We start from the raw sequence: 121,896 nt of genomic DNA, 5'->3' as shown, positions 1-121,896 counted from the left end.
TTCCCTGGGCTGTGTTCATCATGTGGCTGTGGGAGCCTGCGGGTTCTGCAATCTCCCCTTGCAAACACTTCGGGGAAAAGGGGGATTTTCCCCTCGGAGTGGCCCCATCACCTCCCCCTTCAGAGTTCTGAAGCACGGGATGCCATCCCCCATATCCTGCGGGATTCGTGGAGCAGCTGCATCCTCCCACCAGGAACAGGCTAATGGCCAGGTGACCTCTGGTTTAAGGACAGCCCCAGGCGTGCTCAAGGCCTGGGGAGCAAAATCCAGGGACGCAGCACTCTGAGCCCACCGCACAGGCGAGTGCAGGGGGTCCCTGCAGCCCAGCATCCCTCTGACCAGTGTCTGGGAAGGGATGCATCCCTCCCCTGCCCCGGGGAGCACGCACTGAGAGGACGTGCCGGATTCTCAACCAAAGTGGTGCAGTCCCCGGGAGAGATGCCCCTCTCCGGGTTATTTATTCATTGCTGCCTGCTCTGTGCTGGGTAAAGACAACACCAGCTGAGAAAATCACCACGGGGGAAGAGCTTCCGCGGTGCTGCGGGGAGCAGGATGTGGAGGGCCCTGGGGGCAGGCGGTGCGGAGCTGCCCGGGCTGGTGTTGGCAGACACGGCGCAGTGTTGTGCCGGGGATGGAAAGCAGAGCCGCCCGGGGCTGTGCAGCCGCTGCGGAGGCTGGCGCGGTGCCGGCCCCGTGCCGCACGCTCTCCGCGGAGCTGGGCAAAGCCGTGCCCGCAGGCTGCCTCCCCCACAGCCCCTGCCCCTTCCAGGCATGGCCTGGAGCATTGCATTGTTCCCTCTGGGTGACACCGAGCAGCTAGTGAGAAACCCGCTGCAGCTCCGGGCTCCCTGTCCCCACTCCCCAGTGCTGCGCGGGGAGCACACACTTTTTTAATATCGCATTCACCTGGTTTCAATTTTCAACCCTGGAATCCTTAAGACTTCGAGGGGGATGGGGCTGCATCCTGCAGGGTTTTGCACCTCCCCTCGGCCGCCGGGCCCTGTCCATGGGCTTGTGCTGCACAAGATCCAATTCAAAGCTACTTTTGTGCCCTCTCCCCATCACTGCTGCCTCAGTTTCCCTGGCTGCCAAACACAGGCCCTGTTGCGGGGGTGGTGGCACTGGGGCAGGTGAGCGCAGGCGCTGCAGCAGTGGAGGGATGCAAGACAGGATGTGGCACGTTTGTGGCCATTTCTCTGTTTGCACAGTGAGTCAGTGGGGTCTGGGAATTCTCCATGGAAAGCATGGGGTGTGTGGTCCTCACCCTGCTGTGCCACAGGCAAAACCACCGATTAAACCCTCCTCAGCCCCCTGCCCAGGACAGAGCCCGTGCTCGCTAGTGCTGGGAGGGAGCTGGGTGAATTTTCAAGGGTGGGTTTTGTACCAACATCCTTCTCCTTCTTGCTGACAGAGAGGCACAAGATGCTCCAGCCTTGGACATCGGCCTAGCCTTGCACTTCCAGGCAGACACAGATCTCCCAGCCTGGCCAGAGCACCCCACCATGCCCAGGGAGGAGGTGGATCTGCCAGCAGCAATGCTGGGCTGGGGGACCCCCTCTGTGGAAGAGCATCCCTTCCCACTGCATTCCACAATTCCCTGCTCAGTGGTGCAAGATACTGGAATTTGTAAGATTTGGGATAATTGGGCCAGGTCTGCAGGCGGGAAGGAGGGCTGTATAAATAGAAACTTTATTTTTACAGGCTGCATTGTTCAGGCACGGGCAGGCAGGGAGCACAATGAGCCCCTTTCCCTCTCCTCTGGCATTTTCACCACTGCACCTTGGAAAGGCCCCAGAGAGCAAACGGCAGCTCCTGCCAAACTCCAAGTTTGAGCAGCCACAACAAAGTGCCTGGAAGATCGCAGCGAGCAGCAGGAAGCCCTGCTCAGGGCTGGCTGCCCTGCTCAGCTGGCTGAGCCTGACCCCACAACCACCCAGCTCTGAGGTCATGGGGAGGTGCTTGCAGAGGAGCCAGAGCTGTGTCTGCTCCACAGTCCCCAAGGACACCAGGCCAGGGCTGCTCCCAATGCCAGGGAGGAGAATGCATCCATCAGCTCATCACCCATGTCCTTGCCTTCACCTCTGGCATCATCTCCCTCGCCCTTGTCATCACCTGTCCTTGCCCAGCCTCCTGCCCTTCCCAGCCACGAAGGGGAAGGAGCTGCTCTCCCTCCATCCTGCTCTGTGCAGAGGCCTGGGGCTGAGTAAAGGCAGCAGGGAAAACCAGGACGAGCAGCTCTGGGGTCACTGCATCCCCCTGCATCTGCTCTCTGCTGCCCTGGGCAGGGCTTCTCTCCCAGGACAAAGCAAACTGTGAGCTGTGCCTGCATGGAAAGGCACAGTGGGCACCACGGAGGGTGCAGCACAACCACAGCAAGGCAGGGATGGGCACATCCTTCAGGGAATTCCTGCTGGGGCTGGGAACAGGAACTGCACCCCACCATCCCCCCCAGCCCAGTGACCATGGGGGCATCACATCCAGGGCTGGAGGTGAAAGAACACAGAGACACCAACACTCAGTTAAGTTGTAGGAATTTATTTTAAATAACCTACAGTTGATTAAAAGGGAATTCATGATAAAAATAGAAGATACTTGTTGAGGAAAGGCTGCAGGAAATGGTCTTGCACACACACTACGCTAACAATGCCTCTAAGACTAATGATTATAGCAAAAAAAGGTTTCACATTAAAATTCTGCTTTTTAATTTTTAAAATTTTTTTACACAATTACAAAAGAAAAAAATAAAAGCCCTAAAATCTTGATTATTTTCCTTTTTGGACCAATGCTCATTTCCCTCGAAATTTATTGACCTGTGAAACTTCTTTTTACACAATAAAATCTTTCAAGTAAAAGAGGGGAGTGGGGCTTAGAAAAAAAGGGGGGGGGGAAGGTACAACAGTCTGACAAACCTAAAAAGTAGATAATTCTTGGAAGTGTACAGAGCGTGTTCAGAACAAAGGGTGATGGGAATGTCATTTGTTTCCAATTTCATTTGTCCTCAAATTCCACACACATCTTTCCATCACACGGCCCCCTCCCCCCACCCGCTCCCCAAACCTACACGATCTTTAAGATCATAAAGAAAGAAAACTGTTTAAATATTTTAAAATAATTAAAAAGAAATAAAAATTCACATTTAAAATAGGAACACTCAAGTCAGGAGGCCGATTTCCCATCATGATTTGCTCTGAACAAATGTGGTGGATATTTGTAATTCATGTTCCAATGCCACGACTGTTTCAAGTGACAAATTGAAAAAGATTTGGGTATTTCCATGACTATAGTGACAGCTGTAACAGGTGCGTTGGGTTCCTTAAATTTTGTTTATTTGTTAAATTCTGAAATGGGGCGGGAGGGGGAGGGGAAGGGCAGGGGTTAAGGAGTCCATTTTCTATTAAAATATAGAAGTTATTGCAAAACCCTAACTGTAAAAACGCACCAATATAATTGGATTTTGTATACAGTAGCTAAAGATTCCCACGCTCTCAGTGTGATGGTGAATTTGCCTGGCGGAAGGTTGACAAATCCCCCATCCACTTGCCCTGCCTCAAGAGAAAAACCACACAAACCAGACAGCTAGAATTTGGATCTCTGAAACATTTTTAAATAAGTTGTCCATAGGACAACTGGCTCAGCTCCTTTAAGATATTTCCAGGTTATGCTTTCTGCAAGATGTTGGCTGTTTTATCTGATGCTCACTTGCCCCTTTCCTCCCCCTTCCCCAGCATCCAAGGACAAGTAAGGCTCACAGTTTATCAATCTCCCTAAAAACCAGGCTACTCCCTTTTCCCATAAAATTCATCTCAATAAAAACAGGTTAAAACTCATAGTCTTCCTCTGCCATGTCGATAGCCCAGGCAAACTTCTCTCGTTGGGTTTTGTTATAAATCTTCTCTATAGGAATTCCCCACTTCTTACACCTGCAGGAGAGGAGATGCTGTTAGAGTTAGGGATAAAAGATAGGCCAGAGACCCTGCCCTTGTTGCTATGTGAGGGGACAGGACAGAGGTGAAGGAGTGGGGTGGGTCACCCCAGCACACCCCAGGCAGGGCTTACCAAGCAACAGAGATCCTGGGATCCAGATAGTTGAGTTTGGAGGTGCCCAAAGCAATCTGCTTGTTCTCCTCCCTATCTGTAGCCTGAACCTCCAGCTTCATCAGTTGCTCCTCGATTCTCTGCACCGCTTTCTTCTTGCTCTCCACTGTCCTGGGGTGGCAAAGAACAAAGCATTGAATTCCTATTGCCCTGTCAGCACTGTGGGAACACAGAGGGACTCTGCTCAAGGTAAGCGATGCCACCAGCCACACAGGGCAGCTGTGTCAGCACAGATGGTGACAACAACACACTCAGCACATGCAATTAAGAACTGACATTTTCCAAGAGGCAGAGCAGGAATCTTAAGCAGCAGTTTTGTTTTAAAGGGTTGGAAGCAACAGCCTGAACTGTTCTGATGCTACACCCACTCCCACACCAGCCCATCTATCCCTCAGCAAGTCATGCTGTGATCCTGCTTCCAGAGCTCCTGTATCTCAGCTCCCCTGTGGCTGCTCTGCAGAGCCCACACGAAGCCCCAGCACATGGTCGGTGCCATGGGCTTCCAACGGGGAGTGTGGAACTCAGGGAGGTGCCTGTGCAATTAATTAATTAATTAACTGTGTGAGCCCAGGCTCCCCAGGAAGGCAGCAATGCTGCACATTGGTCCTGGGCAGCAGCAGGGTGGGTGAGCACTGGCAGGGGCTCAGCTCTGAGGGCTGGGCACGAGTGACCACGAGAGGAACCACAGGTCAGACCACCCCAAAGGTGGCTACTCCTGCACAGAATGAAAAGGGCAAAAGAAAGCCTTCCCAAATCACAGGCCAGGAAAGTGGAATACAGGGTGAAGGGCCCCTTCTGGGAGCACTGCTCAGCCCAGTAACACCAGCCTTACTTTTTAGACTTCTCATCCCTCCGGACCTTGGCATCAGCTTTGGCGCTTTTCAGTTCCCTCCTGGCATCAGCTAATTGCTCCTTCTTGGCATCAATCTAGGAGAGGCAAAACCAGATGGCAGCACTGAGAACGAGCTGCTGACAGCTGTGTCAGTCACCCCTGGGCAGCATGACCCAGAGAGTCAGCTTGTGACCACGTTCAGAATCTATCAGCAGTCAGATCCACTCCTGCAGAGCAATTAGGCCACTGGGCACTGCACAGCCAAGTGTGGTGAGATATCCCCCTCAGAAAACAGGGCCTCACTCTTTTCCAAAGACAAGTTGGTCTGGGAGCTTTCTCACACAGCTACAACCATGCAGGCCAAGGAATTGGCTTGGTCTGGCTTGGCCAACAAACCCCTCCTAGCAGCTTGTCTGCCTTCACTGCATCCCACCACTACCAGCTCTCTGATGGCCACATGGCAGGATGATCCTTGATCCTTCAAGTAGGAATCAGCCCCAAATCCTACACACTGCAAGGTGTTAATGCCTCAGGCAGTTCTACTTCAGTAAGTTTAGGATTCAGGGAGATTCAGCATTTTGCAGCCCCTGTTCAACCACTCCCCTTAAACATCCCCAAGCTCTAGGATCTAGGGTGAAGGCAGCCATGTTAGGTGTTATGGAAGCAGGGGACACTGCAGTGCCAAACCAGAACTCCTTATTGTGAAGGTTATTCTAAAACCAGACCAGGAACAGACCTAACCCCTTTGGACCTCATGGCCTTCATCAGAAACAATCTGCAAAGGAAGAGGTCAAGTCAGAGGGGCATAATGTACTATGTACCACTGACAGTGGCCTGGGATTCACACAACAAGGGTGGCTGCCCACTCCAGGTTCTTTAGGGGACACAGGTCAGAGCCAGAGACTGCTGCTTTTAAGTTTCAAAGGCAGCAGAACACACAGCTATAGGATGAAGGGCAGAAAAAGGGCCTGGTCTTGTTCTTTACAGGTAAAAGACAACTCAGAGAAGCCCATTCCAGCTCACTGCTCCTCTCTGAGCAGGCCCATATCTAATGCACACCACTAACTCCTGACAGGGAAAAGCAGGCCCTGCTTTCACCCCAAGGGAAAGGAATGCTGACCCCTGAGATGCAGCCCTTGGAGCCCTCAGAGCTGGGCAGAGGGAGGTACCTTGCTCTGCAGGTTCATCATGGACTTCTCAAAGGTTTTGGGCGGAGCTCTCTGGTGGTTACACAGAATGGCCACCGCTCTGTTGGCACGGTTGTAGGAGAGGATCTTTGCTGGGATGTTGTCATCCGCTGTGAAGGACAGGAGAGTGGTGAACAAGTGAGTTCTCCAGGGCGTGGTGCCACAGCCAGTGTCCCACAGCCACTGCAGAACCAACCTTCCCCTCCTCTGCCCAGTCTCAACACTGCACTCCAACTACAGTCCCAAGCCTGGCCACTTCCATCCCAGCCCCTAACTCCTGGATGTTCCTCATCACCACTGACACCACCTCAACTCAACAGAGGAGAAGCACAGCCAGAGCAGGGGACAGCAGGACTACCCTGCCCAGGACACTGCTGGGCTTCAAAGGTCCAATATGCCCACTTGGTAAAGCTGCAAAGTGCAAGGCAGCACTGCTCACAGGGCTTGTGCATGAGCACCCAAGAAACATGGGGCTGTTGCACATATATTTGCCTTGCCTGTCATCTACAGCACCTTACAACTAACAGAAAGCAAACAGATTTGGTTAAGGACAGGCATAACCTGCAAAGCACACCCAGTGTGCCCACAAGTCAGTTCTGTTCTGCCCCAGTGCTGAGCTGCTCAACTACCCTAAAAGACTGTCTGACAGCAGATTTTTGGTCAGACCTCAGCTGCCTGACATTTGCACTGGGAGAACTGTTACAAGGAAGTGGTGAACAGATACACAGCTTGTGGCTCAGCCAAGGAAGCCAGATCTGTATTGCAGGGTAAGACCTGTTCCCCTCACAGCTTCAGGGGCAAGACTTACGATTCGTGAGCTCCTTGAGCTGCTGCTGTAGCGTGATGGAGGCATTGTAAGTACGGAATACCTTGGCTGTCAGCCCCTCCATAAGGTCTTGAAGGTGTTTATTTAAGATACTGGTCTAAAGAAGCAGAAAGGAGGTGTCAGTGAGCACTAGGAATGACCACAGTGTTTGTGAAACCTCTAGATCCATGGCTGACACAGAGTGTAGCGCATGGCTGAGACCTGGTGTACTCAGACCTGACCACAACAGAATAGCCACAGCATGACTGAAACCACAGCAAAAGTGAACAAAGAACCAACAAGTATTAGATTGGTAACAAGTACCACAAGTGGCCGAAAAGGATTTTTTTTGGTGTGGAGGTTTTGGTTTCCAGCAACAATAAACATGCCTGGACCACCGCAGTGCTCCCACAGAGCCAAGTGTGCACAGGGATGGCATGTGAAAATCTGTCACCTCACAATTCATCATCTCAGAACTCTGAAAAAACCTCCCCAGGTCAGAGCCAGGCAGGCTCACCAGGACCAAGGCCCATTGCTTTGGGAACCTGTGGGCACAGTGGACAATTCAGACACCAGACTGAGACAGACTCTCACTGCTCTGAGGTGCTCTGGAAGAAAATTTCCACTGAAACCATTTCTGGAACAGAGCAGCTGTTACTGCCTGGTGCAGATCAAGCCTGTTCAGGATGCTCCACCACCCTCACCATGAACTATGTGCTTACATTGAGGCGGTCAAAGAGGTCATCCTCAGGCTGCTTGTTCTCCATGAACAGCTGAAGATTCTTAAACACCTGCAGGAAAAGAAAACCACGAATGTCAGGCATACAGACCAAACAGCACTGGGCAGTACTAAGCTATATGAAAGCAGGACTGCCAGAGAGCCATTAAACTGCTTTCAGGAACAGTGATGATGCTGGATGTTACTTCCCAGCAGGCAAAGACCCATCTCTCAATGCAATGCCTGTGCTGCAGGTTCCTCCCCAGCAACAAGATGCCCTCATCATCCTTTGGATAAAAATACCCTCTCATCCTTTGGATCAAAATTACAGTCAGGAGACTTAACTGCTCTGGTGTAGCTGCCTAACAGAGAAAGGGACCCCAAAGCTACTGCCTTTTCCTTACTCTCCCATTATTACTTGTGCCCAAGAGACCACTGAGCCATTTCCCATGGACTGAAGCTCCAAGAAACCAACCCTGCTGCATTGTTTCATGCAATTTCATCCCAAACATGTCTCACTGGGGTAGGAACAATAATCAAAGCATCTTTGATTATAACAGAGACCACAAATCCCAGCTCTGCATGCTCCAATTCTCCAGCTTCTCAACAACACATATTCTGCTATACACACCCAATATACAAATATTTCTAGTTACACAATACTCAACTGCCCATTTTAAGAACTGAAAAAATACTAAGAGATACCAACAAATTTAAATAGAAAAATATGTTTTCTTCTTTACATAGGGAACCAAGAATTCCAGCACACATTAATTTCTAGAGCAGCAGAAGTTTCATTTTTTTTTAGTTGTTTTGCTCCTCAAGGCACCAACATTTACTGCTGGCTGTCATGACAATTACCACAGTATTATACACAGGGTATCTCAGACCACAGAGTTGTGGGCCAGATGCAAAGCTGTTACACCCACAAAAACATTTTGGATAGTGCCCTCCTGCTGGATAGGGACTGATTCTGAAATGAGGCCAAAATCACAGCAGATTTGAAACTGTGGGTAGCAGAAGTAAAAAAACTGACATAAGAAGTCTTGGCTGGCAGACACCCAAGTTCATAGGCCAGAGGTACCAGTGCACCTTCTCCATAGGCTCTGGAGCAGCCAAGATCAAGATCTATCTGTGAGGGCTCAGCTCTAACGTGACCCAAACCACTGTGACAGAGGTGTCTATTATCAAAGCCCCAATCAAACTGCTGCTCTGCCAGTGCCAGCAGTATTTCACCACCATTTACTGTAACTTGTCACACGGGCCTGCAACTCCAGCATCTATAGGTGACAAAACCAACTCTGATGATGAGAATGAAGCTTGTCTAACAAAGTTGTTACAGTTCTGTACATCAATTTCTTCACACTGAGACCACAGGGAAGAGCTGCAAGATGTCTGAACATCTCATCTGCTGGGCTGTGTCACACCACTAACTGACTTATTTTCTGGCTTGGTATCTGAACAGTGATAAAGCAACCCTTTAATGCCATGCAGACTGTGCTGACCACTTCCCTGTGCTATTCAGTGTGTGTATGTGCTTGTGGAGGTGCCTTACCCTCTTCTCCACAGGGACCTTGTTGTAGTATCGGATGGAGTCCTTCCCCAGGAAGTCGAACTCAACCACGTATTCCTGCCCATCCAGCTCAGGATGCAGCTTGATGTGCTCTACTCTCAGAGAGCAGCAGCCCACGGTGTCAGCTGTCTCTCCTTCTTCTTTTTCATTACCAGCTCTCAGGGCAAGCTACGTTTATATCAAGACAAGAGAGGTAAGGAATTCAAACCGTCCCCAGAATAAAGAGATGCTACAAACCCTCAGATACTGGCCTAGAACCAGCAGGGTGCAGAGGAGAGTATCTCCTTTTTTTAAGCAGTTTAAGCCAGGATGCTTTACCAACTTTTGCTCATTAAGTAACTCAAACTGTGAGACAGGTCTGACTAACAGAAATTAATTTCAAAAGGTGCTGCAGTTTTTAAAAATGAAATTGACTTCCATGTGAACTCTACTTGAAACAATTCATATGGTTCAGCTGTTCATCTTCTAAGATCCTACCTATTCACTGCACACTAAATACATTTCAAATAGCATACAGGTTAAATAAATATTGGCTTGTATAAATTATCTAAATGCTACACTTGGCTGCATAAACCCACAAATTTTAACAGTGCTGGCTAAAACAATTTCTAACTTTTGAAATCTTCAGTGGTCATATGAAACCACAATTATTCACATCAAAGTTCCCTGGTTTACATCAAACCATTTTGAACAGAACCTGTTAATTTAGTTAGTCAAGACACCATATGCTACTAGGGAGCAGCTCTCTGGGAACTGGTTTTATGTTGCTTTAAATGCATCAACACAACTGCAGTTTTCTTTATGTCGTGGTGGAAAAATTAGCATAATTACAAAACCTCACAACTGTGACCTCATGCTGAAGAGGTGACAAACCAGCAGAAATTCCCAGCAGGAAAACTGAAGCAGCTGGAGACAAAAGGCCCACACAAACTTCCCACTAATCCAACTGGGTGATTCTGGAACCAGGCTGTGAGTTTTGCCTGAACTAAACAATGCTGCCTGAAATAGCTGTCTTTAGTACAATAGTTCATTGCTCTGGATTCCAGGTAATGGGAAGGAAAAGGAGCCTGCCCACCAGGAAGTCTCAGGATACCTTAGTAACTGGGCTCAATTCTGCCTTCAAGACAAACACACTGCATTCCCAAGTATTCCCAGCAGGACAAGAAGGGTGAGAGGAGCCAAGGAAGGAGCCTCACCTTATCAATGAAGTACAGTGCCACAGCCCTCTGCCGAACTTTCATCTCTTTGGATTTCCAGTCTTCTCGGTATTGATTCCGGATTTTATCTACACACTTCTTCAACCTCCGAGCTGTCTCGTACTTCTGCCAGTCCTTCTCCCCCTGCAGGGAAGTTGGAACAGAGTCAGCACTACAGAGCAGGCAGAGGACTAGCTCCAATCTGCATCTCAGGGCTTTGCAAGCCCGTGTGTGGCAAACAGTCTCGCTGTACAAAAGCACTGAGATGCTGCCGCACAGCTCAGCTTCACACTGTGCTGCCACACAGCTGCAGGTCATTCAGATTTCCATGATATTAAATAGTTCCATGGAAGCAACTAGAGAGAGACACAAAAGACACATCTTCCCTGCTTCTCAAAATACAAATGGTTTCCTTTGCTTTATTCAGATGGCACTTATGTTCTTTCAGCTGTGTAATTAAATACCCATAAAAGGCAAAAGCAACATCAACAGTTCATCATCATTATTATATATTCAAGACACAGCAAAAGAGGGCAGGAATTCACAAGTAATAGAGATATTTTTCCTCCTGTATTTGTAGGACAAGCTCCTTGTTTCCAATCCAGGAAAAAATCTCTCAGAAAAAAACTTCATGAAAGGAGCTTAAATTCTTGCCTTTATGGACTTGATCCACAGACTGGGTATTTGCTCCCACAGCAGGAGTTTATTTTCCTTCAGTCATGAGCTCCTTACCAGCCTTCTCAGCCCGGAGCCTGGCCAGGTTTTTAATTTTACAAACAACTAATTAACAACCCATGGTTAGAACTTCACTACAACACCAGGCAGGGGAACTTAAGGCCAAATGTATGTGAAACATCCACCAGAGCAAGACTGCTCTTGGATAAATTGCTTCCTTTTAGGTTTACACAGGTTAAAGGATTGCTACTAGAAGTGAAACGATTCTTTTCAGGAGACATTTTCCAGATTTCACCTGCTCTCCTGGGCAGTAACTCTATCCTCTCCTTTCAAGGGGGAACAGAAGCACAGAAGCTTCCCTATGTTTTTCAACCACTGTAGGATGAAACAGCCAGGTAGCTTTACCTCCTAACACTCTCCTAACCATGAGCTACATTTTCTTCTTGGAAACATGACCAGGAAGATTGCTTTGTTTTTGCTTTTTTAACTGGATCTTTACCTTAATTCTTGAGCTAGGGTTCAACATGATGTATTTGATAGAGCCTTGGATGTTCTCAGTCCATGACACCAGCCAGGTCACCTTGTTATCATGCCTAACCTCCTTCCATTTGTGTCCTGGTGGAGGCGCAGGGATTTTGGAATCCCTACAGAGAATTACAAAACAGATAATAAAAGCTAGTTAAAGAAAATCCCACCAGCATCAAAACAGAGAAGGTAATAACAGCATTACACAAAGAAAGTGTAGGGAAAGGAACTGAGGCAACAGAAATGCATTATCTCCACAAGCAGGAAACCAAGAAAATAAAACTGAACAAAGATCAGGAATGTACCTGCTACTAACATGTACCTGCTGAAGAATTATACTGTAATTGCTAGGACCAGTTTTGATTTGTGAACACTGTATGCAATAGTGTGGACACTTATGAGGACTAGAAAGAGTGAAGAAAAACCTACCAAACCTTAGCCTTCAACACCATGGAAGACAAGGTAGGGCAACCTATGTACAAGAAAATTATTTTCTGGAAATACTAGCAGGAAAGGCACTTTAGGCAGATGCAGGCTGTAGGCGTGAGGAAGAAAATATGTTGAAAAAGTTCAACATGAAACCCATGATTGCCTTGCTCAGTCTTTTCTTGTATGACTCAGTTTCTTATCCATATGAGAACAAGATAAGCTGCATCCCTAATTCTACATGGTTGAGTTTCAACTTATAGAGGGTTTTAAAAAATGAGCTCTAGAAAGCAAAGGCAAGGCGTGAAGCATGCAGTGCTCACTTGCTGCAGTTGATGATGATGTCTTCAGGCATGATGCGCCTCTTCAACATCCCCATTTTGGGATGGTTCCCACGACCTCGGAACAGACCTGGGGGCTCAATCTTAAAGTTGGCAATCCTCTCCTTGTGGTTGTCCATCACACAGTAACCATACTCCTTCAATAGCCGCTCGTTCTCCTCTTTGATTTTCTGGGAAAAGCCAAAAGCAAAGATGATGTGGCACAAGCAGCACCATACGCACCTTTGTATGCCAAGACTTGAAACATTTTTGTATTTGCACCACAGTAATGCTGAAAACCCAACCAAAAACCAGATCCCCATCATAGCAAGTGTATCAGACTGGCCAGAAATGCACTCATAAAATGCACACAGCACAAACTGTGGAAAAGGGAAAGAATGTGTGAAAATTCCCTGAAAAGTTGTATTTGAGGGAAACAGATCAGTGCTGGTGAAGGCAGCTACAATTCTGCCACAATAGAGGGGTGTATCTCTATCTATATATCTCAGCTTCAAGGGTACCCCAGCACAGTACTGCTACTTTATATTTTATACTGAGTATTTCACATCCACTGGACTTCCTATCTTGTTGTTTATGTATAAAATTCTGTGTATAAAAGACTTCAGTGTTTGAACTCAGCATCAGAAAGCTGGCAAAGGAATGTCTCCAGGCTGCTGCATGTCAAGCCTGTGTCAGCAAATGGTTTCACAAGCAGAACACAGTCTTCTAAGAAAGAATGTGCTGAGATTTCACTGCATACTTCTGTGCCTGAACTCTAATTATATAGCAGGAAAAATAAAAACACTGCAGCTCAAAATAAAACATCTGACCCACAGACAGCACTGCTGCACCAGCTAAGAAACAGAAAAAGCCACTTCTGTTCCATTTTAAGAGCCACCATGGACAGGAACTGAAGGGCTCACCCACATTTCTCAAACAGAAACAGCAGGAAGACAAGGGCTCTCCATTTTGATGGGATCCCTCTGATCCCAAAGGCTGTAATTCCAAGCTGCCAGGCCCTTCATTCAAAGGACAACTACTACAGCATTGCAGAAGATCAAGCTGAGAACTTGGGCAAAGTTCCCACCTTCCAGCATTCACTGCAGGTAATTTAATTCTTAACCTATGAGACATGTAGCCATGCTGCTGGATAATAAAGTTCATTTTTTATTCAAAAAACAGCATTACTTGATGTTTAAGATTTCTTCTCTCAATTTATTCATTAATGGCATTGCTGTATCCTTTCCACCATCCTGATCTAAGCCATCCTTAACTGACTATCCACTGCTCATTATTTCCCAGGGACCAATGAACCTGGAAGCAGCACCTCTGATTCTCTTGATTGACTTAAGCAGTTACTTAACTTTACTTAAGCAGTTACTTACTTAACTTACTTTCCCTAAGCAGGATCAGCCCTACCAATATCATTTCAAGTCAGGATGAAGACTCAGCTGTAAACACAGTGCTCTGCCCTACCTGAGCTGCACAGTTCACATGAAAGCAATAATCTGAAAGCTGGAGAAAAACACTGATGTATGCACAGCAAGGGGAATGATTGCACAGAAATGTTTACAACCAAGAAGCCTCCTAGAATTCCCACTGGTACCTGTTTCTCCTCCTTGGACATCTGTTTCCTAGCTTCTGACTGAGCTTTGAAATACTGGCTCATGTGGGTGAAGTCACACTTGCTGAGGTTGGTGATAGTGCTCTTCTCTTCAGAGGTCATTTCCTTGCAGAAAGAAAGCAGTGCTTTAAGTTTACACACACACAAAGTTTTCATGCATAGCAGAGCTTGCCCTACTCCAAGCAGCTCAAACAGGAATAACAGCCAGGTTCTCACAATAACCCCCCCCAAGAATCCCCAAATTCTTGCACAGGCTCACTCCAGCTGAGGTCAAAGAGGAAAGGACAAGCAGCAGATCCTATGGAGCAGGGTTCTGATGTCCACAAGCACTGGGCAATGCTGCACCACTTTCCAAAGAACTCCCACACCCTGACTGGGACTGCTGAGGGATGGGGAGAAAAACCCAGAAATATATCCAGGGAAACAGCACTAAACTTATCCAAAGCCTTGCTGTTATGGCTGATGACTGAAGTGAACATCTCTGTTTGGAAGGGGTTTCCTTGTAGCAAATCTGGCTCTAACACAAGGCATTAACAGGCAAGTCAGCTACACCCCATGGTGCTGCAACAGAGGAACCTGACTTTGCTGGTTTAGAAAGGCATTTATGGTAGGGTCCTTCCTGGTGAAACTACAGGATAAAAATGGGAAACTTCCCAGCTACAGTCTGAGGCAGCTTTTAGTTGCCTCAAGCCAACTTTTGTGTGCATGGAACAGCAGCCCCTTTTCTCTGGTCAGTGCTGAGGAGACACTGGCCATGGCCACAGCCACTGCAGCCCAGGACTATGTGCATACCTTTCTCCAGTCCTTGAAGAAGTTTTTCCTGAAGATCTCCTTTGTAGTGTACTCATGATCAAGCATTTTTGCAAAGAATGTGGCAACTTCTTCTGCTTTGGTACTCAGCTTCATGACTTTACCTACAAAGAAAGGTTTTCTTCTTAAAGAAAATGGTAAACAGGAATCAAAGTCATAAAGAGAACACAGTAACTACCCTAAATGATTATATTTTTACTACGGAGAAGTTTGTCTTAAAATGTTACATAATACAGCAACTTGAATGGACAAAGGAAACAGAGGAGCACAATTGCTCGACTTCCACCACAAACATTTTGAAAAAAAATTCCTCTGGAATCTAAACATTAAAAAAAGCAACAGCAATTTGATGTGAGGCAGGTCTGGACTGCAGGGCAGGAAGGGGAAAAGGCCTGCTGCAGGAAACCCTCTGCTGAGCCACCCCCGTGCAGGGTGTGCTCCTGGGGAGACACTGCTGTTTGATGTCAAAAAGGCAGGGATTTTATTAAATTTCATATTCCAGCACTCAGACATGTGGGAAAAACACTCCCTGTATTCCTTTTCAATGCACAGACAGTCTCCACCTTGGAACACCCCTTCCAGCCTTTAGCTACTTGTAGGCAGGAAGAGCCCTTCCTCTGGATACTCTACAAATAGGCTGGAAAGAGATGCCAAATATTGAACTCTCCCTCATTGCAAGGAAACGTGTCGGGGTTCTGCTAATTGTTCCCTCTGCTGTGGGAATGCACTCCTGCCTCTCCAAAGCAGGCTCAAAAGGCAGTCATTTTTAAGAAAGACTGAGCTGTCAGTGAATGGAGGGGTCACATTCCAGCTTCTCTGCATGACTGCAGCACAAAGTGGAATTGCTGCAAGGGGAGAATGAAGCACAAGGGAAAGAGGCTGCTGCTGCATTGAGGCTGTGCATTCAACATCTAACATTCCTGTCTAGCATTTTTTGGTTCTGACTGCATTCCTGATGAAATGTGGGGTGCCAGTGATCCCTCTGAAGGATTCTGCATGCAGCTCACATCTCCAGCTAGTTTAGTTGCAAGAAATATCTAAAGTTCCAATGCTTGGCCATCAATACCTGGAGATTTTTAACAACCATTTTACTGCACACAAGTGAACACAAGAAACTGCTCAATCTGTGCTCTTGGAAAAAAAAAAATACCATGCTTTGGGTTTACTACATATTTTCAAAAGTTGCATCATCTCTAAAATTAAAGCATGGGAGTCAGCTAAAAAGCCTTAAGATCTATAAAGCCTCGTAAAACAGGACTTAGCAAAACGTCCCCGCAATGATCTGAGAATATTCCACAATTAAATTAAACCAACAGTAACTCTGCCAATTTTTAAGCTGTAACCTAAAATACAGCATTTGTTTGCTTATAACAGGAAATGGGGGAAGGGAGAGACAGCAAGGGAAACTGTTTTTCCAGGCTGCAATTTCAGCTTGACAGAGGCTATCGAGTTAGTAACATGTTATGGGGCTAAAATGTCTGATATTTTTCCCATCTAGCTGAAGGCTCAGTCACCTTTATCTAATCACTTTAGAATATATTTCACTGGAAACAATTTCCTTTTTCTTTCACAAAGGTTTGAAAGGGCTCTTAGTGACAGAGCTGGTAAAGAAAGGATTTATTGCAGAGGCATGAATATTATTTACCTGATTGAACACTGAAAACTAGAGAGCAACCAGGGGATGTAAAAAGCAGAAGAACCCCCATGGCCATGACTGCAAGTGCCACACTCTTACCTTGCCCCATCTACAGAAAAATGTGCAAGTCAGAGCCACCTCTGGCCTATGAGCAGTGACTGGTTAACCCAGAGGCACTGAAAAAGGATGGCTTTGGCATTTCAAGCTCTTTCCCTGAGTCGGTACTGCAGGCACTTCCAAGAGCCCCAGCAGTTTTTTTGTGAGATGAAAGCAGGCAGTGAATCCCTAGGCCAGGGACAGATTCCTCCAGTGTGAGCCGGCTGCTGGCCAGCCACAGCCTCATTACTGGGCTCTACAAATCACCCTGGGTAATCTTGAAATGAGACAATGCCTTGTGAGCACAGACAGAGGCTCTCAGCAGCTGCTGTGTAAATCAGACATCTGATTTTTTGCCTAGTTTCTCAAGGAAGACTTATGGGATGTCTTTATTTGCCAGACCCCCTTCCCTGCCCAGCCCATGACTGTTGAGCTTATTGATGAATTTCTGTGATGACAGAGGCAGAGGCTGCAGAAATCCCTGCAGAGGCTCTGTGAAATAGATGGCTGGAGAGACGAGGAGCTTATTGCTGTCTGCACCAAGGGATAGCACAGTGCAATCTGCCCCTCCCCTTCTCTAGACAACAGGAGAGATCATGCATTTTTCAGTACAGGAAAACAATTTATAACTTTGTATCATTTCTTATCAAACCCTAAGAAAGAAGGCTGCAGACATCCTCGATCACTGCGCTACTTGCTTGGAGATGGCCTTTAATAGGCTACAGCATATTTATTTCACTACTTTGCTGCTGAAAATGTAATGCCACCTATTCCTCAGTATTTCAAAACACTGTCACGTCACATGAAAACAGCACGTTGCTCCTGGAAGAGTTCCATGTGCAGATGTCCCCATCACCAAAAATTACATTTTCATCCATTCAAATACCTCCCACTTAATTCAATCCTGGGTTAATTTGATCCTTCATTTAACATGATCACAGAAAGGAAACACACAGGTCATCAAGTCCAGGCTCCAACAGGCATCACATCCTATAATCCCTTCCACATGAGCCTCTACCAGCCAGGCAGCCCAGGATACTTGAACCCCGCAGCAATTAGTTCTAGCAGAGGCAGTGGTCAGGGAATGGGACCGTGACATGAGGGGGCTGTGTCCTTGAGACCAGGGTCATCCCATTCATTCCTACAAGATCCTAATCATCTACCCAAATTCAATTGTCTTTTATTTCACTCAAGCCACCAAATGATGATGAATTTCACCATGGATGATGGAAGCTGCAGTTCTTGAGGTTTAAGAAAACAAGAGCAAGCCTAAAGGTGACCAGTGATGAGGCAGCTACAATTACATACTCCACTGGTCACTGCTACTCTGAGGCATCAGACACCCTCATTCTGCTAAGGCACCTGAGAGATTCACCCCCATAAGGGACTGAGAGCAGGTTCAATCCCTGTGTCACTTCAGTGAGCAGAATTCAGCAAGCTCAGGTAAATTCCTTTTCTTCCACAGACCTCACTTTACTGCTGTGGAGCTGATTTAAGTGAACCACTAAAACACAACCACCTCCTCAGCTCTTCAGTCCCCAGAAGAACACTGCAATACCCTGAGATGTTTATTTCTCTTCCTCGCAAGTAGAAACACAGATTAACTCACCATCATAATAAAACTTGACATTTTCAGGCAGAGGTTCATATGGTGGAGCAAATACAGGACCTTTGTGCTCTAGGAACTTCCATTTGATGCCTTCAGGGTAGCGCTCTTCTTCCCACCTTCAAGAGAGAAATACGAACCAATACAATTTTAACTCCCAATCTTCATTTTATTACTGTGTGGGTATGAGAGTATGCTAAACCAGCAAGAAATCACTGCTTTGTCAGGTACAGAGCAACAACAAGTACTCCATGTACTGTCACTATTTAATTCCTTTTTTTCCTTCTTTTTCTTTTTCCAAAAGCACAGTCATAACCATGAGCAGAACACCCTGGGCTGCAGATTATCGGATGCCATCCTATTCCTCACCTCTCATGTGCTCCTCTTTTCACAAAATCACACAGCTGAAATTGCTTAGATCTTAAGAAAATAAGACTTGGACCCTGTAAACCTGTGAGGATCATGCCAAATTAGTTTCAGCTGTGATCCAACATCAGGTCCAGGATGCCTGCTCAGCAAAGTCAAACAATTGTGGTATATTATGCAGCTGCTTTCAGATGTGGACAATATGCCATTAAAAGCAGAGATAAAGAAACAGATGCTCATTTATGACCTAAATGAGAACAAACCTGCTTGGACAAGAAAGACTAAAACCTCCTCTGTCATTTTAAATTCATTCCAATTCTCTGGGTAAGAAAAGCATAGCTGAAGAAAAACAGAGCAAACCAGAAAACTGAATGTTTGTCTTAAAGACACTCTATAAAAAATGCTCAATAAAAATGCTTTGTAAGTGATGCATTTGATATCACAACACAGCAAGGCAGGCGCCACCAATCCCACATTCCAAGGGAACAGGGTCAGCAATTCATCTGCAGAGTAAAGGGTTCTGCCAGGCCAGGATCCTCCCCCCAGCTCCCAGTGCCCAGGCCACTGATTCCACACTCCTCCCCTCCAAGCTCCTTTCATGATTACCACAACACCACTGCTACATGCTGCTGGCACAGGATTCCCTGCTGGGAAAGGCTATTTCACCTTAGTGATCAATCAACTGGAAGGCCATTAACCTGTCACAGCACTCAGTCTCTGAATTGCCCAGACAACTTTGTTGAGCAGCCATGCCAATAAAAAAAAAAGGAGTTTAAGCTTCTGTCTGGTGTCAGCCCTAAGGAGCAGCATTCCCATTCCAGGTGCCACAGCAGCTGAGCAAAGACGAGCATGGACTGCCTGCATCTCAGGAGTTGTGATGCACTGACTGATTGCTTCATCTCTACTGAGATAAAAGTCACAGCATGGAAGATAAACACTGTATAGAGACAAGAGTTTCTGCTAGAAGACACCCAAAATCCTTCACACGTGTCTGTACATCAACAATTTAGGAACAGCAGCAACACAGCAGCTGGCTGGAGTTTGAAAGGCACCATCTTTGAGCACACCACTGGACCTGACTCCTTCTGATGAGATTCAACAGCTTTAACAGCAAAGCAGCCAAACCCAGCTATCAATACAGAACTGCATGTCAGACTTCAGCCCCTGGCTGAAAAGAAGGCTTGAGTAAAGCACGTTGATATAAGAAACCAATATTGACACAGATTCCAAATATTTACATTCCTAATGATTGTTGTGTTTTATTTTTCTTTTATTAATTAGAAGCTTGAAATATAAATATTTTGTCAAACATAGGCCTAGGTTCTTCCACCCAGAAGCTCCTTTCAGCAAAATAAATCTAAACCTCTCTCAGCCAGAATAAGCTTCTCTCTCACAATGAGCAATTTTATTCCAGTAAGAATAAAATAAGGGCATCATTCACAGTAGTTACTGTTTTCAGGACAGGTTTGTCATTCTTGTTTTTTCAAATTTATTCCTCTGGTATTTACTTGGTGAGAAATTCAGTACCTCTATCCCTTCCTGTTCTTTCACAAAGGATGCATGTAAAAGCAGTATTAGAAAAGCAGCAGTTTAAATAGACAGCAGAAGGACATTGTGCCTTCCGGGAAGGCTACAAGGAAACATGGGATTCATGGGGTAGTTTCTAAGCTCAAAACTACCAGAAAGTGTGCCCCCAAAAGACCACAAACCATCCCCAATCCCACCTCCACCTTCCTAAACATCACACATAAGCATTAAGACAAAAGATAAAAGTGAGTCTCCTGAGTGTAGCTCATTTTTCATCCTCATTTAGTTTCAAACAGGAAAAGCATTACAGCACCACTTGCCCTTGGCAGTTTCTGGTTCTAAAGCAACGTTGTACACATGATTTTGTGGGAGAATGCTGCCTCACTGATTCCAGCAACAACTCATCAGTCACACAGGCTTCTTAATTAAATCCCACATCAACCCTGTCTAAATATGCCAGGGTAGCTCAGGAAGGAAAAGTTGGAGAAGATCTTTGAAGTGGAATGAAAAGAGAGAACAGTCTTGGGAAAAAACCCAGAACACACCTCAGGGATATGTTCTTTCAAAGAAATGAACTTGCTGTGACACAAGGTGGGAGAAGTGCTCCTAAGGTGCACTTCTGGATCACATTCTTCACACGCTGACGGGGTGTGAAAATGACCCCTGCAAGAGCTGCACACGGTGATGAATGAGGCCAGAGCCTTGGGGATGTCTGCATCAAGCATGCACACAAGTGAGGATCAAAATGCTCAAGGCAGCAAGCACTTGAGGAAGCAGCCAAAAAAAGGTATCAGACGCTCAGAAAATTGACTCAGATGGAACATAAAATGCCCTTAAGAGAAACAAGTGAAGTGCAGATGAAACCTTGTCCAGCAGAGACAGGCTATACAAAGCTGCAGATGGATGACAGGAATATCAGCAGAAGGATGCAGCTACCTCGTGCCAAATTCTGCAAAACATGCTTTCCAAGGCACTTTTCCTCAGCAGTAAGCACAAACTGCAGGGCTTAACACCACTACAGGAGCCTGTGCTGCCCAGGTAAGTGAGGGGAGAACAGCAGAGCTTTCCAGTAAAGGTCTGATGTTCAAGGATACAGCCCGCAATAGAAGGGAGCTGGGATAACAGAATATTGTTAGACAGAACCAGTAAGGGGAGCTGAGACAAAGCCAAAAAGACAACAGATCGTTAAGGCTTAAAAAGATCTTCTGTAGCTTCTTATTGCTCTGTGTCCCTGTAGTTTGGTAATGTTACAGCACATTAAATATGCTGTCAGAGGATTTGAGAACAAAGTGGATTGCTCAGGAAGAAGGGAAGTTTTGGGGAGAAGCTGGAAACCCAAGTTTCTAAGGGAGTATTCAAGTATGAAAAGGATTTGCAAGTGCTGGTGTTCTGAGGAAGCTGTGACAATTAAAGAGAAATATGTAATAACTATAAACACTACAAAAGATTTTTTCCTTTTTAAGGATGAATCAGTAATTGTGTCAATAAAGGAGTAAAGGATTGAACCTGAAAGGATTGAAGAAGACTGCAAAGACCTTTCCCCAACTCTACAGATCTATTAAAAACAGCCAAATGATCTGAGAAAAGATCAAGGAAACATCCCTGAAAGATCATAAAAATACATTACAGGTGGGCAGAAAACACACATGCTTTCAAGAAGTACATATGCACTAAAATGAGGGAAGTACTAAGGCCAAAACTTTAAAACACACAAAATGGTAGCTCCCTCAAATCTAGAAATAACAGCTTAAATTACTATGGAGGGTTAAAAAAAAAATCCAGGAAGTTTCTTACACAGAGTACTACTGATGCATCACAGGTCTGTCATCCAAATGAACCACAAAGGTCAGACTTACTTAAAAAAGGTTCTAAAAAAATTTAAGAGTGGGTGAAAGTACAACTTCAGTGATGTTACTTAAGGATCCTGGGCAAGACAGAAAGTGTTTTTCATTTAAAACTCATTTTCAGAAATCATTTGTCAAACAGGCAGAGCTGACTGGTCACTCGATCAAGTTGATCAAGTTTCATTTTTGTGCCAGAGGCAGGAGCACTTTTGAGAGGCACATTTGACACCCACTCATGCTGTACCTCCATGGAACACAGGTAAGTTCCACTAGAATAATGCTTAACACATCTGCACACATTAATATATTCCTTAATCCACCTGCACCTATTAATATATTCCTGCTGACACCCCCAAGCCTACAAGCTTTCCTACTGCTCTGAAGAGTTTCAGCACAGAGCAGCTTCTGGGCACAAGAATATTGGTATCTGATCATTATAGGCAGCTTCTATATGACACAGATAGGGGAAAAAAAACCCAACCACTCAGACAACCCCACAAAACACATATTTCCTGTTTTAGGGATATCACTTCTACTTCAGAGGATGAACACAGTGAATGAGATATTTATTTAGAGCTTACCAGAAAGTAAGCCAATTATTCAGAACAAATCCTCATGAATCAACAGAAGAGAAAGCCAGATGTGCTTATTCAGCCAGCATGGGAGGTACAGGCAAGTCCAGGTGCAGATGGGAGCCTACAGCACTGACTATATATAGTTACCATTTCCATTTTTGCTCCTCTTCTTTTTTCGGCTTCTTTCTTTTGTCTGCTTCAGGGACTTTCTTATCTTTGCTCTTGACTTTCTTTGCTTTGCTGTCCTGCAAAATGAGTAAGATCCTGTTAGAACAAGCTACTGTATCTCCCCCCTTCCCTGAAAAGATGTGTTAAAAGACTGTGATTTGGGGTATATAAGAGCTGAATTCCTGTGGCTTCACCACATAAATGTGCTCTTAGATCATCTCAATAAGCCAAAGTCTGCTGATGGTCCTACTCAAGTTTTCAGCCAAATTCTTTTACTTTCCACTGGGGACATGCTAAATGCACACAGCCAGTTATCACCTGATAAGGGGCAAGTCTGGGCCATGAGAAGGGAACTGCTGTGTTACAGAACCTCCTCCCTGGCCTGCACTGGTGTGTCTGGTCTGGCAAATGCTGCAGATGGTCAGGTGGCTTCTGGGATTATCCTGGTGCATGCTCAGTGCAGAGACACTTCCTTTGAAGGGAAGAATTAACCCTATTGCCCAGAGGTGCTGCAGCATGTGTCTCACAAGGGTGTCTTGGCTAGATGTGTCGTTTGCCAGTCTCAAATTATGGCTAACCTTTTCCAAGTCCCTCTCCAAAGAAATTTCCACCTAGGCTCCATCTAAATGCTTTAAACTTCCTTCTAGCATCTAATCTCTTTCATCTCCCCTGCCTCTGAACCCTGCCTCATCATCTGTGCAATTACCACATGTTGTGAGCAAGGCTCCCCTGCCCCCTGCCAGCTCCTTAACAGAAGGACTGTGAATTGCCTGGAACAGCCTGGAAGTTCATGTCCTGGAGGCATCTTCTCCACCCATTGTTTTAAGGGTTGGAAAAAAGATTTCCCCAACTTTTTATAAATTACAGTTCAGATAAGTTAATATCTGCACCCTGAGTGGGGATCTGCCACACACAGCTCTGTTCCAGACAAAATCAGATTCCTCCTGCTCTGCATAATCCCACACCAAATAGCCTGGCTCTTCTTTATGATAAAAATAAACTCATCTGTCACATTACCTCTTCTTCCTCTTGTTTCCTTTTCTTTGCTTTCTTGATGTCTTCTGTTTTGATTTTCTTGGGTTTGTAGTCAGCACTAAGAACAAAAAGACTTGCTGATGAAATTGATCCATTTTCCAGTAGAAATAAGAAGAACTCATAGACATATAAAGTTTATGTGCACAATATTGCAGCATAGCTGGCATTCTTAATTTCTAAAGAATAAAACTTATACTCTGCTCTTTCAGAAGACTCAATAATCCCAATCCAGCACAACAGCCTACAAAACCTACAAGATGTTATTATCAATACCTCTCCACAAGTTTCACTGCTGAAACAAACATCTTCCTCAATGAAGAATCAATTCAAAAGCATTAGCAGCCACTCAGTGATTCCATGGGATGGGATAAATGGGTATAACCTTATTGGTATGTTCTATCCCAACTCTCTTTCCAGTCATCAGTCTGGGATCTTGCCCACAAGACTCACTCTTTGCACCCCCACTAGTTCAAACAATAGCAAAATTGAGTACTGGCAAATTACATAAACACAGCCTCATTTCCAGTGAGGTTGGAAAAGACCTCTGAGATCATCCAGTCCAACCTATGACTCAACACCACCTTGTCAACCAGACCAGGACGGAGTGCCATGTCCACTCTTTCCTTAAACACCTCCAGGGACAGTGACTCCCTGGGCAGCTCACTCCATGTCTAATCACCCTTTCTGTGAAGAAATTCCTCCTAAAGAGGAAAGCTAAATCTCCCCTGGTACAGATTTAGACCATCTCCTCTTGTCCCATTCCTTGTTGCAGGGGAGCAGAGCCTGACCCCCACCTGGCTGCACTCTCCTGTCAGGGAGTTCTGGAGAGTGATAGGATCACTCCTGAGCTTTCTCTTCTCCAGGCTGAGCCCTCCCAGCTGCTCCTCATTGGACTGGTGCTCCAGACCCCTCCCGAGCTCCACTGCCTTCTTCTGGACTTCCTCCCACACCTCCTGATGTCCTTCCTGAACTGAGGGGCCCAGAACTTGATGTGCCCTCACCAGTGCCCAGTAAAGGGGCAGAATCACCTCCCTGGTCCTGCTGGCCACACTATTCCTGATACAGGCCACATGCCATTGGCCTTCTTCACCACCTGGGCTCATGTTCAGCTGCTGCTGACCACCATCCCCAGGGTCTTTTCTGCTGGGCACTTTCCAGCAACTGTGCCCCCAGCCTGGAGCACTGCAGAGGGCTGTGATCAAAGTGTCAGAAGTGACACTTGGTCTTGTTGAACATCAATGCTGGTGGTCTCAGCCCATTGATGCCACAACAGCCTCCAACTACCACTTCTCCCACCTGCCCTTCTGTTTGTAGACAGCAGGTCCAGTGGGGTACTACCCCTGTAAGGCCACAGCTGTCCTTACCAGCTGAGACAGAAAGTTCTTTTCCACACACTCCAGGAACCTCCCAGCCTGCCTCCTCTCTCCTGGGTTGAGTTTCCAGTAGGTATCCAGCAGGTTAAAGTCTCTCACAAGAACAAGGGCTGGCAGTGGTGAAACGTCAGCCTGCCACTCAAAGCATAGTTCATCCACCTCTTCATCCTGGTTGGGTGGTCTGGAACAGGCTCCCAGCAGGATTATCTGCCTTACCAGCCTTCCCCTTGATGCTCATCCACAGGCACTCAACCTTACTGTCACTATTCTCCATGCAGACAAAACACTCCCTAACGTACAGGAAGACCCCAATCCTTAATCTTTCCATTGCAGATGTGAGAGGGGAAGTCATACAAACCTAGCAGAAGGCAGCAAGTGATTACACAAAAGATGTCCCACCCATGTCTCTTGGAAATGAGACCCATAGGATGGAGTGCCACCATGGTGACACCCTCCCAAGCCTTTAACTCCTGCCTGCTAACAAGGACAAACTACCCTGAAGAGCTGGATGTGCACAGCAGCAGATCCCAGTGAAATGGAACTGAGTTTGTATTTCAGTGGGTTCCTGCATCAGGAAAACATCATGGGTGTTTCTCTGGGAGACAACAAGCCTCAGCATAACTTGTGACACAGTGAGACTCCAGGCAAACCACGCCAGGCAGTGCAGGGAAACCTCCACCTGCCTCCAAACAGGCTGACAGTGCATTTTCTACCTCTTGTGCAGTCACTTCCTTGCCCAACAGACACCAGTGCAGCCACTTAGCTACGTTAATACCTCACGTGCTCACATTTCTGTTTTACAGTCTTCATCAGTCTTTACCTGCCTTCTGTGGTTTTTCTTTTTTATTTACTAGTTCTGCAACATTTCACAGCACCATCTGCAGAAGCAGGCAGTGGCATTTTGCCTTGCACAGCACAAATACTATCCCTGCCCTGCTCAGAGAACTTGTAACAGCATAGGGAGTCCGGTCTCAGACCTCCAGTACCCATCTCAAGAAGTCTCTGCTGATCACTTGAAATTCCACCTGCTCCCTCAATGTTCTCCTTTTAAAACTAAAGGCAAACATCCAAGTCACCAGCACCCATGCTACTTACTCATCATCCTCTCGAGGTCTCTTCAGGGGTTTGGAGTCCTCTTTAGGAGATGCATAAAATCCATCATCATCTGGTTCATCCTTAATACGTGGTGGACTGCAAAAAGAAGCAAAGAAACAGTTCTACTTTCAAAGATGAAGTTTCTTGGAAACCAGCAACAGCTAAGTTTTAAGAAATAATCATCTGCAAAATGGGCACGTCTTCCATGGAACGTGCTGCCATCACAAGACAGCAAAGGCTTGAGATGTGTCATTTTCTGAATACTCACAGACTGTAAGGAGAGTAATTCAATGTCTACACATTTGCCATTTCTCAAGAAACATCAAGTTCAATTTCAACAGCTCAAAGTTCATTTTGTTTCTCTGAGGTTTTGAGTAAAAACAACTGTAGCTTCCAGCACTTTCAAATATACTTAAAAACTGAACTGCCTGTGTGGACTCAAATGCAGGATGTTATTTAGTTTCGACTCAATATCCTTATTGAGCCTTCTAAGACAGAAAAAGATTATCAACTAAACAAAGATTTGAAAGCTATTCCCTGGAACATTTTGCCAACTAAATATTGAGGCATGTGAAAACCAGAAAAGGAAACAAAGATTTGGCAAAGTTAAACAGATCGGTCTCTTTTCACTGTCCAAACCGGAGGAAGCAAACAATCCTGTCCCTTTCAACAGACCACAAAGTTAGGCTCAATGTTTTCAGCCATAATGTCCCAAGACACTAGCAAAAAGAAAAAAAATAGAGTATGAGTGCAAGAGACACTATTCTGTTAGACAAACTCATTATTTCTGTATTTCAGAGAAGCATTTCACTGATCTTCATAAAGAAAAAGATGTCTCAAAGAGTCCAAAATTACATTTTGAATCCATCCTGGGCTTCCTTATTCATGTCCCACCAACAATTTCTACAATTCATCAAACTGACTCAGTTTCCAAGCCAAGATGGGGATTTTGCAATCAGATGAAGTAGGAGTTAAAACAAGCAGCATTCAGCTTTGTAGACCACAGTCAGCAGGAGACATTAGGGAGTCTCACGTTAGCTGGCAGTGTGTCCATGAAGCAGAACAAGCAGTTTGCTCCTTCACAGCTATAAAGCCACTGCAGTGCTGGAAGATGCAGCTCAGGGGAGATACAAACAAGCTCCTCTAGAAGCCATTTCTGTTGCATCGCCTGGAATTGACTAAGACACGAGTCTGCAGCACAGAGACAGTTGAAAAACATCTATGGAAAAAAAAGGTAATTGTCCCACTTAATATATTCTCCCTTTCAGGCAGAAATGCAGAACTACAGTGTGTAAAGTCACTAGGAATTTTAGCTATTTTAACACTGAATCATTGCACAAGGTTTTTAATGGAAGAAATAAAGTGTGAGTCTGTGAAAAGAAAGGAGCTGTATGACCAAGCTGAACCTTGACTTGCATTGTTTCCAAGACAGTAATGCTGCTCATGGTACCAAGCCTTAAGGAAGAAAATCAAAACCATCTGAGTGAGGACATTTTTCTCTGCAGAATTCGTAAAAGAATATTTCAGCAGCAAAAAAAAAAAAAAAAAAAAAAAGAAAATAATTACTTTACTCTTAGCCAGCACTTGGCCCTGAAGAAGGCACAAATGCAATGGCTCCTCCAGTCTTTTCCCAAACACATGACAAAATGCTCATGGACCTAATGAGGATCAGTTATATCAATATGAGAGCATCAAACATCCCTGGTGAGATTAGCACATCATGCCATTCTGCTGAACAGCAGAGGCTAGAGAGAGTTATGAACTGTCTGCTCCACCATGAAACACCTGAATGTCACTGCCTTGCACTCCCAGAGTATTCCCCAAAGGGCCTGGAGATGGCGCCTCTGCCCTGCACCAAGCCTCGCTCCTTCCTCTGCATTTTTAAATAAGAGCAGGGAAATGAAACAGATGGAAGAACTCATGTCAAAAGGGCAAACTCAAAACAAATAAAGAATACCTAAAAGGCATGGGCCAGGTAGGTGTCTTCTCCCATCACCTCTGTATCCACAGAACGTGGTAAGACGGGAAAGATTTTCTTTGTTTTGATTTTTATGTGGGCTCACAAACTGAAAGAATTCATGAACTAAGCGCTGTTCTTGACTAACAGATGTGGATGCATGCATCCACCATACCACACACCTTCAGTAAGTCAGTGGACTGGATTCAGCGCCTTAAAAATAACCAATGGCTAGATTGTAAACAAGTCACAAGAGATCTTGGTTGACTATTAAGAAAAAGTACTCTTGTATCAATTGCTCACTTCAGATTTTTAATAAGACTACTTAGCAATGACTGATACAACACTCAAGCCCAGGAGGTTCTATTATAAGCAGGAATTTAGTACTAGAGTAGGACATCTATGCATTTCCTAAGGTACTTCTAATTTTACACGTCACTCTTGTAACTCCTCTGCAAAGGCTTCAGGCTGCAGTCACAACACAGGAGAGACACAGAGACAATCTGGACTGGCTTTGCTGGGTCCTGTCTCCAGCAGACTGTCTGCAGGGTTCAAGTTCCAATTTTACAACAGAGGCTCTCTCTCAAATCCAGCTCCCAGTGTTCCCATAGTTCAGTCTGTCCTCAGCAGAATCCAGCCCCTGAGTACTTAGACAAACTCAGCATGTGCAGGCAGACACCAGGTATTCCACAGCTCCCATGTCCAGTTACTGGGTAAGCAGATCTACCCATTCTCATAACTGAGAAGAACATATCTTCTGAAGGGCTTAAGAGTGCCCCAATTGTTTCTCAAGACCAAGTGAGAGGATTCAAACACTGAGCACCTATGAAAAGTCAAACTGCAGTCTCAAATCATAGACCTGATTTCTTACCTGGAGAAACCATTTTCCTTTTCCTTCTTTATTTTTATGTCACCAGAGGATGACTTCATCTGAAAAACATAAAAAGTAGGAGCTGATTAGCATTTTCCAACATACAACCCAGAGTATTTAACTTGCAGAAGGAACTGTGACTATCTCCGTCTCCTGTAGTCCTTAGTGACCTACATGACAGAGAGGCAACATTTTCTGCAAGTCTTCATCAATTCAGTACTTTTTGGCCCTCCAATTTCCTCAGCAAATTGGAATTAAGTATACAGTTTGTTCTTGCATGGACTGAATGTGAGATGACTGATTTTTCTCCCTTGTCTCTGAACCCAAGCTTGGCAAAGTGAAATGTAAGGGGAGAAAATGTGGAGCCAGTGGACATAGCTCCACAGTGGAACTGTTTCTATTCACATTCCTGCAGATAAAGCCCTTATGAGTTCATAACTACCACTCCACAAAAAAAGTGTCTGGGTTAGCATTGGGATAATTCTCTCCAAGCTGATAAAAACTCAGAAGTACAAGCTACATCTAACCCACTGAGTTTGTTCTATTCAGTATTATAAGCCAGAACCATCCTCTTGTCTCTCCCACAGGAGACACCCACCTTCTCTTCCTTTCTCTTCTCCTTGTCTTTATCTTTGTGTTTGTCTTTGTGTTTCTCTGAGCTGCCATCTTTGTGTTTGGTTTTCTCCTTGTCTTTGTGTTTCTTTTCCGAGGAATCTTTGTGCTCACTGCAAGACAAGAGAGTGTGTTTGCAGAGGAGAACACAAGGAGATTTGACTAATACAATTTCCAGTGGTAAAGAGTCACAGGTTTTGATGATTACAAACCCTAAAAAATAAGGGATCACCTTAACAGGAAGATCCACCACAGTCTCCTGTCAGGCATGACCCATTCTCCTTGAGAGGAAGAAGAACAGGAGGGATACCACAAAATCCCAGTTGCCAAGCCTCCTCTTCAGGAAACCCATCAGCCTGGATTGCTGAGGAAATCCACAGCTGCTACACTTAAAGCTCAACACTTTAGGATGAATTTCCACTGTCTCTGCTTTTCCTCTTTTTCCTAGTCCACATAAAAGGTCACTGGAACAGAGCCGCCAGCCCCGTCAATGCCCGTGTCAGCTTTTGCTCAGACAACAGTTTGTCATTGTAGCAGCTCTCATCTCTGGAACTTAAAGAGAAAAGCGCTGATCTCTATTATTCCCAAACAGATGGGAAAACCAGAGCAAACAGGATATGTGATGTCCTTGTGTTTATGCAAAGTCAAACAGAAAAGGCAGGAATAATGCTGCAGTCCCTCAGCTGGAGCTGTTGATGCCGCCAGAGCCAGCTCAGCTCTGCTGGAACAGCCCCATCGTGTGGGGCAAGAACCCAACAAAGGTGTTTCCAAGTGAGAGTCTGGTCTGTAACTACTCTGGTGTTATGAATAGCAGCATTGAGAATTTCAATACCTAGAATCTTTAGTCAGAACACAGGAGAAAATGCGTACAAGGAGAAGAAAATCAACCTTTATTATTCTGTTTCTACCCACTTCTGATTTCTGAGACATCAGGATAAATTTGTATCACATTTTCAAGTTTTTTTTATCATCTAGAAAGACACGTGGCTGTTTTCAAATGAAAATGAGGTTTCTCATGGAATGACAAACCTTGAAGCCAAAAGTGAGGCAATACTCTCAGGAGACTCAGAATAGAAACATCAAGAACTGGCCACAAGGATTAGCAGCAGTGGTGTGGAAGCCAAGCAACAAGCCTGGCAATTCTACAAGCCTTCAATACACACTTATAAGGTTGTGTGGACTCCCTGAGGTCACCCAGGGCTTTAGCAAGTCAAAGGCATGGTGTAAATCAGCAAGGCTAGGCACTAACCAAGCTGCCCTTCTCATGCTGGCTGCTCACACTCTCCCTTCTCAGCCCTTGACTCCCATCACTGCTGTTCTCTGGGACACACTGTGCTTCTCCTCGGGATTTCAAAATGCACTACAAAGCTTTACTAGAAAAAGGCACTTTCCTTATTTCAGTTATTTCAACACTCAGGTGCAAGCCCAAACCAATCTGGGTGAACATAGCCCTGCAAAACAAGCTGGGAATGCTGGGCAAGAGCACAATTTTTAAAAATTACAGATTCTTTGGGATTTCTTTCTATCACAGAAACAGACTGCAAAAAGGTTTATGGCTACAGAGAGCAAGCAGCACATTAACCAGTTCCCACAGTCTGTGTGTGATTAGGAGCAAGGCAATCACAGTCACAAATACACCAACCCACACCCAGCTTACAACTGCAGACACCAGTGTGGACAAATGCATGTGAACCTGCCAAAGGTCTGAATAATTCAAGCCCAGAATAGCTTGAATAATAACACTCCAATAAATATACATTGAATAAATTGAATAAACACACACCAGCCATCCAAGCTCAAGCAGCTAAAGCATGAAAATCCATCTCTGAAGGAAATCAGTATATTCACATGCTGTGTGACACCAAGAGATGAGGAGCCAGAGAAACCAGTTTCATTTTAACTCTCTAGCAACCTCTTCATACAAAGCAGTGAAGGCCTATCTGAACATCAAAAGGCAACAGGCACTCTAGAAATGCTTGTAGTTAGACACACAGCACCACATGTTGCCTGTGAGCAGGCTCAGCAACTGCAGACTATTCTTACCCAGCAGATCATGTTATGTACAGTGTGCTCAGGCCATGCGAGAACAGACACGGAACATCCTGACACTGGATCCTGGAAATCCACAACATGCCTGCTGCTCCTGCTCTGATCTCTCATCCCAGCTTCTGTACTCTGTTTATTCATCAGCATTCCAAGCTCAAGATACCTATTTAATTTTCCTTTGCTCCCATCAGATTCACTGACTATCTGAAAGCATAAACCCCACACATTACTAATAATTTTTAAACTCAGGAAGGTTTGGAAATTCTGAGTTGGTATCCTGCACTGGTATCTGCATGCCAGGTACCCCATTTGGCAAAGATTTAAGGTTGACAATTTAAGAGGTAGCTCAACCTGCATGAATTTAAACCAATACTCATAATACTAACAACATTCAATATCAATAATCAATATTCAACCTTCCTATATCAATCCAAGTTGTGGATGCCCCATCCCTGTATTCAAGGCCAGGTTGGACAGGGCTTGGACCACCTTGACTGGTGGAAGGTGTCCCTGCCCATGGCAGGGCATGGAATGAGATGAGCCTTAAGGTCCCTTTCAACCCAAACCATTTTGTGATTCTACAATTCAAATGTACAGAAAAAAAAAAAATCATAACACACAAGGCTCAGACCCATTTTGTTCTTTGCAAGTCTACTTGTATTTATTTTCTGACTCCTTCTTACTCTTATTTGATATTTAAATCCTACCTGAAATAGCATGTTTTACTCAGACATTAATTTGGATCTCTTAAGTGTGGTACACACTGCAGCCACTGGAGTTAGTGCACTGAGGTAAAGTTCATGGCAGTGGCTGTTGCTTGGGAGTTTGGAACAGCAAAAATAAAACCACAAAAGACCAAAAAAGAGAAACAATTTGGTGTTCCAAAGCACCATACTCAATCTCACTAACAGCCAAAAGCAACTAGCTTTCAGTACATGACAGGAAGAGACCTGGGATGTACACAAAGCACAATTAAAAGCAAACTAGTGGATGACAAACTAGATCAGTAAAGCTAAGATTGAAACAGAAACAAAATCCCATTGGTCTAGAGAGGCAGAGACAATATTTGTGTGTGCTGAATGCTTGCAGACTACAGCTGGAATTAAAAAAAGTGCTAAAACCTCTAAAAACTTAGGCTTGTTCGAGTAGAAGCTCAAATGACATCCTTCTTGAAAGACAGTAAGTGGCCAGCATTGAAAAGCTGTCGTGCAATCTAATCTCAATTTTTCAGTGTCGTTTCTCAGATTTTTCAGCATTAGAGCCAGAATCAAGAAGTCTGACTTCCTGACTCAGTCTTAGTTGCTGGTCTTAATTTAATTTTTTTATCACAAGACTATCCTTCCCCTTTGCTCTGCAATGAGCAGTAATTTCTCAGCCAAGCAATGTGGGCTCAGATAACCTAAGGAAACTCTGTCTCCAATTTCACTCTGCAGCTTCATTTTCCAAAGATCAGCACTGGTGGTTTGGCCCTGAGGTCCTGCTTGCTGCTGTTCCTGGTGACTGGGAGGAATTCCCTAGATAAAAATCTGATATCGTGTACTTTTCACTCCAATGTTAAAAGAGAGCATAAATTTCTTTCCCTTATTTGTAAGTAGCCTGCTTGCCAGCCCTGTTTCCAGACACTGGACCACAGCTCTTCCACAGCTCAGCACAGAACTTCTGACATGTGCATCAAGGAAGGCTCATGCCTCTCTTCTCTTAGAGGGATGGAAATCTCCATCTCCCAGAAAACCTCCCTTGGAAATGAGCTGATAACAAAGGCCTCAAGCAACAATCCTTAGAAAAGGAACTTCTTTTTTCTCCCAAAGCAAAGCAAGTTGCTCGCATATTAACTGCAGTCAAGCTGAGCTGCTTTGGTCTTTCACTTGGCTCAGATACACATGTGAGCCTACAGGGAACACAATTTAACCACCACACTCATCTCAAAAGAAAAGAGAAGGCAACAGGATGCCATCCTTACCCTGAAGATGGAGTTTCAGCCTTCTATCAGAAAGCTATTTCAGACAATCCCAAAGCTATTATTAGGTGGGACTGGGAACAATTTAAAGATCAGAAGCCTATCTTCCTGGTCAATTCAAAACTGGAAGAAAAAAAATCAACTTTTCTTTAAAGAAACCAAGCAAAATGGTCTCAAGATCACATGCACACTGCTAATTTTATCTTGAATTCATTGTTCAGAGCTCTGTGAATCCTTTGTTACCTTTCCTGCACATACCTCACTGCCAACAAGCCAGCCTGGAGTCATGGAAATAGGACAGCAAAACCCCCATAAGATAGAGGGAAGCTCCAGGGGAAGCTAGCCTGAAAACAGGACAAGTGGATCATAACAATTGCTCATACCCAGCTCTGCTGACAAAGTAATCTTCCTTCTCACCAAAACCACTGCAGTTGCATCACTGCAACAGAACTCAAGAGTTATGCCTCTTGAAGATGTTTAATGCTGACAAACCTGCAGTGTTGGTGTTTTTTTAAGGTAACCAAGTGCAGCAGGAGACTACATGAACACAGGCAGAACAAGGGATTACATCATCTACAGGTGTATCATGATACTACTGGCTTAGTTCAGACAAAGGCCAGGTGAGTACACTCATCTCCTGAAGCACTCCATCCTTTGTGCCAGCTTGCTTGCTGTCTTCCATTTACAGTTTTAGTGTAAACAAGGACAGCCAAAGGCTGTGGAGAGCTCAGGCTGAAGCACATGAAGCAGAAAATGCATCAGAAGAAGCCATTTCCCTTGTAAGCATGGATATATTTCCCAATGAGAATGCCTGCAGGAGAGAGGAGAGGGAGAGGAAGGGAGCCCAGGCACCTGGCAGCAGCTGCTCAGGCTGAGATCACATGGGAAAGTCACAAGTGGAAAGTGTTTCCAAAGAACAGCAGATGTGCAGATCACAGCTTCCTCCTTCAAACTGCAACAGCTTCGCAGTAATTTAACACTGCGTTCTTCAGGTGCCATTTATGTACGTTAATAATCCCTTCCCAGGCCCTTTCCATTCCAGCTTCAAAACCACAAGCTGGGAAGGATGCTTTATCTAAAGTGTCTCTTATTTCCTCTCTCTGCTGTAATTAGCTCGTGACAGGGAATCTGCCACAAGCGAGTGCCAGCGCCGGTTGCCATCGGAGCTGTGCCTCCTCGGGAGCTGCTGCAGCACAACTGAAGCGTAAAATAACAGGGAGTTGTGATTTCAGTGCAGCCTAAAACCACGATGGGGACAGGGCACAGGTGACACAGCCCGTGCCTCGTTTGACGCAATACAGTATTAATGGAAACCTGTGATCACATCCAGGCTAATGCGCACCAAGGGAGAGCTGCCTGTGCAGGGAGCACTTCCAAAGCAACAGCACCCCAGGGAAGGACAGGATTTCAGCTGGCTTGCAGGATATTATGCTGTTAGAGGGTTATCATATGGAATTACAGGGAATGAACACGTGAGCCCCAAAGGTTTTGCTGGGTTTCTGGCAATGAAATAAAACAACCTGAAACCATTCTTCCTAGTGGTGAAAGGAGTCTTTTCATAGATAACAGATCAAGCCTTCAGCAAGAGGAACAAGATAAAAAGCTGGACTAATCAACGGCTGATAAAAATTTTAGGAATGAGAATGATATTCACACATTGAAATGAGGATCATGCTTAGCACATGCTTTCCATGGACAAGTGAGAATTAGGTAGACTACTAAATAAAAAGCAAAAAATTTTCACTACTGGAAGGCAGTGCCACATTAGAAAACTGCTCAAGGTGAACTGTGCACTGAAATGGAGTAGAAAAACAAACCCAACCGTCCTTGCAAACAGCAAGTGTGCTATTTTTTTTTTAATTGCCTTTACTCCTACATCAGGTATCCCTGCCTCTTCCTGCCCCCAACACACACCATTCAAAGTAGATCAGAATCACATAATAAACCAGAGGAGGCGTGCAAGAAATCGGAAATAAAATTCATCTTCATCCATGGCTAGCAAATGCCCAGAATCTGTGTTTTTCCTAGCAAAAGCATAAAATTAGAAGATGCCAGTGAAGATCAGGTCTGTGAATCCTTTCTGTGTTCCAAGCTTCGGTTCATCCCAAGCTGTGATCACAAGAGATTTAGTAAATGGAGGAAATATGCAATCTGACAGAAGATTTTCTTCCTGCGGCTCCGGTGCTTGTCAGGCTGACAGCAGGGCTCAGCGCTGCAGAGCAGCCTCTCTGCTCCCATCCCCTGTCACAGCCAGCCCTGCCCTCCTCAGGCTCCTGGCAGCCCACTCTCCCTGCAGAGAGCCCAGGACAGCTGGCACAGGCACACCTGTTACTGCCAACACTTCCAACCCGCTCTCTAACAAGGCTTGGCTTCAAAGGACCTGTTATTCCATTATTTTATGTGGTCTACTTCTCTGAAACACTCAACTCCCACAGATCAGAAACCTACTGCCACATGGGATTTGTTTAATTTTATTTTTATAACCACTGACATTTATATTTAATGGATGTGTATTAGATTTTTGTTTGGAGACCAGGAAGTATGGGTCTGAGAAAATGAGCAAAAAACCCACACTCAGTTGGATAGTGATGTGGATTTATTTCTTGATACAGACTGTTCTTCACTGGGCTTTGCATTTTCTTTCTTCGAGGGGTGATGGGGAGGTCTGAGGCACACAAATGTTCTCTCTCAGTTTACTACAGCTGTAAATGAGTGGTTAAGACACAGAAGTGTCATCTTGTGAGTGGGAGAGGAAGAAAGCAAGAACCAAAATTAAGAAGTTCTACATACCATTCCACACACTTCTGTCATATGAAATCAAAATTGTCTATTTTAGGTATTTCAGAGACTTATCTTGGCAGTTTAGATCCTTCAAAGTCTGGATAGAGGAAACATTTATTCTCCTGCATTGGAATTGTTCTGTCTTCTTGATGCAGGTTTTATTTTAAAAGCTTTTTTTTAAGTACAGGACAGGAAATGAAACTGTCAAACTATTACAGACACAAAAACGATCTGCTTCAAACACAACCACACACTGCTCTTAACTGTGCCCAGTGTGCACTGTGCTTCTCAGAATGCAATCAGGGGCTCTTCACACACCACAGATAAAATGTCACTGAGGTACCAATCCAAGTCTCCCAGAAAACAATGGCTTCAATTTCTGCTAAAGTACCATTCAACCTCTTTTGAGAACTACTAAAGATACAGCACAGCTTTTGCAGTAACACAGCAGATTTTCTGAAATACAGAATGGATTTTGTGAAGATTTACATGCAATTTGATACATCTAAGATAAACTTTTTCAAAGGATTAATTTACAGCCTTTTATCAAGTGCTTTAAAAATTCTTCATACAGGTAAAAACCATTGAAAGCCACCCACCCTGTTCTTGTGTCCTGGAGAATTTTTCTTTAATTTCTACTAGATTCATAGCTCTTTTTCACTTGTTTCTCATTGTCAAAGGAGAAACAGACAGGTTTTTTTATCCTTCAAAACAGTGGTCACCTAAAATCTCATTCTCACAGCAACTTACATTTACAGAACTGCATGGGTGACAGCTGAATGAAAGCATTTAGGGAAGAAATGTTTAAATTTCAACTATTTCTATGAAGTTCTGTTACAAGTCTGCTGTTTTTACACAGCAAGCATCCACATACCCTGTACATGACCGAGCATGAATGGGATAGTGAAGATTCTGGAGCACTCCTAAAGGAGTGATCCCAACAGGATCACAGGCACATTCGTGTATGTTAACTTCCCAGAGAACCAGCTCCGAAACCAAATCTCAAGATTCAGCACTATAATACATTCATTTTTTAAGGTGGCAGCTTAGAAAGGCAGTGTGCAGTCAGTCTGGGAGAGTGAAGCCTTCCCTTGTGAAGGAACTTGAGGAGCAGAGCATTATTGTGTAATCTCTCCCCAAAAATGCCTGGAACAAACCCCCTGCACATGCATGCACTCAGTCATGCCACCCACAGGAGGGACATTGTTTTGGGACCCCAGGATGCAGCAGATACTGTGCTCACAGGACACACAAGCACTTAACAGAGCCATGAAAACAACTGGGAGCACTAGGCACAGTGCCTCAAAAACATGATACCTTTCCCAGAGGGATTTCAAAACAACATAGTTGGGAGGAAGGCAGTACTTCAAGATAAGGCATGATTACATGTCACCTCCTGAGCTACACCTCAAAACATCACAGCCATTCTACCTTCTTTCCACTGTTTTGGTATTTATTGTTTGCTAAGTCAGCTACAAGTTATGAGCCATAATTAGTTTTTCCAGTTAAAAACATGCTGACCATTTCCAACTCCTACACAAATGAAGTCAAAGCATTAATGAATTTGGGAATTTAAAGACAGTGCTTACATTACTCCTTACAAAAGAATGTGCTCTGCTAAGATTTCAGGAGAATGGTTTTTCAAGCAAAGCAATGAACATTTGGACATGTGAGGCAGTCAGTTTTAGGGTGCATGATGATCAGGAAAATGAAAACTAGAAATCAAGGCAATACAGATGTGTGAACAAAGGCAAAGAACATGTCCAAAGCATTTCATCCTTGTTGTGAGAGCCTGCAAATGCAGTTATTTGGCCTAGGGGTTTTCCCCAATCAAAGACACATTATGGAACAGTAGGCTTGTGTAACTTCTCATAAGATCACAGAAAATCCAAATCAAGAGGGTGCCCAATAAAACAAACCCACTTCTCTGAACAGACTCTCTCCTTTTCATGCTTCTTTTTAATAGAAATCGTTGTTAATACAAACTTTTTGTTCCTTTTTGGACAGAGCTATCACAGTTGCACAGCAATTACTTAGTACACTCACTTGCCCACAGCATAAACACTATCTGTCATTCACCAAGTGTCACACCAGAATCTTTCCTTCCAGGGACTCATTTTTCCAAGTTCTGGTGGCAATTTAGGCTCCGTGACACTTGTGTGTCAGGACTTACAACAAGGAAAATTTCCCTGAGTAACACCCTAGCTGTGACGTATTTGCCCCATGCTCCACCACACCAAATCATCACACAGACCTCCACATCCTGGTTCCTGCAGCTCACAGCCCAGGCTAGGGAGCAACTGGACCAAGGAATTCAGCAGCTCAAGAGCTACAGGCCATCACATCAGTGTGGGTGACCTGGCATCAAACACCTTCCCCATCCAGTGGCAGAGTAGTGCATAAATCACATTGGACAAAACAGCACACAATCCTTTGAGATCTATCTAACCCAGCAGTTTCCCAGTGCTGCCTCACACAGCTGGGATATTCAGCCACTGTGGTGACAGGCAAAGACACCACCATCACGCTGGGGAACTATCTTTCCAGACACTTCTAATTAGGAGAAGGCTTAGGAGCCCACATGGGGGTCTCACTATGCTAAAGCAGTGGGGGTTTATACCAGCATGAAGAGAACTCTACATTTCTGACAAACAACTGGAACCACACACAAAAGATTATGAACAAAACCCACCAATCTGCATGAAGGGGAGGCTGAGGTAGTGTTCTACACCTTTAACAACTCTAACCAACAATAATCTTTTATACATTAGTATCAGCTCACATTTCCAAGATACACAGCTTCAGCCACCCACATGGAAATGCAGGCAATGACAAAAATCAGGCTTAAAGCACCTACACTTGCAAAACCACACTCAAAATGTAGCAATTCCATATTCATTTATTATCAGAGTAATGCTTGTAAGACTGCATATTCAATGGTGTTTTAGCCTATGAAGACTTCATCCACTTTTTCCTCACCTATTACTGTGCTTGGACTTTTCCCGGTCTTTTTCCTTGTCCTTCTTGTGCTCCTTGTGCCGGTGTTCTCGGTCTTTGTGTTTATCTTTGTGTTTGTGAGAATCTGTAAGCAGAGAGGCAAAACAAAAGAAATTAAATTGGGAGAAAACTCCACACCCTCCCCGTGAACATCTGTATTTTTCCCCACCACATCCTAGCATTTCTGTGATTCAAAATTTGTAACAAAAATCTTGGTTTCAGAGGTCCTCAATGGATTCATTGTTCCGGTAGCACAAGTCAATTCATCTTGGCAACAGCTGCATTTACGTGTCTTTAGTTCAACGACCTTTAAATGCTTTATAGACCCTGAAGAAATGCAATCCTTCCATTAACAAGGTACCTCTTGATACAGCAAGTTCAACCTTATTTGGCAGATGGGCAGCCTGGCTTCCTATGCCTCCAAGTATTCGTTCTGAATACACAGAAAGGATATTGGAACAAAGCACAAAGCTGAGGTGTCAGGCCTGTTGAATCCCAAAATTTAATACTTCTACTTCCACAAGTATTTAATCTTGACAAAGCATCCTTCCCTTCTCCCTGCTGTGAATGAAAACCATTTTACTCTTATCCCCAACAGTATATAACATGACAGTCAGAAAGCAAGGAAAATGGGGAGTAATGGCAGAAAATGAAAAGAAAGGGTGAAAAGGAGCAAGAATTCTCTCCTCCTGCTTCTCTACTGCAGGACACATTTACCTCCCTCCGGTAACAGCCTCACCAAGAAAATGCAACCTGACAGCTGTAATGAGCTGTGTTGGTGGTCACCCACCTACACAGGTCAGGGCGGGTCCCAATTATGTGACAGGTCAGAAATGGGAGTTGGCACTCAAGTGAATCTACAGGAACACAGTAATTTTATTGCTATCAGCTTCTACTCTGAGTGACACTTCCCATCCTCAGTGACAACTGTCCTGTACAATGAAGTCCTTTAAAGCACCAAGGAAATGAATTCAGCAGAGAAAAAGAGCAACACAGTTGAATTGCAAATGAACACATTTACAAGCATTTTTTTACAAGTATATTAAAAAGGAGATGAGGCTGAACTAGCACCTCAAAACTACCTCAAAAAGCCATTTACAGTGAAGATCAGTATAATGGGAGGAATATATGCAATACCCAAAGATTCCCCCCAGGTTTTGTTTTGAACATGCTACTCAAAGTAACCAAAATTAAACAGGCTCTTCAAGAAACCTAAAATCTGTGCTGACTTTGTAAATTGTTTTTAGGTGCTAGAATTTCCACCAGAGATCTTGGATGTAAGGTACTAATGCTTCGTTAATTGTAAAAATGGTACCATGCCTCTAAAAAGACTCCCATCCCTGCACTAGGAATAGGAAACTGCAACAAAAGGATTTTGTGACTTTCACAGTCACATGGGAAATGCACTGCAGAGCCAGGAACAAGCCTCAACCTCCTGACTCCAAGTCTTTGCCACAAATTCATTTTTCTCCTTAACTGACACCAGCTTTTAAAACCTCAAAACATTCAAATGGATTTAGAAGAACATGATTTTAACCTATTGCTTTCTGTAACTTCAGTGTTTGCTTTCAGACACCTGCAGAAAGTCATCATAAACCAATACAGGAATACTGACATCCAAGAGCCTCCAACTTGCCCTCAGCACCTTTCCTCCATCCCCCTGAACTCAGCAATGTTTCCCAGTGCTCTGGTGTAAACAGTGCACACATTTAAATCGCAGGGCTTAAGTTTTCCCTATTTTGATATACACGTGGCAGGTTATGTGGAACATTTGGTGTTACAGCATAAAGCACCCAAGAGTTTTCGAGTACCTAAAGAGCAAAATCTCTTTTGCAGCAGGCAGAGTCTGCAGGCATCTCTAGCAAACTGTGTGGGGACCAGACACCCACACGCTCTGAACTGCAGAGAAGCAATTTCTCTGAGCCCTTCTTCCCACCAGGACAACACACATTTCACTGGCAAAAATGTTTTCGCAGTGCGTTTCACACTTGCGATTCTTCAGTTCAGCCAGGAGCTGGAAGCTCTGGCTGTTTGCAAACTGCCTGGGGTTTATTCCACAGAGGGTTTACTCACTGATTCCCACAGCCCCGGCTGCAGCAAACAGCAGCCATTTACACTTGATGAATAGGTAAATTGCGAGAGAAACCAGCGTGATGCTGTACACAGAGCTATGTACAGTCACCGTATAGCACACACACAATCAATTTTTCCTATCAACCAATCAATGGAAAACGTGTGTGACTGTGCTCAGTGCTGTTCTCTTTAGAACTAACAGCCACACGATGACTTGTCACCAAGAAAAGCAGATAACAGAACAGTTTACCTTGATCACTGACTTGCAGCTGACTTGTGCTTTACAGCTGAAATTATTATTTACTTTTGGAAAGCAGTTCCAGGGATATACCCTAGAACTGCTGGAGTTGGGTATCTGTTTCCTCTTGGCTCTGCTTACAATGATTTGGGATTTTCAGACAATTAAAGCCTGGTACTGCAGGTAAAAAAAAAAAAAAAAGAAAAGCTTGACCAGTTAAACTAGCTCGGCTTGCTAGGATTTGTTGCCAGACAGCTTTCCTTTGCTGTCTACCAAGGGACTGCTAACAGGAAGGTCTTCCATGGAGCTATTCTGGCCCAAAGGCCACAGTGGCTGGGGAATAATGGGTCCTGTGCATGGTCTCAAACCAAAAGCACAAAGATGTTAAGGCAGAACTGCCTGGTGTGTCTCACAATGAACAACACTTGAAATGTACTACTTCCATGGAGGTCTATCTCCCAGGTATGTCACCTAAGGATTAAATTATTCTGAAATATTTGCCTAGTATTCAAACTCCATGGTGATGCTTCCTGACACGATGCCATGAGGTAGGTTAAGAATGAAGACTTCAAAAGAGTTTATTCAATTGTCTTGAACTGACAAATGTATGTCCTCAGAAGGCATTAAAGCTCTTGGTCTTTCTTTTTTTGTTGAGGGTGGAGTGGATGAAGTTCAGGAGCCTGGGTCATTAAAAAAGCACAGGATTCCTTTTTTTTTGGCGTTCTACACAAAAATGCTTTGTTCCAGACTGGCTTTATCTAGAGGTCCATGCCAATGGTTATTTGATGGCTGATATGAAACAAGTTTAAGCCATTTCACTCCCATTTGTGTACCCACTTGCCAGGAGCCAGGGCAGCATCACCTCCGACTGAACTACACAGGCAACAGATGACTGAGCTGGGAACGGGGCCACCTCACTCCAAGCCTCATCAGCACACAGGCAATCAACGGGAAGTGCTCCTGTCTGTAATGTATCTTCCTTGATATATTTAGCATATTGATTCCTAGAAGAATCTTCCAGCCTCCAGTAACTCTCTCCCAGCTTGCAGCTGATTAGTAGTTGACTAAGTCCAGCCTCACATCAGCTACGGAAAGAGCTCTGACATTATCACACATTCAGATTTGTTTCCTGCCTTATATGTATTCCAGTAAGTATGCCTGATCTCTCTAACACTAAACAAGGAGATAAATACTATTCCTTCTCCAAGACCATTAGCAAAATGCACCATCTACTGCGAGCAAAGTTTCAACCCCCAAAAGCTTATGTGACATTTAAATATTTCTGAAGATGCAAAGTCTCTCTTCAGCACAAGGTTACAGCGGGGACAGGGGTTATGCTCACTGGGCAAGCATCCATTACCCCTGAGGCTTTCCCTTCAGTATCTTCTAACCCAAACAGAGCTTTTGGCATCTCTTCTGTTCTAGAAAGCTTGATGTCTCTGGCACTGGATCTCTGTCTGTTAATGCTGAGCCTGGTATGTCTCCAAAAGATTACCGCAGTCCCTGTACTATTCCTGCCATTCCCCTGTACCTCCAACAAATCACGAGCAGCTCTGCATTTTTGCAGGGTTGATTCATCTTTTAACTCTGTTAGATTACAAGGACGTCGGTTTAAGGATGGGAAATTCGAAGCACTTTTGGTCTGTGGCTCTGTGTTGTTCCCTGCTCCGCCTTCGCTCCAGCGCTGAGTCCCCAGGGAAAGGCTGAGTCATAACCCTATTTGCAATACTTGTATATATGTCTGCCTGGAACGGGGAAGTTTTACTCTTTATCCAGGAACAGAGCTGTAAAAGGTCAGGCATCTCCAACTGCAGCATGGCAAGAACAGGGATGAAGGCAAAGAAAGCCTCTTCCAGCAGGCAGTTGTCACCTGGAGAGGAAGAGTCCCAACAGATGGCAGAGGTGAGCGGTCCCCTTTCACAACAAGCACAACCCTTGGCTTAATTAGTCTGGTGACAAAACAATTATGTGGGACTGTGATGTTTTAATTCACAAGCCAAATTCATTTGCCACAAAAACACTTCTGAACACCTGTCTCTGCACACCTTCCAAAATACTACTTACATGTCACAATCAAGGGAAGTAGGGCTACTTCCTACATTAATATTGCAGTTTTGACAGCAACTTTACTAATAAAATACTGAAATCAGAGAAGGGTGTAAGCTCTTGTATGCCCAATCAGTACAGCTGTCAAGAGAATAGTGTTGGCACATGGTACAGGATGCTACAGATGCAATTTTATCCCACTCCCACCCCCCACTTTAATTTCCCTTCCATCATTTTGCACTAGAATTTTTTTTTTTTAAGAACTGAAAAAAAGGTCTGAGCACAATCTGGTTCCTTCTAATTTTCCCCCAATTAAGTGAGGTAGCCAGCAAATTAACACCTGGTAACCTCAATTTCTGGTCAACAGTAGCTTTTCCAGATAAATATTAGCCTTTAAGATTTGCTGTCTTTCTGTTCACCTTCTTCTAAGTTTTTGTGAGCACAATTTGAATAGCTCATTAATCTGCTTACAGAGAGGTTTCTTTGTTCTTTAAAATGTCTTACTAGATTCCATGGACAAGGACTTTTTGTATTTTCCTTCTGGTTCCAGAAACATCCCAATTTCTTTTCCTCTTGCTAGAAATACTTCTAATGCTGAGTATGCTTGAGTTTATGCATTACTCAATACTGCTCTACACTGATGTCCAGAAAGGTGATTTAAGCTGTCTGGATTCTTGGAATCACAATCTGTGCCCAAAATCTGAGGACACAGCATGAAAAATCCATCTTGTTACCAACATTTTTAACTTCTTGTAATTCCAGTAACACTTCTGCTTCAGATGAGTGGCTGAAATTTCTGCCCTGAGTTAAATCCAATTCCTCAGTGTTAGTTGTATGTTACAGGAGAAGCAAATGAGCTCTCAAGGCTTTCAGGATCACTGCTGTGTATGAGAACAGAGCTCTCTCTTGTACTCAACTTGAAGCATGAGCAAGAAACCCTCTGGTTTGGCAGAGATGAAACCAGCAGGGTCTTTTCAGCCTCTCTGGAAAGGAGAAGAAAGTCTTGAAAAAGACTTCTCCAGTTCCACTGCAAAATTATGCAGCTGAAAGTGAGGTAACTCTAACACTGGATTAGGTTCAAAAGCTGGTCAAGTTCAAAAGCTTCCTGTCACTGGAGAAATGGTCAGTCCCTTCTCAGCTCAAACACCACCTTCATGTAAGGCCATGTACTCCACAGCAGTCTCTTTACTAGTTAGCCTGAATTCTTCTCACTGGTTGTGATGCAATAGTAAGCAAAGCTTAAAGTCTCTTTATTATTGCTGAAATGAAAGAATTTTACTGCTTTTTCCCTCCCCCACAGGCTCTAGTTTTAAGCACTCATACTAAAATGCAGATTATCAGAAAAAGACTTCTTCCTTTCAAGGGTTTTTTTTTTTTCCATTTATTTTGTCAAACCATATTACTTTTAAAGCTTTAATCTCTTGCAATTTGTATAGAAAGACTACTATTAAAATTACCCCAGTTTAGTTGATGAAATGATGCCAGGGAGGGTTATGAGTGTTCAAATGTGTGAATGTAGTCCAAGGTGTCTAAAATATTATTCATGTTCCTGGCAAAGAACACATACTTTTGCCCTTGGCATCTGACCAGGATGGTCTAGTGTTGCACTAACTTTTACAATGCACAGATACCAGCCAGTAGAGAGTGTAACACTGAGTCATTACCCAAGATCTTTAACACAGAGAGTGACGGGGTTATAGTACATTACCTAAACAGGCAATGCAATCCCACGTGTAAAGGTCACTCTCTGAGGTGCTGGTCAATTTATAAATCCTACCAGAGAAAGCAAACATGATGCAGTCCTGTGTGGCTCAGAAAAACCACCATGTGGCAAACATGGCATGGTCTGAGGCACAGGGACCCTCACTCTTGAACAGGTTTTAACTCTGGACAAGTCATCTGACTTCACATGTTTTGATTAAACCATTTAAAACCCACTTACAATAATCCCATTTGAGTAATCTGGAAGAGTTCTAAACTTTTCAAAAATATTTGTATTCCAGTTAGAGGAAATCACATTATGGTCATGGTGTTCCAGCAATCAATTAAACAGCACTTCTGGAATTATTTAAATGGATTGACACTGCTGCAACCCAGGAAAAAGAGAAGCTCCTGGGCAGAAGACAGAGCTGCAGCTAGGTATGGGAGACAACACCTTTGCCAATAAAGCAAGGCAGACAAAGAAAACCAAAGTGTACATATGAAAGATACAGAAACTGGAAAACCTCTCTACACAGCTACACGTGTCAAGAGCAGAAAACCATACCCAGAAGGCATTGTTCAGAGAGATGATGGCATTATGGATGATACACTGGAGAAGAAAACCATAATCTAAAATAAACTTCCCACGTGAAACTGGATATGTCACTTACTGGCCCTATTTACACAACTGCAGAATCCACATAAAACATTTACCCTGAGAAAGTATTGCAGGTCTGTTTGCTGTGCTGGTTTATTTCTGCAATAACTCACTGCAAAACACTTGGAATACTGAAATGAGAGTGACAGAAACAGTGAAACCACCAATTGAATCTCCCATAACCTAAGCCTGAAATTCAATAGCAGAAGTAGGATCTGAGTTTTCTGTCAAAAAAAGGAAAGAAACTACAATGATAATGAAGCAAGACTGTCTGGCTTCTGCTTCCTCATTTCATAATGCCATACTTAATGGCAAAGATACCCATTCCAAAAGCAACCTGACACAAAACCTTTTACCAGCGTTTATAAAGATACCTCCACAATCTACATTGCCAAAGAAATAGAAATCCTTAAAACCCTCCTCGAAATCAAATTTAAATGAAATAAGTTACTGTGCTATCACAAGCTTATTTCACTTCAGGTGCCTCACTGGGTCAGGTGCAGCAGTTGAGGGATGCTGACAATTCAACACTGCACTGTTTCCCTCCATAAACCATATAAAATTTGAGTTTTATGTATAGTATATTTACTGCAAAATAACTAAACTAACTGTGACTAAGCACAAGTGGAATACACAATGCAGCTCTTTACTGCAGTCATTCATTTTCCAATCTTACAAAAAATACAAGAAAGAAGTTGTGAAAACTCAAAAAGGGAGCCTGGAGAAGTACAGCAGAACAACCCAACAGTTTTTCCTTTCTAGGGCAGCAACATTATTACCAAAAGTCAAACTCCTCCAGAGAGCATTCTTCCTTTTTCTAAGGCCACAAATGAAGGAATATAGCACAACTGAATAGATTTGAGCCTATTCATTTCCCAGATATATTTACTCTGAGACAAAACCTGTTTTGAGCTGAGCCAGAAGTGACCACACCACATTGTACCCAATTCTGCCAAAGCTTGAAAACTGAGTACTTTTGATAGAACCAGAGTAAAACCAATGACCTCACAACCCCTCTCCACACTTCAGCAGTTACTTGAGGCAAAAGATACTCCAGGGCCAGACAGATATTATGTCTTTTTCCTTAAATGGACCGGTCTGGGAAACTTGGCTTCAGAACAAGACAGACCCCTTAGACACTGCATTCTTCATTAATCTTGTCATTTGAAGGCCGTATTCCTTGCTTTTGAATAGAGGGAAAAGAAGAAACCAATTGAATGACTTGGTGATGAATCTTCACAGGAGAATAGAGACAGGTGGATAGAGAATTGTGTCCAGCCATTCTCAGTCCTTTAGAACACCTCCACTAACTTCTTCAGAAGCTTCAGTTTTAGTATGCAAGCAAGGATATTACATAGCTTGTTTAAAACATGAAGTTTGCAAAATGAAACCAATAAACCTTTTGCTCCACTGAAATCTCAGGACAAATTCAATCCAAGGAAGAGAGGTAAAACAACGTGCCAGCACTGCCAACAGGGACAGCACATGGTGGCCACAGGACAGGACAGGCTGGTGTGTACATTTGTCCATACCCCAAACATTAAAACTTTATCAGGGAGATGTTAAGGATGCCAGAAAAAAACCTGACTGATCGCTCCTACCTTGTGTGACTGGAGCCTCTGGGAGATGAAGTTAACCTGAAGCAAATGTCACTGCTGGCATTTCATCAATCTCACCCAGACTGCAGAGGCTCGGGAGGCAAAGCAAGACGTGTTTTAAGAGCATCTTCAGAAAGAGGACAGACACTCTTAGTGCACATGTTTTGAGCCCTTCTTCAAATTTTTTTTCAGTCACACTGGATTAATTGCTAATTTTCTGTGCACCTCACTTTTTCACCTGCTGGGGAAGTAGCTAATACTCTGTGGGTAATTAATGCTTAAGTAATTGAGATAGCTGTGTGGCATACAGGGATGCTGACCTTAAGAAACTGCTACACTACGGGCATCCTGCAACAAAACAACTAATGGTGTAGACAGAAGCAACAAGTTTAATGACTTGTCAGCACCTTTTAATGGCCTCTTCCCAAAGAGGTGGCACATTCACATATGCCCATTCCACAGCAGATCTTAGTTGTAACAAATGCATAAAATCACTACAAGTAAAATTGCACTAGACAATATTACACAAAGAATAAGTCCAAGGAAGCCTTATAAAGCATGAAAATACACGTTTGATCAGTACAGAAAGGCTAAATTAATAGCTGCTTCTTACACAGGCCAAAGGGCTCCCGACCGAGAGGCAACAATGAAGTTTCAATTCATTATTTGCATTCAAAACCAAAAAAGTTCCATGTGAACAGAAACATGTGTTTCCAGGGATTCCCAAGATGTAAAACATTCTCCTGTAATTGTATATATAAGAGACAGAGACTGAAACCCATTAGTATGTTCCACTAACAAAGCAGAATAAAACAGAACAGCAAATTAAAACTTCAGGGAATGACCGGCGTCAGTGAACAGCTTAAAATGCTGCTGTGCTGGCATGAACAGAGTAGAGTCCAGAGTAGTCTCCTAAGGAACCAAGAGCAAACCCATTCTTGTCCCCAGTGACATTTATTCTTATAAGGCTGCACTCTTATGAGTGGAAAGTACTTATTTTCCATTGCCTCCTCCATTCAGAACTGGAGTTCCTTGCCTTCCCTTACTGGGGTAGAAATGGTTTCAGCAATTTTTTCCTACTGCTTTATGAGTCTACAACCACATGAATAAACAAAGTTCTGCACTGCATGTCCATCTTTTAAAATGAAGCAAAATCAAGACACACTTTTGCCTCAAAATTTAACAGCCACAGCCCACACTCATGCACATCAGGAGGCTGGGATGAGGCAGAGAGTGGGATCTAAAGAGCACAAGAAGATTGAGGGGCAACAAGTTTAATCATAGTTACCTCTGAGGTTTCAAAAGCCTTACACATATTGTAGCTCCATCTGCATCCCCATTTGCTGATACACAAATATACAAGACTGGAATCCTGAAGGACTTACAGGTACATAAAGTGACTGTGGCTGAGCACAAACATCTGTTACAAATCGACAGGAGGGGGAAAAAGCAGTTGATAAACGCAGGTTCCTTGGGGATTTCAGGTCTACTAATACTGAAAACTTTTACTACACCATCTAATCTCAGGCTTTTCCAAATTCTCCCCCACTTCTTCCCTATTGCGCAAAACACAGTTAACATAACCGGCACGGCAGGACAGACGGACTCGCCAGGAAAGCCTGGACAACTGTTCACAAACCAGTCTGGCATCCAGGGGTGTAAAACTAGCTTAAAATTATGAAAGAAGGTAAAATTTCAGGGCATTCAAATAGATAACGCAAGGGGGACTAATCCTATTTTCACAGTCAGAAAGAAACCAACCTTTAGCACAGATCCACAGCTTAGCGCACAAACTGTCACGCGGTGCTGTCACACAAAATCTTTTCTCGGGAAGAGACAAAGGGAGGGATGTACCCACCACACCGAGGGATGTGTGTGAGGAGACAAAGAGAACTGCCAGGGTCACCCACGAGTGGCTGAGGAGAAAGAAGCAGGGGCACATGCCTCTGGAGAGCCAGGGCAGAAGGTGAGCAAACAGGACAATCCCAACATTTACAGCCCTGTTTAGACTTCAGAGCTATCAGGGACTGCAGGAGATAACCTATCCCTTACTTCAATATTATCTAAAGCAAACCCCTTTTTTCATTAACCCTTATTTTTCTGGTTTGCAGGAACCTTTTCCTTTAAGAGCTCTTGGCAAGCCATTTTGGCTGCAGAATTTTGGGGACAACACATTACTTTTCATCAGTCCCTTCTCAGGAGGGATGTGCAAGCCAGGTGGACTGAAACACCAAATGCACATACACCAGAGGCACTTTATCTTTTTGGTTGCTTCCAAGCTGGAAGAACCTGAGCCAGTGCTCAGCTGCAGCACAAGAACCAAGCCCAGACCACCAGCACAGCAGGCAGTGACAGTGCTGCTGCCTTGCTACAAACACAGGTAGGTGAGAGCTGGATCACCTTTGGGAGAATTTTGGCAAAGAACTGCTCCAGGAACAGCTCTGAGAGCTACTTCAACAGACTGGGTCAAGAGCAAAGAGAATCTTTTGGTGCAATCTGTCACAACTTTGCACTGCAGACAAGAGAACTTCATGTTCTGAACACCATCAGCACACTGAGTCAGTGCCCCCAGCACAAGCTCCTTCCGCCTCCAAATGCTCTTTACACCATCATTAGCCTGGAAAGGTGCAAACAGCACAATTTGTGATGCAAAGCCAACAGCTGATTACTGCATGCAAACTTACAAGGTGAGCCAGGAGAAAACAGGGGCAAACAACAACAAATCCTAGTCCTTGCAGACCATACTAGAGACTTCAGCCATATTTAAAAAATATGGTTGATGTTATTTTGGGGTGAAGTTTAAAAACTGTAGTAGATTACAAGAAAACTGCTGTGTTGTCAGGAGTAATCACCCTGCAATGCTGTCACCTAGAAAAACATTTGCTCTTGCTGGCTGTGTAAATCACTGCTGTACTTGGATTCATGGAAAATAAGTTTTTTGTAAAGACTGCCTGAAATCCTGACACTTCCTTAGCACAAGAGTGATGTCCCAAGAGCAGCTCACACAGAGCCTATGTTCATACCAACACCACACAAGGACAGGGCTGGTGTGTTTAAGGACTGTCCTGGGTTTAATCCAGAACAAGGGCTCCCCCAAGGAAAAATTTAACAAATCAAAGGGGAAAAAAAAGCAGCTGCATTGACCTGCCTCTCCTGCAGCAGTGGATGGCCAGCCTGTGTCAGCAGCCAGGATCACACAGTTTATACACATGGGAGTGGTACATGCTCAGCGTCCTCAGGGAGAGGCTCTAATGGCATTTGCTCAAAGCCTTTTATTAACCATGCCTTGACAACTCCGCGTGGCTTTGGCCAGTGCTGGGCTCCTGCTTGCTGTAGGGAGGAAAGACTAAAGAGGCAGCACCCTTGGGAACAAGCCTCTGCAATGCTTGGTTTGAGAGCATAAACTGAATGCACAAGACAAAACAAGTGGCTGGTAGAAGCTTTAAATCACCTCTACCAAGCAATACCACTGCTTTATGCACTGGAGTCAGATTATTCTACTTGTTCAATATCATTCCCATCATGCTGAACTGATGGGGTAGCATGGCCAAAGTCGTTTGTTTCAGAAGACTGGGAACTCATTTTTATTATACTTGAACTGGTTCCTCACTGTAGGAGCAACTCCCACAATGATCCCAGACAGGATTTTTTTGGTTGGGCCTTTTTTTTTTCCTCGTATCTACAGTGATTCCTTTAAAGCGTAGGGCTGCACTGGATGGATACAGCCCAATTTCACCTCTGTCCCCATTGTGGGTGAGTTAATTGATCTCTCACCCACAAGAGGCCAATTCCAGCAGTGTCTAGAAGCATTTTATCAGAATCAGCCTAGCCACAAGTCCCATTCTCAAGTCAAGGGAGGGAATGCAATTCCCCTGCCTTAAGGGGATTTTACCACAATTAGCATACAAGAAGAAATCTGATTCCAGCTAAAACACACGAGAAAGTAAACACAAGGTAAATGTTTAATGACAGCTGAGATTTCTGCACTTCTGTACTCCTGAGTCTTCTGAAGGAAGGGAAAGAGGATGCAGAAAGAAGGATCAGCAGAGCACTGTAGGACATGGTAGTTTTAAGGAAAGACTATGACTGCAATATTTTAATAAGTAGCTGCACTAAATTCCACTGGAAGCCTTCAATTTACAAAATGTTACTTTAAGTCACTGATTTTAATCTCTTTATGCAGCTGTAATCTGTTTATTATGTTAAATCCAGACCAAATCTCACTAGTTGACAACTGTTACATCACACCACTACAAATACCTGAATATAAAGCATAACCTATTGACACAGGATAAAAGGCTGTGGCTACATTATTATGCATGGTACACTCCTAGCTTCTTCAATTAAAAAACTCCATGCAATGTATTATCAGTTTGGTGAGGGTTTTTTTGTTGTGTTTTCTTTTTTTTTTTTTTCATTTTTAAAAAACTAATAGCTGGCATCTCTTCATGGAACACACAGCCAACATTTTCAGATTCCACCCCATGAAAAACTCAAATCTGCCTTGAATAAGACATGAAGGGGAGGAAATGTTTATGCAATTTGTTTCCCATCTAAAAGAAAGCAAACATAGTCCTCAAAAACTGAACTGAATCAATTCTGTTACCTTGTGCCTCAATTTTAAGAGCAGTTCTTTCTTTGCCTACACAGAAATAACAAGTTGTGGAAACAGCTTTTTCTTTTGAGCTTTCAAATGCCCTCCACTACCACAGTCACTAAATGAGCTGTTTAAACCAAAGGAAATAGGTTGCAGGTGCAGAGTGTCATCAAAAGTTCATTGATCACTACACAAACTCCAAGTGCTTAGCTAAAGGCTCCCATCATATCAGAGTTCTGCTCTACAGCTACTGCAACATAATCACATTCTCTATTTCCCAGTTTTCTGAACATGGAACCTGATATTTTTAAAATGCTGACTGGTGAGAAGGATAGAAACATGCTTGAAAAACTATGAGCACTACAGAAGCAACCATAAAGATTCAAGGCTCTGTTATTTCTCTTTAATATAACCTAAAGTGAGAAACCCAAGTTATAAATCTTATTTTCAGGGGTATTCCAATGCATTAGGAAATATTTATTTCCACTTGATTATTTTACAGCAGAAATAGGCAAAGGAAACAAGATGAACATCTAAGACTATTTACAATTTCATAATTTATTCCTGCATGATTCAGCTCTAACGCTATGAAATATTTTGAAATTTCTTGGCTGCCAATTTTATATATGTTGAGACTTTTTTTATCATAATTCTTACTAGAGTCAAAATTGAATCAATACGTCTATTAAAATTTATTATCAATTTTACATGAATGACTAATACCAGCATGGAAGCTGCAGCCACTCCAGCTGATTTAGCAGTTTGCTCTCACACAAAGACCCGAGAGCAGCAGCTGCACCATTCCCTCCTGTCCTGATCTCCCAAATATTTCAAGCCTGTGCTAGACAAAACCACATGTGGGAGTGAGAGCACTATCCAGGTATCGAGCAGAGAGCCAGGCTCACTCTCCTCACAGCAAGTTCAGCTTCACCCAGGAGTGCAAAGTAGCACCAGCAGTTTCTGAAACTGCAATACCCAAATACATTTAATCTGTTTGAGTTTCCAAGCATTTCGGCAATATTATTCTGCAAGTTTTAAAGTGTACCACATTATTTTTGAACTAGCAATTATCTCATTTCCTGTACTCCAGTCTCCAGCAGACCAGAGAAAATTTGCTCATTTTCCTGTGGTCACAACTGCGACCAGTGATCACCTTTTACTTGATCCTCTCAGATGTAAAAAGCTCCGACAGTGAAAGCCTGGAGCCTTCTGCTTTCATTAATGGGCTGTGTAATACTAAACAGGGCCCATAAGTGGGGAAAGCTGCATGACAAGTAGCCCTAATACCAGAAAAAAGAATTATTGTGAATAACCTATTCTGAAAATTAGCAAACAACATGAGATATTCTGTAGCAAACAACATGAGATACTTAACTTCACAGGCCACTCTCAAAACTAAGCAGCTGCTCCAACAGATCAAGATACTCCTGAAGAAAAACGTTTAATAAAATTGAGAATTAAGTAACAGCTTGTAACAGGAATACTTTTTTTTCTCCTGATGTTGTACTAAATATCCCAAATTTGATGGATACAATGTAAGTTCATGATGGTTTCCTAAGTACATGTTTGTGCCTCTACTAGGTAAAGCAGTGCAGCAGTCTCTGCTCAAGGGAGGATCTACAACCAGAGCAACAGTTCAGCATTAGGTTTTCACAACAAGAGACTTTAGAGTATGAGTTACTTGAGATCAAAACATAAACCAAGACACTTTCTGTCACTGCAGTCACTGTGACAAGTAGTGGAATCCTGTTGCACTTCCCAGTAAGACAGCTACCCTGACAGAGAAACTGCAATTTTCCTTTTTAAGTGAAAGCCATAAGCACGGAAAAGTAAAACAAGGAGGTAATTTGCTAATACCAAACATCATAAACAAAAAAACCCATCTAACTTTGCTACTATGAAAAGTCTACAGTTAAGGTCATGGCCAGCATTTGTTCCATAACAGAGTGTTTTACGAACTACGTGCACATCTGTTGTACAAGGGTAATTCTGGGTGGATTAAGTGCAAGGGAAAACTGCAATGACCTACAGGGAAGAAACATCTTCTGACTCTTGGTGTACAAAGATGCCTGACAACCTAATTCTCTGCCTTTTTGAAGTACCAGTCTCCCCAGGTAACTTGATCTGAATGTAACTAAACCCATTCAGATGACAGGATCTGGGAAATCACATACCTGTAGTTAGCAAAGTGCTGAACACACCACCTAGTAGTATATACACACTGTAAGAATACCTGGCAGAGATGGGGAAGAGGCAGGAAAGATTTTAAAAAGAGCCTGAGCTCACAGGATGAGGAACTGAACAAGTGTCCCTGACACTTGCAGACCAAATGACACCACCTTCAAACCTGGATATAACAGACCTGTCACAAACCTAGAAATTACACAAATCTGTATTAATTCTTGAACCTTGAAACACTTATGGATGCTTAGAAGAAAGCACTCCTGAAGACTATATCTTTCCTGAACTGAAAACCAGTGGAAAACTTACTTGTCTGGCCTCTGGAGATACTATGATAAAGATTATCATTACACTTTTTTGTAGTCCATGAACTACAAAACTTTTTAATACTTTTCTTAGTACTAGGGAAAAACAAAGTCAGGCCCTATTTGACTCTGGTTACCTATGGAGCTAATTGTCAAAGACTAATTCCAAAGCTCTGCAGAAATTAAAATGTTAACACACACAAAAAGACAATATAAAAATTTACCTTAGAAAAGAAAAATCACACACTAACACATTCCCTTTGGAATTCAAGTCTTCTTACTCTGGATTAGAATCTGACCATGAGGCTCCTGTGCTAGGGTAAATGGATGGGGTACTTACAAAAAGGGAGGAAAAAACACAAAAACTTAAATTAAAACCAAACTAATTCTGCCCTTAATAAATGAGGCTCACATCTGTTTTGAACACTGTTTCATGCTATTGTGAAATACAGCTACAGGGGACTTATTTCACAAAACAATGCTCCACAGCTCATTCCCTACAAAGGAAACCATTTAAAAATACACCCTAGCTTTAGTACACAAAGACTTAGCAAAGCTCTGATCCCTCAGAAACGTGGCCATGGTGTCAGCATCGTTTCACATTCTCACCAAGCACACTGAGCAGCCATGGGCACAGCCCAAGCACAGATTAGCTCCTGGGAGATCCAGTGCCCCTGCTGAACACTATCCCTGCTGTCAGCAGCCACGGAGTACCCAGCCTGCTGAAGTGCATGCAGACCAGATTCAGCTGGTGTGCAAAGACAACACTGGGAGCTTTGAAGAAAAATCTATCAGATTCTTGAAAGAGGCAAATATTGCCCAGGATGAGTGCTGCAGGAGAGGCCCACTCATGAACACAGGGAAGGAGAATTTTAACTCGGACTGTCGTTCAAATGTAAATTCACATTTTGCTGTGCACAGACAAGCTCATGTTTTGACAGTGGCGCGGAGCAAAACCATAAACTGACGATTATGCATCAGTGGACAGAAATCACAACAACAGGGCAGGACAGGAAGGGGAAAACGTGACAGACAGAAAGCAGTGCTTAAAGAACAACAGCTTTACACCTTCACTTCTGAAACAAGAAAATGATGCACTTGCCAGTTCAACTGCTACTGCCTTTTGCCCAGGATTCAATTTAAGAATTAAATTACTGGGATTGCCAGCTGCAGCCTTCATCTACTGCAAAACAAGCTATAGACTGGGGCAAATAAAACTACACTGTGCTGGGCTCTCCCAAGACCTCATGCTGACAACTAAAGCTGCCAAGCACAGAGCATCAAGGGCCAAGCTGTACTTTTTATATCTGTACGGTTACAACAGCCTAAAACCCAGGAAGCAGCTTCCTTCAGACACGGGCGATGCTGAATAAGCCCACTTGATGATAAAATAAAGACACTGTTTATGACAGCTACCAAAATCCAGAGAGCAGCATATTTTAAATTAGAAGACTATCTACTCATAAAAACAGGTATTTCAAGGACAGCCTGCTTATGCTCCCTAATGAAGTGCAGGTGACATAGACAGCTTTGATAACATGACTCAGACAAGATGACGGCTCCTCTGACAGTCTTCCAGGTTTTGGAGTAGGAAGAAGGCAGGAGGATAGGAGATTGCAAAAGTGTAAAAGGCTCTTGAAAAATGCCAATGTTTTCCACATTCATGTCCAAAGGTAACCTGGACAGCTGGAGAGATGTCCCATCTGATGGAGCAAGACGAAGTAACCCAAACACCTACACACTTCTAGGATGACAACTTGTGAGCATCAGAGTTAACAGCATTGACATTCAGACTCTGATTTGTGCCAGTGCTTGCTTACTGCAAAGATGGATGGAGATGACACCTACAGAGGGATTGGGCAACACTGCAGAAGTTAATCAAGGTCACTGTTGTTTTGAGTTCATCTCACTCATCTGGCACCACAGTTCTGTCCACATGAACCAACTGCCCCTGGGTGTCTGGCCACTTAGGCTGTGCACAGGAACACAGCCTACACCTCACTTTTTCTACTGCAGAAAGCACTCAAAGACTTTTGCTCTGTCTCCCTGAGGTGCTCTGTAAACCACACTGCAAGAATCTCATCTTCAGCCAAAACCCTTGCTAAACCCCAAGTGTTGAGGGGAAACACCAGCAAGAAAAGTTAACTCTGATCCACACATCAAAGGGTTTGCTGTGCACAAGCAGCATTACCACAGATACAGCACATTTTAACAGCCTCAATGACATTCCCGGTCCTCCAAAGAAAAGCAGGCTGCCTTTTATTCCCCATCTGGTGGTCATTAACTCTAGAGAAAAAACCTCAGAGTACGTCACTAGCTCTCCTTCATCCCTCCATTTTGTACATGCTGCTTGTGTTGCAATGAATCATCCCCTTCACATGGATCTCCAAAGAGTTCCAGCTTCCCATTTCCCAAAAGGCTGGATTAAACTGGAGAGTGCTCGTCTGACTTGTAAGGTGCCTTCCTAAGGCAAGTTTAAACCAGTACCTGCCCATCCCAGCTATTTTATCTTCCCAAAAACTGATCTTACTCACACACTCACCAGCATTCACAAACTGGGAGAAGACGTAATTTGCTCTTCCTATTGCTCCAGGCCCACTTAGGAGACACTCATAGCAAGGTGGCCTGAATGGTGCAAGAGCCTGACATACCTGATACCAGAACCCTGCACACAAACCAGGAAGACACTGTCTCCCTATTGCAAATCCAGTGACTTCACTAATTGCAGAACCTTCCACACAACATTTCTAATCTGTATTGTACCATAAGTGTTCCTAAAAGAATATAGTACCACAGAAAAAAATGCCCACCTTATCTCCTAAGATGAGCTTTGCATATAACAATATGCTAAAATTGCAGAAGCTCCTTTTTTTTCCTATGTGCTGCCCCTTTGATAAGCACCTCAGTCTTAAGCTGGAGAAGGAATTAAAAGTCAGGAGCAAGTGTCCAGGATGGAACTGAATCTCCATCCCAGCCAGACAGCTTTACATCTATTTCTGTGCTGGGGAAAAAAAAAAAAAAATCACTCCACTATGTTCTGGTTTCTCCAGCTCTGAGAAGAGCATAGTACTCCCTCTCTCCCCATTGTGTTGCCTATTTAAACAATATGGCCTGAGGACAAGATAACAATGTGCAGCACAAATGACCTTAAACCCAGACACAGCATCCATGAGTAACAAAATGTCCCTCCCTGGTGCTTCCTGCCTTCAGCTTCAAAAGAGTCTCTCTTCCCTTTCAACCCTTCACCCTCATGTCCTGAGCAGAGCACCAAGCACTCAAGACAAGCTGACAGCTGGCAAGGCAGCACTGCACCAAACCAGAAGCTGCAAAAAGAATTGCCAACTTATGGGCTACTAATCTCCCTAAGGACAGCACGAACTCCATCCACTTGCATCTGCTGCAGAGCAGATGAAGGAAGACAGCCTTCCACCTGGTTATCAGGTCTCCAAAGAGATGGTATGTAACAGGGTGTCTGTGTCCTGCCTCCAGCTACTGAAAAATCTGCAGCAGACACTATAGTTTAAAGGGGGAAAAAACACTGAAGCATCTTCTCTCCTAAAAGGTCTTTATAAACCACCTCTGCAAAACAAGAAAGTGCAACCTCAGAGGAAGAGGAGCAGCTGTTTTGACAAGTCTGGCCCTTGTTCAAATACCAGGATAAGCCTTGAGTAGTAAAATATTGCCATCAATAAAAAGTTCAACTAAAGTACATTGCCCTGGCCTTAAAGTACAGGTCATCTATTCCATGTTACATGCACAGGAAAAGCTGCTGCAATGTTGTTCAATTGAAAATGTGTACAGAAGTGACAAATGAAAGAAAAAAATGTTCTGGATAACACTCTACAAGTTCATGCTCTCATGTGTCAGAAGCTGTGTTAGGCAACAGAGCAAAGTATGTGACAAATGCCAGGAAAAAATTAAAAAGCTATCTGCACTTGGGGATTGCTCCATCCCTAGGAATTATTTTCTTGACTTCTTAACTATGAAGCCACATCTCTGGCCAATGAATTAAAAAACTGTTCTTAAAAATTCTTAAAATTATTCCCTTTAGACACTGCCACACATCTAGCTGCACCAAACTGACAAGACATTTGGATGGAAACAAGACAATTTCCAATTTCCTGCTGCATACACCGAGTAGCAGAGTGAACCCAACACTTCAGAAATTCCAAAGCATTTGGTAAAACTTCTTTCAGGGCAGCCAAACAGTGGGTTTTAGACAGAAAAGCTGTATGCAGTTTATGTATGTTCAACACCAGATCTCGTATATAATTTCTTCTTATAATTTATTCTTAAACACAGCAAAATATTAAACTACTGAGGTCCTGGATGCTTGCTGCAAAAATTAGTAACACTATGCAACTCAATGACTGGGATTACAAAATGAGCAATAAGGAATAAAAGCCACCAGGGTCTTATTTTTAGAAAACCACTGAAAAATAGCATTATGAAAGAAAATGGACATCTTGAAGAACCAGAACTATGCCTTCATTGAGAATGTAAGAGTATTTCTCCCCCAAATAAAGCTGCACTATGTGCTGAATGCTGTGTGTGTGAAAGAGACTGTCAGCTGTACATTGCAGCTGATGAGACCTAGCAGGCACTTAGCTTGTTGTCCAAACAACTAAAACATCAGTGTGTTATCAACACTGTCCTCATACCGAATCCAAAAGCACAGCACTGTACCAGCTACTACGAAGAAATCTAACTGCATCCTGCCCAAAACCAGGACACAAGTACATCCTCACCATGGAACATGAGTTCCATGGACATGGCCAAAGATGAGTTACACAGACTGATAAAAATATTTTAGTGAAGCTCCAAGTACATTCCAAGCTTTCCTGAGGCAGAAATCAATCTCTCTCCAGTGATGGAAAGATACAGGCAGCTGCAGAATTACTCTGCTGCAAAGCTGAATTCCATGAATGTCCATCTGTCTCTAACATGTCTATGCTGTGCAGAATTATGAAGGAAAATCTCCATCTTTTGGTGGGCACCATGAGGCTCAGCATTCTGCAATACCAATAGAGAAGAAAGCCATTGTCTTGCTAACACTCCCTAAAAAGCTCCTTCTCTGACGAAGGTATAAGATAAAAATACATACAGGGACACCCACACAGCTCACAACTGCACAAAGCATATGGCAAGCTTGTGAACATGAACAAATACACTCACGTCAAAAATATCAATAAGGAATCCAAAAACCTCTACTGATCGGAAGCTCTGTGGGAAGCAACTTTTGTCTCTTTGAGACTGACAAGAGCCTCCAAGTAAAACCATTTCCCAACATTCTGATGCTGTCCCTCTTTACCCTGCCATCATCTCAATTTCAGAAGTCAACACCTTCAGACTTAGGAAAGGGTTTAAGTACTCCAGGTGGAGATGCAGGGTGTTTTTCTTGAGGAGACACTGTCTGCCGAGGCTGAGTGACAAGCACTTAAGCTAACTTTCCCGCTGTGCCTCCAGTGAGCCTGCACTGCCCCCATCCCATCAAGATAAGCACTTCAGACATTTTCCAGCCCCCGCCTCCAAAGCCTCCCAGGACAGGAGTAAGGCATGCTCACTGCTGCCCGTCCTTGGGACTCCTTCATACTGGGAACAGGCAGATCCCAAGCCCAGAGCAACTGGCAGTGCAAGTCATTCTTCCAAACTGAACTACTGCTGCAACCACCTTCGAGAGAAACTGTTCAGACTCAAGCAACAGCCATGAAACAAAGCGAACTTCCCCAGGGTGAAGCAGCAGTATAGTCTTTTATTGTAGCAGAGAAACAGGCCTTGAGATGATGGAAAACATCACCAGAACTGTGACAACACTAGAGAATTTGTGAGGCAATTCTTACTTGAACCGCTGTCCTTTTCCTACTCATCTCCCCTCATTACAGAACTCCATCTCTATCATTAGTATTAATAGAGAACTAATTGCCAAGGTCTCCCACGTCTCCAAAGGCATCAAGTCTGATCTCCACCAGTTGGAGGATCTCCCAGATCATTGTTTTTTGCAAGGACTGGCACAAAACTTGCCAGTCCTTATTTCCTGCCACCGCTCCTGCTGACACAGACAGGGATTTTAAAAAAATCCTAATTTTTTTCTCAAAGAAGTCAGAGAATCATTGATGCTAAGCACATGTTACAAAAGAACAAATTTCAGGAAGATTGACTATTGCTCCACATTCTCCACTTTCATTCTCAACTCTGGAGCTCTCACTTGTTCATCAGCAGAGCAGCTACAGAAGTCAAATTTAGAAACCAAATTTCCACTTGAAAACATGCAGGTATGCTCATATTTCTGAAGCCAAAACCAAATTTTTAATCCTCCTTATACCATGCAGGTCACAAGAATCCAAATTTAACTTCACCCTTTCTTTTCACATCACCTTCCAAAAGTCCTAACTCTTGCTGTGACACCGCAAGATATTACAGCAGTTGACTAAGATCAGTAGTTTAAAAAGCAAGCATTCAAGATGAAAATATTTCCAACTATAAACCTCATTAAATCCACTGGAACTATTTAGCATTTATGTCAGCCAGGACATTTTGAACAAACGCTGTGCTAAAAATACTGTAGTCTCATACACACCAGGAAACCACTACTACAACGCGTTCAGCTGAGCTAGGAAATCGCAGGAGCCTGCAGCAGAAAAGGCTCGCTCTGCTCTGCCTGCAGCAGCACTTCCACGCTGTAGTAATTCCAGTGCTCAACCACTGATGGACAGTGGAAGCCACCAGAGCACACACAGAGGAAGTCACTGGAGCAGGCAGCTACTGGCAGAGTAAGGACAACAGTAACTGGGACCATTTTAAAAGGAGTAATCCTACTGCTGCTCTGAACTGGGTTTTACATTTGTTTTCTACTTTCTTTTCAGAAGAGCTAAAACCACAGCAAGCCCTTATTCTTTCTTTCATTCCCTGAACAGGAGGAACCATTCTGAAATCTAAAGATGATCCACATTTGAATGTTGACAGTGCTGAACAGCTCAGAACAGAGAGTCCTGCAGGGAGAAGGTACAGGCAGATGTGTCATATGCTTTGTCAAAAAGGACAGTCCCAGGACAGCAATGTAACAAACACTGATTTCAACATCAACTATCTTCTATCAGATTTGGAAAGCTAAGATGCAGACCTTCAAAAACCCAGGCAGAAGCAGCATATATAACACTAAATAGATTTTGCTCCCATGTTTTGGAGTGTTAGATTTTCTATAAAATGGGGAGCAGTATCTATAAAACTGGAAGCCACAAAATCAATTAGATTTAATAAGCCAATAAATATTTGTGAATGTTCTACATGTTCTACAAGGATATGAAAAACTGCATCAGCACAATCAGCTCAAGCAGACTTGAAAGAGAAACTGTCCCATCTTGAAAAGCCACTGGAAAAAAAAAAATCTGCAATGATTTCCTAGGTTAAACTGTATTTCTCTTAAATAGTCACTATGACATTAAAGCCCATCCCTGCAGTCCAGTAACAAAAAAGCAGATACACTGTCAGTGCTCCACTGATTTTAGTAGAATTACACCAATTTACAACACCAGGAAGAATCTGACCTGGAGCCTCCCTTTAACAGGGCAGTGGCTTGTGCTATTTCAGCAGGTATTACTTTAACAGGAATCCAGTGAAATCATTAACAGAGGAATTTGAGTCAATGAGATGTTAAGTACTTGCTATAATTACATATTATTGCAGTTTCTGCTGACAGTGCAACTCAGGAGGTTGGAATTCAATGAACTATCTAACGAATATCTGAAGTCACAGTTGTAAATGAAATTAAGTCTGACTTGTGCTTGATCACATTTATGAGCTGTGTGTCTAATTTACACGAAGCCATGCAAAAAAAGCACCTTTTTACACAGATCCCCTGGTCCAAAATTTTTCATGTTTTACAAAGTAAACAAAGAAGCCCTGATAACACATTAATAACAGAGAGTGCTTAACACTGGAGTGAAAGAAGAAACATCTTAAGAAAACCTGCTAGCAGGAAGAAACACACGGGCCATTAACCCCCAAAACACATCTTCCAGCACATTTAAGTAATTCTGCTGAGTTTTAACAAAAACACAAGTCGGCTGCAGCTCCCAGAAACACACTCAACTCCCCACTCCCACCAGACACCCATTAAGTTTTAACCTAAATGCTGAATGTGTCAGAACAATTAACACAACAGACCTCAAGGTCTTTAGCAAAGCCCTTCTGAGGCTTCTGCTGGGGAAAATAAATGCAACCAACTTATGTAGCACATGATGGTGAGGAACAGCTTACCAACAATATGTTTATTTACATTTCTGAGAAGTGTCATGAATGACAAATTTACTTCAGAATACTCTCACCTATCACAATCTGAAAATTCCCATAGTGAAGCTACACTGTCATATCCTAACAAGCCCTGAGAGAGATTGTTGTGAACATATTGAAAATCAATGCAAAAACAAAATTAAGAAATTCTGCAGAGATTGGCGCCTTATGTAAAATACTTCTGAAATTAAAATAAATAAAAAAATAAATCTAAGTGGTTGCAGACTTAAAACTACCCAAGTATTGTTCTGAGGCTGTGGGCAGCACTTCCCACAATGCAGGCTCACCACCAGCACTGCAGTCTGGAACGAAGGCAGGGAGCCATGCAAGGAAGGAACAAGCTACATTCTTCTGGATTCTCATCTCCATGTATCACAGAAAAGGCAAAGGAAATTTTCAGTAGAGATATCAATCTGCACCTAAATACTATTAATTACCTTTTGTACTTTGGATCCCTTGCCAAACGTTTGACATTTAAAGCATTCCTGAGACATGTTCCCAGGGAACTTAAAAGACAGTTTCTCCCTGACATGTCACACACACACACAGAGCACAGGCAGTGCCTTCACACTTCCTAAATCCGTGCAGTTTGTTTAGCACAGTGGCTCTAACAGCAGTGCTAAGGTACACACAGCCCTATGCCAGAAGTGGCCCTGCTCTCCTTCAAAAAACTCTCACCCATCCAGAAGGCGCCAGCAAAGGCAGCAGCAAGGAAGCACAAATCTGGTCTCCAACAGACTGTTTCACAACCACTGAGAAATCCTAAAGATCTCTGCTATGTTGCTCTACAGTTTGTTAGCATTTAAATCACCCACACCTCTTATTGCACAGCTCTGTCATCCATGAAACATGAATTTAATGCAAAACATAAAACGTGCTGAAATTCCTTAACTTGTAAGGCATTTGGTTCAGCACTCCTGTTATTTAATTTGAATTTCTCTCTTGCTCATTCCTTCATGTTGCCAGCCTGATAAATACACAGATGCCCCATGAGCGCTTGGGCCAACAAAAAACACCTGCCAGTTCCTGATAAGATGCTGCAGCAGTAAGGGCTTCATTTTTTTTCTCCAAAAAAATACTCACTGTTAAAGCAAGCCCCTCCTTCAAACATGTTTGAATTCCAGAAGCCACCTCTGTGAGGCTGGACAAATTCACACTTGACTCCTGTTAACGCACTGTAATGGTTACTCCAGTGATACTTGACCTCAAATTGCATCTTAACATTACTGGCCAAATCAATTGGAAGCAAAAAGCACTGCTTGGGGTGATGTCCTCAGTCTCCACACTGAGCAGTTCTGGATTTTACACAAGTTCTGATCACAGGCTGCTGAGCAGCCAAGGCACTAATAGCAGTTAGTAGAATTTAGTAGTTTTGGAATGCAATTTGATTATTTTGCAAACAAAAGTAATTTTTATCTACTGCACTCTGCAAACACAATGGGAGAGCTCAAAGTCAAGATAAATTGCTTTTAGTCTCATTGCCCTCACTAGTAAGAGAATGTTACATCCAACCTGAGTAACAATGCTCTTAAAGGCAAAACTCAATAGAATCCAAATCTGTGGACGTGGGGACATTTTCAGCATCCAAGCTGTAGCTGGAAACAACAATTTTGGACTCCATTTCTCTTCTGAATGCTGAGGACTGCAAGGATGTTACTTGCAGAAAAGGCTGGCTGTTTCAGCACAATACTGCTCTCAGCATGGTCTGCAAACAGGCACTGTAAGGACTGAACACGGAAAATTCTTTGCAATGCGTATGGATACTAAAAATACAGCTAAGGTGAAAAAAAAACCCACTATAGCCAAACAAGGGGGAGAACCTGGATACTGAAATGGAATGCAATTGCTCAAACTGGAATTTGCCCAGGACACTCTTGCTTAGAGTGATCTGGCTATTTAATGACAAGAAATAGCCAGGAACACGAATTTACTGCTGGCACCTCCTCCATACCCAACACTACCCTGCTATCAATGAAATGGGTGTGTAACCAGACCCAAGCTCCAGCTACAACCAGGCTGCCCCGTGGTGACCTGCAATGGGCAGATCCACCCAACCTATTGCAGCTGCAACAACTTGTGTGACCACAACCCGAGGTAGTGTGTCCACTGACCCAGATAGGAACATTAATAACAGGAAGCTTCAAAGTGCTTAAGCTGCCCTATTACTGATACATTAGCCAAAAGTCACCCAAAACACTCTTTACTAACAAAAATGTTTACTGCTGCTACACTCAACACTTAGAATGAGTCAGTACCAGCCCCCAGAAAAGCTTCCCTTCCCCCAAATGTGAAGTACAGGAGGCCCTAAAAGGAGTTTGGCTCTACTGTTTAGCGCTGCCTGACAATAGTCAAAGTACAAACCAATTCTAAACATCTGGGGGGAAAAAAACCTGGCACTTGGGATTCCTACCACCCACTCCTAATCTTTGCCACTAAATAGGATCAAAAATAAAGAAAATAAGAGCAAGAGCCTCAGTCTCTGCCTGAAGGAGAACTGCTGTTCTCACATCCGCGCGTGACAATTCCCGACGCACCAGTGCAAAGAGCTCCTGTTCAGAGAAACAAGGCTCAGAGCAAGCAGAGGTGACAGATTTTCAGGGAGATCAGGGGTGGTCACAAGGTCAGAGTGCCCAGCGTCTATTCAGCATTATTCCCCTAGCAAGACTAACAGTGTTACATGTACCTTCCAGTGCTGAAAAGGGTTTTGGGGTTTAGGGGCCTCTGATCAATGACAATGATGCTACATGACTGCCACAAATAATTGCAGTAGGAGGGAAAGAGTGCTGATGCCTACACTGGTATGGATTTGTTGGGTGTGCTTGATTTACCAGGAATTCGGTTTTTCCATCAAGGTGTCTGACTTTGAATTTCTGTATTGAATTCCTTCAACACATGGTAGAAATAAAAACCACAGGAGTTTTAAGAGCTGTATGACTAAAGCTCTTAGAAGAATAAAACAGCACATGGTCACAATAGAGGAGAAAAATCCCTCTGAAAGGTTCACTGGAAGATGGAGTCAAAAGGTCAAATATACATCACTTCCTCTATGTACAACAGTACTAAATAACTAAAGCTTACCAGGGAGTATTTTTCCCTAAATAAAGATGATCCTTAGATGAAACAAGTATTTTCCAGCACAAGAAGGCTACAAGCATTCCTATATAAGCTTACATTTAAATTGCTTCAAGAGTCACACCCGTACTTCTTGGGAAATCCACTGCACCCTTTTTTCCTAATAACAATTATTCACAGAACCCCACTATAAATTCAGAATGAAGAGTTCAAAACGAGCATATTTGATACTGTCTGCTCCTGCTGCACACACACAATCACATTCCAATGAACTGACAGAACGAAAGGTGCTCGCAAGCGTAGATCTGTAAATATTTACACGCTGTAGCCTACAAAGCAACCAGGCACGTGGACATCATCCAGAAAAGCATTCTAAAAATTAGTGTAACTATAAGTCAAGCAGATATTTTCAACCACCTTTTTTGTCCTCTACCACCTCAGCAGTCAGGGGACAGCTCAGAGCTCCTCACACATCCCAAACAGTGACAGTAATACACACACACAAAGGTTGGTTGTGTACCCTCAACTCCCCTCCACCCTATTTAAGCCCTTCAATTTGACACCTATCAAATGAGACAGGCTTGCAATCAGCTTGCTTCCTATAAAAATTAATAAATTATCAGAAAAAGTTAGCAGTCAACAGGCTGATTGAAAATATTGTATGTATGTAGAGATATATGAATATAAATATACATATAGACAGATATGCATATATATTTATATATAAATATACAAAATTATATATAAGTATATACATATATATATATAAATATATAGTAAATTACAGGACTCCTGTAAATGTTTCTGAACAAAATTAAGTTAGCTGGCAAAGTCCCTAAAGTGATGCTGTCCACCCTTCTGGAATTGTCTACACTATGGTCTGCTGGGTTTTTAAAGTAGGTTTTATTTTAATTTTAAAAAACCCCATCTAGCAAGGTAAAGTCACATCATTTAAATAGCCAGGAAAAAAATAAGACTGATCTTAAAATGGATGCAGCAGTTTCTTTTAAAGAGCAACATGTTGCAATCACCTTTCATTTTAGGGGAAGGGAGGGATTCCCTCAAAGGAACAGAGACGGGGAGCAGTAGGGGGAGGGAGCCTGCGATTTAAAAAAAAAAAAAAAAAAAAAAAAAAAAAAAAAAAAAAAGCGACTTGGGATTTTAAATTTTTTTTTTTTTTTAAGCTAAAAACTTTGCTTTCCCTTTGGTTACAAGGGGCTGGTGCCGGGGATGGCGGCCCAGTGCCTCTGCAGAGGCGGCTCGGCGGCAGCTCGGGGAGGAGGAGAAGGAGAGAAAAGCCACAGAGAGAGCGAGAGAAAAAGAAAATGGCGCAGAGACTAAGTCCCGACCGTCGACAAGGCGACTTTCCAGGGAGGAATCGGGGCCCAAAGGCGACCCCGGCCGAGCCGCTGCGCTCGGATCGGGGGCCTGCGGTGCCCCCACTCGGGGCGGCGGGGGTCGGGGGGGGCCGATCCCGGCGGGAAAGGGGCGCTTTTGGCAGCTCGATGGGAACAATGGGGCCGGTGAGCGCGGAGCCGGGACTTAGTCTCTGGGACGCCATGTCTGTGCGAGGGGCGCGCCGGGGCCGCACTCACCGTTCGCTCGGAAATCCGCCTCGATCTGCGGGGAGAGCACACAGGGACACACCGTCAGCACGCCCGGGTCCGCAGCGCTCCGGGGGACCCCCACCCTCGCCCTCACCCTCATTTTTAGGGGAATTAAATACTAAATGAGAAAAGCCCGGCGCGATGCGGAAGGTGATGGGGGAACCGGTGAAGCGCCCCCCGGCCCCCACACAGCTCATAAGGGGACCCCTCCCGAGCCCTCCCAAAGGGGAGCAAGCCGGGGGAGCGCGGCAGGCGCCCCTTCCCCTTCTCCACCCAGCCCGGGGGGGTCACACGCGGGTCCCCGCTCCCACCGCCCCCATCCCACCGCAGAGGGAAAGCTGGGCTGACAGGGCTCTGCCCAGACTTATGGGGACGGCCGCAGAGCATGGCTCCTCCGCTGGGGTTACGGGGGGTGGCGAGGCGGCCAGCCCAGGGCCGGCACGGGGATATGCGAGCACCGCGGTGGGAGTCCCCCGGGAGCGCGCCCCGCGGGCGGGCACGGGGCGCTCACCTGGGAATCGTTGTGCAGCTGGTCCCCGCTCATGCCGGAGGCGCGGACGGCCGGGCGGAGCGGGAGGAGCGGCGGGCAGAGGAGCGGCGGGCGGAGCGGGACGCGGGGAGCGCGGCGCGGTTGTGTAACAGACTAAGTCCCGGTTTCGGCGCTCTGCGCAGGCGCGGCGCCTTTTAAAGCGGCGGGGGAGAGGCCTGATGGGCAGGGGGCGGGAAGCGACCGCGCTCCTATTTGCATCCGAACCACGCCCCCGGAGCCGGCATGATTTGCATGCGGGCCACGCCCCGCCAGCGTGACCGCTCCGACCCGCTGCCCCCCACTGTCTCTACGCCGGCTCGCTGCTTTACATATCCGGTCCCGCCTCTTCCTCTCCTTCACCAATGGCGCGGCAAAACCCTGCACTCATTTACATGTGAGGCCCCGCCCCCTCCCCGCTCCTGCCCGGCACGGTGCATTGTGTAAGAACCCATGCTGCGCCGTGCGCGCAACGCGCATGCGCTGCCTCCCCGCTCCGCCTGCTGTATTTGCATACAGGCCCCGCCCCTGACCGCAGGCTCCGCCTCCAGGGCCGCATGGCAGGCGGGCTGCTCTGAGGGGAGGTGTTTCCGCTGCTCCCCGCGATAACCCCACAGCGGCGGCCCCGCACCCCGCCGGGCCCCCAGCCCCCGAGCCCTGCGGGCTGTGGGGCCTTCGGGGCTTCCCCTGAAGTCCCGCCGGTCTGAAGTCCCAGACCCCCCACCCCCCATAGCCCCCAGCTCATTGGCAATTAGAGCATTTTCTAGTGAGGAGGCGAGCGGCTGCGCGCCCCTGTCCCGCACACCCCTCGTTATCAGTCCTGTAATTGGTGTGACTGACCCCTCGCTGTCCGTCTCTGCACGCCACCGCATCAGGCTGGAGTGCGGGGGCCGCAAGAACCACGGGGAGATGCAGATCAGGCAGGTTTGGGCTCACTTGACTCGTTTAACTCAAGGACAGCACTGGTGCATTGCATACAAGAGCATTAAAAAGGGATCAGCCCGCAAGGTTTTTCTTCTGGCATAAGCAGGCTCTTAAAATTTCTTTCTCCTGCAAGGAAATGGAGGGTAAAAGGGGGCCAAAGCTTTATTTTCTTTTAGGTAATGTGATAATGGAGCACGTGCCTGCCTAGAAAAACACCCCTCCTTCCTCAGCCCAAATCTGAAGACATTTATTTCTGTTCCGCAGCAGCTCTTATAAACGGGTTTTCTTGTCGGTGTACTAAATGGCAGGTTTAGTATGCATGGCTGGTACGTGTCTCACAGGACTGCCTCCAGTCTTCTTGGAGCTTCCATCCTCTGCTGCAACACAGACTGTACCTTTCCTCAGCTTCTTTATACAACCAGAGCTTTGATTTGACACTAAAATAACCTGGCGCTGCCAGGCTATCTGAAGAGATACATCAAAATGTAAGCAGTGACAGCAGCCACCTATTTGCACTGCATATTTATACCCTGCAAAGGAAAAACTCTGTCACTTTCTTACCGTCTTCAGAAGAGGATCTGAGGACTTCCTTTTTTTACCGAGAGCAGGCAAATATTTCTGGCTCTGGAGCTGTTTATTATGCAAACTGCTTTAGTCACTGATAGATTTTTAAATATAAACATAATGAAAGGGCTGTTTCAGACACCGGGAAGAGGTGTGTGCCCCTGGCTCACAATGAGGTGAAAGGAGGCTTTGCCCTGGGTTTGAGCCCCTCCTTTGCTGCCATCCAGGGCTGCAGGGCTGTGTCTTTCGAGACAGCCTGGGAGCGGGCTGGCACCTCCTGCTTCCAACATTAGAAATTCCTAAAAGCTCTTCCTTTGAAGCAGCAATTTCACTTTAAACCTCGCATCTTTGTCTCCCCAAGCATCCCTGCTTAGGTGGCTGTGCCTGCCACAAGAAAGGGACCAGCCAGCATGCCCGGCACGCTGCAGCTGCAGCCAGCCAGCCTTGTGCAGGGGAAGGCAGCACGGCCCCTTCCAGCAGCTGCCACCTTCACTGCACGTCTGGCTGCAAAGCAGAGCCCCCGAAACCGGCACACGAGAGGTTAAGCGCTGTGCTGCCCGCAGGAGCCTGCTGACAGCCGGGTGGGAGAGCTCCGAAGGAACAGGGAGCTTCCCAGTTTGGTATCTCAGGTCCTGGCAGCAGTACCAGAGCCATTGGGGACGAGCACAACCTTGTGCTCGAATGTCAAACAGCTCTCACACCACGAGGGAACCTGCAGCTGAGACAGCCGTGCTCGAGCTGCCTCCCAGGAATCGCTTCCCATCTGCTGCACGGAGCCTCCTCCTCTGGAGCTATCGGAAACCCACCGGGACACAAACCTGTGCACCTCCCAAACCCAGCCATGCTGATCCGTTTTGTCCCCAGTCTTCCACAGGATTCTGCTGGAGCGTGCAGGGAGCCCCTCCTCTGCTGTTAGAACCCAAGAGGCAGGGATATATATATATATATATATATACAGCTTGTTCAAAACACATTAAACTGGAACACCTGTGTGGCCCCATCTGTTGCAAGGAGCTGTATGATTAAAATCCTTCTGATCTCCAAACCTATAACCTGCAGCACCACCCTCCAGGAGGCTGAACCTCCCTCACCCCCTTCCACGCTGGCATCCCTTGGGACATGGGAGGCTCTGCCAAAGGAGAGGAAGGCTCGTACAGGACACACCACTGTGAAGTGGCTGTGGCCCCAAGCCTGCCAGAGTCAGAGAAGCATTTGGACAATGCTTTCAAGCACAGAGGGTTCTTGGGGTTCTCCTACGTGGGAGTTGGACTCGGTGATCCTTGTGCATCCCTCCCAGCTTGGGAGATTCGGATTCTAAGCAGCCTTTCCACGGTGGAGGCTGGCAGTGAAGGGGTTAACGTGATTGGACCTGCTTCCCTGGCGAAGCTGTGCACACCCCATCAAGATAAATGGGGGAAGTTCGCACCTCGGAGGGCTGTGGTCTCTCTCCAGGGCTCCCTGGGACCTGTACATCACCATCGGGTTAATGTAGCCTAGGTGATTGCCTGCAAAAAGAAACAGCTGGAAACTATGTGTTTAAATTAAATCATAAATCACCCAGGATACAAAACCAGTAGAAAAACCTCCAGTTCTTGATCCTGGTGAATTCTGAGATTGGATTTATCTGGTGCACTGGGGGCCTCATGCTGTGCTCAGGGTGCATGTTTTGGGAGGGGGAGGTGGGTGCTGTTTTCCTGGCCAGCTTTGCAGTCCTGTATCAGGATGGGATCCTACACCGTGCTCCAGCCTGAGTCCCCACTCTCGTGCACGGACCAACACATGACAAGAAACCTCAGCATCCAAACCCCTAAACCCTCCACAGCCCTCTTTCCAAGCCTTGCTCTTAGCCTCAGGTAAAGCCATCTACATTGTCTTCCTTCGGTTAATTCTCCTTTATATTTAACTTGATTATATGATGCATTTCAAGTTTGAAAGCAAAACAACACTGGTAATTAAATATGCTCATATCTTGGTATTTTAAATTACAATCTCAAAAGTTCAGGCCTTAGAGCTTATTTTGGAGTGCAGAAGGAAGAGCACAACACTGACAACTCATTCAATTTTATTAGCAGTTCCACAGATCCAAGTTCACTTGTTTAGTTTTTCTTTATATAATTTTGTAGAAGTCTCTGCTTTTGTCAGAGGCAGTAGCTAGTTTCTAGCATTTATGTTTTAGGAGAAAAAAAAAAAAAAGGAACAAGTCCCCTCCATCTGAATATGAAACAAATGCATTTTGCATGTGAAGAGGTAACAAAGAGCCAGTTACAAAACACATTTAAACCCAAAAATCTTATTTTTAAAAGCCTGTAATGAATTTTTTAGTCTCAGCTCATTTGTAAGAGCTATGGTTTGGATATTTCTATCACTACTGTACATTTTTTTCACAGCCAGAGACCTGCCTGATGTGCAGAATTCCCAACTGGCATCATCCTGTAAACCTGCTGTCTCTAGAACCAAGTGACACTGGTACAAAATAGGAACAGTCAGATACATGAGTCCCCACTCATTTTTCATTAGCATGACCTGCTCAAAACACTCATACTTATTATGTACTGTCGGGTGCATTGAAACTAAACGATCTCAGTGCTCTGAAAGAAATGCACTTTAATAAACTGCAGCAATTATTCACAGTTTTATATGTAAGGCAAGGGAGCAAATTAAGCAGAACCAGCAGATATGATTGTAAGTGGGAGCTTTCAAAGGTCAGTCTTAATTACTGAGTTTCACCTGGGATGGGAGAAGCTTGCAGAAGTCCTGGGAAATTACCAGTTAGAAAACAATAGCTGATATCACTTGAACTTCATTATGTCCTCATTTGCCTTGGTTAAGAGAGACAGCAGTGGTAGAGAAGTTGGTGTAATGGAAAGGAGAACATTCGGATCATAATCCAAGGAGCACGTCCCTGGATTTCCAGCTGACATTCCCAAGCACATACACATACATCTGCCGTGATGGTTTGTGGCTGCTGCGTGGCCAGTGTGTAACACCAAATGCTGTCAGGCACATCTATCCCTCTGAGCCTCATTGCCTTCCTCCTCCTAGCAAATAAAAGTGACTCTCCTGCTTGAGAAAACAATGAGAAAAAAACAGTGAGAAGCCCATAAACAATACCTTGCTTCAGCCTGGCCTCTTCATTTTGCCGTGCAGAGCAGTCAGTGACCGGTATTTGGAGATTACCCCACCCCGGGGCTCCCGGCAGCAAAGCGTGGGTGCTTTGGGAGCCCCAGAGCACGTGAGAAAAGCCACCCTTGCATAACGTGGCAGGCGTGGGAGGCAATAGGATGGCTCTTTTAGAGCGTTCACATGTTGCAAATACAGCTGAGATAAGGAGCCATTTCATATAATCTGTGCCCCCTGGAATGAATTTCTCATGAATTTAGGCTAGCTGGTTTCACTTTTATCTCCTGTAGTTGAATTCAGTGGCTCTTTCTCACAATATGACATAATTCTGTGATGCAGATTCCTGACATTGCAAGGAAAAGCATCCAAGCATTTCTATTCACATCAGAACTGCTATTAAAAAATACCCAGAGTTAAATTTGGTACCCACAGTTAATAAATGGCTCTCCTTCACAGTACAATGAGATAATGTTTCTCCTGTGTCTACTGTTTTCCATCCAAAGGAGAGAAGAATCCCCATTTTGGGAAAGAAACTGCTCACTTGGAGTGTTTCCACTTCTGGAGTTGAGCCATGTGGAGAATGCTGGGCCCAACTCCAGGAGATCCAAGCAGCCTAAACGCATCCAAAATCCACGGGAGCTCTGATACTCGTCACTCCAAGTGCCAGTCCAGACGTATCCCAGAGACTGGCCCTGCTGAACTCGGGAACACTTTAGAAAAGGAGCCTTTAAAGACTTTGCTCGAGTCAGTGGCAAGCACTGAAAATTCAGCAGAGATTCTTGGCACAGCTTCCCTGTGACGTGCCAGTTGCCATCGCCCTCCTGTCCCATGCCAAAAATCTGCTTTTAGCTGGAAGGCTCTGAGACAGCCTAAGCTCAGCCTAGCCTGGAAAACTCAGTGGAAGAGAGCCCCGCAAAATGTGGAGAACTAACCTTAAGCTGGCTTGTCCTCCAAGCTGGAGAGCAGTCCGGCCAAACGTGGGTGCATTCTGACTAGAAAGCTTGAATGAGGTGTGAATTGCTCCCGCCTTAGTCAGGAGGTGACATGTGGCCCCATTAATGGCTTTATTAGCTTTGGTGGCCCCATGCAATTGGGCGGCACTTCCCAGTGAGGAGATCAGGGCTGCAAGAGCTGCTTGATTCCTGCTCTGGCACAGCTTTCTCGTGGTGTCTGTGCTCACTGAGCCGCAGCTTTCTCACGGCCGGGATTGGCCCCAGGAGCGCTGTGTCCTGCTTGGTCACCCAGCTGAGTGGGGGATCCCACCCTGCACTCCTTCCAGCACACTCCTTGGACAGCCAGAAAGGCACAGGCAACTCTTCTGAGTGCCTCAGCTCTCCTCTGCAGTTCTTCCCGTGCTCTGGGTAGAGCTGGTACCCTTTATTTAGAAAATAAACCAGAAGGTCTTTTGCGAGTTGACCCTTGGTAAGGGACCAAGAGATAGAGACCAGCCCTGCTTTTGGGGCTGCAAACCTCCTACTTTAAGAAGGATCTGTTGTAGGTTACCCTCCTTTTGGGCTTTATGTGCTTCAACTCATCTGGCAGATGAAGCTCATGGTTCCTCCCTGCCAGTGGAGGTGATAGGGGGAGAAATGCAGGTGTGGGATGCTCTGCTGATCAGGTGAGAGTGACCCAAAGGAGTGGGGGCATTTTCAAGTCTGAGCTAATCAGCCTGATCAATACTGCCATTACTGAGCAGCTGTAGCTCCAGGTGGGGTCTGTTAAGGTCTCTGCTCTCCCTGGAGTTGGGTTAGCTCTTAGCATCCCCTCCCAGGCCATCAGACTGTGCCTGGGTCCAGCCTGGATGCAAATCCTTGCATTAATATCAGGATGTGGTGAACCATGAGCAGGGGCAGGTGCAGAACATGTTAGGGCTGTTCATTCAGGGCAGGGCTGCCAGGGCTCATCCCACAGAGCAAACCCAGCAGCACCTGCACCCTGGGTGCTAACCATGAATTCCATGTCACAGCCAGGTGCCATGTCCACAGGCAGCATCACAAACAGGCTGGAGGGGTTTTGGAGGGATGTTAGTGTCTAAGTCTAGGGCTGTCCTGCTGTCAGGCAGGAAAGGAAAATCCTGCTGCCTCTGAAAATCCGGTGGTCAAATCTGTATGTTAGATAGCTCTGCTTAAAAATGTCCATATCACTGGCTTTAAATATGTTTATCATGGTTTTTGCTGGAACATAAACATTTCCTAAAATAACTTGCAATGTTAGTATTGTAACAGAGCTATGAAAGCCAAAGCATGAACCCTTGATCAGGAAATCCACCAAAACCTCAAGTGGAAATAACTACTTTAATGTAATTTTGTCAAGGAGGAAGTAATGAAAATACTTCATAGGGAAACAATAATCAATCTCAAATAATGAATGAAAATAATGATGAAATGGATTTTTAAAATAATGAGGGTTTTGGCATGCCTTTTTTATTTAAAAGATGGTTGTTACCTTCATTGGAATTTAGATTTTTAAACTCTCTAAACCCTTCTGAAACATTAAGAAATATTTTCATGTACTGTAGAGCTCTTGATAATATATGAGATGAATATTGTCAAGGCCAAGGATTTCATACCTCCTTTCAAAAATCCCTAGCCTGGAAATAATGAGACTAGATTTAAAATAATAAATGTAACTTTCTGTTTAAATTCCTCACACTGATGTCTTGAAGGTGCTTTTTATTATCATTTATTAAGATGAGGTGGAATAGAAACATAGACCTGATCTGCTCAATATAGCTGCACTGATTTAACACAGCAGCAAATCAGTTTAATTAGATCAGTGATTAGACCTCATGCGAGCACTCCTCCATGCTAAGGGAAGCTTACACTGCAGGTGAATTGCATCTTTGGGCCAGAGAAACAAACTGCTGGCTTAATAACAATAACAACAATAATAATGACAATAACAATGACAACAACAATGTTTTTCCTTTAATACTGATTTATTTTCTGGATGAAGCCAGAAAATGGGCAGGTAAGTGGTGAGGAGGGAAGTTGCAATGACCCCCTGTGTCAAGGTGGTGGGATAAACTTCTTATGGTGGTAACCTCTAAACCCTGTTCAACAACATGTCCTTGTCTGGTTGGGCAAGATGGAGCAAGGCAAAGCATACAGACCATAACCAGAAAAAGGATTGTCCAGCAGATCGAGTCCTTGGTCTGTACTATCCATGTCTGACTCAACATTTGTGTCAAAGGAGAGAGAGAGATAGCCAGGCGAAATCATCACTGCTTTAGAGAGCTCAGATGCTGTGGAGACAGCTCAGAGATGTGGATAACCAGGTATCTAAAATGGTATTTAACCTCATCTAAGGCCTCTGTCTGATGCTGAGGAGGATGCTCATCTTTTGCTCCTGTTCCCAGAACAACAGGAGCTCTGTGCAAGCAGCCCCTGGTGTCTGCTTGGAGAAGGGGGTAGAGCTGGTCTGGGCACACACACAGGCAGCTGGCAGCAGGATCAGCCCTTCTCAAGACAGGGAGCTTTTCTTAGTGTGTCTGAGGGATTCTTGCATGCAGCCCCAAGACCTCCTGGCAGCAGGCTGTGACACAGACAGCAGATGACTTCCTAAGCCTGTTATCAGAGTAGTGCACCTCTGAATTCATCATGGAGATATGTGAGTATTAACTCTAGGTAATAAAGCAAGGGTGTGCAGATGAAATTATAAGGAGAGGCTTAGCCAGCTCTATGTGGTTTGAAATATAGGCTTAAATATCTTTCTGTAGGGTTGGTATAAGCAGTGTGTTTGTAGGCAAGCAGACTGGTGGCAAAGCAAAGCATAGCTCATATCACAGCCCAACCACGTGGATGTGAAGAAGCCTTAAAAAATAAATAAAAGTAACAAGGAGCCCATGGGAAAGTGTCACTTCAGAGCCTGGAGCTGGAGTGAGAAGACAGAAATAGTGGTTTTGTCTAGCTCTTGGTCTCCCTGAGTTCCTGCTGCTGTGGGCTGGGGCACACATTTCCCTCCAGGCACACAGCAGAGGCTCCACGAGCCCAGGCTCTGTGGCTCCGAGGGGAGCAGCCAGCAGGGACATCGTGGGGGAGGGAGGAGGAGGAAGAAAGGTTCTGGAGAGGATGGAGATGCAACTGTTGTCTGCTTCCAGGCACCAAGTGAGAACCCACCCAGGTGGGACCAGCTCCTTTCTCACCTCTAATCTGGGCCTCAGCTCTGGTGGCTACTGCTCCCCTTTGCTTTTCCAAGACCCTCCAGATGCAGCAGAAGGAAGAGAGTTGAAGATGGGGCTGTACAGCCATGAAATGCCACAGAGCAGCAATTTCCATTCATTCTGCCCATGAAGATCACAGCCCCTGCAGTGCTGGGAACTGTTTTTTGATGATCATACTTAGAGAAATCAAGATGCAGAAGAAATAAATGCAAATACACTGGGCCAGCTGCTGGCACAACGCTGAGCCAAAGCCACTCTGAAAGCAGCAAGAAAGGTTTGTTATGGTTCACAGAGCTCCAGGAAGGGTCCCAAGCCAGACATGCAGAGGGGAGGGGACACATGACACCAAAGCAGCTACTCACTTCCAGTGTGGTCTGGAAGCACAGGGTGAAATCCTGGCTCCTGGGAAGCTGTGGGTGCTGAGCATCAACACCAGCAGAAAACATTTGATGTGTAAGAGAGCTCAGTGTCTGAGTGACAGCATCCTGATGAGCCCTGACCTGGCTCAGAGAGGTGCTGGAAGGGTTTTCCCAGGAGTATGGGCAGAGTTCTTGGGCACACTAGGTGTTGGGCAAGTGAACAAGCTGTCACTGTCAGGTTTACACGATGTGCCTCGAGCGTGTGATGCTGCCGAGCGCTTTGCCAGCTCCGTGTCTTCTTTTGCATGGAGCGTGTTGAAATCAGCCATCCTTCATCTGTGTTGTGTTAGCTGCTGCTAAAAACACAAAGTGTGAGCCTGGTGGTGCACAAGGGCTGCAGGCCAGCTGCTTGAATTGCCTGCCTGCCCGAGGTCCCAGTGTGATCCCAGTGGGGATGCCTCTCTCCCAGGAAAGCCTCACATGGCTGGAGTTTGCAGCCCAGAGTAGCAAAGGGAACCAACACAGCCTGTGCTGCTGTGCCAGGGGGTGAGGACTCAGGAGCTGTTTCCCATGCAGTGGTGCCAGCTGGCAACCTGGCACAGGCAGCTCACGAGTTGTAATCCAAAATAGTTCCCAACAAGTGGGCATGGGGCCAGGCTGGGGCTGGGAGGGGAGCGTGGCACTGTGCCCTCTGTGGGGTGCAGGCTGTGCACCCCAAAGCTCTGCCATCCCCATCCTGTGCTGCTCCTGATGGCAGAGAAATCCTGCTGTGCCTCCTCCCTGGAGTGAGACACCCCAGGCTGGCAGGGCGTGCTGTCACCAGAGCAGGGCACTCATTCATAAATCCAGCCCTGGCTGGGATGGGGCTTAGGGGAGGAGCTGGGATGGAGCAGGGAACAGGGACTGCTTTGTTGGGATGGAGCTGGCATGGAGAGCCTGTGTGCATGGATGGAGCTGGGGGAACAGGATCGGTGGCTTTGTGGTGGAAAGCTCATGGTCAGCTGCTGCTTGCACTGCTTGTGGCAAGGCTCAGCCCAGCCAGCAGCACCCTGAGCCCCTGCTGGGGTCAGCACATCCCAACCCTGCTCTGTTCTTCCCAGAGCAGGCCTGGGAAAGGCTCACAGCAGGGAATGGTGTTGGGGAAACCCCCTTATGCCAGCACACAGGACAAGTCCCAGAGACTGCAGGCTCTTCTGGCTGCTTGCTTGCTTGAGGGTGCTCCTCAGGGCCTCAGTTTCCCCAGCTGCAAAACGGGAAGGGTGATGCTGTCTCCTTGAAGGGCTTCAGAGGGAAAATCCTGCCGGAAAAGCTGGCAAGGACAGGAGCTGCCATCAACATTGCTGGCCCTGAGGGAGGATGGGGATGGGTACTGAGCAAGGTGAGAGGGTCCCAGCTGGCAGAGAGTGGCAGCCCTGAGCTTGGCATCAGCTTGTGGATGTCTATGGGAGCTGGGCAGACAGTGGGGCAAGTGCTGCCAGTGCCCACAGCCATCAGCAGTGCCCATAATGCCTGCAAGGATCTAATCCACATCACACACAGTGCTGTGACACCTGCAAGGTGTGAGTGGCGTCACTGGGGCCCGTACAGCTCCCGGGTGCAGCACCTGGTCCAGGCATTCCAGCATCATCCCCTTCCTCACTGAGATGGGCCAGGTAATTTCATCAAGGATGGACTCTGGGATCTTCCCAAACCCCACATCACTGTTGTACTCTGCCTCTCTGCCTCACCCTGCTCTGCTCACACCTCTCCAGCAGCCCTGGAGTTACTCCTGATTTACACCTCATCTGGCCTCATTTTTTTTCTCCTTCATACCAAATTACTGGTGTGTGTCTGAGATCCAATTATTTTCATGACCATTATAAAAACTAATAAACTTCAGCAAAGCCTCTGGAAGCCCCATTGCAGTGTTTGTGCATCTGTATGGTCACCAGGGCAGGAGGCATTAGAGCTGTCAGCACATCCAGACCCATACAGGCACCCCTGGGGCAGTCAGATGTGGTCATGGTGCTTAGGACTGTGTACTGCAACTGCCTGATAGGTAACTTAAACATAATGAACTTGATCAGCACCAACCCAAATTGCTGTGAGCAAGGGAACAGAGGGACAGGGCTCTGGGAAAGGTTTTCTACTTCAGCCAAAGAATTACTGCTGGCCCCTGAGCATAAACCCACATCTGTGGGTGTTAAGGTGCTTTTGCCCTTTCTGTTCAGTCTACCCCTGTTTCATGTACCAGTGTCAGTGTGACTGTGTCCCATCACACCCCTGTCCTGAGGCAGGGATGGGGACGTGGCCCTGGGAGCAGCTGATGGTCACAGTCACTGACAAAGGCAGGAGATGCCCCAAATACAAGTGCAGTGGGTTGGAAATCTCCTCAGCCCTCAGTTCCATGACCTTTGGGGCCTCCAGTCTCTGATTAGCATGGGCTTTGTGCTGCAAGGGGCTTTGCTGGGTCCTAGTGCTGCTGCCCAGAGGAGGCCCCCGAGCCTGGCTGTCTCCCCCTGCCATGGGGTAAGTGCTGCCCTTCCGTCCGTGCTGGAGCAGCTCCTTCTTGCCATGGATGGCACCACGAGCTGGCTCAGCCACCAGTGATGGGCACTCAGGTCCTGCCCTCCATCCTCCACCCACCCATGCATATCCCATGGTGGCACTACACACTAGGAAGGGAATTTTCAGAGCCACATCTTGAAGTGGGCAGTTCAGATTTGTTTCTGAATTACTGTGCACGGCTTCCTCTCCTGAATTGGGGAGGGGGGCTGTGGGAGGGGATGGTGGTTTTGGAGAGTAGAAATCTTGAGGTTTTATTACACTGGTGAAGCTGTCTCTCCTCCAATTGTCCTGATCATCTCTCCCTGCTTCATGCTGATGAAAATGAGAGGAAGTCCCAGGACAAGGGAGAGGCTGGAGGACTTCGTGGATGGGCTGTGGGTGGGGGCACAAGGCTGAGCTGCATCGCCTTCTCTCCCTTGATGCATTAACTCCTTTCGTGCTGCTCTCTGCTGCACCCTTCTGTGGCAGGGTTGCAGGTCTGATCTGCCCTGCTGGCAGCTCCATCAGCAGCCTCCAGCCTTGGGAACCAGGAATGAGGAGCAACAGCAAAGCCTTAATGCGTCTCTGGTCTCCCCTGATAATTAAAGAGCCCTGCAGATGAGCAGGTTTGAGTTGTCCCATGTGTGCCTGCTGAAATCTTCCACCACTTGCCACAGAGGAACTTGCCTTGTCAGTGCTTGCAGCTGACAGCACCTGCTTGGATTTTCATGTTTTCAGACTGGTCATTTTTAGAATTCAAAAGTTGCAGCCCATTTAATTTTTTTACGTTTCATTCATCTTGGCAACTGAAAATAGCCCGAGCAGTTTCAGGTCCTTTTTTTGTTCTTCTTTGTTTTTTAAAATCATCAGTTTCATTCTCAGACAATCTCTTTGTTGCAAAAAAATAATAAAATAAATATGTTTTCAGATAAAGAGATCTGTCTTTGTTTAAAAGCTACTGGTAGAATGGCCCAAATAAGTGCCACCTCCATGTGCTCTGTGACCACGAATCCTGACCATAAATCCTTGCTAGATTCTCTCTCTGGCAGCCAAACTGATCCTGAGTGATCAATGTCAAAGGGCTTATTTTTACAGTTCAGAAATGGATTAGATATTGTGCTTCTGAATTTCCAGAATACTCACCACAGGGCCAGGGTATGGGGCTGTGCATGTTTGGAGTTACCTTGTGCATGGGATGGAGGCAGCCCTGTGCCTCTGGGCTCACACAAGCCCAAACCTCTGCACCCCAGTCCCCCTCCTCTGCCCAGGACACACACAGACTGCACAAAGTATCGAACTGAAAATGGAAATTGAGTCATGCTGATTTCAGATTAAAATGTATTATCCATGTGCATTTGTGCAAAGGCCACAAAACACAGCAGTGAATGCTCAGCCTTGTGATGGAAGGGAAGGGAAGGGAAGGGAAGGGAAGGGAAGGGAAGGGAAGGGAAGGGAAGGGAAGGGAAGGGAAGGGAAGGGAAGGGAAGGGAAGGGAAGGGAAGGGAAGGGAAGGGAAGGGAAGGGAAGGGAAGGGAAGGGAAGGGAAGGGAAGGGAAGGGAAGGGAAGGGAAGGGAAGGGAAGGGAAGGGAAGGGAAGGGAAGGGAAGGGAAGGGAAGGGAAGGGAAGGGAAGGGAAGGGAAGGGAAGGGAAGGGAAGGGAAGGGAAGGGAAGGGAAGGGAAGGGAAGGGAAGGGAAGGGAAGGGAAGGGAAGGGAAGGGAAGGGAAGGGAAGGGAAGGGAAGGGAAGGGAAGGGAAGGGAGCTGTGTTTGCTAATTCAGGAAGAGTGAAGGGATGCCATTGGTTACTGGAGGTGAACATCCAAATCCAAACTGCAAGAAATCTTTCTTGCTGGGCCCGCTCCACAAAGCATTTCCCATCCCAGGGCTGGAGTGCATGATGCCTGGAAAGTCAAAGCCCCCAGTGCCCAGCCAGGGCTCAGGGGCTCGATGCAGGGCTCTGCTGAGCTCTCAGGGTGCTGGGTTAGTTATCAGTCACACCATACAGAGCTGCTGTCACCCTTCACTTTGCATGCCTGAGATGGGACTAACATCTGGCAAGTGCCACAATGAGACTGTCTGGTCAGATCCAGCTCCTCACCCCATGCCTCAGCTCGTGGCTGAGTCCTTGTCCACTTGGGCTGGGGGAATGAAACTAAAGAGAGTCACAGCTCTGCTGCCAGTCAGGCAGAGGGGACGGCTTCAAGCCTTCATTTGGATTGGTTACAGCAGCAACAAAGTTATAACAGGAACTGATATTTTTATTCTTTTCATTTGCATTTGAAATGTCACTCTGGGGACTTCACTGTTATTGTTACTGCAAATGCTGCCTTGATTTTTCCAGTCCTGACCGTGCTGCACACACAGATACTGGGACTGATGTCCTGCCCTGCAGAGACCAGCCATCCAAATTTCACTGCCAGGCAGAAATTAATTGGAGTAGGAGGCAAGCAGAAATTAAATGGGGTGGGAGAGAAGCATACACTCTTCACCTGAGGAGCATGTTACAGATCTGCTTCTGCACTCGTGTCCACTTTGGCAAACTGATAAAATCAGCTTGGCAACAATAAAGTTCCTCCTGAGTGTTGTGATTTATTTGTGATTAATTCCTACATAGCCCAGAGCAGAAGTTTTTATTTTAAACATATTCTTGTTGCTAGTAATTTTGGAGTGACACCCATGGGAGGGCTGCCAGGGCTGGGACTCTCTCTTTAGGTGCTCTACAGAAATGGGAGCTGTATTGCAGCTGTACCCAGAGGAGCTGAATGAGAAGATAAATCCTGTTGGTTTTTTTTCTAGGAAACCTCACCAGACCCCCTGCACCCAAACCCCTTATTGCAGCAGCAAGAGAGTCTTGTGAGCAATGTGTGTGGCCAGGGTAGGTGCAGTTGTTGCACATGAAAGGAGTCTGGGTCCTGGAAATGAACCCTTGGATTTTTTCCCAGCCCGATATGCTCGTAGGAGAATAACAAACAGAAGATCACAGGGGGCTTTACCAGGTCATGCACCATCTGGTCTCTCATTCTTGGCTCCAGCAAGGCTGAAGGGCTTGTCTCAGCCCACCACCACTCCTGGAAATGGTTAGCATGTGTGAGGGCTCTTGGCAGTCCCTGGTGCTGGCCAGGGTGAGCAGGGCTTTGAGAGGAGACTGAGGTGAGCTGGCCTCCTCTGACCCTCCTGGTTACACCAGAAATATTTGGGTGCTCAGATCTATGCTCAGCTCACCAAACCGAGCTGGAGTCCATCTTGCTGTCCCAGGTGATGCTGTGATGTGAAGCACGTGTGGTGGTGAGGCAGTGAGAAGACAAGAACCTGCTGCACCCCGTGGCTGTGACCAGGAGCTGCTCTCTTCACCCTCCTTGGCCAGGCCTTGCCAAGTGCCAACTCCAAGTGCTCTGCATCCAGCTGGTGATGGCTGGTACCATCTGTGTCACCCTGCCAGCAGGATTGTCCTCTCCTGGGCAAACCCACTTGGCTCCCTCAGGCTCTGGTGCGGCTGGAACTCTCTCAGCTGTGCTGTGACAAGCAACAGAGACCTGCTGCCAAAAGGGGCTGGGATCTGCACTGGTGCTTTTGTTTCAGATGTTCACGTTCTTTTCTCCTAGAAAACACTCCAGCTCTTCCTCCTCAGCAGGAAAAAAAAAAAAAAAAGGCTGCAGGAAAGGATCTGGAACATGCTAATAACTGCACCTGCCTCTCGGGGCACATATCAGTCTTCCCACGATGTTCCCATGGAGATGACCCAATCCTCCTTCTCTTCCAGAGCTCTTGAACCTGCTGCACAGGCAGGCAAAGTTTGTTAAAACCAAATCTCTGAACATCCAGCTTGAAAAAATCCTTTTGGGAAAGGAGATGTAGCAGGAGCTGCAGCAGGGCCACCCTCTGCTTCACCCCAGGGGAGGAAAGCAGTGCCCAGGAGGGAGTTCAGCCCCTTGGAAGGAAGAGAAAGATCAAAGGAGAGGGAACACCCGTCTGATGCCTGAGGTGACCCAAGGGAGTCACTGGGTGACCCACGCCCATGTTTACCCCATGGGATGTTGCTGCCTGCCCTGCTGCTTCCCTGCAGGCTCTGGAGTGAAAGGGAATGATGCTGGAGGGTTTGCTACTCCAGCCTTTGGAGAAAGCAAAAGTCATGGCTGCATCTGCTGAGGGGCTGATAAACAGGGACCAGCTCTGCTCATGGCTAGGATAGTCCATGTTCTAGCTGATAAGGACAAAACATGGGAGGAGTGACAGAAGAATATAGCTGTCGGACCTTTACTCAATGAATTCCTCACTTTTCCCAGTCACCTTGGAAACTCTGGGGACCAAAAAAGGCTCGGAATACACTAGCACAGATTCCCAGTGATTGCAATGTGCAGCTGGAAATGCAGTGTAAGAGGACTCTCTTTTTTAAAACATGACAAACTGGCCTATTGCTTCCCAGTTTCTGCTGGATGCACCCTGTCACTGATAAAAATTTTAGGAAGAATCCCATAACCCACATAAGCTGCAGCTCTTACACAACCCAGGGACCCTGAGAGTCACTACAGAAATGGGACCAAATTCCTGGATGAGCCAGGTCAGATCTGAGCAATTCACAGTGATAAATTTAATGACCATATCCTGCATCAAGGCAGAACCTGTCAGTGCCAATGTGACAATCCCATGGAGATAATACAGCCATGGGCACCCCAATGAACTCTGGAGCACTTTCAAGCACAGCTGGGTGAGGGGCTGGGCAGGGAGCAGACGAGAGTGTAGACACCATGGCAAGGGCTCTTTGGGTCTGTCTGGGAGACTGATATCTCCAAGGGCCAGATCTGCCATCAGCTCAGGCAGCGCTGGCTTGTGGGGAATGCAGGAGTGAGAGCTCCGAGCACCATCGTGTGGCACAGACTGTGCTGGCATGTGCTCTACACAGAGATCTCTGCTGTGCTTCCCACTGCTGCTCATCCCACCCTGCTGAACATCCTAGCCTGGACATCCCACACTGCTGCACATCACACACTGCACATCCCACCCTGCTGCACATCCCACACTGCACATCCCCCACTGCTGAACATCTGTCACTGCTGCACATCCCACCCTGCTGAACATCCCACCCTGCTGCACATCCCACCCTGCTGAACATCCCACACTGCTGCACATCGTCACTGCTGCACATCCCACACTGCACATCCCACACTGCTGAACATCTGTCACTGCTGAACATCCCACCCTGATGCTCATCCCACCCTGAACATCCCACCCTGCTTAACATCCTACCCTGAACATCCCACACTGCTGAACATTGCACACTGCCCATCCCACCCTGCTGAACATCTGTCACTGCTGCACATCCCACATTTCTGAATATCCCACACTGCACATCCCACACTGCTGCACATCTGTCACTGCTGCACATCTCACACTGCTGAATATCACACACTGCACATCCCACACTGCACATCTGGCACTGTTGCACATCCCACACTGCTGAACATCACACACTGCACATCCCACACTACTGAACATTACACACTGCACATCTGACCCTGCTGAACATCACACACTGCTGCACATTCCACCCTGCACATCTGTCCCTGCTGAACATTGCACACTGCCCATCCCACCCTGCTGAACATCTGTCACTGCTGCACATCCCATACTTCTGAATATCCCACACTGCACATCCCACCCTGCTGAACATCTGTCACTGCTGCACATCCCATACTTCTGAATATCCCACACTGCACATCCCACCCTGCTGAACATCTGTCACTGCTGCACATCCCATACTTCTGAATATCCCACACTGCACATCCCACCCTGCTGAACATCTGTCACTGCTGCACATCCCATACTTCTGAATATCCCACACTGCCCATCCCACCCTGCTGAACATCTGTCACTGCTGCACATCCCATACTTCTGAATATCCCACACTGCACATCCCACACTGCACATCCCACACTGCTGCACATCTGTCACTGCTGCACATCCCACACTGCTGAACATCTGTCCCTGCTGAACATTGCACACTGCACATCCCACCCTGCTGTATGTTCCCACCACTGCTGATGGGCTGCACCCACAGAGCTGCTGCATGGGCTGCAGGCTGCCATGCAGGCTGAGCTGTGCCCTGCTCCAGGGGCTGCAATAACCACCAGAGGTGTTTTTGACATCCTATCACCTGCACATATGCACACAGTAGTGCCAGGCACCAGGGGAGTGCTTGCCCCACCTGTCAGCATGAGGATCACTGTACAGAGTCAAACAGATCTACGCTCACTGGAAAGGCCAGTTCTTTGGCTTCTCATGGGCATGGCTGCTCTGGGCCTGCCTGGCAGCCCCCTCCGTGCCACCACCACTGCTGGCTCATGTGCCTGGTCACTTCCACTGCCAGAAATCAGACCTGAGCAAAATGCTCCGGTGAGTTTTACAGGAAAAGAAATGAAAGCCTTTGTAAACCTCTGCCAGAGGGGCACTGTCCCCACATCATGGCCTCTGTCTGCTTTCCTGGGGTTCTTTGAGCACCCCCTCTCTGCAGCCTCACTGCCTTGTGCTCCAGCTGAGGCAATTCCTTCCTTTTAAGCAAAAAGTTTCATTCCAATGCTGCCCTTCCCTGGGATTTAGCTAGGTGCAGGTGATATGCCAAGAATATCTTACAGTGCACAATTCTGGAGTTAAATCCTGGAGCACAAAAATTATCTCTCCTTAACAGAATACTAACAGAGAAAAGAAAAAGGAGGTCTCAGTTTGCTACTTGATGCTAGAGAAGAGCCCCAAATTGAGAGTGAACCTGGGGCACAACAGCCCCTTCTGATCCTGAGCCTCTTGGGTGTGTCAGAGACCACAGAACATCTCAGACCCCTCTGTGCATCTGAACTGGTTCACAGCCACTGTGTCTGTGCCTCAGTTTCCCCGCAGGACAGCGAGGAGCCCCGTGCTGGTGGTGCCTTGATACCCAGCGGTGAAAAACCCAAGAGTGAGGCTCAGTGCAGTGAAACTTTTTCCTCTGGAATCGAGATTTATGGCACAGCTCGGGGGTGCTGCGGGGAAGGAGAAGGGGAATGCGGCTGCAGGCTCCCAGAAGATGGCACTCGTGGTCTGCAGATGGAGCCGCACTCCCTGAAGATGGCTACGGCAAGGGAGCCCATAAATAGCCCCGGACAGGCTGTCAGGCGGCCTGATTTAAGCACCAGAAATAGTGAAACTGCGGAGGTTTCTCAAAAATTAATTTTTCTAAAATGGGAGAAAGATGAAGCCAAGCCATTTTTTACCTGCTTCCCTTGCAAGCCTCTTCCCCATGAGGAAATCAAATTTAACTCCTTTGTGGCTGCCCCAGCAGCATCCATGGCCTTTGCTGGGGCTGGGTCCCACCTGTTCTGTCACACTCTGGGGTACCCACTCCTTTCCCTCCTCACTGCTGTCCACAGGGCAGAGCTGGCTGATGGGGCAGGCAGCAAAGTTTCTATCCCTTGTCATCATTTACATGGGATAATTCAAAAAAATTCTGCACTGCAAGGGTGGTCAACATCAGAACAGGGTGCCCAGAGAAGTGGTGGGATTGCTGCCCCTGGCAGTGTTCCAAAAGAGTGTGGATGTGGTTCCTGGGGATGTGGGTTGCTGATGGGCTTGGCAGTGCTGGGTTGATGCCTTGACTCCATGATCCTAGAGGTCTTTTCCAACCTTAATGATTTAGTGATCAGGACAGGGCTAATTTAGGAAGGAAGAGGTGATCCCCATCCCTCTCAGCTGTAGATCTGCAGGTCCTCAGTCTCATTTACACATCAGCTCTGGAGACAAACTTTAGCATTAAGCATAAATACTGGGTCCCTGCTGCTCCTCACACTGACAGCTTGGGCACAGATTTACTGAGAAGTCTCGAGGGTGATCTCCCTCCTCACACACACACCAGCAAGCACCTACCCCAAAACTGCCAGGACTCCTTCAGCTACTGCTGTGTTCCTTAATTAAGACTTTTTCTTCCTGAGATCTCCCTTGAGTCCTGCAGAGCCAAGTCCCTCAGTGGGAGTGGATTAGCTTGGCTCTAAACAGTCATGTCCTGCCATGGAAAGTGTCCCTGAGGACCAGATGTACCTGCAAGCAGGCAAAGGTGCTCATCCTAACCCCTGCATGCCCTGGCAGGGCAGGGGAGATAGGCAGCCATGAGGACAGCTGCAAGGCAGCTCTGTGGGCAAGAGGCAGAACAAGCATTTCATTGTATTTCCCACTGCTCCAGGCCTTGAGGATGGTGATGGGTTGGAGGTACCAAGCCCCTGAGAGGGCACAGATGTGCTCAAGCCACTGGGACAGGCTGTTACCGTGCTTGAGTTGAGGTGCAGGCTTGGGGGATGCCTGGAGCCTCTGGTGTAGGAGGGATGGTGGGGATTAAACCTCAAGAGGGGAAGAGCTGTGCCAAAGATCAGAGCAAAAAAATGTGACCTTTCCATCTGAAAAGCCAACAAAATGGTCATGGTGAGCTCACACCCCTGCTGGAGAGATGGGAGGGATGTACCCAGCTCGGCCTGCAGGAGCATCCTCCCCTCCAGCTCTGGGACAGACACCCAGGAAAGGAACAGGAGAACAAACAAAACTGCCTCTCTCCTCCCTCACCCAAACCCACTCAGTGTAAATGATGCCCTAATTATTGAGCACTGACTGCCCCCTATAAATTATGGACCTGTCACTGTGTGTTGTTCCCCCAGGAGGTGCTGGGTGATTTTTGCAGTCCCTCTGCAGCTGCAAACCTGCCTGGGCCCATCAGCCCTGCAAAGGAATTCTCAAAAAGAGATTTTTTTTTTTGTTTTGCATATTTTCCTGCTTTTCTTTAAAACAGCTATTAATTGTGCAATAATTTAACAACTATTTGCTGCTGATTTGAGCGTTCCCTCTTGGTTATGGATCCTAATGTAACAATCACACCCTACATCCCCACAATTCTCCCCACTCTGTAATCTGTGATTGTTTGGCCTCCTGTACTCCAGGATGGCACTCAGGCACTGCTGCTCTGTGCCAGAAGTGCAAGCTGGAGTCAAAAAGCAGAGACATGTTATTGGGATGGAAAATGAGAGCTTTAATTTGAGATTTTACTGACCATGCCCAAACTGAGAATAAGATACTTTCCCAAAGAACATCTGTGCTCCGCCTAATATTTTCAGAGTGGTGGAGCAATGAGATCTGAACAAGTCAGCAAAGTCAATAACAGGGCTGGGAGCAAAGTACCAGCATGATGGGAAAATAGCCATTACATACTGCATTTACATGGGGTTCTTAATTACAGATATCAATCCATAAAAAGATAAAATTCATATGATCTATATCCATGTAAAACCAAGAGACAAGGGAGCCCAGACCCAGGATATTCACTATGGACTTAGGCCAGTGATGAATAAAGAAGATCAAAAAAGCTTCTTTAAGGTAATGGAACTTTGTTCTTGCTAAGATAAATCATATTTGTAGCAACAGATCATGAGAAAGAATGGACTCTAAATGCATTTGTGGGCAGACATCAAGGTGAAGAACTTGGGGATGGTTTTGGTCCAAGCTCAGAAGGTTGGAAACTGGATTGGGCATAATTGAGTTTACTGCACAATGGCAGGGGGAGGGACACCCCTGCACCCAGAGCCACCCTGGCTTTGCCCAGTTTATCCTCTGGTACCCTCAACCTTCCTGCTGTGGGATGCAACTGGCACTTCACCCCATCCTCAGGTACTGGAGGAAAAGCTGGGACTGCCTCTGTCTGTGTTTAGGCTGAGTAGAGCTGCAGTCTGCCAGAGCAGACCTGGTGCCCCAGCACCTGCACCCCAGCAGGAGAATAAGGCTGTGCAAGAAAAAAAAGGGAAAAGAAGGATCCTGCTGCACTCTTGTGATCCAGCACAGGAAGCATCAGGGCCACTCATGGGGCTTTAGAGAATCTCTGACTTTTTGTCGTTGCTTTCCAAGCAGAAAGGTGTCTTGGAAGTTTAAGGGTGGCATTTGCAGAGTACTTCTCAGCTGATTTTAGGGAGAGAAAAATGACAATGAAGCTGAGCAGCCCTGGGGTGTCTTGAATTGCTCTTTAATGCAAGTGTGAAAATGCCAGTAGGTTCTGTAGGATTTCTCAGGGAGAAACCCCAGAATCCACAGCTAGTCCTGTCACTGCAGAGCTGCTTTGGCAGTGCCATCACCTCAGTGACACTTTCACAGCCCCTCTGCAGGGAGAGGGGATTGTACAGACCTCCTCAGCTGCACAGCCTGGCAAGGCAGCAGCGAGCTGTCTGGTGTGTCATTTGAGACTCTGCTTTCTCCTTGAGATCACACAATTACTGGGTGTAATTGTTTAATAGAGTCACAGCATCGTCCTCTTGTGAGAGGCAAGGGAACTGACCACATCTCTTTGTCAAGGCAGAAATCCTAGGGGTCTAGATTAGCCAATTACCATAACCTACAAGTGTTGTGCAAGGCACTTTTGATAGATGAAACTGGTTTAGGGGCCTGATAACTCGTCAGTTCAAAACAAACAAACAAAAATTTTCCCTTGTACGATGGCTGGAGAAGTTCTGATTTTTGTCAGCTCCTCACCTCACCTTTAAAATCACAGTGGAGCCCCTTCTTCTTGTCTTTGTAGCTGCCTCTTGCTGTGCAGAGCTCAATGCTGAGCAGCCCACTGCTGCTCAGTCTCAGGGTGCTGTGAGGTTTGGATGCCTGTGGAAAACCAGCCAGTCTGGGAGTGCTTCTCCTGATCTGGATTTCATGGTTGAGACATTTGTGTGATGTCCAGTGCTGAAAACGTGAGAAATGGACTTGTTTCCTCAATGTGCAATTTCAGGACCATTCCTGACAAACGAAGCCATCTGCTTACCTTAATCAAGGCATCTTGCTATGGGCTGGTCCTAGGAGTGAGTATTAAACATACTGTTCTGTGGCATTATTTATGACTTGCACTGACACTGCATCACTCTGTTATCCATACTTATAGAAAAAGACCCACTGTAAGTATAATTAGTTAATAAATCACCATGAGTGATAAACAGAATGATGGATGCAGGTTTCAGTTGATCACTTTTTTATTAAGGAGAGATAAATCAGCATCATATTGTTGCTGTAAACCTTTCAAATTGGTCAAAAATCTTGCAATGCTGAAATGCAGCAGGGAGGTGATTAACGTGTCAATTGTGCAGCAACAAATTGCACCTGATAATTGATATCAATCAATCCTTTTAATTTCTCTCCCATGTAATGGGTGTTATACATCATCCTGCTCTCCTGCCTCTTCACCATGGCTTTTGCAACCTTTCCTCCACACCCAGGCACCTCTGCAGGCATCTCCTCCAGCCTCAGCCCATCTCCTGTAAAGCCTTTCAGCCTTTAACTAACCCTGCATTGCTCTTGGTCTTCTGGACTCTGACCCCAGCTGATATAAGGTAAGGCCAACACAGCCCCCACACAACCTTCTGGCTTTATTTTTGCTAATAGCATCATTCTGTCAGAGCTACAAGCCTCACTGATAAAGGCTGGGTAAAACTTCAAAAGGCAGAAGCTGTGGAGAGGTGATGGTAACAGATTAATTTGGGTCCTGCCATCCATCCAGGTGCTCACCCCCAGGCTGAATCAAAGCCTAGCAGCTCTGAACTGTTTTATGCAATCAGATGAGAAACTGGCAATAAGGGAGCAACATCCCAACAGGTCAGGCACAGGGGGGAAGCACTGCAGCTCTCTGAGGAAGGGGCTGAAGCAGAGATGCAGTGAAACCTTTGCCTTTTTTTGGTCCCTTGGTGATTAACCACTGCTTTAAAAAGTAAATCTTTATTTTCTTAAGGCTGGGCCCACAGCTCTTTGTGGTGTCTTCAATATACCAAAGGAGAAAACCCAGAATTTAACCCCTTTTCCTGCACATAATGGCCAGGGAGGATTATCTACAGTGCTAGAGAGCTGTCTGCAGTGGTTGCATCCCTGGCACCAGGGAAAGGGCTTTCTCCTGCATCATTTACTGTAGGATTTGGCCACACCAGAGTCTCCTGTTGCTCATACAAAGTAAGGGGGGACCAGGAGGTGGCCTAGAGACTTTCCCTGGGGTCAGACCACAGGGACAGGGCTTGCACCAAGGATGCTGCTTTAACCCACAGCTCCAGTGTTTTGATGCCCTTTACCAAGTCACACTGTTTCTAGAGCAACATTCTGCCTGCAGCTCAATGCAGAGGTGGTAAAAAAGTGCTTAGGAATTACTTTCAGCTACAGTTTTGCCAAAGTGAAACAGGGAAGCTTACTTGGAGCAGGCTGAGAGCTTGGCCTGTGCTGCACATTCTGAGGAGTCAGATGTGCAGCAGACAGGAGCTGTGTGCTTTGCCAGCTGGAGAGAGCTCTGTGAGGACCCAGCTATATTTAGCCAACAGTGAAATATGTGCCTTTCTGCCCTGCTCCCAAGGGAGTCTGCTACTTCCTCCATAAGACCACACCACCTTTTATAGCCCATGTGCTTGCATGGCAGGGTCCAGCTAATAGGCAGGATATTATTGGATATTATTGGAAACACTCATTTTTCTCTTTGCAACATGGCCATACATTCACAGCTCCTTCCTGGTGGTCCCCTTGGTGCCACATGTTCAGTTCCACTGGAATTACCAGGCACATGAGTGCCCTGGATTTCACTTGTCCACTGAATAAAAACCAAAGCTGAGCAGCTCTTACACTGGAGTTGGTGGGGAGTGGGGCTTTACCTTGAGTCACACGTGGATCCTCAGGGCTGTAATCACCCAGTCATGTCCAATCATGTATCACTCAATCATACCCTGGTGGGTATCCTTGGGAATGATGGAGCTTACACACATGGAGGAGAGGGGTGGCATCTCCCACTCTCACAAACCTCTTTCCTGCCCTATTCCCCTCCAGCCTGGCTTGGGCTCTTCCTGCCTTTTTCTGTTTCATCATGGTTTCCCCTCTGTACATCGTATCTGTCAGGTCTCCTATCCCCATGACATAGCATCCTCTCATATTATCCTTGCCATAATACAGAGAAGATGAATATTGCCCCATAAATGCCTCTTAAGTTAATGTGAAACTACATCTTGCTACATCATGTATTCAACAAGCCATCATTTTCCTCATAAATTTTGAGGAGCATTTTACCTTCTTGAAACGATTGGCTCGTGTGTCCAGCTGGGAAATAATCACAGCCCGTGGCCTGGGCTGGCTGCAGGGGCTGTAAATCACCCCAGGGCTGAGCAGCCATCCTGCCCTCCCCTGCCCAGCCCCCCAGTGCTGCTGATTGGCTTCATGGCACCAGCTCAGCACCAGTGACCCTGCTCGGCTGCCAGCCCTGAAATCAGCACCAGACAGGTGTCACTCTCTATGGAGAACAGCCTCACTTCTTCCTTGGGATGGAAAGAGATTTCTGATGCTGCAGCATTGATCCAGTAGCAGCAATCAGCACTCAGGCACACATTACATACTAACAGCCTATCACTTTTTATTTCACTGGGTTATTTCTGACACTTCCCCTTCTGCAGTGGTGAGTACACAGCACTGGAACCACTCAATTTCTGAATGCTCACCAGGTTTTCCATTTTGTCATGGGTCCATGGGGCCCAGAGACCTTCTTGCACCCAAGAGTCACATGCCAAGCTGCAAACTCTGCTACCCCTTTTCAGTGGGCAGGGACCAAAAAGGGAGGACTCTTACTTGGGATGCTCAGCTTGAAGGAGATGTGAATTTACTCACAGAACAGGGACCACTGACCATTCAAATTTCTCTGTGTAGGAAGCACCACAAGCTATAAAGATGCCCAACCACATGAATGGCCTTGTCTTATTAAAATTAAGCAGGGGATCTGCTCACTCTGGTATTGCTCAGGACAGAATAGAGACCAGAGTAGCAAAAGCAGCTGACCCCCCATCCCAGCTCACACCAGACCCTTTTTTCCTGGTAGCCACTGTGACCTTTAAACTACAACTGTGGGCTGAGCACTGCAGCAAATGAGTTTCCAGGCCTCCCTTGGCAGCCATTCCCCTTGACAAAATCCATCATGCACTTTGGCCTGAACAGCCAGTTCCAGCATTTGGTTTTGGGGAGCCTTGTCAGGAAAGACACTGGATAATGCACACTGGATATGCCTGGAGTACACTTAGATACATCTTGGTATTAAATCCCTTATTTTTCCATACACAGCTTTTGCTGCCAGTGGCAGCCCAGTATATTTGAGTTTAAAAAGCCAAGTGATTGCAGTTTAAATGCTGTTTTCATCACATTTTTTCCTACTTGACAAAAGATTCCCCTCTCCACGAGCAGGGTCAGACTCGCCCTGGGGCTAGGCTTGCCCATGGTCTTCAGGCAGCAGCTCCCAGTGAAGCCCACCCTGCCCTGGCTGTTCCTGCCATGTTTTCCCTGGACAGCTGAACTGCCTGGAGCCTTCCTTGGAAAAGGAAATGAATTTCCTCCTGGCTGCCACTTCTCTGCAGAATTGCCTTTTGGGAAGCTTCAATAACACCAATTCCCTCCTGCATTCGAGTACCCCTGAACGAATGACCCTGCTAGTGGTGCAGTTTTTCCCTGCGCCCGCCTCCCCCCGTCTCCCTCTCCCCCAACTTTGATTTGATCAGGCCAAATCTGAAATGATGTGTGAAAGTAATGATATTTTGTAATTAAATCTCTGGTGATGGCGCCTCTAATTTGTGGTACATGCATTGTTCATAAGGAAAAAGGCATCAATTCATTTTCTGACTGGCTACTCCAGGGACTCGTAATTAGACCCAGTTCATCTCTTGCTGCCTTGCATATTAAAGAGCTACTGAAATGCAAAGGGAATTTGGGAAAGGGCTTTTTTTTTTTTTAAAAAAAAAAAAACCCTTCTAATAATGTTAGCTCAATTAGAAACACTCAGGAATTAAAAAAAAAAAAAAAAATAGTTCTGGGTCATCCAGAAAATAGAGGCAACATTTTGAACAAGTGGACCTGGGCAGGGCCTTCACTGACCAGGGACCAATTTTACCTGTTCCCTGAGAAACTGTGATGTTCTCAGCATTATTTGTAAAAGAAAAACATGTGGCAATACATGTCACAGAATCCTGTCTTCAGATGTCACTCCTCTGCTCTGCCTCCAGAATAAAAGGGAGAAAACTTTGATTTTCTACAATTTGAAGAGAAACATCAAGGAAACACATGAAACAGCACAACACTGTGGAAAGGGAAACAAGGCAGCAGAGACAAAGGTTATTTTGTAGGGTCAATGCTCTAACTGTATTTACATACCACATTATTGTACAGTCACAGAAGTTGCTGGGAATATTTTAAACAAGTCTCAGATGGAAATGCTTGGTCCTGTCATAGTTACCAAATAACATAATGAAAGCAAATTCAGTAGGTACTGGCTGTAATGAGCAACAGCCCCCAAAGATTCCCTGAGCTTCCCACTTGCAGTAGCATGAGAAACTACATTCCCATCCCACAAGGATTTTAAGAGAAAAAATTCCCTCCCTCAACCAGCACAAAATTGAAGGCTCAAAAGCACTTATGTCCTGATTACCCAGCAAAAAGTCATTGGGGTAAGAAGAGTTTGGGTTTGACCTTTTTAACACTTTAAATGAATCAATTCTGCCAATGTTTGCTTGCCAATGGGAAGTTGCTTCAATATTAGAGTCAAACACTGATAAAGATGCTGAAACCAAATGCTGACATTTTCAAAAGTTTTTCCTGCCTTCACATTCACTCCTCAAGAAAAAAAACCCCAAAATTCCAGAAAAAGATGCACATCTGGGGAAGCAGTGTTTCCTGACAAAGCAGCAGCTTTTGAGATCCCTTCCCAGGGCTCTGGGCCCCAGAGCAATGTTGGCAATTTCTTGCCCAGTGTGGATGAGGGTTGTTCTGGCAGCACCAGCTGCAGCAGGTCCCTTTTGCTGGTGGCCATTCAATCTGTGCAAATGAGGCACTATAACAACTGTTTCAGGCCCCAAACATCCCTGTCACCCCAACAGGCACCTTTGGGTCTCCTGGTGCACCCAGGGACAGGCTAGGAATCACAGCAGCCCTCCCAGCCCAGCACAGGGGATTAAAAACCAGCTCCAGCTCAAAGTGAGGGCTTTGTGCTCACCCTCAGAGTTTCACAGGAGGCACATTGGTCATCCCAACACCAACAAATCCTTGGGTGGAGGGATGGGAAGGGGCAGCTGCAGAAGCACCTAAGGGAGGGGTCTCACTGCACACTCAGCTCTGGAATGTTCCCTGCCAAAACAAGCCTGGGAAAAGGAGCAAGTGATGAAGCAGCAGCTGAGGAACCTGCAGGAGTTAGGATCATCTGTGTCAAGAGCAGCCAGGCTGGCACACACACAGCACAGACCCCAGCCAGGAGCACTAATCCTGGATATTTACTGTGGCACCTTTCTGGGTGCAGTTAAAATGCTGCAATTTCTGCTCTCAGAAAAAGAAGTGAAGGAAAAGCAGTGAGGAAGTTTCACCTGGGAATGCACCCTGACCCTGGGTGCTGCAGAGATGAGCAAATATCTTCTCAAAATCCACACACTTTTAAAGAGAGCTATTTTCAGTTAATTCCTCTGCTTTTATGGGGAGTCCCAGCATCTGGCAGAGCCTCCCAGCCCTGTGCCGTGCTGAGTTCAGCTCCTCTGGCTGGGCAATCCTGCTTTTTCAAAGGAAGCTGCAAAGACCCTGCTTCATGGCAGGGCAAAGCAGCCCCAGGGTGGGAATCCTCCTCCCCAACCCCACACTCATCTCCAGCCAGGGCCATGCTCAGGGTTCACTCTGTGCCAGGCCACGGCTATAATTTTGAGCAGGGAAAGGTATCAACATCTCAAAACAGTTTAATTATTCTGAGAATGCTTAGCTATTAGCAAAGACAAGAGAGCTCAGGGCTATTTTTCAGCATTAATTTTCCATTTGAAATGAATTCCTTTTGGTTACACTTTTTAAATGTTTCTTTTAATTAGACGCAATTACTTCAGAAGAATTGCTTTTATTTCTAAGCCTGAGATCTCAATGATAAAGCTGTTAACTGGCTGAGCTGAATGCTGTGTATGGCTCATTTAGCTGGTACACTAAAGTATATTGAACTAGGAAATTATACAGTGAATCAGCTATTAATTCATTTTATGATCCTTTCACTCTAACATCCTGAATGAGATCTTTGGGGGAAATTTAGTCACAATACATATAATTGTTCAACTATATATATGCCACTGGTTTACTGCTCTGAGGTTACTGGCACTGCAGAGATAATCAGAGTGAACTGTGCAAACAGCATTGACTCCTGACTCTGGTGCTGCAGGGAGCATCCTTAGAGCAGGGAGAAGCAAAGCACAAGCCATGGACACATCCTTGTCCAGAGCTGGGGAAAATAAACCTGGAATTCTGCTGTTTGACAGTCCACACACCAGTGCTGTCAAAGGAAAACCTGGGCTTTCCCTTCTGGTCCAGCTGTGTTATCACAATGTTTGGGGCAGGCAGGAGCTTGGTGCTGGCTGAACATCAAACCTCTGCAAACCACCTGAGAACTGTGAGTGAGGTTCTCTCCAAGGGTTCTGCTCCTTGGAGAAAATCAGTGCATTCCCTCAGACCCTGTAGTACTTGACTCACAACTTGTACCTTTCAAACTAGGGGTTGCTTAAGCAGCTTCAACAGCACCAGCTGCTCCTGTGTGGGAAGATGAAGCCCCACATTTCTCCTCACAGAGAAAAGCAAGGCACAATTCTTCCCAAGAATATTTCTGGGTTTCACATTCTCTGAACAGCAGAGAAAGAAAACACAATTCTTATCATTTGCTGTGCCTGTGTTTGTGCAAAAGTAGAATGGAGATTGTTTGCCCAGAGTGATGGTGTTTTGTTTCCTTGGCCTGTCAGGGCCAGGTGTGTGTGTGTGTTGGGACTGTTGGGTGACAGTCACAGATTCTGGGCAGTTGGAGTGCAGTTGAGTGCTTGGCAGATTCAGTTTGGATGTAGTGTAATATAGTATAGAATAATATCGTATAATTAAGTAATTAATTAGCCTTCTGATAAGATACACTCAGACGCACCATTCTCTCTCCCCCTTGTTGGGGTTGCCTGTGAATTTGACAGGAAGGACCAGCCCTGGTATGAGAAAATACCAATGCAACCCTGGATCCCCTTCCTGCCTGGCCATGGCAGCGCCTCACCCTGCAGCTTTGGGTGCCTTACCCTGCCATGGGGGGCAGGAGCTGTCACAGTGGCAGCAGACACACCTCACCAGGGAGCAGGAGATGGGCTCTGACCCTTCACCAGCTCCTCAGAGCCCCAGTGGGAAATCCATGCCTGGACTCAGCCCTTCTGGCTTGTCTATAATCTGCCCATGTCACTGCTGGATTTCAGGCCACTGATGGGCTGTAATGCTGATTTTAACCCACCCTCACAGCTCAAGGGGTTCTTAAAAACATCTGATGCCCTAAAACAAATAAGGAATTTTCAATTTCCAGGAACTTTCCTGTGGGGAACACCTAAATGCCGCTCCCATTCCACAATCAGTGTGGGACCCCAGCAAGAGCCCTATATCCCAAAAGGGAATTTCCAGCAGATCACAAGTCCCTCTAGCACTGCAGCAGGGCTAGGATGCATGTTAAGCAGTTGTACATACTGCAGAGTCACCATATGGATATCTCTGTAATTGAAAATGTAATGTAAACCTTGGCATCCAGGGCTGTCTTCTGGAGAAATCATTGTGGAAATGTCATATAATTAATGAATTGCATCAGCTATCAGGGAAAAAGACATTTTAACCATGGGATCATGGGACTTTATTACTGTAGATGGACTAAATCTATATCTTCCAGCATAGATCAGTCCTGACAAAAGTCTGAGGTTGCCAGCTGGCCAGGTTTGTTTTTACTAACTTAGCTCTCTTATTATTTTAATGAAGTTCAACTGATGCTGCATAAAAGCCAATTTCTCTAAATGCTGCCAATAAATTAAAATAAAGATGTTGTGTGTGAAGATTGGCAGGTGTCTCCCTGCAGATTTTATCAAGCTTCCAAGCAGAGCCCCCCACTTCAGCAAAAGCTGTGGCCAAATGTTCCCTGTGGAAAGCAGCAAGGCAATGGAGCTTGGAGCAATTAGCAAAATTGTAATTAGTGCCAAATCAGCACCTATCAGTGGGGGTGTGCACAGAGAGGGTCCCTTTGGGATGCCAGGCTAGGCTTTGCAGCAGGGGCTTTGTGCTGGTGCTCCAGCTCTGTGGGGACATGGGATCAATCTCCTGCCCTGGGACTTTGGTCACATCAGAGTGAAGGTGACCATGTCCACCTGCACTGTGGCTATGGCCAGATCTCTATAAAATGCAGCATTCAGCAAAACCTCACTCTTGTAAATGCACAGTGAGCTCTGTGGCAGGGAGGAACAATGCATCTGGCTCCACGTTGTCAGAAGGCTCATTTATTACTTTATGATACTATATTATATTAAAGAATACTGTACTAAACAATACAGAAAGGATACTTACTGAATCCTAAAAAGATAATAATCTTTTAAGAATTTTATTACTAAAATGATTATTTCTTCACTGATGACTCAGTTGGCTGAGATTGCAAGGAGGACTGAGGAAATCACAGTTTCTAAAATAAATAATGGTTTCTAAAAAAATTCAGTTTGTTGTGGGTTCCTCGCTCCCTTGGGCTGATATTTTCATACAAAAGGGTTTTCTTTACTATAAAATTTATTATTTAAATATAATTTTAGTAATAAAATTTATTATTAAATTTTGATGAGAAAACTTGTAGCTCTTTCCAGAACCCTGACACAGCTTGGCCCCAATTGGCCAGAGAGTCAAAACAACTCCCAGCAGAATGCAATGGAACAATCACCTGTGGGTGAACAATCTCCAAACACATTCCACATGAGCACAACACAGGAGAAGCAAAGGAGATCAGAATTGTTTTCCTTTTCTCTGAGACCTCTCAGCTTCCCAGGAGAACATCCTGGGTGAGGGATCATGTTCAGAGGATGTGAATGCCAGAGCCCAGGCCCTGAGGGACTGATCCCCTTGAGCTGGGGCAGAGCCAGGCTGCAGGAGGAAGCAATGCAGCTTGTGTTTCCTCTGGCAGGAGGGAATCCAGCCCAGATCTGCTCAGTTTGGGAATTCAGTGGCAAAGTGCCACTGCCACAGCCTGCACGGGGGGAAGCTGTTGGTGAGCCCTGGCTGCAGTCTGGGCTTTCCCAAGCACACAGCTCTTGCTGCTCAAAGCATCTACAAGAGGTCAGAGTGCTCAAACATCCTCCTGGAAAAAGCATTTTTCTGGAGAAACCATTGTGGATTAAGCTGCTGGATTCAGAGAAGAGAATCCATGCCCCCTCAGCAGGGGAACAGCCTCAGCTGGGAGCCACATTGTCCTGCCCACACAGCTGTGACACCCAAATGTCCCCAGATCATCTCTGCTGACCTGTCTTGCAGTGCCAAGAGACTTGGTACTGAGCTCTTCAGAAGTGTTTGCTGAATCCACCCAGGGTTAATATCCAAAAATGTACTGTCCAGGATGCAGAGCTACCAGGGTTATAACAAAACTATGCATTAATATGAGTTGCTTTAGTTAATTAGCCATATAAATTCATACTAATGTGGTACCCTTCATTATATTTATCAATTAACAAAGCAGCTTTCTAGTATTGCCATTTTCCGTGTTTTCTTACATTTAGTTGGTGACAAATTTCAGTGAAATTCCTTGAAAATTCAGGGCTCAAGCACTCCTGCCACTTCCAGGAATCCATCCCAGGCTGGATAGCCACCCCTAAGCTTTTTGCTATGCACTTTTGTTGTATTTGCACTTATAAATTCAAGCTTATTTTGGCAACTAAAGCCACTTGAAGAGTACTTTCCTATTTAAAAACAATGCAGTTAGCAGAATTTTGCACAACTCTGCAGCTGAACAGGCCCCATCCACCACTGCTGTGCCAAAGTCTTTGGCTACTGTATCCCACAATTGTCACCAAAGGCTTGTCCATCTTTTCACCTGTTTCATGAGACAGAAGGGGTGGGAAAAGTTTCACAGCTTCAGCTGGAAGCTCAGCCTGCACTGTGCCTTCCCTGCAGAGTCTGCCCAAGCCTGCCTGGCCTGCACCTGCCAAGGACACACTCATGGGGATGCTCAGCCCATTCAGAAAAAACACCTTTTCCCCTTAGAACAGAGCTGCAAGTTGAGTCAGCCTGGACTAACTCTTTAGACTGCTCCAGCATCCCAGCTGGAGCTGCCCACAGACACCTGTGCCCTTGCAGCTCACAGAGCTTGTTTGTAATGTCCCATTTTCCCTCCTCTGCCTCCAGCAGCCCAGTCTTCATCTCCATTGGCACCTTCCTCCTGATTCATGGTGCTGCTTGACTCCATATCAGGCAGAGGATGGATATCTCTCTATCAGGAGAGATAAACCTCTCTCCAAAGGGGAAGGTGAGCAGCCTATTGAAACACAGAGCCCCACTGTCCTTTCTGGCATTGCTGCTGCTAGAAACATACAGCAACAAACAATATGATTCAGTAAAGTTATTGAGTGCCAGCCCTTCACATTTGTCTTCCAGTGACTCTTAAGTCTTCCTTTTCTCTATTGAGTTCCATCTCATTGACTTCCTATAAACACTAATACAGAGGCACAGACCTGCAGACATGCCTGGAATACAACCCACACCTCACAGACTCTGCCAGGGGCTGGGCTGGCCTCAGAAAGTCCAGACTAATGCAATACAGCCACTACAGCATTCACAACCAGGAGTCTTCTCCATACCTCAAACAAAGCCAAGCTTATTTTCTGTTCATCTCCTTTTCATCTGTGAAATTCAGGAACTTGTTCTGCTTTCTGGGGTTTTTCCTTTCCTTATTTTTTTTGCTTCAAATGGAAGCTGATATTTGCATGTATTCTCTCAATTCCTAAAGGCTTTTTTTTTTTTGAGAAAACCACTCCCTGCCCAGACAATGAAACCACCAAGCAAGACACCTCAGTGCATGACAGGGAAATGCTGTTAATGCTAAAGCAGGCTCAGAATTCAAAGCGTGCCTCTAATTAATCACCAGTTACCCGGCGTCCTTGGGTGGCATCTTCCATCTTGTTTCCCACACAATGAGCTTCCTCCCCTTTTGTAGTCTCACATGTTCCTCTTCCTCCTGGGCTTGATGACTTCCAGCCTCCTCACCCACCCATCCATCCACCCTGTTGAAATATTAACCTGGGCTGGTGAATGGCTTTGCTGACTGATACATAAACAAGTGTCTGCCACAGCATCAGCCCTGTTTACATCTGAATGTCATCCCCCCTCAGAGATTGCTGGGACAGCAGGGAAATGGACAGACACAGCTGCCTCTTGCCACATTTCACAGAGAAAAGCAAAGCACGATTCTTCCCAGGAATATTTATAAAATTCACATTCTCTGAACCTCAGAAAAAAGAAAAACAATTCTTATTTACTGTACCTGTGTTTGTGCAAAAATAGAATACAATTTGAAAATTATTTACCCAAAGTAATAATATTTTGTTTCCTTAGCCTATCAAAGCCAAGTGTGAGTGTATCAAAACTGTCAGCTAACAGTCACAAAATTCAATACAACTCTATGCAGTTGTGTGCAGTTGAATACTTAGCAAATTCAGTTTAAATATAATATAATAAAATAATTAACCTTCTAATAAAATAAAATCCTCCTCATCGAGAATACCCTACAAAAATGCTATAACTGCCAGGGAAGAGGAGCAAAATTCAGAGCAGGAGCTGAAGCAAAGCTGAGGGGGGGGAAATGGCCATGGGTAGCCTGTCTCCAGCAGCCCACCCTGCTACTGCACTAACTGCCCTGTCAGTTTTGCTGGATGAAACATCATGGACTCCTCTTCCCTTGCTCCCTGCAAGCTACTGCCCCCCACCCCAGCTGTGCTCCCTTGAGTACATCAGCTAGGGGTTATCATGCTTTAGTATTTATTTTACTCACTAACTTCAGTATTTATTCTACTGCTGCTGCTGGGCTCTGGTGCAGGCCTTTCACAGCAAGGACATTAAAATCTGCTCTGCTGGACTAGTTTGCTCTTTGTGTTTGTGCAGTGCACATACCAAGAGAATAAATCCTCTGCCTCCTTCAGACCCAAGTTCCTTGTGCTGCTCACAGGTTGGATTTTTTAGCAAATTTAATCCCAGGGCTTGACCTTTTTTGGGATCTGGTTAGGAAGGGGTATCCAGGCAGGTCATGGCAGAGGTGAATCTAAAGGTTTGCCTGTGATCCAAACCTGCCTGGAGCTTTCTTCACTGATCCCTGGTTGGCAGCAGGGATATCCAGCTTGCTCCAGAGCCCTGTGCTTCCCAAATGCAGCCTTGCAGACTGGAGCACAGGTGGGCACACACCTTCTCATCAGCACAAGCACTTTCTGAACCCAGCACTGAGGGAAACAGAGCCTGGCAGGGAAGCAGTGCAGCTACCTGTGATTCTTCACACCTCCACAACCTACACCAGCTCCCACGCTCTCCTCTGCTTTCCAGCCGCTCTTGGTGGGATAAAACAGAGAATGTGATAAAACATCTGATGATGCAGGTGGCACCATCTGCTCCCTCAGCAGCTGCTGCTACCACTTAACCATGTTTCTCTATGAAATAGTAGAAACCCAAGGTGACCACATAAGAAGCAGCTTTCAGGATGGTTGCAGCACAGGAGAGGGCACTTGTTTTGTCAGCAAGTCCTGAACCTATAGCCATGATTGTCATTCCTTTCCTGTAGCCAGGTGAGGTTCTGGTGTGATATAAAGCTTGACACCAGTGGGATCTAACCAGTTCCCAGTGTCCAGTGTGTCTCTACCCACAAATCTACTGCAGAGCTGGACACCAGGGCTCCAGTGTAAACCACGGGACTGTGCAATGCACAGGCTGGAGTGACCACACTGAGGAGCACTTCAGCTTCTGTTCCATGAGTACTCTGAGGAGAGGGAGCAGGTCTGTTCTCCACGCAGGATCTGTCAGATTGGTGCATGGTGTCTGGGCACAGAGCCTGCTCAGAGTGAAGCACTCACCAGCCAGCTCTGCTCCCTCTGCAGCCACCAGCCAAACCAGGAGAGTGCATGCAGGAGGAGTGCCTGCAGTGCTTTGGTTTGCAGACTACAGCTGTGATTGTGTTCCTGGAGAGGAGCATCCAGCCCCATTCACTAAACCATGCTCTGTTCCCATCTTTCCTGTCTGTACCCAGGATATTGCTCAGAGTAACCCATGTAGCACCTGAGGGAAGTGCCAACATAGCCCTTGGTCCCTTCAGGAGTGTTAAGACACCTTTTTATTTTATTAAGGACCACATCCAGCTGAAGTGTATCCTTTACTCTTGTTTGAGAAGTAGCTCCAACCAACCCACTTCAGAAAGCACTTTAGGTGTTGCAGTGACAGCTCTACATGAAGCTCTGGAGATGTTGTCCTACAGAAACACGTGTGAAGCAAGAGAGTCATACCTTACCCAACACCTGAATTTGTTGTTCCTGTGGAGTCCAGTTGGAGTCAGATTCTACTGAATTTTCTGAGACTGAAAATGAAAGAAAATGGCAAAAGCTGCTAAAACGAACAGCAAACCAAAGACTTAGAATTTAGGGGTTCAGTGACATAACTGCACAGTTCCCAAGTATGAAAAAGATGGTGGTACTGTGGTATCCAAGGTACCCTCAAGTGAAGAAACTGAAATGGGTCTTGGGCTTTTCCTCCTGCCTGCATGTCCAGGATATTTCATATCAAGGCAGGAACAACTGAAATAGTGATCAATCATTATTCACATAAGACACTGATGCTATCATGCATCATTTGGTGGTTATTTCAAATATGTCTGGTCTTAAGGGCAGATATAATAATTTCTCAATAGAACAGCAGTGGCTGGACCCTGACAGCCCATCAGGACAGAGTCGTGTGCTTTCTTCTGTTAAAAAGAAGGAAGCTGGTGTGTAGCTTCCCCTCCTTATTTGCAATTTTTCTTTCCTTTAAAACAGCCTGGCTTTGATCCCACCTCTGCCAGCATCTCTGTTTTTGCTGACTCCTCTCCAGGTGTGCTGGAAAGGGAGGCTGAACTGCAAAGAGTGCTCACAGTTAAGTTTCAGCAAACTTATCAACCAGATTTCAATCACACAAGCATCTACCAAACTCAAATTGCACTCTGTTAATGCAGCTCACTCAAAATCAGGATAGAAATACATCTTTGAGTCTATCAAAGCAAACCTGGTTTATGACAATTTACAGAGCCTTGTAACTTTTGATTATTGGTTACAAACACCAGTGCTTCAAGTAAGGACACAAAGAGTTCAAACCCATTACATCCCACCAGTGCTCCTTCCACAGCTGGCAAGGAGAAGGTGCTGATAGAATACAAAGTTAGCAATCCTTCCAGACTCCAGCTCTGCAGCTCAGGACTCCTCCCTGAGCCAGAAAGGATCATTTTGTCTAATGGACATGGCTGGCTTATTCTCCTGTGCATTTGTCTAATTGCATTTGGAAGTTTCCTAAGTGGCCACGGTGGTTACAGAGCTGGGCTGGGATGAGCTCCACCAGCCCAGCTCAGACCTTGAGGGAGGCAGCACCCCACATGTCACCCCCCAACATGCAGGGCAGGGGACATGGCTGGAGCCTCCAGTTCACTCACTGCAGGTAAAGAGGGTGCCAGAGCTGCCAGGTCTGGCACAGGAATTGCGTTGCAAGAGCAGTGTGGTGCCTGGAAAAACAAAACATTCCACTCACTGGGATTGGAAACTCTGCTCTCCAAGAGTTCATCCTGCCCCCCTCACCAACTCTGCAATTCAGGGTGAGGACAGATCAATGACAGTGTGTTTTATCTTCCTTTAACAAACAGCCCAACCAAAGGTAAAAGATCAGTCACATCCCTAGACTAGAAAAAACTGCCTTCATTTTAAAACAAAGGCACAAAATGGTGAGTTGCTGCTAAATTTTTATGTTGAAAGGCTTTTCTTTAATAGGTAAAATGTAACTAGATAAAAGTGAATAACCAGACAAATGCCTTTCCTTCCCCCCTCACTGCCAGGCTGTCCCCCTAACAGCTCTGCCTGTCTGGATACCACTGCTCCCACTTTTTTACTCGAAATGGTAGGTTTTAAGAATTCCTATTCCACTCAAACAGGGGGCAGAGGATGGAGCAGAGAGATGAAGGTCTCAGCCCACACTTGGGTAGTTTCAAAAGCCCCAGCACTGAGCACAGAGCAGAGCTGCAGCCACAAACCCCCCTCCTGCTCCTCCAGCCCCAGGCCAGCCCCTGAGCTCCCCCACACCAGCCTTCCCTGCCCAGGAGCTCTGCTCCACCCCCCTTGATTTCTCAGGGCTTTTTGCTCCCCGGTACCCAGCTGAGCCCCTCCAGAGCAGGGCTGATGAGGAGGCACCAACACCCCACAGGCAGAGCCCTTTGAGATGAGATGAGGAAATCTTGCCTGCCTGATTGGAGCGTCCTCCTGCAGACCAGCACGACCCCAAGGCTCAGGCACAGTGGAAAGATGTGCCTTTGGCATCAAAACACCTTCAGGGTCTACCTAACAACCCTCTTCCATGAGGGAGGAGACTCATTCCACAGGGGTGCTGATCTCCTTCCCAGGAGGAGAGCAGAGGCTGGATTGCACCTGGGTTTACCACCTTTTCCAAATAGCTGCCAAATTCATCACTCAGGAGTTTGCTTGTGATGTATTATTTAAAAATATCTAGAAGATACATTATGGATGCAGGGTCTTTTCTTTGCCAGTTCATTTTAATGTTATTGATTATTCTTTAAATCACTTATTTTGATTTTGCTCTGAAGCATTTATTCTTTGGGCAAAGGCACCAAAAGCAGCTTCTCAATTTATGGATGCAATTTTTGCTTCAGCAATTCATAGTCTGAACAACTCCTGCCTTTTTTCTACACCAGTAAAAGCAATTTTTACATGCAAAAATTCCAAGAAATTTGAATTGCTTTTAGAAATTGTCCCTTACATTGATTAATTCTTCTCTTTTTTGGAGTTTGATTGTGAATTCACCTTATGTGTAAAACTGATGGAGGAACCTTGTCAACCATGGCCTTTCCTTCTCTTTTGGAACATTAACAAGTTATTTACTGGTTTATTGTATTTTCTCTTTTATTCACTAGAACAATATTGAATTTTCTAATGCCAGCACCCAAGCACTTGGAGCTGCACACAGAAGAGCCCATGTCCTAACCACGACTCATCTCTCCTCCTGGAAGACAGTTTTGGCAGGTTACCTTATAGTAACAAGGTGTTTTCACCAAAGGGCCTGGTGACAAAGCAAATTAGTACCTCTGAGAGGCTAGGGCAAAACAAACACTTATAAAAGCTAACAAAAATTTAAAATACAATGCAACCAGGCTGTGCAGTTGCCCATTGCAGGATTGCAAATAGTTTTAAATAAATGCTCCCTCTCTTCACATCTTCTTGACTTTTCCAATCTTTAAGGTATTTGAAATCTTTTTCTGGCTGTCCTAAGAGTTTTGGCTCCACAAGGGCCAAAGCAAAAGAAGCTTTAAGCTGCAAAGCACTTCTAGTTCACACCCCAAGAACAAGATCTGTGTTCCTTGTTCCTCTGCATTTGCTTCCTGTGCTGGAGAAGGCAGATCTGCTCCTGAGATAAGGAAATCTTGTCTGCCTGATTAGAGCGTCCTCCTGCAGACCAGCACGACCCCAAGGCTCAGGCACAGTGGAAAGATGTGCCTTGGGCATCAAAACACCTTCAGGGTCTACCTAACAACCCTCTTCCATGAGGGAGGAGACTCATTCCACAGGGGTGCTGATCTCCTTCCCAGGAGGAGAGCAGAGGCTGGATTGCACCTGGGTTTACCACCTTGCAGCAGGGTACTGCAAGGGTGGCCTGGAGCATCTGAAACCATTTGGAGATCTGTGCCCCAAAACTCAGCACTGCAAACACCACCTTGGGGTGCCTGAGTCACACCAAGAGCTCTGGAGGCTCTGGCATTGCCAGCAGCCCCTCAGCTGCTTTGCTTTGTCTGAAGCTCCTGCCCTTCCCCTGGCAGCAGGATGCAGCCTGTGCAGAGCTGTGCTTTGCTGACAGCTGCACTGGGATTTTCCTTGCTTGCAGCTTTGGGCAGCTCTTTGCAGAAGTGAACAACACGTGGCTGCTCCACCAGCCAGCAGCTCCTGCAGTGCCTTCCTCAGAGCATCTCTGCCCCATCCCTGTCCTCTGGATGTCAAATCTCAGGGTGAGCTGCCTGAACAAACTTTGGGCTTCTTGCTCCTGCTTGCCAGGGTGACACCATCACCAGGCTGTGCTGCAGATCCCTGTGCACACCAGCTTCCCCCTGGCCCAGGCCTGCCCACAGGGAGCAGCACCAGGGCAGGAGCTTTCCCAGCCGTGGCAAGGGAAGGGAACAGCTCTGAGCAGAGGGAGGTTGGTCCAGCTGCTGCTCTTTCCAGCTGTAGCTCTTTGAGGAATTCCAGGAGTTTCCCTTCAAGAAATGCACCCCATCCTTGTTCTCTGCATTGAGTACTCTCAGGGGGAGAGGGGCTTCATTCCTGGGAGTGGAATTCCCCTGCAATTTTTGCTGTTTCAAGCTGAGCTGGCATAACCTAACCCAAGCAGGTAACGCCGCTGCACACCGTGTGCCATGACACACATCTCAGAATGGGCTCTGCTAGACTGAGCCTTGATGATCCCTGCTGTGATATCCCCTCCTAGCATCCTCTCCTGACTGAGCACAAAGCTTCATGGCTCATCTGTTTTGACTGGGGAGTCAAACTGCAAGGCCAGCACTGATGCAACAGCCCTGCCATTGTTCAGACAGCCGTGCTCTCCCTTCCCTCTCTCCCCAGCACCTCCTTCCCAATGCCCTGCTTCTGGCCCTGCTCTTCTTTACATGTGCACCCTGAGCATCCCCATCCTGCCTGTTCAATGATTAACTCCTGCAGCTGCAGTTGTTGGAGCTGGGAGTTACCCCAGACTTGTGTTTGAGGGGTTCCCAGATGAAGAAAGGAACGATGAATCTGGCTCCATGATCTCAGAAGGCTGATTTATTATTTTATGATACTATATTATATTAAAGAATGCTATACTGAAACTATACTAAGCTATACTAAAGAATACAGAAAGGATACAGACAGAGGGCTAAAAGATACTAATGAAAACTTGTGACTCTCTCCAGAGTCCCAACACAGCTTGACTGTAATTGGCCATTAAGTCAAAACAATTCACATGAAACCAATGAAACAACCACCTGTTGGATAAACAATCTCCAGCCACATTCTAAAGCAGCAAAACACAGGAGAAGCAGATAAAACATTGTTTTTCTTTTTCTCTGAGGCTTCTCAGCTTCCCAGGAGAAAAATCCTGGCAAAGGAATTTCTCCAAAAATATGACAGTGACACCCCAGTCCTGCAGTAAATAGCCAGGAGCTGAGCAAAATGCTTTTAGCCATCAGCTTAAGAGAAATGCTTATCTTTCAAGACTGGATAAAATGTTGTCTATTTAAAAACAAAAGAGCAATGGATGCTGCCCTAAGATTAAGAAGGCCCAGGAATCAAACTCAGCTCTAGAAAAAAAGCCCTCATGGTCATTCAAAACTCCAGTTTGTGGGGCTAACACCTCTTACACTGAACATCATACCTTTGGAACATGGCCTCATGGAAAACCAATTCCCAGCACAGGGAAGATAAGTGGCAATTTCTACTGGTGTTGCTTTGCCAAATTTCTGGCAAAGGCAGGCTCTTGCCACTGCCAAGTGTATTGCATTGCCAGCAAAATTTATTCATAGTGGTGGAGCTGAATGGGGGTTTGAGTACCCCCCTAGCATCCCTGTGCCATAGGAGCACACAGCTCTCCCAGCAGTAACCTCAGCTCAGGGGCCTCAGATAGCTTCTCCCAGGTACAAATCATCCCCTGACACTTCATGTCCTCTCTCCAACCCCAGGATTTTGTTCCAGACCTGGGAAACAGTGAAAAGCAATCAAACAAACATTTCAGAGTCAGAAAAGGTGTCTGCTGTGGATGTAAATTTGCAGAGTTGCTGGGGCTCTTGCTTCATAAGAACCAGCTCACCCATTTTTAGCTGATTCACTCTCCCACTCCTACCCCTGATAATCTATAACTCTTGCCTCTCCAAGCCTCCAGAGAACAGAGTTAGACAAGACTTCAGATTTGTCCCCAGAGATAATCTCCAGGAACGGTTTTTTAATCCCTGGAGCACTTTGCAAAACAGCATGAGTGTTGTACTGCAATTACATTGGAGTGAGAGGGAATGAGAGGGTGAGGAGGTCTAGGGACTTGGGAAAGTTTAAATATTATTTCAGCCCCATGCATGGGGTATCAAGGCAGTTCTAGTGAAGCCAGGGCACAGAGCACTGCCACAGGAACACTTCCAGTCCTAGGGCAGAACTGCTCCTTCAGCCAGGGCTCTGCTGCAGTGAGCTCAACCTCCCTTCTGCCAGGGGAAGTGGATCTGGTATCTACTGCAGCTGTTTGTGGAGATCCCACCAACCCCCTTCCACAGCACCATGCAGGGGCACACTCTTCTTCCAGCACAGGGTGTCCCTGGTTCTGTGCAAGAGGCCAAAACCAGACCTAAGCCATGGGGAAGAACCACCCCCTCCCCAGTAAAAACCTTTGCCAGCTAAATTTCCACGTGCTCATCTCCTTTGTGTCCCAGTGCTTCCCTCCCAGCAGCAGCTGCCCTGGGAATCCTCCCAGCCACGGGCAGTGCAGGCACTGTGTTCCACTGGCATGCCTGTGCCAGGCCACAGGTCAGTGGGAGCTGCAGGGATCCTCTGCCTCTGGGAAAATACATCCAGGCTAAAAGCAACTTCAAACCCCCACATGTTTAACCTGAACTCTTATCTTTTATCCCTTTAAATATCCAAGCCGCCACTTTGCAAGCCTGAAGCCTGGACTCCAGCTACATTTATTTCCCTCTTTCATCCCAGCTGCAGCTCCTCAGAATTTATCTCTATGGTTAACTTCCCCTTTCATAATATTAGCACAGTTGAAGCACTTGCTTTCCTGTTGCAGGCAGTGATTATATAGCAAATTAACCACAAGCTGTTCAGTCCAAGTCTAGCAGTTGGAAAGATGCTCCTCTGAGTAATGGTTTGTGTAGTTGATGCTTTCATCTGTAATTTGCATTTGTAATAAATGCAGGAATAAAAAATGGGGGCCATATTTTAAAGAATAGCCTGGTATGGCAGGGGCAGGCAGGCAGGCTGATGGGGAGGGAGAGCCCTCAGGGGTTGGAGGGCTGCATCCCAGGGCACCACAGGGAGGGAAATACACACACACACCCGGGCTTCTCCTGCACACATCATGGGCTGCATCCCAGGGCACCACAGGGAGGGAAAATACACACACACACCCGGGCTTCTCCTGCACACATCATGGGCTGCATCCCAGGGCACCACATTGCCCTGCACAGGGAGGGGAAAAGGGGAAAACACACACACAGAGAGGCTTCTCCTGCACACATCATGGGCTGCCTGCCCAGGCAGATCTTACACAAGGAGAAGGGGCACAAGGAAGAAGTGCTGGAATTGTGCACTGCTTGCACTAACAGTGGCACCCCAGTAGCTGCCAGCTCAGCCAGGCTGCTTGCACAGCCCCAGTGGTGCAGGGATTGGAGCCCTGCTGACATCCTGCCTGCCCTGTGGCCCTCCCTGCTCATGGTGGGGGTACAACACCCCCTCTGCAGCACCCATGCAGGCTGTGTCCATCCTGCTGAGGAGCAGGGGAACAGCTGAGCCAGCTTTGCCCAGCTCCAGCCTGTGGGAAGGGGATCACTCCAAGGGTGTGAAGCTCAGCTGGGAAGAGCTGAACCCATCAAGGAACAAAACCCCCTGCATTGCCCTGACCAGATTGCCCAGCAGAGCTGCCACCTCACACACACCCAGGGACACTCAAGCACAGTGACATTTAACCAGAGACCAAGCTGAGTGTACAGCTAAAACACTGTGGGCAAGTGGTGGTGCCTGGAAGCAGGAATGCTGCACCAGTGTCCTGGCAAAGGGGCAGTGCTGGGAGCAGGAGAGAATCTCCAGAGTGCCTTGCTGACCCACCAAGGTGCCAAATCTCTTGGAAAGGCTTTGGGAGGAGGAAGGCTCTTCTGTGACAGCACTGATTCTGGCTTTGCCTCCCACCTGCCTCCTCAGTTACTGTTTATCATTCTTTTGATCCCAGTTTCTAAGTGTAAACCAGGTCCCAGTTCCTGTGCAGCCCTGAGAAGCTCACCAGGACATGAACAAACATCTGTGCCAGTGATTCCTGCCATCACAGCAGCCACACAGCCTTAGACAGTCCCATCCCCTGCATCCCTCCCTCCCAGGGCTTAAGAGCATCTCCCCTCTCCTCTCCCAGGCTACCCCAACCACTGGGGCTCAGCCTGCACACTCTGGCTCTGTGCTCCCTGTCTGTATTCAGCTCTGAGCACAGGGCACAGCCACTGTCTGTGCCCCTGCCCCAGGGAACTGTGCTCTGCCAGCTGGGAGGGCTCCCTGTGAGGTGACAGTGGTCACAGCATCACACCAATACTGGTGCCTCAGGTTTAGCTTTTTTATTTTTCACATTCTGTGCTGCTTCAGTGTGTGGGTCTGGGCTTCATATGAGGGGATGGTGAGTTCTGGACAGAGCAGGGAGACAAAACAATTCCTGTTCTAGCTGGGCACCAAGGATCCAAATCTCAGCCCAGGAGCACAAACCCCGTGGGCTGGAGAGAGAAAAACAAGCAGGGTGGGACTGCCTGGGCTAAAGCTGGGCTGGGACAATGAACTGCAAGGTGCAAATGGAGCAGAGCTGATCCCAGGGAGAGACCTGACCAGGAGTCCATTTTGTGACCATTTTGGTTCATCTTGGGTGCAGCCCTGGCTGGGCTCTGGTGCTGCCCAAGGTGGATCCATTGAGGCCTTGTAATAAATCCCTGCATTATTCTTTAACTCTGTCCAGTCTCTGCTCTAGGTCAGCCTTCACCAGGCATCACTACCTTCTGGGGGATGCTCCCATTTGCCTCACTCATAAATCCCAGGTTTTGTGGCACAGACCCACAGTCCTGGAGACTGAGAGAACAGCAGGCTGCAGATTCCATCCTCCTCCCCAGGACAGCAGCAGACAGGCAGCCACAAGCAGTTTCCCATCCCCAGGTGTGCTCAGCCCACGCAGGTGAATGTACCCAGCCCTGGGGCTGCTTCAGGGGACTGTTCCCATGCTCAGGATGTGCCACTCCTGCTCATTTGCTGAGGTGGCCCAAGAGAAGCATCTCTGCTTCCTGGAGAGGACACCAGAGTGAAGGCAAGGTGGCTGCCTGTGGCTTGTTCCACAGAAAAAGCTCTATGTTTAATTAAATAAGAAGGACAGACCAGAAGAGCCAGTCCCTTGATAAGATTTGGTAATAGAATTATTTACTACAATTAGGAACCAACTGAAAAGGTTCCTTGCTAACACTTTGGAGAAGCCCAGCATTTTAAAGCTGACTTGTCTGATGCCAGTGACCAGTGTTATCTTGGCTTCTGTGCAGCAGCAAGCACATTTTTCAGCACTGTACCACAGTTATTACTTAAAAATCACACACACACACGCTGTGGAGCTACTGAAAATATAGATCAGCCTTCCCAGATGGGCAACTCCAGACCCAGGACCTAAACCTTCCTTGTAAAACAAAATTCTCTTCTTGCAGTGATGCTGAAGTTCAGCCAGTGCTGGCACATGCTCTGCCCTCTTCCCATGGCCAGCTGCAAGAGGGCAGTTTGCAGTGCTGAAATAGCTCATCTTTCTGACCCCCTCCATGGCCAAACACACTCATCCCAGGTTCAAAGGGCCCTACAGCTTTTAAAGGCTTTCCTCTGAGCTGATACAAACTGAGTTGGGACAGGCAGAGCCCTCCAGCTGCAAAAGATCAAGAGCAAAGCAGGTATTTGGGGGCAGGCAGGAGCCACAGCCTCCTGAGCTGGGAAACAGGGGCTCTTCATTTCTCAGTTCTCCACAAGCTCTCACAGATAACTCTCCTTCCTCCTGCTCTGCAGCCTGGAGAGGCCTCGTGCTGGGGAGCTCCTGCTTTGCCTCCACGAGTCAGAGGGCACTAAAACTAGCAAGGAGGTACCTGGGCAGAGGGACAGGAGGGACCTGGGAAGGGAACTGTCCTGAGAGGCCTCTGGGAGCACCCCTAAAAGAATAAAGGTAAGAGATGGATGAACAGCATATGCACAGGAGGGAAGTTACACACATTGCACAGAGGGGAGAGGGGGGAAAAAAGAAGATTGAATCTTCCTGGAGACCAGTGAGATTCTATAAACATAATCAAAATGTAATAGAAACTTTTTGGCAATGCTGTTAGAAGGAGAAAGCATCAATCTTCATGGAACTCCACTCAACAGGCTTTCTCCAGCTAATCAATCACGGTCAGGACATGGGCCGTCCCATCTGTCTGTGCAAGGGACCAGGAGGAGATTGCTAAGTGCCTGGGCTGGAGCTACCAGCTCAGTACCAGGCAATTCATCATGCAGGAAGGGAAGGGGGGAGAAGGCAGAGAAGGAAAATAATGTATAACACTAATAAAGTTTCTCCCCCCCTCCTTCATTCCCAACCAATTTTTAGTGAAGGAGCCCGATCCGGAGGGGGTGTCACGGGGAGCTGGGAAGGGGGATGTGCACTGGGGAGGACTCTGGGCACAGGATGCACTCCAGTAAACACAGACAAAGCCATCATCTGCACAGCAGCCCCTGGGCACAGCCCACGCTGCCCCCCTGGCCCTTGGCAGCCACACAGGAGCTGCTCTGCACCCAGCAGGGCTGGTGTCCCCTGCCCCTGGAGCTGGGCAGGACACCACGGGGACAGCAGGGCTGGGGACATGCAGAGGAGAGCCCAGGGCAGCCTGAGCAGCTGCTGCATGCAGCCAGAGTCTATTTTCCCCTAAATGTGCCATAGCACTTGTGGGGGGACTTGAAAATGTAATAAAGAGGAGATGAAGGACTTGCAGCAGAGGGCTTTTCATGCCATAACAACGTGCACATGCCCAGGGTGGGACTGGCACTGCCCACAGGAGCCCTGCACTCCACTCAGACCCCTCTGGCACTGCTCACAGGAGCCCTGCACTGCGCTCAGACCCCTCTGGCTCTGCCCACAGGAGCCCTGCACTCCACTCAGACCCCTCTGGCACTGCCCACAGGAGCCCTGCACTCCACTCAGACCCCTCTGGCACTGCCCACAGGAGCCCTGCACTCCACTCAGACCCCTCTGGCACTGCCCACAGGAGCCCTGCACTCCACTGAGACCCCTCTGGCACTGCCCACAGGAGCCCTGCACTCCACTGAGACCCCTCTGGCACTGCCCACAGGAGCCCTGCACTCCACTCAGACCCCTCTGGCACTGCCCACAGGAGCCCTGCACTCCACTCAGACCCCTCTGGCACTGCCCACAGGAGCCCTGCACTCCACTCAGACCCCTCTGGCTCTGCCCACAGGAGCCCTGCACTGCACTCAGACCCCTCTGGCACTGCCCACAGGAGCCCTGCACTCCACTCAGACCCCTCTGGCACTGCCCACAGGAGCCCTGCACTCCACTCAGACCCCTCTGGCTCTGCCCACAGGAGCCCTGCACTCCACTCAGACCCCTCTGGCACTGCCCACAGGAGCCCTGCACTGCACTCAGACCCCTCTGGCTCTGCCCACAGGAGCCCTGCACTCCACTCAGACCCCTGCTGGCTTTGAGCTGCTGTCCCAGTCCCTCCCTTCCCCAGCTGCTCACCCCCTGTCCAGAGGATGCTGCAGCAGGAGCTCCTGCCTCACCCCAAGGGTGCATGCACAGGTAGCACCTCCCCTGCAGTGACAAAAAGCAACACCACTCCCTTCCTATCCACCCTCCTCCTTTTAAACCGTGAGGGTGTCTCCCTTCCCCCAGGTTTTTGAAGACAAAAAGCACGTGGCTTTTGTCAGCATCCTTTGCCAGAGCCAGTGCTTTAATGTACCACTAAGAGATCCAAACACAACCCAGGTTTGAAATGTTCTATGTTACTCTTCTCAGACCTCAAAGGACTTGACAGAACTCCCCTCACATTTGCAAACAAGCAGAAAGCCACCACTGATTTTCCTTCCAGGACTCCTCTGACCTCGCTGCAGACTCAAGCCCAGCTCTCTGCCATTTCCAGTCCTAACTCTAACACCTGAATTGCCCTGGTTGCATCTAAACACTGTACTGACCTCTGTGTAAAGGACCTTTCCTTCCTCATTTTTATTGCACAGATCTTCTTCCCACCAGTGTTCTGGCCAACTTTTGTAGCAATTCTTGCATATTCAGCACCAGGTGAATGGGGAACCAGCAAAATGTACTCCCATCAACTTCTTAGAATAAAAGGTCATTTGAAATGGAAAACCAATAGAAATTTATGCCCACAACATTTTTTTTTCTTGCTCTAAATTTAATCTAGTGAATTGCCTGGGCTCTACAGGTGAAATTCAAAGAGTGACAATAAGTAGATGAGAGATTTATTTTTTTAGAATATTTATTCTTCCAGAGCTATGATGACCCCACACCTTCCAGTAAATATCAGAATTCTTCCCTTCCTTCATGGATAAAAATAGACCCCACATAAACATGGAGCAACAGAGGATTTTAGCCTTTACTGTAAGTGTAAATATAGTAACAAATTAAGTAGAACTACCTATTAAATAATGTTAACACCCTGAAAGTGAAGCTGCTTCATGTTTAACTCTTACAGGCTGCTCTGTGCCCAGTGACAGGGAGACTGAGATTAACCATTATAATGGATTTCCTTCTGCTGTCAGTCCCATCAGAGAACACTATTTGTCCTCTTCTGTCAAAGCTCACTTCTCCCCTTTTCAGCCCCCTACAATAAAAATGCCAGGACAAAATTTTCCTGGGGTTTACTGCCATGAGAGGACAGTGCAAAACTCTGCTCAGGCTACAGACAGAACAAAAGAGAAATTATAAACAGCTCAAAGTCTTGAAGTTGCTTAAAACTTACCAATCTATCAGTTACTAGGAACTTAAAGCACTAACACATGGTGTGTAGCCACCTCACCTACTCCTAGGTGGGCTTTTAAGCACAGACAACCACCTATTCCATAAATCCAGAGGCAGTGATTTATTAACCCTGTACTGCCAGAGTCTGAACATAAGGCACAGCTCAGCAAAAGCCATGCTAGAGAGGCCACGAGCCCGTGAAGGATTTACTGAACTCAGGTCACATTCCCCCCAACGCTCACAGTGAAGTTTTAGAAGAGCTGCTGCCATCAAGTCCTGCACAAAAACAAGGCAGGGATCATGGCTTGAGCCCTCTCAGAGGGCACACAAGCCCAGAGAATTCCTTCCCTGACTCCAAAAGCCAGGCACAAGTCTCAGAGAGCAATCAGGTAGCATGGCCATAGCTCTGCTCAGGTGTCCTCTCCTTTCCCTCCTCTCAGACAAGAGAGCCCAGAAGAGACACAGAGCCCTCAGACCCCTCCAGAGTGCAGCATCCCCCAAACACTCTACGTCTCCTGAAGATCTGCCCTTCCTCCAGCTGCTCCCTGAGGCAAACCAGCTCCTCCTGCTCCCTTAACTCCTTTATTTATCATCCCTAGGCTTTGTTCAGCTGGAAGGGGCAGGAAGCCTCCTGCCCTCCTGGGAGACCTGGGAGCAGCTGCTGTGGGGGTGTCTGCAGGAGCTCTCCCCACCCCAGGTGAGCACAATTCCAGCCTGGCATGGCCAATTCAGGTGGCAGCAGTAGGGACAGGTTTCCTGCACAAAACCTCTTTTTTTTTGTTGATATGGCCTTATTCTCAAAGCATTACCTCCCTCCCTAATTATCATGAATGTAAATGACCTCTGGTGTAAGGTTTATAGTAATGATAATTGAGCTGTGGGTTTTTAATAACAACCTCCTGGATTTTCCACTTGATTTCCTGATTTGCTTTCTATTTCCAGGAGCACATAAGAGGGTCTGAGACCTCACCAGGCTGTTTATATCAATCTGACCATGACCTTCACTGGTTCTTCAGGCCAGAGTTGCATTGTTAGATGCATCCAAGCTTTTGGGTTTTCAAGGGCTCTTAGGGATTTTGGCTGTGTGACATGACTTCCCTAGACTTGCTGTGGGATGGGGATAGCAGAATCCCATTGTCAAACACAGGCATTCTACTTTTCATCTCAACTTGGGCAGCTGAAGTGCAGATCTCATCCTGGTGGAAGGAGGGAATGCATCCAAACAGTGACATGAAAGGAGAGGGAAAGAGCTCAGTGTTGAGAGTCAGGCAAGTTACTGCCTCCAAGGAAGCTGGGAGGAGAAAATACATTCTGTAAACTGCTGGAAGGACTGAAGTAGTCAAAGCAGTGGAGAGGGAGTGGATCTCCAGGCAGTGCTGGGCTTGGGTGCAGAAGGAACCTTTCAAGGCAAGAGAGGAGGATGCACTGTTCAGCCCAGTCCAAGCCATAGCCATGCAGAGACATGAAGGTGAAGACTTGTCTTGTTTTTTCAAAAACATAAACAGCAAACAAAATCCCATCTTGTTTAAAGATTATGCAGTGTAAGTGGGAGGTTGTGTTTTTACATTATTGCTAATAAAGCACACCAATAATTAATAAATGTTAACTAGTCCCCAGGGCTTTCCTTTTTCACATGTTTATTTTTGTGTTATACATGACATCCATTTTCCACAACTCACTAAACTGGTGGATGAGGAAAAGAATCCAAAAGAGGAGCCATAATCCTCAAGGGGAAGAGCAAGCTGTTGTTCCAATCAAGATGTATCCTGACAAGTCAAGTTGTTGAAACCCATTAATTAGCACTTTTGGAAACAGTTGCAAAGTTAATTATTCTTCTCTGAGATGAAAGAAAGCTAATTTCTGGCATTTGCTTTGACAGTGACACGCGCTAACATTTTTAGAGCTGACATCCCTCAAGATAAATGATGCTCTGAAGTGTGCATGCAAACATTTTGACTGGGAGCTACTGTGGAGAGCTGACGGCCCTGGCACCCCTTACTGCAAATATTTTGCATCTGTTGGGATTGTGATCAAAGTTTGGAGGCTGGGAGGAGGGTGGGGAAACTTTTCCAGCTTCAGGGAGGGTGTGGGGGACTGGCTTTGGATGGGAGGCAGTGGCTTTGTGCAGGCAACACAATCTATTCTATTTAGGTAACTCCAATAGGGAATGTTAGGCTTTCTAGCTAATTGCTGGCAAAAAGAAATCCATTTTATACCACTGGAATTGCCCTGCTGTAGGATCATCTTCTCTTCGTGGGTTGGTAGCAGCAGGTGAAACAGAAGGTCCCCAAAATGAAGTTCTGTCTTGGTGCAATCAGGTGTCAGTATCAGCTCATGTGTGTTTGAAAAGCAAGATTTGGGATGTGCAAACCCAGTAAAACTCTTCTGCCAAACCCCAATGTCCTCACCAGGAAGAACATTGGTGTGGTTTGGGATTTAGTCCCAAAAGCCCTTTTGCAATTCTGGAAGCTGCCCTGATCACGTCCTACATGTACAAGGGCAGTGAGGGGAAGGGTTTATCTGTAAATATAAGTTATTTAAGCCTCCTCTTAAGAATGCATTTCAATCCAGGATTGCACCATTCCAATGAAATTCAAATATATGCCTGAAGCCTTGCCTTCCTCTTGCAATTTTTAGGGAGTTACAGATGCTCCTTTTTTCACTTCAGGCCTTTGGACCACTGGCATGACTCCAGGATGGATCTAGGTTGAATTCTAGAACCCTAGTTCATCAGTTCCTGTCCTCATCTCTGGAAGTCTGAAGGGACAGTGCCAGCTGAGTGAGGACAATGTCTAAAATGCAGGGACTGCTTTAAACAGAAGACACTGCCAGGAGAACACATTAACCACAGCTCCTCTTTGGAGAATCCCAGGCTGACAAGCAGGACAGCTGAATGTGTGTTCTGAGAGGGCCAAAATCTTGCTGCTGGGTTCCAGCAGACTCTGCTCCTCTGAGCCATGCCTGGTTTGGGGTCAGCCTGGGCTGGGCAGGCAGGGGAGGATGCTCTCTGCTCCATCCCCTCCAGTGTGCTCAGCTCAAAGCACTTCAGAGCAATCTTCCTCTAACACACAACCCTCAATAAATTATCAGCCCACTGCATCATCTGGGGGCCAAACCACCACTTCAGCAACCTGTTGCTCCTTTGATAAGATTCTTCAGAAATAATAAGTGCAGGCAGGTACATGAAGAGAGGAAATTGGTGGTAGAAAAAGTATTTCATTTGATTTTCAGTGAGCATGTGGGGGGGAAAAAAGGAGCTGGGAAGGTGATCTAAAGGACTCCTTAGCTGGTATGCAATTCACACACAGCAGGGCAATCAGGAATGTGGAAACACCGGGTGCAGAGGGCTCGACCCAGCGTGGGAGGCAAACACTACCTGTTCCTTCAGGGAGCCAAAAAACACGGCGTGTGCCTGCGAGCCCTTGCAGACAGACTGGCCATGCCAGGGCTGCTCAGTGAGGACAAGACTGGAGGAAAAGGAAAAGAAATAAATAAAACGAAGGGGTTGCCTGGGAGCAGCTCTCTGTGTTGTGAGGAGCAGGGAGGTGGCAGTCCTGAGCTGAGGCTTGTCCTCTGGCACAGCCACGCGCCGCTCTTTGCAAATTCCTCCGTCGTACAGAGCACTTCTTGCTGCACAAATTGCAGGGATTATTTTCTCTTAACTGCTGATGGATTTAGAGACTGTAACTGGGGGTAGTGCTCAGTAATTTAGTGCCCGAGGGGAAGGTACCTGTATGGGAGATGAACTTTTTTCTGTGGGCACACGGAGTTATGGCAGGAATACAGGAAAAAGGGGAGAGCACTTAGCAGTTCCCCACTTTTCTGTGCTGTGGAAGGTTTAAGAGCTTTGGAGCATTTTTCAGTCAAGGAGAGATTTTTTTCATTTATCAGTTTCAGTCTCCTTTTGTGATAATACCAGGGTTCACTTAACAGCTGTAGAAGAAAAGATTTCATTCTATACAGCACAGAAAAATCAGAGATTAAAACAATTTGCTAATTGTGGCTGGTGCTGCGCTGAGTTACACCCTGAAATTATAACTTTTAAACCCCCTGACTGATAATTTGCTTCATTTATTGGAGTATGATTTCAACCAGGATATCTATCAGCCTTGCATTAGGGCATTAGCCGTTGATTTATTTAGCAATGCATATATTTATTTACATTTTAGCTTCCAAGTGAGTCATTCTTCTGACTTTGCTGTCAAAGGTTAAACAGTTTGATCCATCCTGGGGCAGACACAAAATGTGGAATAAACAAGTACAGGGAAAGTGCAGGCCATGAAAGGCAGGATTAACTCTGTGTTTACACCCCTAGCAGGCAACACTCATTCTGTGTTGCAAAACCAGTCTGTACAGTAACACAATTTTTGTACCCACAGATAAGAAAATTATGTATTGTAGTTCTTGTGGCAGAGTGAGAAAAGAAAATATGTGTGAAATTTGAGTGGAAAACCAAAGGTAGGAGAAGGAAAGAGTGGTTGGAAACCCTTGGGAATGCGAAGTCGGGTCCAGAATATGGAAACAAAATAAACACACTTTCAGATATATTGTGACTATTTTCTCAGGCCTCTGAAGTCCATGTCCCATTGTGTGGAGAGCATTTTGGGGATTTCTTCACAGGTTTTGGGCTGTGAGGAGCTGTGTTGGGCCAGCAGCAGTGAGTGCTGACAGGCAGCACGTGTTCAGCTGCCTCCATCCCCATCTTGAATCAGCAGCACCTGGAAACACCAGCATGGAGACATCCTGCCCACACAAACACATCCCAGCCTGCTGCTCAGCTCCTTGCTCTCCTCTCTCCAGGTGATGTGGGAATCCATAAAATCAGAGAGTTTTGGGAAAGATGCAAAAGGCAGGCCTCAGAGACAGCAGAACTGTGATTGGAGCTAAGCAGTAGCCATGAGATTGGTCAGCAGAAAAATTATGTAAAAAGTAGAAAAGTGAGGACAAATAGAATAATGGTCTGTGTATTAATGCTTGTCCAGAATAGCTGCAGAAAAGTTTATCTAGTGAGATATTAGGAAGTTTAAAGCTTAATAATGGAGCTCTGTGCATTGTGTTTTAAGGCTTACAAGCAGGTATTGTATTTGAAACAAGCTAGCATTGTTTAACCAAAGGTACGTGTGCTTATAGTGGTTGGATAGAACTACTGTCAATGTGCTTCTGCTTTGTGTGATTGGTCAAAAAACTTATA

At 46.1% G+C, this 121,896-nt stretch overlaps 1 protein-coding gene across 2 annotated transcripts; it reads right to left on the bottom strand.

Moving 5' to 3' along the window:
* Nucleotides 1-2,519: 2,519 nt before the first annotated feature.
* Nucleotides 2,520-68,363, bottom strand: TOP1 (DNA topoisomerase I). 2 transcript variants are annotated; one of them, XM_059862336.1, is made up of 21 exons: nucleotides 68,205-68,363; nucleotides 67,682-67,706; nucleotides 39,311-39,413; nucleotides 29,534-29,660; nucleotides 28,936-28,994; nucleotides 26,108-26,203; nucleotides 23,622-23,697; nucleotides 22,584-22,681; nucleotides 18,128-18,243; nucleotides 14,769-14,890; nucleotides 13,959-14,081; nucleotides 12,356-12,543; nucleotides 11,581-11,725; nucleotides 10,407-10,550; nucleotides 9,193-9,378; nucleotides 7,642-7,710; nucleotides 6,923-7,037; nucleotides 6,097-6,224; nucleotides 4,928-5,022; nucleotides 4,057-4,206; nucleotides 2,520-3,920 (listed from the first exon to the last, which is right to left on the bottom strand). In XM_059862336.1, exons 1-21 carry the CDS (start codon nucleotides 68,235-68,237, stop codon nucleotides 3,818-3,820), a joined length of 2,301 nt encoding a protein of 766 aa, XP_059718319.1. In that variant the 5' UTR covers nucleotides 68,238-68,363; the 3' UTR covers nucleotides 2,520-3,817. The 2 variants fall into 2 exon arrangements, with proteins under 2 accessions (XP_059718319.1, XP_059718320.1); XM_059862337.1 differs by lacking the exons at nucleotides 29,534-29,660; nucleotides 68,205-68,363 and having other exon boundaries at nucleotides 67,682-67,712.
* Nucleotides 68,364-121,896: the final 53,533 nt, after the last annotated feature.

The sequence above is a fragment of the Haemorhous mexicanus genome, chromosome 18 (genome assembly GCF_027477595.1).
Source record: "Haemorhous mexicanus isolate bHaeMex1 chromosome 18, bHaeMex1.pri, whole genome shotgun sequence".
In the NCBI taxonomy this organism is placed as follows: Eukaryota; Metazoa; Chordata; class Aves; order Passeriformes; family Fringillidae; genus Haemorhous; species Haemorhous mexicanus.
This window is presented reverse-complemented; position numbering and strand designations above follow the sequence as displayed.

Excerpts from the sequence above, each read along its gene's own strand:
- TOP1 (XM_059862336.1), bottom strand. The coding sequence starts at position 68,237 with ATGAGCGGGGACCAGCTGCACAACGATTCCCAG. Across the intron at positions 10,551-11,580 it reads ACCCTAGCTCAAGAATTAAG|GGGGAGAAGGACTGGCAGAA; the intron begins GTAAAGATCCAG and ends ACTTCCCTGCAG. Across the intron at positions 7,711-9,192 it reads AGGTCCCTGTGGAGAAGAGG|GTGTTTAAGAATCTTCAGCT; the intron begins GTAAGGCACCTC and ends CTTTTCCTGCAG.